Source organism: Brachyhypopomus gauderio, chromosome 12 (assembly GCF_052324685.1).
Source record: "Brachyhypopomus gauderio isolate BG-103 chromosome 12, BGAUD_0.2, whole genome shotgun sequence".
NCBI classification, from domain to species: domain Eukaryota; kingdom Metazoa; phylum Chordata; class Actinopteri; order Gymnotiformes; family Hypopomidae; genus Brachyhypopomus; species Brachyhypopomus gauderio.
The window spans coordinates 11,737,090-11,881,268 of NC_135222.1; the positions used below are offsets into that span (position 1 = coordinate 11,737,090).

Genomic DNA, 144,179 nt, shown 5'->3' on the forward strand with positions numbered 1-144,179 from the left:
CAAGGGTTTCTTGAATTCTGACCCATCTATGATACTATCTAGGATGAATTATGTGAACAGATGCAAAGCACTTTATAAGTCACTCTGGATAGGAGCATCTGCTAAATTCCCTAAATGTACATGCAAGATCTTCTACAGTAAGCACATAAAATCTAGAACAGTGGATTAAATCTTGTAGATTAAAGCTGCAGTCTTTATCAAAGACCTTCAAAGCATGCTAAGAGACACACAGTCCATTCTCAATATTATTCAGAAGAAGTAGAGACAGTGTTCAATCAAAGCCTTGTGTGGTCACCAGTAAGAATTCAGCCTGCAGGATTTTCGTACTCAACCATCTAACTTCAATGTTTCAGTTTAGATACTATCAGCTACTTAACAATGGTAGCTCTGTGAAACCAGGGAAGATTGGAAATGCTGTTTATACTTAATGAAGTAGGAACACCTTCAGGAAATAGAGAAGTCTCTTTGCACAAGATTCTGGGTGTGACACCCCTGCATATTCATGACACTTCACTGAAAACACCAAAGACACACGTGTGATACATACTGTGTTGCCTTGACGATGTCCCAACTGCTACTGTCATCCATGTGTGAGTATTTCTTGGGCTGCTGTGTGGGATCTATCATGGTGTCACTCCTCTGGTTGAACTGGGCATGGAAACCAGGCATGAAACCATGTGTCATGCCACCAGGCCCATGGCTGTGGGAGTGGCCACCATGACCATGGCAACCATCTTTCATGTGGCCATGAGAGTGACACTGAAAAAAAAGATGTTTATAAAGTGCTCACTTTTCAGTTGATCTGGACAAAATAAATAACACACACATACATGCATGCATACATACATACATACATACATACATACATACATACATACATACATACACACATATATACATATATATATACACACAATATTGTGTTGTTGCTGACTTTAATTCTACATGACTTGTAATATATTAAAACATGTATATGAACCCATATTTTGGCATATTTAATCTTTTGACCAATATTTAAAATGAAAGTGTAAATGGACACATATTACATATTATAGTGATAAGTAGGCCTACTATTATATAATAATGACAGCCTAATTTATTGTCAACAATACAAAAACACATTAATTAGATCTTAACAAGGTATAGCTGTCTCAGCTGTGATCTCTGCTGTTAAGAGAACTAATTGGTCTAAAAGTTTTAATTCCTCAAGTATTAAATTCTTAGAGGTGCAAGAAAAAGTTTATGAATCCTTTTAAAATTACAAGCATTTCTGCAAGGATCTTCAAATGCTATCGTTTTATAATATCCTTACTATAGGTGGTTTACCAAATGAAACTTGATAACTTTGAAGGAATTTAACATTGTGGAATAGACGTATACTAAAATATATTGTACTTTAATTGCTGTACAAGTGAAGTTAATGCAAATTTAAAAATTAACACCAAGTATAAATAAGTGTAAATGCTAAGCCTCACATACTTTCCCACCAATAACCTTGTTTAAACCATTTATTCAGTAAATACGTAGCATTAAAATGCAATTATGAACCTACGCAAAACAAAGAGGTGGCAGAAGATGGAACACATCATTTATCAGGGTTACTTTGCCAGAGGTTACTTGAGCAACTATTGCTCTTAAATCAATATTACTGCCATTTCATCCTAGTGAGAGAAAAAGAGAAAAACACATAGCTAGCTCTATAGTTTATCAACATAGCAATCTAGCAGCTATCGCTAGCTAATGAGCGTTTTGAATTTTCACTAGGATGATTCAAATGAGAGTGAATTCGTAGAACATACCACGACATGCAATTACGCATTTTTAAAGAACTGATTTCCTGTCATAACAATATGATAACCAGCAGGTTCAAAGGTTCGGCTCACAAAGGATAAGCAGCTGTGCAGATAACCAGCTAGGCAGCTAACCTGCCCCGGAGACAATATTAAACATTTCAGCACGGAAAGAATGCATAGAACCAAGAAAAAGACAAAATATTCACCCCGTCGTCTTCTTTCCAATCCATTAGTATTGCATGTAGCGGCCAAACAATTCAATCAAAATAAGTTAATTAATCTGGCTAGCTGTACCCTATATCGAACTTCCTGGATACGAGACACAACTACTAGGCGTCGATTGGTCGATTTATATCAACGTCGTTCTGTACTGCGTAACCGGTTTTGCAAGAACTACAGGCACTGACGAAATAGAAATGTTGAAGTTATCTCATCATCATGGTCTTCTAGCCCAAAAATGTAGAGCATGAGGTGTATTCAAAATTCATAATGTTTCAGCCCTTAATTAAGAATCAGTTTTATTTTCCAGGCTTGTTATACACAGTTATTAATCTTTGAATTCACATGTAGCATACCAAGCAGATAATCTGGCACAAGGACTAATAATTAATCTACAACTATACAGAGAGCACAAATAATTGGAAATTAACTAGACAGAAAAAATATATATATATATATAGCCCCAAGTGGCAATAGGGGGACAAATCAAAACTCCCATTTTTTCCTGGATTTTACAATACTCTCACTCTCTTGTTATCCTCCTATTCAAATATTTCCAGTATAATGTTTTCTCTCATACTGTTAATTCTTCTTTTTTTAAAAGTTGGTGATAATATTGATGGTATGCATGACAACAGAGCCTATTTGATGTGTTTGCCATGTTCCCATCTGCTAAACATGTACAGCCATGTGTGGAACATTAGCTGTGACATCTAACCCAATCAAATGATACGTGCAATAAAACAACAAGAAGAAAGAACTCCTCAGGATTCAAGGAAAATGTAACACGAGACAAACAGAAACTAAAAGTTTGTGTCTCACCAAAATGGAGGTTTACGGATACTGGAAGAGCAATGAAGACCATTAGCAGGCACAGTCATGCTTTTGTAAAATATGCCATACAGACCTCAGCGTATCACACAGAGGGGAAGCAGTGTGACAGATCTGTCACACGTAAGAGCATCCAAGAGTCATCTAAAAAATGTCAGTTCTCAGCATCAAAAATAATGTGGCCTTCAGCTTTGGCGATAATTTCAATCATACTCTAACAGACATGTTCACCAATTCCACCATTTATTAGAAATACTCCATAGGAAAAAAAAGATTCTGCAATGTTAAAGCTAGCCACATAGCTAGCTACTTACATAAAAATGTTAAAAATGCAAGGATCTACAGTAAGCTTTTTTCCCAAGGAGAACATACACCCGCCCACCCATGTTACAATGTTACACACATATCAAATATCAGTTTCAGTCTGTACGGTAACTAAATCTGGTTTAGTTGCTAATGTAAAGTGATCATTTTAATAAAAGCATTTTATAAATTAGTAAAATTGTTTTGTTTGTTTGTTTAAATCTAAGTTCCTGACAAAGTAAAAAAGTCTTGATGCAATAAGCAAAATTTATAAATGTATTTATTTACTTTTAAGCATTTAAAACCTACAAACGTCTCAGCCATGACCCTAACACTAGAAGGAGGTTAAGCTTTATTCATATTTTCTGGTGCGTAAATAACAATGAATGAATTCATGGGAAAGTAATAGGAAAGTTGACAGTCCTGACGAGTTATGCATTGTGATAAGATTTTGTGCTCTTTTGAACTAAATGAGGTATTTCAGGTTAGTCTTGTTTTCACCTAAAAGTAGCACCCGAGAGCAGCCCCGTCGACAGGGGGGGACAACCGGGTCTGTTGTCCCGGGCCCCAGGGCCAGGGGGGCCCATCAAAGAGCCCAGCAATTTATTTTTTATTTAAAGTCTATAATTTTTAAATAATCTTGAAATCTTTCATTAATATAAAATTCTGTACTGAAAATAAATTCAATGGCTAAAATATATGTTTTTTAACCTATTTGCATATTTTCCATTAAGTGCATACACCCCCGCATCCCACTGGAAAATGGTTTGATCCAGCACCGACCGTAACTGGCTGGTACCCGCACAACAGCGGGAAATACAGTGGTGGATAGTTAAAGTAAATACAGAAATCTGGAGCGCAGAAAAGAAAGGAAAACATTTACCTGACGAATTTTAATGTTGCATTGTGTTCCAGGTTTGAAAAGTGCTGGAATTTAGGCTAAAGTACTTGAAAATGCTTGAAAGTAACTACTTTGTTTCACAACAAATAGCTGTCTGACTGAACAGTTCTCGTGAAGACGTTAAGATTGGGCGTTTTGAAAATAAACAACCATTAAATAATGTGATAAAAAGCGAATTATTTCGAGTAAATGTATAAATATTTAACTCAATTAAGTTTAACGTGTTGGAAAATATTGAAATTGACCTTTAAAGTGAAGTACAAGTGCTTTAATTCCACATTATAAAGGTGTATGAACCCTGCAAACATGACTTTGTTCATTGCGCTGAAGCGCGTCGCGCGCGAAGTTACAAAAGTCAAGAGGTGCACGACCTCGCATGGACAGCGCGCGAGGCCCTCGCACACGGTCATTGCCACTGCGATTACGTCATTTTCGCGCGAACCCTCGCACCGCTCGCGACGCGTCAAGTATATAACCAGTCAGCTGTCAGAAACAGCTTTGATGTGTGGCTATATTGTCAAATGACGAAATTCAAATGACGTGCGCCGGGGGGGGGGGGGGGGGGGGGGCACATTAGACTTTCTTGTCCCGGGCCCTAGCAAGACTGTCAACGGGCCTGCCCGAGAGGTTGATTTACACAAAACGTGGTATGACTCAGAGGCAAACTTTGGCATCTCTCAAAAATCTACAAGTTTAATTAATTTGAAAACCTCATTATCACTTTGCCAAATTAGTGTGCAACTAATAAAGCGACACAGGCATTTAGTGTCCTCCGGGTTTCTACTCTGAGTTTTCAGACTTCCTGTCTAATATAGTGATATCAGCTGATAGGTTGATAGTTAGCGATTTTAATATCTACTTTGAAAATGTACATGATTCTTTGATAATAAACTTTCAAACAATTCTTGATTAAATGGGTATCACTCAGAATGTGACTTGGACTTATCATTTGGTATTGACATAACCGGTTTAGTAGTACTTTCTCAAAATGAGACTGTTTCTGAACACTCCCTCGTAACATACGAGTTGTGTTTGAATGATCTTATTCATTTTCCACCCCATTATCAAAACAAACAAACTATAACATCTACCATCATAGCTGTGTTCATCAATATTTTAACAGATCTGGTAAACAGGGATCCACCTGTAGCTCTGGATGGGCTAGAATGTATTACCGAGCAAGTCAAGAATTCTCTCCATACAGCCTAAGAAAAGGTTGCGCCACTATGATAAGAGAGTAAGTGAGGAAAGAATGGCTCCTAGGTACAACAAGCACACATGATGATAAGATTAATAAAATTAGGGAAGAAAATTAGTTAGGAGCTGTGTGAGTTAGGTTAGTTAGGAAAATTAGCAGAGAAGTTGCTGGGAGGTGCTGCAGCCGAGGAGGCGCTGGGGAGCGTTGCAGCTGAGGAGGCGTCGGGAGGTGCTGCAGCCGAGGGGCTAGCCCTCAGACCTCTTATCCTCCCCACACAGAAGATGGGGTCGGCCTGTTGGGCCCTGAGGGTTCGGCGTTCCGGGATGCAGCCCCCCTCCAAAAAGAAGGGGAGAAGGGCTGAGACACAACCCCAGCAAACCTTGTCTGCAGTAGACAGCAGAAATCATTTACGCTCTAGGCCTCTGCCATGTGTTCTGTCAAAATGATGTTCGCCCAAACGAGAGCCTTCCCCTTTAACAGAGATCTGATAAATAAAACTAGCACATTCTCCAGAGGCGCAGGGCACGTCAGCAGCTGAATGCATGAGTCACGCTGCATTACAAAGTTGTTATTACAAACCACTGTATTCCTTCGGACAGAGGTAGGGACACAAGGTAAAGGGGCGTGACAGACAGAAGAGAAACCAAGGAACCAAGAAACAAGGTGGGACTAGGGCAGATGACACAAGACAGGGGCGGAGGGCAAAGCCAAATGTTACAGTTGGATGCTCTAAACAAAAAAAGAAACTTCAACTTGTACAGAATGCTGCAGCTAGAGTCCAAATTAGGGCTAGAAAATTTGATCAAATTAGTCCTTCAGTGTTGCACTGGCTTCCGATTAAATATCAAATTTTTAAATTCTTCTGTTGACCTATAAGGCGTTAAATGTTCTAGTTCAACAATTACTGAGTGAACTCATTGCATACTATAACGTATCTCGCTTGCTGTGCTCTCAAAATGCAGGATTTCTCTTGGTTCGTAAAATTAACAAGACTATAGCCAGAGGCAGAGTATTCTCCTTTAAAGCCCCTCAGTTATGGAACAGTCCTCCAACTCCAATCTGAGATTCTGACACAGTTCCAATCTTTAAATCTAGACTTAAGACTCTCCTATTTAATTTAATAGTCTTTAGTTAATATGTTACATCTGCTACTGCTACTTTTAATATGTTCCTCTGCTACTGTCACCAAGGTGTTTTGTGGACGTCATGGAATGGAAGATAGACTGAGCCATCGCCGCTGCTAATCCTCTTCAGAATTGCAAACAACATTATTGCAGAATTACAACAGTGAAGTGAAATTAGCAAGGAAAAACTACTTGAACTTAATCGATTCATGCAATAATAACTCAGCTGCCCTGTTCAGAAGTATAGATCAACTAGTAAATCCCACCTCCTGTGTCTTCCCTGAATCTGTTTCAGTTGAAAAATGTGATGAGTTTGCAATATTTTTAGGGACAAGATTACTAGTATAAGACAGCAACAAGCACTAATAGACTATCAACCCTTATATCAGTTACTCAGTCTAACTGTAATATGTCTTATTTCCAAGAAGTTCTGAGCTCATTAGTTAATGAAGTTCCAGTCAGCAAAGTCTGTAGATTACCACTGGATGGCAGTACAGACTCTCTGTACTGTTCTTTTTTTATGTTAACTCCATTAACCTCTGGTAAAGCCTATCTTTAATGGGCTTTAAAATCATAGTATTCTTGTATCTAATACATACTTGTATCATATTCTTGTTCTTTTTACTTTACATAGAGTTGGTACTTTTCTTTTTACTTTACCACTCTATACCTCATAAATATGTGAATGCTGCTCCATGAATAGTGTAAAATAAATAAATAAATAAAAGGACAGCATCCATTCTTAAATTAAAAATGCAATCATTAATTTGAAAATGATTTTATAAACAAACGTGTTCATAAACATTCCTCAAATTCACTTTGTATCTCTTTCTCTTTCTGACAGTATGCTTCACCCTATATATATATATATATATATATATATATATATATATATATATATATATATATATATATATATATATATATATCTGTCTCTCTCTCTGTCATGCATGCACAACCTTTGAAACATTGAACTAATTAGAATAATTAATTTCTACCAACTGGGGATCTCTCTCTCTTTCTCTCTGCTCTCCTAGTAAAATATTATTTGCATTGTACATACATATACTGTATATTTACAATGTGTTATAACCTTATTGAATAATTATATATGTTTTGTTGAAGTTGAAGTCATAGTTGAAAAGTTATTTCTTCTGGTCAGCCCTCTTAACATAGGAACAGTTGGTATACAGTTTCTTAGCATCATAGCTGTGCAAAACAAGGAGGAAGCAATCACACCAGTCTCAGGGAAAAACACAACAACAGCACAACATAAACTACTGCCGCTGTGGACACAGGCAGCTGGCAGGGGGCCCCCATATCATGACAGATCCCCGCAGCGGCAGTACACAAAACGAGTCCCAGGGGCGGGAGGATGGGGACAAGGCAGGGACGCAGTCCTGGACCTGCAGACTACCTCCCTGGGGCACGGCTATATCGCCTCCCGGACCTACGTCTCGTCTCGGGGCTGACCCCTGCCTCCTGCATGGGGTAGCCTTAGCCTCCTGGGGAGACCGCCCCTCCTGGCAAAGCTCATTGCAGAATGGACTCCTCTACAAAACCCAGGAGTGCTAGGGACCAGGGTATGGGTATCCCTATCCGGCCTTGGAGACCGCTCCTCATGGGGAAGCTCATGGCAGGGTGGATTCCTTCACCCAACCAAGGGTTCCAGGGAGAAGCCTCCACCCAGGGCCTTCTTCCTGAGCATGATGGGGGATCTCTGTCTTCAACAGGAGCTCTTCAGACTGGAGCCATCTAGTCCCCAAACATCCAGGGAGCCCTCACCCCTCAGGGGGGCTCTTTAAGACCAGGGTTCCAGTCACCCCATAACATAAGGGGACTCCTGCCTACTTAGGAGTTTCCACAAGGTCCGGGAGTGCCGCTGTCCACCACCAGAGAGAAACACCTGCACATAACACTCACGCACACATACACACATAACATTAATGAGGGACAGGTCTTGACACTACAGTGACCGGCAGGCCCCTGCTGGCCAGTCTAGCCAGGGCGACCAAGCCAGCACAAGCCGGATGGTCAAGCCTCTGGCAACTGATCAGGCCACTGGCGACAAAACCAGTATAAGCCGGATGGTCAAGCCCATGGCGACCGAACTATCCAGTAGCCTCCTCAACATACACATAGAGTGCACTTGCCCTAGCCTAACCCCTGCCACACCAGTGCCCTCCACTAGCACCCCCCAAAACATATTTAGGGGAAGCCCCTTAGTGGGGATTTAACATAAAATAGTTCACGCATATGCTAGAACAAAATGAACACGTGAGACCAAACAAACGAGATGCGATAACGCACTCGCTTACTCCAGTCAGACGTCGTCACATATATACTCACACAGTGTTCAAACATACATCCAAACACACAGATGAGCAAACAATGCGGTCACCGGCACAAGTCACCGCAGTGTTACAAACATTAAAAGACGCCGGGCTGACCCGGCTCCGTCTCACTTCCAACACATATACATAAACTTCTGCTGCTGTGGATGGAGGCGGCCGGCAGGGGCCCCCCGTATTGTGAAACTGAAGACATATTGTCAAATTAAGCTGTTTTTGTTATATTTGGTATATACAGTGTTTTTGATAATGTCTTTATTTCATATGTTGATGCCCATTGTGTGTCACACTACCAGAGGACATTCCACTTTAGCAATGTATTAAAAAACTGTGGAACAGTGTGTGTTTGTGAGAGAGTGTGTTTGTGTGCTCCTACGCTTGTTCAGAATTGTTTTTATGACCTACTTTACATGCGAACATGTTTCTGTAAGTAGTAGTAGTAGTTTTAATTTAAGAAAAATGAATAAACAAAATGCATTACACTTTACTTACAATTATCTTACCATGTAGTGCAATATATTGTTATTGAGTTATAGGGAGGTTTATGATATCTGGATAATCCCAGTAAATAATACCGTTTCTCTGAAATGTTTTCAGTCTTTTATCTGGTAATGTATAGACTCGGTTATTGTGTGTGTGTGTGTGTGTGTGTGTCCAACAACAGTAGGTGCAGAGGAGGAGGGAGGAGGTTGACTGAATGGTTTGACCTTGGCCTAATCCAGACTACTGTCTACTTCCCCTCTTTCATCTTCCCTCGCTCCTCCTTGTCAACTTTGCTCTCTCTATCTACTCCTCTTGCCCTACTCTTCCTTTCAGTCTCACTCTTATCATTATTATCTTCTCATTACCAGGACATCTTCTCCTGTGTTTTGCTCTCTCAATTTCTTTCACTCTTACTCTCAGGCAGTGGAGCGGTAAGCATGTGTGATTATAGAGATCACTGCAACATTTACAACAGTGAAGATTCTTCATTCTTCATCAGAATAGAACACTTGCATCTTATTCTGCTTTTAATGTATTCTCCTCTAACCCTGCTAACACCCCCATACATACAGTATATATGGCTAAATGCATGTGGGCACCCCTCCTGATTATGGACTCTTAGCCACTCCTAATGTTAGCCACTCCTAATGCTAACATGTAAATAAAATCAAGCACATAACTATGCAATCTATTTAGACAAACATTAGCAGGGAGAAACTGAGCATTACTATAATGACTGATGGTCAGGGTGCAAATGAGGATCCATATGCAAACACAATCCGAAGAGAACAGGCTGAAGTACCAGTCGGCTAGGCAGAAGCAAAAAGGCAAAAAAACAGATATATATATATATATATATATATATATATATATATATATATATATATATATATATATATATATATATTAAAAAAACCAGGAGGACAATCAGAATATCACTAGGATAACACTTAATAGGCACTCATAACAAGATGGCAATACTTCACAGGGTTGGACTGGTGTAGGCAGATATAAATACAGAGTCAATTAAAGTTAATGCAAATCAGCTGATTCCAAGAATTCTAGCGATTGTGACCTCTGGTGGCGGGCTGGGGTAGCGACCTCAGGTCTGACAATTTCCTCTGTACTTGCATCATTGCCCTGGCCACCAGTCAGCCGCATAGTGGAATTTAAGTTTTTATTGATGGTTTTTAAAGCTCTACATGGCATGGTTCCAAGCACTACCTCTGATCTTATCAACCTCCATTCCACCCCTGGAGCCCTACAATATATTAATCAGATAGTTTTAGTTGTTCTACATTTGATGCTGAGGTCAAAAGTTGACTGGGCTTTCTCTATGGCTACTCCAAAACTTTTTCATCAAATTCAAAAACAGTAGACATTTTTAGAAGTCATATTTAAAAACATCTTTTATAAGGCATTTGAGTCCTTTTAAAGGTCGTGCTTTTAGGCTGTTCTATCTTCGGTTCTTTCTGTCCTTTCATCCGTTGCTTTGTGTCTTTTGCTGTTTCTTAATTGATTATATTATTTTCTATGTATGGTGCTTTATTAGGTAAATTGCTTTGCAGTTTTATATCTTGGGTAGACTTTACTTTTGGTTCATTCTTTTATTAGATTCAAATCCATATCTTATTCATGTAACGTTTCAATCAGGAAGACACGGATCCAAATGCGGATTACTGATGTTTTTATTTCTTGAGTGAATACGGAGTACTCGCACAGGTGAATAACTCCGTGTGGTGTGTGCAGTGTGTGAGTGCGGTTGTCGTGGTCAGGACGGTCCGAGTTCACGCCGGGTAGACAGATGGCTGGAGGTACAAAAGGGCTAGGCTGGAGACGAGGTCTGGAACGAGAGCAGAGGTCAAAACACAGGAGAGCAATCAGGAGATAACGCTTGGTAGATGGCATGCCAACAATACTTCGCAACCCGGAAGATAGAGGAGGAAGCTTAAATAGCGTGAAAGGGGAGGGGCGATGAGCGGCAGGTGAAACGCATCTCACGGCGATCATGTGCTGTTCTTGACAATTCAGTTGATCAGTGTGCTATATGAATGTGATATATAAATAAAGCTGTTGAGCTCATTGATGTTAAATATGGCACTGTCTAAGGATACTAAATTTGCTGCAAACCAGGTTGTGATATTTCCACCCTGGTTAACTATAAAGGTTTTTATTAGAGCCATGTGGCAGTAGTCTACACAAACTCACAGATTTGGGTGGTTCATGCTGAGGTGCAATAGCGTATAGACATTGTGTATCCTCTGTCGCATCACTCACCAAGCACTACCCATGGAAGCAACATCACCACAAGAACTGTGTGCTGGGTTTCCATTGCTAAGCAGCTGCAAACAAACCTGAGACCAAAGTGCAATACCAAATATCAGCTGCAGTAATGTAAAGCACGCTGCCACAGGAATTTTGCTGCATGATTTCTTTGTAATGTTGAATCATTCTTGACTACCTGGCAGCCTGATGGATGAATCTGGGTTTGGCAGGTTTTTCACACAGTTTGAGGTTCTACCAGAATGAACAGTGCAAGTAGGAAAACTTGGTTGAGGTCTGGGGCTGTTTGCAGGACTTGGGCTAAGTCAGCTATTTCCAGTGAAAGGTAATGCATACACAGACATTTTAGACAATTAAAAAAGGTCATATTCTAGTCCAGCATGATTATGCCCATGTGCATGAAATAGGTCCATAATTACATGCTTTGATGATGCCACTACACACTTTTTTTTTCTTGATTTTGATATCACTTTGGATTGCTATGTCTATCACTACAGCCCTTTTTTGCTATTTGTCCATCACTACTGTGTATGGATGGTTATCCATTACCATTTTTGTGATTTTATATATTTCTATATACAATATATTTCTCAATATTTTTTTTCTTACCATAATGTAATAACAAAAAGGCACTTCAGAGTCAAACCTACATGTCCCAAATGTCACACAGGCACTTTTATTAACATTCAGCTTGTCACGCCCCCAGTGTTCAAGTGAGACGCCCACACACACACACCCTCAACCACTCACACACCCTCAACTACTCCGCCTCGGGCTGTGTTCAAAATAGCCTACTACATACTACTGGCGTACTGCTTAGGCACCAAATCAGTATCTAGTATGCGAATAAAAATAATTTTTCCAGTACGCAAAACATCCCCGGATGACATAGTACTTCTGCAAAATATTCCAGTACGCGAACACAGCTATCTTCATGGTGTACTGCCAGGGCCGGCGCCAGAACATATGCAGTGAACATATACACATATACATATAAACAGAAAATTTCGGGGTGGCGAACGTAAGTTGATGAGCGGGGGGGCGAACGTAAGTTCTTTGTTGGCATATGACAGTGTATGACATCACACTACCAGTTAAAGTCCGCTTCATTAAAAGTGCCTTTCCATATTTTTTTTGTTTTATATTTTCGCGACATTTACTTTGTTTGGTCATGGATTTAGAATCGGCATCAAGACATTGTCGAGAACTAACAGACTTACAATAACCAATAACCTCAATTTAGCCTTAATAATTCCAAAGCTAAATATATTTATATTTGCAAGGGTTAGCACATACTTTGGCATTTCACTAGCATTACTGACAAGATGAGGTGAATCCACCAACTTTGTTATATAAGCATGACAATTAGGCAACCACGATTTAAAATAAGCTAAAACAGAATGAACATAAAATAATTCAACCTAAACCACTGCTTAATCAAATAAAGTAGGTAGAGTCTTTAAATCACAGAAAGCAAAAGTGTCTAAAGTTGACGTAAGTGTTTCAAATATCATCACCATCAAAGTTTTATTTTGTGGTTGTACACTCTAAAAAATTATTCTGGGTGTTAGTAAATAAAACACAATAAAAAGAGTCTATTCCATATATTAAAAAATCTGTTACATTTACATGAAATGGTGAGTTCAGCTACATTTAAAATGAAAATTTTATTTGGATGCAATTTTAAATGTTTTTTAAATGCATAATTTTGCATCAGCGCAACAACGGACAAATTGTGAGTTGGACTAATGAAAAAATTGAGCTGCCGGAAGCATGAAAAGAATAGCGTTTCTGTACCACCCTCCCCTCCCCCCCCTCCCCTCCCCCCTCAGTATACCCCATAGAGTTAGAAGGGTCATTCCAGGATTTTGGTACATTTCCTGTCCCACCACTTACATTTCAAATGTACATATCCAAAATATCTAAATGACTTTTTTTTTAAACAATGTACTACAACTGTAAAATTTGGTGGAAAAATAAGCTCCTTAGATATTATTCAAAAGATCTAATACCTTTGGACAAACACCTACAAATTTGCTTACATCAGGAATAGACGTATTTTAAATTGTACACAACATCATATTTTAAATGTACTACTGTCACGGCTGCAACATCTAAAGCTAGGTTTATACTTGACGCATCGTAACCGCTTCGTGAGGTCGTGAACCTCTCAAATTTTGTAACTTTGCGCGAGCCGCGCTAATAGAATGTACTTTACAAGGTGGAATTCAAGCACTTGTATGTCACTTTCAAGGTCCATTTTCAATATTTTCCAGCACCTTAAGCTTAATTAAGTTACATATTTATACATATACTCGAAATGATTCAAAATAATTTGTTTTTTTATCACATTATTTAATGTTTGTTTATTTTCAAAATGCCCAATCTTAACGTCTTCACGTTCCCTCATGTTTCACCCTGGAATTACAAGATGCTTGTATTTGTGAATGTAATACAAGAGAACTGTTCTGTCAGATAGCTATTTGTTGTGAAATGAAATACATGTACAAGAAGTTTAGCTTAAATTCCAGCACTTTTCAAACGTGGAACACAATGCAATATTAAAATTCATCAGGTAAATGTTCCTTCCTGTTTTGAAGGATATTTCTTTATACTACCACATATTGTTTCGGAGAACACTGCAAAGAATGTGACATGCCAAGTATAAACGCTACGGTCACTCACGAAAGTATTGTAGCATCGGTCCAATGGGGGACGACGCTAGCTACCCATGAGCCCCCGCGGCTCCGGTATTGTCATGTAATGTCAATGCTCATGTCTATGTGATTATTGATTATGTGTGTGAATATCTGTGCTGTTTAATTTAAGTTGACCCATGTCTGTTTATGTAGTTGTACAGTGTGAATCATTCCTGCCATGTGTGTGTGATTGTACCCTGTTAATTGTGACAAACACAGTGTAGAGATCACCTTATTATTCTGTATTTATGTTTTTTTGTTGTTTGTGAGGAAGTGTGTATATTTTCATGAATAATCAGTTCTAAGCACATGGCCCACCGGAATACCCCACTCATGACGTCATGGGACTACCCCGATTTATTCCATGGGAATTAGGAGGAAGAGGAGGGAGAGGAGAAGGCATGTTTTAAGCGTTTGCAGGGAGAAACTTTGGATTGTGAAGAGCGCAGTTCCAATAGAGGTTTTTTTGGTGCGCACGCCGGGACTTTTACATCTTTTATGCACCCAACAGGAGTATACTCCTGTGGAATACTCGTATCGGATCCGTTTACCTGCGCGTTCTATCTTACATGCTGGACTGGTGAGCTTACGGGAAGCGGAAGTCCGCCGTGACGTTTCTTTTAGATTGTATGCCTGGGAGATATCGCCACCTGATTTTCCCCTCCCTCCTGCTCAGACATTTGTAATGGTTCCACTCTTTCTTTTTGTTGTTGTTGTTCTTTTCTCTCTCTCTCTCCTTACTGTTTATGTGAGCCCATATCGAAACACTTGCACCTCGAAAACGTAAAGGGGGTATTGTTGGAATGCTATCATATTGTTTGTGGCATTTGATGTGAGACCATTAAACCGCGGTGTTGCATTGCACGATGACGTTCATAGGCTCTTATTGCTGATTATAACCCCCCAGCCTTAGAAGGTGTTATATAGCGGTGGACAGGTATATGACCACGGTTATATAAATGGTGGCCCGTATGGGGAGTTAGGGTGGTACTATTCAGTCAGCTTTGAGCTTTCACTTACAGTTTATCTTAACTGCCTACGCTTCTCATTACTTGATCATTCCTTTAGTCACTGAATCTTCATCGTTTCTGATGGAGTAGAGGCTGTTTTCTTCTAAGATCTAGGGTTGATTTTCTTTGTGTGCTGCATAGTTAGTCATGGAGCCCTCTGATGTGCTCGACCCCTCCCCTCAGAATGTTACACACAGGCAACCCCGGGGCGACATCACCGAGGTTTCTATCCTGCTGGAACGGCTGTATTTAGATGAAAATAAACCATCAGAGAGGCCAAGGGATGATGAAGATGATGAGGTGAATGGGGAGTTGCATGTGATGGGAGAGTTGTTGGATAAGATTACTGAGAGAGTGGAGACAATAGAGGTCCGGATAAAAGAAGTAGTTGACGCATCGCTTAGTAGAGAGGAGGGTATAAAGGAGTCCATTGACCGCTTGAAGGCCAATATGAAAGAATATATAGATGAGAGGTATACCCATCTAGATCGGACTATAGTGGACTGCCCCAGCAACGCGATCTCTTATGTGAGAACAAAATAAAAGAATCTAGCCGCAGTAGGAGGGTTTGGTATCCGCTGCAGACGTCTACCCCTGCAGAAATATCTCCCCCTCACGAGGCCAGCTCTAGGGTCCCAAATGCCCAGACAACACCCCCTATTCGGTTAGACTTTCCAAAATTTGGCGAATCTACTGGGTCAACGGAGGTGACTAACTTTATCTAACAGTGCGAGAATTTCTTGTCACTACGACCCTTAACTGACCAGGAATTAATGGGCACACTTAATGCTGTGCTGCAAGGTTCTGCCCGCAGTTGGTGGTTGGCGGCTAAGAGCAAAATAAAAACTTGGGGTATGTTCAAGGAGGCGTTTTTATAGGCATTCTTATCAGAGGACTATTCTGTGGAGATAGAAGAACAGCTACATTCCATGGTTCAGGCTCCAAATCAGCGACTAAGAGACTTTGCGTACGATTATCAGGCTCTTTGCTTGAAGTGGCGTCCGGAGATAACGGAGGCAGAAATCGTGCGGCGAATCCTCAATGCCTGTAATCCGCATCTGGCCAGTGGGCTTAGGGGATCCGTGGCGACTGTGGACCAGTTAGTAAAGACGGGATCCATGATTGCGAGGGACTGGGCTTCCTCTAAAGAGTACTGGAATCGTGTGCAGAATGGTGGCTCTGCTGAGCGACCTGGGAAGAAACAGCAAAAAAAAGGTGGGGAGAAGGGCACGCATGAGGGAACCCTGGCCACAGAGCAATGAGGGCCCTCACTTCTTTTGGTTCCTGTGCAGATTCGGGGAGCAAAAGGGGATGCGGTACTCGATACGGGTAGCACCTTTACACTCACAAAAAAGTTTATGGAAGGAGATATCCAGAGAGCACGACGTCCTAATGCCTTGTGGAAACCAGGCTTTTATTATGGCAGATGGACAAGAGAGTAAGGCGGTTGGAAAGATTCCTCTGGTCATCAATCTCCATAAAGTGTCTTATAATATAAATGTGTATGTGATGAAGGATGACCGTCTCTACATGCCTGTATTATTAGGTTTGGATTTCTTGGTGCTTAGTAAAATGACATTGCAACCATATGGGGGCTGTTATATCATGCCCAATGGTAAGACACACCAATTCCACACTAGAATGAGGCAAACCCTGAATTGGACCGACCAGGATGAAAGGATAAACTTTTATATGGCCACCCCGGTGAAAGCGATAGAAGACAATAGTATCTCCTCGCAGCCGGAATATGTACAGCCATTGTTGAGGAGGTGGCCCAATGTATGGACTGATAGGTTAGGAGCCACAAAAGTAGTCTCCCATCGGATTATCACCATGGACGAGGCCCCGGTGCGAAGAATGGCGTATCGCACATCCATCCAGAAACAAGATATAATCAATCAGCATATCCAGAAAATGTTGAAAGATGGCATTATAGAGGCGTCAGCATCCCCTTGGGCTGCGCCTGTGATTTTAGTCCCTAAACCAGATGGTACCTTCCGCTTTTGTGTTGACTACCGTGGGTTGAATGCCAAAACATTGCATGCTTACCCCATCCCCTTAGTACATGAGATACTGGAGTCAATGCATGGCGCTGCCTATTTTAGCCCTTTGGACCTACAGAGTGGATATTGGCAAGTGGCTATGGATGAGGAAAGTAAGATGAAAACAGCTGTGATCACCCCAACAGGGCTGTATCATTTTAAGGTCATGTCTTTTGGGTTAAAGAACGCCAGTGCCACCTTCCAACGGCTGATGGAACAAGTCCTAGGAGAATTGCAAGGCAAGGTGTGTTTTGTTTCATCGATGATATCATCATCTTCTCTCAGACACCCGAGGACCACCTCCAACATTTAGAAGCAGTCTTCGGGAAGTTACAACAAGCACATCTAACACTCAATATAAAAAAATGTCATCTTTTTCAGAAGCAGCTTACTTTCCTTGGACATGTGATGTCTGGTCTGGGGTGGGGGTTGACCCTGAGAAAGTGGCTGCTATCTTCCAGTACCCAACTCCGACTGATTTGAAGAGCCTACAAAGATTCTTAGGTTTGGTTGGGTGGTATCATAAATTTATCCCTCGGCTGGCAGACATATCTGCTCCACTCAACCAGTTGAAACGGAAAGGAGTGCAATGGGAGTGGTCAGGAGAATGCCAGACCTCCTTTTTAAAGTTAAAGGAAGCTCTCCAGTTTCCCTGGTGTTGGCTCAGCCTCAGCAGAACGTAGCATTTCAGGTGCAAACGGATGCTAGTGATGTTGTCTTGGGGGCTGTTCTTACCCAGGTAGTCAATGGTGAGGAAAAAGTTATAGCTTATGCTTCAAGAGGGCTCAAAGGAGCTGAACTAAGATATTCCACTACAGAAAAGGAATGCCTGGCAGTGGTATGGGCAGTGGAAAAATGGAAACACTATCTGGAGGGCACTGTGTTTGACATTTTTACAGATCACAGCGCTCTCACATGGGCTTTCAACTCTCCCAAGACCATCTCAAGGTTGACAAGGTGGACTTTGAGACTTCAGGCTTTTGACTTTCGGGTGCATTATAGGAAGGGGTGCTGTAATATGGTGCCTGATGCATTGTCAAGAGCCACAACAACCGAGCCAAGTAATGTCTGTGTGGTAGAGGCCTCTCGATGGTGTGAATTGCCATGCACCCTTCCAGATATTGAAGATGCACAGAGAAACAGTACGGTGTGCAAAGAAGTGAGAGGTGCCTATACAAATACCAAAATGGGACGGGTATGCTATCAAGAGCGGCAAGGAATACTCTACCGGGAAGTGCCCTCTAAATATGGGGGTTACAATCATCAGTTAGTGGTCCCGGAACAGATTGTTGATCAGTTCCTAGCCTATTTCCACAGTAGTCCCTTTGGGGGACACCTGGGGAGAATGAAAACCCTGAGGAGGGTTCTGGAGGTTGCTTGGTGGCCTACTATTAGGAAGGATGTGTGGAGATATGTGAAGGAGTGTCAGATCTGCCAGCAATACAAAAGTCCTAACGTCAAACCAGCCGGGCTGACACAACAAACAGAAATCAGTCAACCTGGGGAGATGGTTGGAGTGGACTTTATGGGGCCCCTTCCTATGAGTCGCTCATGTAATACCATGTTGATGGTAGCGGTGGATTACTATTCAAAATGGGTGGAACTGTTTCCTTTGCGCGATGCTAAAACAACTCGTGTATGCAAGATACTCAAGGATGAGATGTTCACACGCTGGGGTGTGCCTGCTTATATCGTATCAGACAGAGGGCCTCAGTGGACTAGTGAGATGTTGGCAGAACTATGTGCAGCATGGGGGGTAATGAAAAAACTGACTACAGCTTATCATCCTCAGACGAACTTAACTGAGAGTGTAAACCGAACATTGAAGGCTATGATTGCTTTGTTCGTAGGGAAACACCACCAAGACTGGGACCGGTGGCTACATGAACTTCGGCTGTCCATTAATACAGCTGTTCATGAGTCTACTGGGGTCTCGCCTGCTGTGTTGGCTTTGGGACGCTCAATTAAGGGCCCACTGGAACGTCTCATTTCTTTAGCACCTACTCCACACACGGCAGCTTACAATACGTTGCAGGACAATACTGCCTTGCTTAGGGAGGTCAAAAGACACCTAGGTGTGGCCAGGTCCAAACAAGCCAGATACTATAATGCCCAACGCAGAAGTGTACAGTTTGCTGTCGGTGATTTGGTTTGGATCAGGACACATCCCTTGTCAAAGGCTTCAGCTAAATTCTCAGCCAAACTTGCACCAAAGTAGAAAGGTCCAGCTAGGGTTGAGAAACAGCCAGGTCTCAATAATTACATAGTGAGATGGGGTACTGACAAATATAAGGTGGATAATGTTAATGTGGTTGATCTTAAACCCTATTATGGCCCTTCTGTGCCGTTGGCTGGGGGGGGGGGGGGGGGGTGGGGTCTGTGACGAACACTGTAGAGATCACCTCATTATTCTGTATTTATGTTTTTTTTGTTGTTTGTGAGGAAGTGTGTATATTTTGATGAATAATCCGTTCTAAGCACACGGCCCACCGGAATACCCCACTCATGACGTCATGGGACTACCCCGATTTATTCCATGGGAATTAGGAGGAAGAGGAAGGAGAGGAGAAGGCATGTTTTAAGCATTTGCGGGGAAAAACTTTGGATTGTGAAGAGCGCAGTTCCAATAGAGGTTTTTTTGGCGTGCACGCCGGGAGTATACGCCTGTGGTATACTGTGAAATACTCGTATCGGATCCATTTACCTGCACGTTCTATCTTACATGCTGGACTGGTGAGCTTACGGGAAGCAGAAGTCCGCCGTGACTCACGTTTCTTTTAGATTGTACGCCCGGGAGATATCGCCACCTGATTCTCCCCTCCCTCCTGCTCGGACATTTGTAATGGTTCCACTCTTTCTTTTTTGTTGTTGTTGTTGTTCTTTTCTCTCTCTCTCTCCTTACTGTTTATGTGAGCCCATATCGAAACACTCGCACCTCGAAAACGTAAAGGGGGTATTGTTGGAATGCTGTCATATTGTTTGTGGTGTTTGATGTGAGACCATTAAACCGCGGTGTTGCATTGCACGATGACGTTCATAGGCTCTTATTGCTGATTATAACCCCCCAGCCTTAGAAGGTGTTATATAGCGGTGGACAGGTATATTACCACGGTTATATAATGACATTCCCTCATGTTTCATGTAGTAAGTCGAGTCTGTTCTGCGTGATTACGTTGCTAAATAAAGAACCTGGTGTTAAAATGGATCGGTTTCCCGCCTCTCCTTCCTACACCATGCTACAGTATAATCCAGGTTAAAATTTTTATTAACTAATAAAAACTAACAAACATGCTCTAAAAATGAAAAATCCAAAACTATTATAACCTTGAAATGTACGCTTTAATCTTCACGAAGTATTGCTGTCACGAAATGTCAGATCCCCGTCACCAGCATACTAATGTTACTCACCTTGTTTTCATCACTGATGCTCCTACCCCTTTATATATATCTCATGCCAATACTTTCTTATTGTGAACATATTGCCACCTATGTTTTGTCTTCCGTGAGATGATCCGTCACAATCGCCTCTTCCTTAGGAGGCCCTGTCTTCGTTTCATTTCCGTGTTTGTGTTGTTTTGGTCACACCCCTCGTGTCTGTTTTTGTTTGTGTTTCCTTGTTTGCATTCACACCCCTTGTTTCAGTCTCCGCCTTTCAGATTTCTCACGCTGGAAAAAAAAATCTAGTTTATTTATCTCCAATCTACATCTATGATTCAATGAGTTACTAGTTCGCTCTGGCGCCAACCACTGGCGATCGATTGCTTTAGGCGCAGCATAGAGGAAACATATAAGACATAAACCTCCCCCTTTCCCGTCCCCAAATCAAATCTCACTCATAGTGATTTTGAAAAGTTGGCAACCTTGATTATAATGAATAAAATATGTCTAAATTAAAAGGTTTGAAGTGTGCTCGTGTATTTAGGGGGCATTGGAGAAGAGAGCCAAATGAAGTCCACTTTTGGGGGAAAAAGATCCCCCCCATCACAATGCGGGCTATGGGCCTGCATGGGCTCACTTGAGTTGAAAGGTAGGTTCTCTTGAGATTCAGAAGGAGAGGGATCAACACATGAGGAGAATGACAGAAGCTTCTCTGACCAATACATCTGTAGGAGTTTGTCCACGGCAATGGCCATTTGAATAAAATTTGTTTGAGAGGAAGACTTTCCTCTAAAGGCCAGTTCTACATGCAAGTCCTTTTTGAACCCTCTTTGGGCTATGGTCTTTAAGGACATCTGTAGGTACCATGCTGAACAAACAGGTGGCAGTACCACTGGCAACACATTGAACTAGCTTGCTTTGATGGAAGAAAGGGTGTGTCTATAGTAGGTGGTATCCAGGTGTATCCATCTCTCGCTCTCTCTGGTTTGACCTGCACCTAGGTTAGACCTATTTAAGAGAGGCTCCGCCATTTCTCTCTCTCCAGTTTTCTTTATTAAGAGCATGCAAACTTTAATAGCAAACAGCTGAAATTCATATTTCTTCATTAACGAGCCCGAGTTACAGTGCAAAGTAACAAACTTATCAACATTACCGTGGCAACAGATTCACCGAGCTACTTCCATCAGGCTTGCTAATGTGGCCACACGGACTGAAACAAAGGTGATCAATTCCCTGTCGTTAAACCATGGACAAGACTCACATTCCTGGACTCCATATCCAGAAGGACGATTGCCAGCACACCTGGACGACGTCGCTTTGTCTCAACGAGGAGCCTGTGGTGGAAATTCCCTCCTAATTCCAGGAAAATTTAGAGTGTGATGAAACCACCCAAAACTCCTCAACACATGAGAGTCTAACCGCTGGGCATAGTTTATAAAGGGCATAGTTATTTGAACTGTAAAACCTTCTCAGTGTTTTGTGTTAAACTTTGTTTAGATTAGGGTGACTAAACATCCGTATTTCCCAGGACATGTCCGTATTTCACGTCCTTTTCGAGTCCCGAGTTTTTTTAAAGTGAGGAAATGTCCTGGTTTTTAAATTACCTTCATTGGACCATAAAAATTTAAATTTACAGGCGTAATCCCTAAGCCGCGTCAGTGAGGGCAGCCCTGTTCGTAATCAGAATGTAGACAGCGTGACTGTCAGTACGAAAACAACATGATACTTTGTTGAGGAGAGCGAGATTTATTAAGGGGAATTCCATAATAGCGGTTGTAGTAACAGGCAAGGGTCGTATCGGGAGGGCAGTCCATAAACTCACAAACAACGAACTAGAAACAACACGGCAGGTTAATGTAGTGATATGGCCAGAACCAAGAGGTAACTGACTACGCCACCCCCGGGGGTATAAGCCCCCGAGGGAAAGTGAATTTGTTAACACCAACCCCTTGAATTGATCCCAATTACCAGGGTTTCCACACCATTTAGGTTTTTGCAACTAAGACAGAGACAAGGTCGGAATAGAAATGATTATTGTCACAGTAATCAATTTTATAATCTCTTTTAAAAATCTCAGCTCCCAACACACACCTACTCACTCACACATCGGGTATGGTTGTAGTAGCCCAACAGAACAAATACTATAAAATAAGAACTAACTCAACCAGGCAGGGAGGGGCTTACCAAAGGGGATGACCATCGCCACTAAAGTGGGTCAGCAGAACCGCAGGAAGAATACGCTGGCTTCACACCCCAGTGACCCTACCCTACCCTAAGGGTGAACTTGCAAACGTAAACACCCACCACCACCGGCAGTGGCCTCCCTACGGTTTGTCCCTGCTCCTGCCAAAAGAACAAAAAAACACAATCATTGGCCTTGTCCACCACCCTCCCAAAGAATGGCCGGGCGTCCCAGGCCAGCAGCACAACAATCCCCAAAGCACAGTGATCACACACCCGATAAATTGCACACTTGACTCACTACTACATCCCAGAGAGCACTGCAAGCATCACACCCCTACAAGGGCACCACAACGCCCCAACCACCCCTCAGGAGGAACCCAAGGCCCCAAAGAACATAAAGCAAATAAAACACAAAGCAATTAACCACTGCACACAACAAGGAAATAAACAAACCCAAAAACCAAACCAATAAAGTCAAAAACAAGAAATTAATACCCACTTACGCACACACCCGCACACCCACACACACACGCACGCACACGCACACACAAGCACGCTCGTCCTAATTGACACCCCCGCTCTACCACGTGCAGGGACGACACTCGGCCCCTGCTCGCGGCGATACCGCCGTTTGGCAGGGCCAGCCCCACGTGCGAGTGCACTATTATAAAACATAAAACACAATAAAACAAAGTAGCAGAACAACAGCCGGAGCGAAGCCCAGCACAGCAAAGCTTGTTGTAGGCCCGGTAGAGAGAGAGAAGGAAGGTGGAAACACTCGGTAACCTATAACAAACAGATATAACCAGATTAGCCAACCCCTCAATAGTTACTGCTCATAGTAGCGGCGATATTAACACTACTTACCCACAGTCTAGTGGTACTAGACGCCAGGCCCAAGTACTAATCTCGGAGGTAACAGTCGCGAGATATAAAGCCTACATGGAAGGAGGAAACGTTAGCCACGACACTGTAAAAATGTAACGTTAGCGAGTGCGTGACCGAATAATCACCTGCCAAACCACAGGGAAACCGCGAGCTAGATAACCCTCTGTAGTGGATTGCAAGCGCGTAAGCGCCGAACGCAATAACGTTGAGACGCCACTGTAGAAAGCTAGCCGCCGAGTGAATTTACCTGGACACAATATAACAGCTAACATTGGCAATCGATGACTAACTTGCATTCCGATGCCAGAGAACACAATTTACCTACCTCCAGGAAGAGTGTAGTCTAAACGAACCCCAACCATAGCCTTGACAGAAATCGCCCGCAGACAAACAGCATCAAACTAATGCCGATGACCGGACGGCGTAGGGCAGCCAGAACGTGCATTTAGCAATGTCGGCGCCCTGAATTTAAAGTCCAGCCCTACGTGGAATACCCGAGCAGCGTGATGACGCAACTAATGACGCGATGTGGCTGCAGCACCCGTAGTGGTGCCGAAGCACCACTACATTAACACAAAACAGGCAAGAGTAACTACTAGGAAGAATAAACTCACAACGGAACAAGGCAACATAGATAGCAAATCACAAAGAGCACAAATGAACAAAACAATCAATAACGACTAGGGAAACGCAGGGACTATAAATACACAACGCTAACAAGACACAGGTGGAAACACTGACGACATGGGCGTGGCAGACGGAGGGAAATCATGGAAACAGATAACAAGGTGGGGTCGACAAGCAGGGAAACAACACAGGCCGAGGAACAGGGAACCGGAGTGACTACTAGAAGAGGGGGGTGTAGCCCTACGTGACAATATACTTAAACACTGGAATCCTCCAGGATGATACAGATCTCCTTTTAAAGATCATCCTGTAATCTCTTATAAACAAGATAAAAGCGTCAAAGACATACTCATCAACGATGTCATAAATGATTCTTCAGATACTTACTGTGGTAATGTAGCCTGCAACAGATATAGATGTGCTACATGTAAATTCTAGATTTACAACCTATCTATATGTGCTACATGTGCTACTTGTGCGTGAGAGAGTGAGAAGATAAGCATGACATGACAAAGTCACTGACTGTCAGCTATTTCTCCCTTTACTGGACAGTGTCATGCATAGCCTCCTCAGGGTTAACTATGATTTTACCAACATGTGTGTACATGTAATCATGTATGATTTATAAGAGGCTAACAAACATTGCTATACAATAAAACCTTTGTTATTCCTGTACCTGCAAGTGACAATCATCCAGTATCCAGTCTTCTGAGATTTCTGGAAGAACAGGTTATTTTGGTAACTGTAATACTCCTGTAATACATATTAATTAGACAGCCAGTCTAAGCAAAAATTTAATTTATTGAGACCTCCTTGTCACTTGTGAAATAGTTTCAAAAGCAGGTAAATACCTATAAAGAAGCAGAAACCAACCAAATCCTTTTCCAGAAATGTCTCTGTAGAGTCAGATTGCGTGCAGTAAACAGCCGCCAGCATCCCTACTGTAGCCAGACCTGTCAGTTTGTTAATAAATTATGGCAGCATTTTCCAATGGGGAAGCGATATTTGAATAGATGCTGCTTATGACACTGGAACACATGAACACAGAACAAAACAAAGTGATATAATGTGACTCCCAAATCACATTTACTCTGTTTACTCTGGATTTAGAAAAAAAAAGAATATCATTGCCCTGCACAGCTGCAGTTAGTTTGACAGAAAATGCCAGACATTCTAATCAACAACACGTCATTTAGAACAGCATTTGATTTACTATAAATCTGGAGTGAATGGTTAGCCACCACCCTCCACAGCAGTCCGTTAAGGATTATTCAATTTCACTAGCTTGTGTACGGATGCTTACAACGAATTTACAACAATAAAACAGTGGATAACGGCACTTATTTTACTTATTTAAAATGCTGATAATATGATGAGGGATGGTTTGAACTGGTTCACTAAGTAACAGAGTTTTACTGCTGGTGCTGCTGTTTTTGAATTATGAAACACACAAGAATCAAAAGCAGTTTGTGTTTAGCCCCCACCCCCAGACTCCCCTCAGACTTGAATAACAACTGAATGACCACACTCAGGTCACTTGACATTCTGATGCAGGTGTGTGTGTGTGTGTGTGTGTGTGTGTGTGTGTGAGTGTGTGTGAGTGTGTGCACGCGTGTGCGTGTGTGAAGCTCATTCATCAATCCATTAAAGCAGTAGTATCTTCTGGTATTTCAGGATGTCTGTCAAGAAGACATCAACTCTGCCTCCTTCTGTCTCCCTTTTCCTCTTTCCCTCCCCCACCTATCCTTGACTCTCAAAGATTCCTGCATGTCAAAAATTACTATTGACATTTCAATTCAAAGCTGCCTTTTCCAGAACCTCCCTTCCCCCCACCCTTTCTCTATCTTTCTCTCTGTCTGTCTCTCTCTCTCTCTCTCTCAACTTGATCACAAATTTACATTTGAATGACCCAGACAAAGTCATGCAGGCATTCAGTATGTTCAGACTATTCTATGGCCAAGGCTACACTGTGTGACTCGTAAAAAACTCTGAACATCCAAACATAGCTATATTGAGTGTACATACCTAAATGAGAAGAAACATTTACATATGATGTTTTAAACCCCTAAGAGATGTGGAAGCCCAGGACCAGCAGCCAACACACTTTCAGATACCAAATAATCACAGTGCATGTGTAACTCCGCAGTATCATTTACTTTTTCTTGTGTTATATCACTGTTGTATTTGAAATCTAATTTAAATTGGTGCCTTTTAGTCTAACCAAGCCTTTGCACTGCCCAGGAGAGTCTCAGATTGGCTAAGGGCTTCTCTTTTGGTCTTATTTAGCTCCTGTCACAGCTTAGTGGATACTGGACACCAAACCCTGTACAGGGCATCTGGGATGAATGCTGTTGTAAAAAGGAACATAATAATTGTAATGTTGTTTAATATAATACTGTTGGAATTTTAAAATGCACAGAAACAATAAAGAACACAGACAAGCCTGATCTCCAGCAGCAGTAGAACACAGTGAAAGCAGTACTGCGTTAATTAACTTTTCTTAGCCAAGGTTAACACAGGGTATTACACTTGTTATTGTGTCAGGACCATAGATTTCAGACTGTGTAAACAGATACACTTAATTTTGACACCTGTTTTCATATTAAATTATGACAAATGTCTTCTTCACTTCCCCCATGCAGGTCATGTGTGTGATTTAAGTTAAATTGTAAATCAGGTGCTCATGTTCAATTTCTTCTTGCTTGTCCATGCCAAATGACTGTGTGCATGAATGTCCTGTTACATAGCATACTTCTTCATTTTTTGTGTCTGTGCCACTGCAAAGCATGATGGTAATTTAAAAAATATACCTACTCCAGCTCTGTTGGTCTGTATCCCTTAATTTTGCAGGTATGAAAGCCCCCAGCACAGAGGAGGGAAAGAGTTCTGCACTTTGCCAATTTTTAAAGCACCCACTCTCCATTACGAGGCTCCGTTAATGCACTGTGGTAGGGTAATTAGGCCAAAGTCAGTGCCCATTACTGGCTAGCCTTATTGACCAGATGCTTATGTTAATAAAAAGCTACGTCCAGCACATTCAGAACAGGGTTGGATCAATACCCAGGATGCATTAAAGCATCCCTCCGCCTCCTGGCAACTGGTCAGGAGCACAGGAACCTCCCCCATTTGTCTGTCTAGAATGCCTGAGGATCTGAGGATCATCCTTTCAAGGCTCCCATCCCATTCTGCAGCTTTCTATTTTTCTTAGAGATGGTAAGCTATAAAGTGTTTGGCACTGTATGAGGCTGTTTCTTCCAGTTGGCTATTTGCCAGATCTTTATTCCTGCTCTTTCACCTCAGGCCGTCATGGGAGCTACTCTTACCAAAAGGACCGGTCATCAAGTCAAGATGCACTGGCCAGGGTGGTGTTCTTTTATACATCCTCCAAATAATACATGTATGCACACCCATGCATGCATGCATGCACACAAACACACACACACACACACACACACATACAAACAAGTTCTTTAATGGTTCTTTATATTGCAGGTTCGACCTGCTTTGACTTTATGCACTTCTTTGTAGTTCATTGGGTAGAGTGGAGGAGACAGGCACTTAGGACTAGATTCTCCAGGCTAAAGCCTTTTCCAGGTCATCTCCAGCTGTGCAAAGGTCCATCTCAGCATACCAGAGCATGTGGACCAGGAAATATACAGCCTCTAAGGAGAGTACACCTATAAGTCTCAAATGAGAAAAGCAGACAAGCCTAATCAATGCTTCCCCGTGCTCACATAATAAGTAATGTAAATTGTACAAAAGATTTTCAACCACTGACAACATCTTAACATTGATGTTGCTCATTAAATTTAGACTAGATTAAATATACCCATAGCCAGTTACTTTACAGTGCAGGGGCCTGAAAATGACAATTGATATGAATATTGGTGTTCTTTGTCTGTGATGGTGTGACAGAATGTAGATTTCTCCACTGGGATTGGTCCAACTTGCAGCCCACTGGTGTATTGCAGATTCTCTGCAACCCACCCACACACTCACAAATGTATGCATGCATATACTTCGCATGCTGTCTTTTTGTCCAAAAGATGAAAACTTCTACTGTCAATCCAAAGTTCATTCTGAGTCCAGTGCCGTGGTGAATGCCGGATGGAGGAGAGAGGATGTCTACATGTGTGGTTATTTTCAAATGTACAACCAAACATTTAAGGTTGAGGTGCATGGCATCAAAGCTTATTAGAGGGTTACACCCACACTGTTAATCTGTTACATTTTGAAAATAAGACCTGCTGACTATTTGCTAGCTACTGGTCCATCACAAAATCCTGAATGAAGTTCCATTCACCTCTCTCAGACCCCTCCTACAGGCTCCCGGAGTGCTTGGCTTCTGATTCTCTCTGTTCTGTTTGAGCCTGACCTACTGCAGACTGGCCATATGGAAGTAGCAGCATGCTGTAAAAGGCCATTTTACTCTCTCTGTTATATCCTTAGAGGTGATTGGTCTGTCTCAATGTTTTTATCATGTGAAACATCCTGATGTTTCATTCAAATTCACTGATTGGTCTAAATGAAATACTCTGGCTATTAAGCTGTGTTTGTACATTTCATTTATTATAATCTCATGCTCACACTTTTCTTCACAGCAACGTACCTTCATTTTGAATGCTGCTACTGTACTGCAGAATGAACTATGATTCATTAAAATTGAACATCAAGCCCTGACAGAAAATTTAGAATTTTATAAAAGGATCACAATGTATGCAATCACAGTGAATGTACTTTACCAATTTACAGGCAACACAGTTAAATAATGCTTGGCTAATGAAGTTCAGTACAACAGCAAGCACCAGTGTCTCAGTGTGGTGCTGAATTAAAATGGAAAGTTCATGTAAGGGTCATTAACATGTATTTTTTAACACACATGAGAGGATGAGACAGAGATGGCAAGAGACAGTCAAAGTTCAAAGCTAATCATCTTGAAGTCATAACATGAAGAGAGACATTAGTGAACAGTGGGAAACAGGTTGTAATAGTCTTTCTCTCTCTCTCACTCACCCTGCGCCTCATCACCCACAACATGATTAGCAGTGATTTAATTAGATGGAGAACAAAAGGAATGTGATTTCCATCTGTGCAGAGATTAACAAAGCAACCTTATACAAGAATCTCACACTGCAGGAATAAGTGCACCCACAGCTATTAGTGCTTGATACCCATTATTGTTCAGATGAGATGTAAAAAAATGCTATTCTGATTGAGTTTGTAAGGACAAGAAGCATAGTTGCAAATGTATATATTTTTGTAATTCTTCTACTATGTATTACTCTATGGGTGAAATAAAGAAAATGACTGTTTCAAAAGCTGTATTGCCCTAGGTTACTAAAATAACAGGAACATGTTTGTAACAGTTAGCCAAATATGCTCCAGAGGTCTGGGGGACAGTGCTAAATCCTGCCTAGGCATGGTGGGGGGAGGACTGAGTAAGGAGAGTCAGTATGCTTCATGCTCACAATGAATGTAATTACTCAGAAGGTCATTCAATTAAAGGAATACCGCATACCTCGCCGCCTCCACTGTAGAAATAATTTACAGCTAATTAAACAATCACCCTTTGGCTCTACAGGAGAGAGGCTGAAATAGTTGAAAAGAGAAAAGAGACATAGGAAAAAGAGAAAGTAAACAAGAGACATCTCACAGATGCTCAAACACCTCTCACTGTTATGAAGACAGAATGTATGAGGTCACTGGATGACTTGCTGTCAAGTAGCAATTAGTCTTGTTGTCTTGCTACCTGACTGACATGTTACTAAATCCGGTCAAAGTGTAGCTCATATAGCTGAGATGCGTGCCAGTTCTGTCAGTCTCTCTCCTCGCAGAAGTCTCCAAAGTCCTGCTGTTTTTCAAGTTTACTGCAGAGAACACTACAGTGCAACCATTCAAGATATTAGCATGGTCATATTAAGCAATGACACATTCTGCAGATTAGACTTTTCAATGGAAAACAAAAGCCACATTTTATTTGTTAGTAAAAACGTATTTAACTTATTTAGCATTTGAAGCATTTGTTTAAACAATAAGTCTGTATTGCATGATATAGTAAACTGCTAAATGTTTAGGTGGGCAAGGGGAAGGGGATTTTAGTATACTTGACCCAAGGAAAATGAGATTTGTTTTTGGGCAATGAAAGACAATGAAAACAAATACAATGAAAGCATTGTTCATATGCTCTGAGTTTAAGGAAATAGGAAATCCACATTTCTAAATAACCCCATGCATAGGTATGACAACAAGTTCATGAAAGAGAATTCATTTGCAGTTTGATCAGAATGCACATTAGCAAACAATCCAATCCAAGGGTAAATCCAAAAACAAGGTCAGAATGCAAAGTACAAAAAAACAAAAAGCAAGAACAGCTAAAACAACGAGGGCAAAACTACAAACGGGAAGTAGAAAAGGACATACATGAGAGCTCCTTTCTCCTATCACTAAGGTCAAGGGTTCAGTTCTCAGGGATAAATATGTGCAAGTTGCTCTGGATAAGAGCATCTGCCAAATGTTGTAAATGTTGTAAAATGAGAACCAATACAAAGGTCAAACATTGCTGGCATGCAGGGAATACATTCTCAAAAATGCACTAACTAAGCAAGGCTTACCAAAAAGTGGTGAAACAGGGTAATAAATATACATAAGGAAAGGAAAGGTAACAAAAGACAGGTGAGGTATATTAAGAGGAACAAGGTAATTAGACAAGTATGAGAAACTGCCCTCTCTTGGTCAGACAGAGTACTACTGGGAGACAGTGTGACAAAACCCTCCTGACACCATAATGGATAGTGAAGTATGGTAATTGTTGAAGCTTTCATGAATGAGAGGGGGCCAATATATCAAGGACTTAACTATCTTCTATAAAGGTGTAGCCATAGGTGCTTTAGTGGACATCCAGACCATTTAGCCAGGCCAAAGCTGAGAAAAGGCTCCACTGATGATCAGTGCTGACTTTCTGATGCCACCTCACATGTGTTCCCACGATATATTGACTACTCATTCACAGCAGGAACTTCTTTTTGGTCCTCTGAGCAAGGGAACATTGTGGGCTGGACTATAAACTCAAAAAAGACACTGAACTTTCTTTTAGAATAATAGCCTTTGGAGAAATTATCAGTAACATAGTAACATAACTGTGAGGGATGAAATGTATAATGAAAGGCAATATAGGAGCCAAATGCAGAAAATAAAGCAAAGAATGGAAAGAAATGAACAATTATATATATAAGGGTGGGAAATTTTACAAGATGGATCACACTACTGGATAATCAGGCCAATGCTGAATCTGATTTGTTCCATCCTGTATTTGCAAAGGATCTTCCAGCATCAGTGAGATCTTAAATGATGATCTTCCCAGAATACATCTTTGATGTGTGGTGTCAATGACCCAATCAAACTGAGAAGTCCTTCAAAAGGGTTGAGTCCACAAAGCTCTGGACTGGACTGTATCCCATGCAGTATTGTCAGGGCATGATCAACTGACAGAGGTTGTTCACTAACATCTTCAAATTCATCTTGAGTCAGTCTGTGGTTTCCACCCCCTTCAAATCATCTATCATCATTCATGTCCCAAAGAAACCAGTAGTGACCTGTTCAAGCAACTATCAGTACTATCAGTAAATCATTATGAAGTGATGTGAGGAATCCCGCCTCTGCCCCTCTCTTTCTGACCCCTTAGAACCTTTTCACATTGCATAGAGGTTAAAAAGCTCCACAAATGATGTCATCACATTAGACATACACACTGTATTTACCCACCTGATCAATGGGAGTATATATGTGTGAATGTCTTTCATTGACTACAGTTTAGTGTCATCTTTCCTCAAAATTAATCTCTAAGATTGGAGAGTGGAGTTTGGAGACTTGAAGACTGGAGATCTGCAGCTGGATTTTTGACTTTCTGACAAGTAGGCCACATTTCTTCCACATTGATCTTCATCATGGCCACACCTCAAGGCTGTGTGAAAAGGCTCCTCCTATACTCTTTTTTTTACTTACAAATGTGCCGCCAAACACACTTCTAATATCATCATTAAGTTTTCTGATGATACAACCATTCTGGGCAACCACAGACAACGCTGGAAAAGTGAAGTTAATAACCAGCTGGTGCCAGGACAACAGCCTTTATCTCTTAACTAAATCAACTAAATAGATGATTGTGGACTACAAGAGATAACAGGGGAGTGGACACTGACCCATCTATACTTGTGATGCTGAGGTTGGGTCAGCAGCTTCAAGTTCCTCACATGTGTGCACCTAATCTCATGAGCACCATGGTAAAGAAAGCTTGTCAGTGTCTCTATTTTCTGAGGAGAGTGGAAGCTTGGCTCAAACACCAGCATCCTCACAAACTTCTACAGGTGCACCATCGAGAGCTTACTGACAGTTGCATCATGTTCTAGTACAGGAGCTGCTCTGGCCACAGTTGCAGATCACTACACAGAGTGGTGGAGGTGGCACATCACATCACTGGCAACAGACTCCTGGCAATTCATGATATCTTCTACCAATGATGTCTGTGGAAGGCACATACCATCATCAAGGAGCACAGTCACCCAGCAAGTAGGCTGTTCTCCTTGTTACCATCTAGCAGACAATATAGGAGCATGGCTGCACTTATCAGCAGGCAATCAGGCATCCCCACTCATAATCCATTGCTTGTCTTCTCGGACAATCAATTTATTAAACTATGGATTTCTACTACTCAACCATGCCTGCTACTCATTCACTATATTGCCAAAAGTATTTACTCACCCATCCAAATGATCAAAATCAGTTGTTCCATTCACTTCCATGGCCACAGGTGTATAAAATTAAGCACCTAGGCATGCATACTGTTTTTTACAAACATTTGTGAAAAAATGGGTTGCTCTAGGGCACGGGTCTAGCGTCATGAGTCACCCGTGGGCCTGTTCTAAAAATAGCTCACTATTGGTGCATAGTGCCATGCACCAATGAGCTGCATCGTTTTTTTTGTGCTACTATTAGAGATTGTCCAAGAAGTAGCTCCCAGTTTCAAAACGGTTGGCGACCCCTACTCTAGGGGCCAATTCCAGTGTGGAACTGGGATAAGATGCCATCTGTGCAACGAATCCAGTCGTGAAATTTTATGCTCCTAAATATTCCACAATCAACTGTCAGCTGTATTATAAGAAAATAGCAGTGTTTGGAAACAAGAGCAACTAAGCCACAAAGTGGTAGGTAATATAAACTAACGAAGTGGGGTCAGCGGATGCTGAAGCGCATACTGCAAAGAGGTCGCCAACTTTCTGCAGTCAATTACTACTGACATCCAAACTTCATGAGTCCTTCAGATTAGTTCAAGAACAGTATGCAGAGAGCTTCATGAAATGGGTTTCCATGGTCGAGCAGCTACATCCAAGCCATACATGCAATTCAAAGCATTGGATGCAGTGGTTTAGATCCACTGTACCATCAGTACAATCAGAAGATGTTTTTAATACCATTTTAGATGGTATATTTTTCTTTAATTTCCCAGGCCTCTGCCACAGACATCTCCATAGTGTCTAGAAATGGTCTTCTCAAAGCAAATGACTGGATCTTCATCATCTATAGATTCATCATCTATAATATGAGCTGTCACACCAAGATATTCTTGTTGCTAACAGAGGTCCAGTGATCCCCAGTCAGAGCCACATTTGTGGCGCTCTTCACAATAACCTGTTTTACTTCCCTTTCCTCATCACACAGCTGCTGGATTTTCTTCGACATTGTCTTTCTGGACGGTAGTTCGTAACTTGCATCAGTTGACGCAATGTGCAGCGCTTCTTGTAAGCCTTTATCTTCGACCACAGAGAGCGAACAACACTGCAAATAATATGACGTGTCATGTATAAACGCGTGCAGAGTCGCGCGCTACAGCCACTCGCGAAAGTTTAATCCAGTCTTAATGGTCCAATGAAGGTAATTTAAAAACCAGGACATTTCCTCACTTAAAAAAAAACCCGGGACGCCCTGGACAGGATGTGAAATACGGACATGTCAGGGGAAATACGGACGTTTGGTGACCCTATCATACTAGGAATACATTTAGCAGCTAAGTTATCATTACTGACCTGCACGTTAGCCCAACATGTTTTGTGTTGAGGTGGTAACGATGGGTGGAAGTGCTCCTGTGGTAAGCGAACTCCTTCCTACATAAAGTGCAAATAACAATATTTGTGTTTGTACTTCCATCTGGAAGTTTCTTATATTTAAATTCCCCATCCACCAGCGTAGCCTCTTCAGTCATCGCCATCATGATCTTATTGTGCGTCCATATAATCTGTATGTCTGGAACTCGTGCACTGAGAAACATTCCACTGTGCAAAAGTGTCTCATGCGTTAAAATGCGTTAATTTTTTTAGTGCGTTAATTTTCCTGTAATTAATTAATCAAAATTAATGCGTTAAAGTCCCACCACTAAAATATATATATATATATATATATATATATATATATATATATATATATATATATATATATATATATATATATATATATATATATATGTGTGTGTGTGTGTGTGTGTGTGCTTAAGGCATTCTATCATAGCGTATGAGTGACTTTTGTATGACAATCCTTTGTAACAATGTCAGAATATAAATGTAAACTATATTATATAAATGTAAACTATATTATATATTTATGGTGTTCCAGTTTTACAAGTATGTTTCATTTTGTTTAAATCTCTTTGACACTTAAATACACATGCAACACGACACATGAAACTAGTAACATGTGCACATGGACTAACCCACATACACAGGATAGTCCAAGGGTGGAGTCAGGGGTGGACCATAGGTCCGCAAATAAAGGGCAGGACTAGAGCATGGAGCTGCGGCACTAGAACACTTCCAGTGGCAGCCTTCGCTGGGATCACAGTCCTCCCCTGAGGAGAGTTTACCCACGGCCTATGACAGCCTCCCTGGGAAGAAAAGAGGAGACAAAAATAGGACAAATTGACAAGGTAATGGGAATGGGTAAAAACTAAAAGTAAAACTCCATTTTGCTCCCATGCAAGTGTATGGAATGCACTGCACACCCCAACGGGAAGGGGGTCTCTCTGGGGAGCTCAGGGGCATACAGACCATAGTCTAGGAGCAGTTCCTCCCTATTGGGTGGACAAGAAAAGGTTATATTAGTCCTGGTATACTTTAGCAAAGGGACAAGAGTTCACATCCAGGATTGCAACCCAATACCAGGACTTGCCTTGAACCATGCTGGGGAAGCCTTTTCTCTCCCTGGCAGGTGTAGTAGAGGGAGCCAGCTGGTCCTCCTGCTCGTAGGTATCGACACTTCCCTCGAAGCGCAGGGAACTAAAGCACAGCGCAGGTAAGGCAGACCGAAGTCATGGCAATTAGAATTCTTCTTTCCTCTGTGCTGCCCTTTAGACATGCTGTGTGGGCTCGTTGTTCTGTCAGGAAGCACAGAGCAGGCAAGATGCTGGTACGAGTGTAGTTTACACATTTTATTTAAACAGCAAACACTGAATGAATACAAGGGACTCTGGAAAGACAATGACGAGCATGAACATGACACAGAGGCACACTTAAATACACACTTTAATAAGACATGTGAAACACGATTATGAGACAAGCAACGTACAAGTAACAAATGCCCAGACTAACATACACACAGCCCGGAACAGCAGATCATGACAGTCCACTTAGTGGCGAACTTAGAGGCATGCTCCTGCCAGACAAACTCCTGCATGCTGTTCACAAAACTTCTCCACCTGATTTGGAGATTTCATTAGAGTAAAACAAATATGTTATTACATTGAACTATAGTAAAGTTTGGTAGGCTACCACATTTTCGTGAAGGGTACAAAGGCACTTTAGAGTAGGAAAAGAGTAGGAAAAAACATACTCCTCTTAGCAAATGAACTCAAGAAGAAATATTGTATGGTCCAATTCCAGTGATATCACTTTCAGCCTCATTTAGACTCGGCTGTTACGGCAGGACCATATGAAGTTGCCACAGGGATGGGAAATGAACTGAAAGCAAGGATGGCACTGCTCAGCCACCACATGTTAAGCGCACATTAAGTCAGCAATGAATTGAGTCCTAACCTAACCCTATTAAATGAGTGTGTTCAGGCTGATATGAATGAACAACGGCTATGACTCAGAAGCCCATAGCCAGGCAACTTAAGCATATGAACGTGTGTGGAAGAGTCTGAAGTAATTGGTGCAGGGGTCGGCAACCTTTGAGACATGGAGTGCAAACTTTAACATGTCTAGTCAATGAGTGTGCCACTATCAACAAATAAAATTGGAGAGGGGGGGGGGGTATTAAGTATTATATCGCGATCAATCGGCAAGTATAAACGCCTCCGCCGCTCGCGCAGGATCAAGCGAGGTGTGCGGAGTCACGCGCTATGGTCACTCACAAAAGTATAATCCATTAATATAATAATTTATATTAATTTATAATTTTTTTGCTGAGGCTGGTCCAGCGTGTCACGTGCCAGTGATTATGCCACGGTGGCACGCGTGCCATGAGTTGCCGACCCCTGAACTGGTTATTTGAAGAGTCTGTAGTAACTGGTATTAAAATTTTATTGAGAGGGAATGGTTACAGAATAACTGAAAAACTTTACTGAATAAATGAAAAAAAATATTTTGCCTCAAAAGGCAACTACATTAGAGTCAGAAACAAACAAAACCCTCTGATAATACTGCAAAAATGTCTGAGTTTAAGCAGCAAAAGTAAAAAAATACACAGATATATATATTTTTACTGTGCACTGACAAAAAACTGAAGTTAATTTTGTCAGTGCTTTAGAGTTTTCATTAATGTTGGCATTATCATATACCACTGGGATGGTTTTGTTATTTAAACAACCTGTTAGTCATATCCCACTATTGTTTGCATGCTTTCATAGTGTAACGTAGCTCGCGCTACGGAGCGAGGAGACGGACACAATCGCTGAGATGAGCGAGATTTATTAAAGGGAATACCAAAATCAGAGTCGAAAGGACAGGCGTGGGTCAAACCGGGAGGGCAGCCAGAACAGGTAAGGTACACGGGCATAATGGGACTGGGAACTAAAACACGACGGGGAGACACGGAGCAGGCAGAACAAACATGGAAAACAGAAACACAGCGTAAACTCACGAATGCACGAACCGACAGGATGAACAAACCAACTGATAGACAAAATCACGGATGACACGACTGGGGAATGACGGGACTTATATACATAGAACCAAACTAGGGACAGGTGATGACAATGACACAGGGGCGTGGTAACAAACGAGGAATCATCAAAATAAACGAGCAGGGCGGGACAAACAGGCAGGGAACACAGACATGAGGGAACCCAGAGTGACAGCTACGAGAGGGGGCGTTGCCCTACGTGACACATAGTCAAAGTATATATTACTGTCTCCAGACTCTCAGTTAAACTGCTTAAAAATTAGTTTGACTCTAAGATGGTTTAAGATGATTAACATTTTTGAAATTCTGTTTGAGTGGAAATGGATTCCAGTTAAAGAAGCACATTGTCATATCTAGCTCCGCCCTCCCTGCCCCAGTCCTTTTTCGTCCGCCCCAGCCCCACCTTTTTTCCCGGTTTCCATAGTTCCCTTCTGTCTGTCACGGCCCTGTCCTCAGTGTTCCCACCTGTGTCTCGTTTCATTTCCCTGTTTTTTTGTGTATTTAATTCCCCCCTGCCCTGTCTACCAGCGTCGGTCAAAGTTTCTCTCCTTGTACCTTGTTCATAGCCTGTGCATTTTATGTATATATATATATTCCCAGTTTCTGTTTGCTTTCTCCTTTGTTGTCTCATTTTAGTTTCCGTGTTCTGTTTCATCAAATCAAATCAAATATATTTATATAGCGCTTTTCACAACACATGTTGTCACAAAGCGCTTTACAGGATTTACAAGGTTAACAATACTATGAGTCCAAATCCCTAATGAGCAAGCCAAAGGCGACAGTGGCAAGGAAAAACTTGTTTCATCTGCATTTCCTCTCCATGTTCATTCAGTTTTCTGTTTATTCGTTATCGTGTCAGTTTCCCTCGCTGTGTTCTTTGTTCCTCGTCCTCCTTATTAGTTTATATACTCTTAGTTTTGTAGTTTTGTTGTTCCTTGTGTGCGTGTGTATTAATGCTTATGTGTCTGCTCGCTTAGGTTTATTGTCTATCTGTGCTTAGTTGTTTTGTTACGTTTTCCTTATTAAATTTATTCAAACCTGCATTTGTGTCACGACTGCCCTTCTGGAATCATAACAGAATTGACTACCGGCAGGTAGTGCTTAACTCCGGTAGCCTGCTCACACTCAGTGGAGAAGAGAATGCTCACGATAGACTGGAGAACATCCAGGCATTTCTTGTTAAAGACTCTAGGGGTAACCCCATTACACTGCCTTCATTAACCCTTTGCCCTGAGGAATACACAATGGAGAGACTAAAATGGAAGAGAGCTTTGCTTTACAATGCAATATGTACATTCAGTTGCTCACTTGCCCCCCTCCTCCAGAGAAAGTGCTGGTGTTATTTATCAGATCCCTACTTAGAGGAAAAGCTCTGGAATGGGCAGATATTGTGTTATCAAACCGCAAAGATGAAACACAGACTGTAACTGGATTTCTAGATCTATTACGTCACAGATTCGCTGGGGTTACTACCCAGTCCTCCCTCCCTCTTTCCAGGGAGTACCCTACAAATGTGCTCCCCAAGAAATGTTTTGGCTGGGGGGGGGGCTGTACCTCAGTACGCAGTCTCCTCAGGGCCCAACTGGCTGACCCCATGAGCCATGTGGGAAGTAAGGGCCTGAGGGCCAATACCCCCTTGTCTGCCACTCTGTAATGTCTCCCCAGCCTCCACACTCTCCTCATCTGTCCAGGCTGCCGCACTCTCCAGTATCTCCCAAGCCTCCGGACCCTCCAGCATCTCCCAGGTCTCCACGCTCTCCAGCATCTCCCAGGCCTCCACGCTCCCGAGTGTCTCCCGGGCATCTTCCAAGCATCTTCCGGGCCTCCATTCTCCTGAGCATATCTCCGGCTGCTCCGCTCCGCACCGCTCCCATCTATCCGGCCGCAATGTTCCCAAGCATCTCTCCATACACACCGCTCCCGAGCGTCTCTTCGCAGGCCTCAAAGCTCCCAAACGTCTCTTCGCAGACCTCAAAGCTCCCAAACATCTCTCCGGCCACACCGTTCCCGAGTTTTTCTCCAGCCGCTCCGATCCTGAGCGTCTCTCCGGATGCACCACTTCCGAGCGTCTCTTCACAGGCCCCAATGCACCCGAGTGTCTCTTCACAGGCCCCATCGCACCCGAGCGTCTCTCCAGCTACACTGCACCTGAACGTCTCTCCGGCCACACCGATCCCGAGTTTCTCTCTGGCCGCTCAGATCCCGAGTGTCTCTCCGGACGCACCACTTCCGAGCGTCTCTTCACAGGCCCCAATGCACCCGAGCATCTTCACAGGTCCCAATGCACCTGAGCATTTCCTCGCCAGCCCCAACGCTCCTGAATGTCTCTACAGCCACATCACAGTGTCTCCTCCCCGAAATTCCCCGGGATCTCTTCGACTGCCACGTTCCCCAGAGCCTCCTTGTCCATTCCTGTCCCATGAACTGGAAGGGGTCACGGGCCACTCCCGCCTCTACGAACCGAAAGGAGTCACCGGCCGCTCTTGCCCCTGTGAACTGGAAGGGATCATCCTCACCTCCTGTAACTGCGGCACATCTGCGAGTTGCCCCAGTCCCAATAGTCTGTCAACTGGCCTCACCAATCCCCGCGGCCTGCCAGCCGCCCTGCCAGTCCCCATAGTCGGTCAGCCGGTCCCTCCGGTTCTCCCAACCAGTTGGCGGACTCCTCCAGCCCCCACAGTGACTGTGCTGCCCACATATGGGCCTAGAACCAGAGACCGTATATATAAGTGGACTGGACGACACGAATGAAAAGTGAAGCCTCCGTGAGTCAGCTGCCCTCTAGTGGCTGGCTGCAGTACAACTTTTAACCCCGCCCATTCCCATGTAAGTGAACGGGCCGGACGAGAAACTTTGAATTTTTATTACACGTAAAGCCTGGTTCACACTACACGACTTTTCAGTCGTCAGGTTTTTGTGCCGTTCGCACTACACGACTGGTTGTGCTGTAATCGCGAGTCTTTCAGTTGTGGCTTTCACACTACATGACTGATCGGCGACGCGGGCTCACGAATTACACGACTGGGGAATCGCCGACTCATCTGGCTGCCGTCCAAAAACGCGAGAATACGAAACGAAACTCTCGCGAGAACCAGCAACACCACGTAGAAGAAAAAAAACAATGTACATGTATTCCACATTTTCGTTATTATTTTTTTTACCGTTTAAACACTCCATAGTCCCAAGTGAACATAAATATAATCAATCGCACTATTTCTCCAGTGCTGTCACAATAACTTAAACACAGTGTTGTAGTAAAGTTGTAAGAAAGGTGAGGATTTTGTGTGTTTGCTGGGTTACTGTTTTGAAAGTATTCTTGAAAGTTTTTTACATTCTTCAGAGATATCTTCAGCGGTGCCGCGGTTCTCTCTCCGTGTTCCAATTGGCTGTAGCTAGACACTGCTGCCGACTCTCAGTCGCCGACTGGGCTAGATATTAAACATGCTAGATATCTGCCAGTCGTCTGCGACGAGTCGGCGACTGCTCGGTGAGCGTCTTTCAGCAGTTCACACTACACGACTGAGCGAGCGACGAGTGATCGCCGATTTGCCTCCGACCACAGTTTCTGTCGGCGATCAGTCGGCAACTGAAAAACCAGCCTAAAATCGTGTAGTGTGAACCGGGCATAAAATAAGTTTTTTGAGCAATTATATTTTGTCAATTCTATAAGACCCCATTGTGTTAGTATCTCTCCCAGTGTTTTTCTCTATGATAAACAGATTTTATAGAAGTTATTAAGTGTTATTTAAAGGGGTGTGGCGATAAGGTGATTGACAGTTAATACTGGATTACAGTTAATAAAACTCTCGACAGCAGTATTAAAACCTTTTACCTTTGTTTATTTTGTAAAATGTCAAAAGTGTCTATACTGGTGGGCGTATCCTAACGAATGTCGGGGCGGAGATACGGTCTCTGGTGTAGATACTGTCCTGTCTACCGGTTCTAATGCGCATGCTCTGGCTCCAATTTTCATCTACTGCGCAAGCGCATCCAAGATGGCGGTGTCCGTGCGGCCATCTTGGTGGCTTCAAAAGTTCACAATGGGAGTCAACGGTGACGTACCGTCCATTATATATACCCCCCATACTCAAATAGCGGCCCTATCTATATCTGGCTGTTTTGAAAAGTGTTTTTTTTTAGGAATCTTTTTTTTCAATCGCGCTATCTGCTCTTATTTTGAAATCGCGCACCGCGATCTCAAGACGATGCCGGGGATTGCCTTTATGGCAACAACAAACAGGTAGCAGATGCCCAAATGCCACCCCCCCCGTCAACAATTTACGTTCGACACCACCCCCACCCCCCCACCCCCCCCTTAACCGGCCCCTTCAGTGATTGAAAAAATAAAATGTGGCCCGTCTTCACTTCTAATCGAGTACCCCTGATATATACAGTCACTGCCTAGAACTGACAATGTACATAGTTTTCCATATGTAGGTCCCCTTTCTTTGCCCAGGTTCCCCTTGTTGCCGTGTTCCATACCTGATCATCGTTGTTAGTCCCAGTCCCAGTGTGTACATCTGTCCATATCTGTGCCTGTGTCTGCCGCCGGTATTGTGATTTCTGTTCCTGTCTCCATCCCCAAGATTGTGACCCATTTTGTTCCTTTACCTGTGTCTGTCATCCAGCATATAGTCACCTCAGTGTTGGCCTTGTCTCCCATCCCTGGCCCCACTCCTGTGTCAGCTCCCGGTCCTGACCCATCCTGTCCATTCCCCATGTTTTCACCTGACCCCGGTCCAGAGCCCCCCGTTCCTGCGACCCCCGAATCGTCCGTCCTACTCTTCCACAGTGTCCCTTGTCCCGTCCTGTGATGTTGTGTCCTCACCTGTCTCCTTGCCCGCCTCTGTGTCGTTCCCCTCTGTTATGCCTTCCGTCTCTAATTTCTCCTGCCCTGCCATGTTAGCCCCTGTCCAGACACCCCTCATGTCAGTTGTGGGTACTGTTGTATCTAGCTCCGCCCTCCACCCCAGTCCTGTCGTCTGCCCCAGCCCCACATTGTTTCCTGGTTTCCATAGTTCCTTTCTGTCTTTCATGTCCCTGTCCTCAGTGTTCCTACCTGTGTTTCATTTCACTTCCCTGTTTCTGTGCATTTAGTTCCTTCTGGCCTGTCTACCGGTGTCGGTCAATTCCCTGTACATTCCCTGTAAGTCTGTCTCCTCGTACCTTGTTCATAGCCTGTGCATTTTATGTATATATATTCCCGGTTTCTGTTACTGTTAGCTTTGTCCGTTGTTGTCTCATTTTAGTTTGCTTAATGTTCTGTTTTGTCTATGTTTCCTCTCCACGTTCATTCAGTTTTCCGTTTACTCGTTATCGTGTCAGTTTCCCTCACTGTGTTTGTTCCTCGTCCTCCCTGTTAGTTTCTATACTCTTAATTTTGTAGTTTCATTGTTCCGTGTGTGCATGTGCATTAATGCTAACGTGTTTGCTTGTTTAGGTTTATTGTACCCGTTTAAGTTGTTATCCCCTTTGTTATTAGTTTTCTAGTGTTTTTATCTGTGCTTAGTTGTTCTGTCGTGTTTTCCTTATTAAATTTATTCAAACCTGCATTTGCCTGCCCCTCGGGAATCGTAACACACATATTACCTCATCACCCAAGCTATACAAATTCAAATTAGATTGCACCCTTTCATTGGCAACTCCTAATTATCTTGTCATCTTTGTCACAAATTAATTTTAACACATTGGTTCTTAATCAATTTCTAATGCAAAGAGATTGCACTATTGTGGTCTGTTAAAAAAACGAATACTGGTTGAATGGGATTGCAGCCAAATTTAAATATGAACCACAGAAGTCATCAAATACATCTGATTGCAGTCCCTCTTAATTTAGCTTCATTCAGTTAACAATCACCAATCATCACAAGACATCAAAAGTTTACAGTAACTTGGGTTATTTGTGATAAGAAATAATGAGAAGTGGAAAACAGGTTAATTAGGGAAATTGGAAAAGCTATGTGGGTGCTACTTTCAACACACCACCAACATATACATTTTATCCATCTCAAACCAGTTTGTTTCACATGTTTATGAGTGAAATATTATCCAGTAGATTTCACTGAAACTACCAGTGCAATCATCACTTTGTTGTGAAGGCAGGTGGTCACTCTGGAGGAGAAGCAGACAGAGAAGAAATACTAAGAATGGGGAAGCAGAGAGACCAAGAGACAGTGGATGGTAGAGTGAAGCAGTACAATAAGTACAACATGACCAAGGAAAGCTGAGTTTGGAAACAAAGTGTGTATGAATTCAGTGGCATCTCTTCTGATATATGAGTGATCTTGCTGTGTGTCACCAGCAGGTTCCCACATCAGGCCTGCAGAAGCAGTGAGTAGCCCCAGAGCTCTGAACCAGGGTATGTCTGTACTGGAACACTGCAATCTGTCCAGTCAGCATATAAAGGAGGGAGTAGGTTTACAGGATCAAAGTAAACTATGAATGGTTAAATAAATGACACAAGGACTGCATACATAATCCTAAACCCATTAACCTACAGTGGCATGTTTTCTATCGCAGTCAGTAAGGTTATGTCCACATTAAGGTTGTGTCTGACATTAAACAGAAATATCTTTCAACTGAGGTTTAGAACCCATCTTGATTATGCTGTGAGCAGTATAGTGTGTTGGACTAGAGACACTACAGTAAAATTAGGAGCACTCACAGCAAAGATAATGCAAAATGGGACTTGGACTATGAAGTATTCCAGAATCTATTATCCCACAATTTACTGTGACATTATGTTGCTGCATGAGTCCTTTTCATGGTCTAGTGCCTTTTTGCTGCTCTTCCACATTCCACATGTATGCATAGTAGGATAGCCAGTCTAGAAAATGAAGACTAGCTTTATTTCTGCATTATAAATCCATAATTGCATATTTATGTTTTAAGTTTAAGCTTCCAACACATTTTTGTTTATTTCTACTCATCTGAATGTGACTAATCTCATAATCTTAACAGAAACAATAAAATTATAAAATTATTGCTAATAAATATGTGCTAACAAATAACGTGTGAAATGAGAACATGGAAAGGAACAGAAACATGTTCTTTCCGGTGCTGCTTTTGGTTCATTAGTTTGGGGGTAAAATCAACAACAGACTACAGTATCAGCCCAGCTGGCCTCAATTAGGACAATGTAAACACTCCATACTGGGCTGCTGGCACCAGGAAAAGCTTTGTGGAGCAGGATCTCTCTTTCTCTCTCTCTCTCCCTCTCTCTCTCTCTCTCTCACACACACACACACACACACACACACCTCTCTTACATCTATGTATACCTAGATCTTTTATCATAATAAACACACATCCTCACTTCCCAACTCATTACATATTACAATTACATATTACATATATATCCTCTGGCATAGATATTTATTTGTGTTAGATATTTAAAACAAATAATGGGCAAGGCATATGTGTGTTCACTATATGACCATAAAGATTTTTAACCACATATGCCTATGTACAGTTGCATACAGTGGACCAACTAAATAACTTGATATTTTAGAAAGGGACATTTTATAAACTAGTATAAAAGGTATAAAAGATCAGATGTTATATTTATGATTTATCAAAATACAGACACACACACTTTCTCTCATAACGACAGAGGGCATTAGCCTTCAAGAGAGTTACACCCCATCCATCATGGTGGCACGAAGGCTAAGTTGACAAATTTCCAATATCGATAGCAGCTGTCGGGGCATGGTAGGCTAATAGTCCCTGCTGTCAGCAACACCTATTACTGCCAGACCCCCTGCTGGAGGACAGGGTAATTAATATACTCTCCCAATCCAACACTCCCACTCCACTTACACATGCACAGCACACACACACACACACACACACACACATTGGGAGGGAGAGGAGGAAGGGAGAGATGTGAGCATGTGCGTGTGTAAGGTTGGGGGTGGGGGTTGACATTAAGAGACTTGGCACTGCTGCTGATGAATACATGAATTCCTAATTTTTTCGTGGTGTCACTATGCTGTGCTCTGTGTGTGTGTGTGTGTGTGTGTCAGCTTTCATGTCTGAAGGCCTGTGCTACTGCTCCTGATAGACAAGTCCACAGACCAGCTACATCTCTGTGGCAGCATCTCTGCTGTCTTTTCACTAAAGGATAGAGAAACTGTTAATGTATGCATGTGTGTGGTTGCTAGAGGGTTATATGTAGACAGGAAACTGCTTTGAACAAGAATAATGATGAGTCTGAGCATGTGTGTTTTGTGCAAATCCATGAGAACACAAGATATTTATTATACTGGTTTCCCCCTTAAATACTTCAAAAACCCTTGTTTATGGTTGATGCTGGTACACCCATCTGTATAGTATAGAGACACAGACTTGTGAAATTAACTGGTGTTTTAGATAATCCCATGGGGTCTATTTTGGTGACAGATTCAAAGATCAGATCAAAGATATTTTCAAATGCCCCCTGACTCAGTCCTGAGAGCTAAACCAGCCGTGAGTGTCAGACATGATTCACAGGGTTAGGTTAATGTGATTAGCATGGATTATACTAATAAGCTAGTTTAGGGCAACATTTTATGGTCTGGTTTAGGGGAAGTGTTAACAGGTTTGGTGCCTTTGATACGAGCCTGTTGGAAGAGCCTGCAGGTAGAGAGACAATGTATTTGTGTATGCGGTGGAGGGGGAGTAAATTCTCACCAGTCTCCATTTTTGGCCTCGGAGGGATTGGCATTAGCTTTAGAGTAGAAATGATGCCTGGTTTTCTCTGGGAGCCCTGAGCTGGCTGGCTTCCTTCCTCTCATCCTTAACTGATGTATATTTATCTGTGTTTCCTGCTCTCCATGAATACAAATTGGATTACAAAGAGATAACCGAAGCTGGGTGACTCTACACATGAGCCGCTTTTTCATGTGCAGAGTAAATCTCTTCAGAGGATTCCTGCATTCGAGAAGATTCCTGCACTGTACGTGAGTCCGACTGTGTGAATTACTCCAACCATGAGACAAAGGCTACGTTAGTGGATAGTGTTAAAAAAGACCCTTGTGCACTGTCCAAACTTCAGCTACATGGAGGAGTAATTAAAGAAGTGTGCTTCAATAAAGACCCTAGGGCAAATTTATGGATTATGGCATTCACTCATTAGGCATTACACTCCAGATAATACAATTCAAATACTACCTACGTAAACCAAAAGCAAAATCAACCAAAGAAATCATAACATACATTAAATATATTAAGTAAAAACTTTGCAATTTTATTTGCATATAAAGGCAGCTAAATATATCACAATGAAAGGGGAGAAAAACAGAAGAGTATCCCTTTCCAGGAGCAAGACTTAGGACCATAAACAGGCCAAGGGAAATTTACAGTGACAGAGCTGAAACAACTATTGGCAACATTTTTTGTGCTAGCAAAATTGCATTTACACACAGTGCAAAACAACAACAAAAACAAAACCCCCAAACAAAATACAAAACAACACCCCCCCCCCCCCCCCCCCCAAAAAAAGCAAAACAAAAACAAAACACACTAACCCCCCAAAGCCCAAAACAAAACAAATATAAAAACTAAACTATCATAATCCATAATACATTAAAGGACAACTAAACCTTATTTAGGCAAATAAGGAAAACAAAACATTTTAGATTGTACATTAAAATATACCTTTTAATTAGGACACTGATTTTTACATGTTGTATGGCCCATTTGCCATGAGGTGGGACTCATTCAAAGTACATAAAAAAACATTAGAAACTAACAAGTGTGCATTCTGCACGTCATCCTTTCCAAGCAAAGTGATCTTCTCTTTTGATAAGATGTTTAGAACAAACCTTTAGAGATTTTACAGCATACACACATACATATAGCTATATTCTTACTTTAAGACATTTACTGATTTATATTCAGGCCGAAGGGCTCTAGAGCTTTCTGAGTAAAGTTTAATCAGAGTCTTCCTTGCTCTTGTACAAAAGTAAAAAGTGTTCTCAGAATGCAAAAGAAATTCCATTTCAAATCGACACATAATAAATACGAGGCTTTCTCTTTGCTAGCAGAAGGGAGGGGTTCTAGCTGGGGAGATTAAAGCTAGTTTAAGGCAGTTTCCCTGTCAGCCAAAAGAAAGCTTAATTGTCCTGAATATAATAAAAAAAAAGGAACAATGGCATCCAATATCAATGCATTATCAGAATGGCAAAAAAGTTTTTACAAATTCACAAATGTTATCTTACAGATGTCATCTTTTTTTTTAATAGGTTGCCCCACCCAAACCTTCCCACCCGCTAAGTTCAAGTTCCACTGAACAGTTTACAAATAAACACTTAACATAATTTTTTGAAAGTAATATTAAGGGGAAAAGGAGGGCAATGAGATGTTTTCAAGCTTCTCAAGAGCTGGAGGGATTTGGGAGGTCAAACACGATAGGGGGGTTAGTTGGCTGAAAGCTGACAGTGCAGGTAGAAGCATTGATGAATGTACTGTACCCGTCTGTCATAATGCCATAGCCTATGGGGAAAGAGAATGAGACACCATTAACACAATACACACTCTAGAGAGCACAATTTTGTGTTACTCCGAGAAATTTCCTTAGGCCTGTGCCTCTGCAACCATCTGCAAGGCCTGCAGAAAATGACTGAAAACAGTGCAAAGTGATGCAGGCAGAGAACACAAGAGATCCTGCTGGGCCATCTGCTGTAGGAGGACATTTTTAAACTTTGTTGCAGATACAAAACATTTTTTATTTATTTTTTTACAAATTTCATTTGAAACAACAAAATCTGCAAGGAAAATTTGAAGGACAAATGAAATGGCCAATAACAGCAAGCCTACAAACAAAGACCAGTTACAGAGATCACTCCTCAGGGCAAGACCAGGTAAAGAGCTCACTCCTCAGGGCAAGACCAGGTACAGAGATCACTCTTCAGGGCAAGACCAAGTACAGGGATCACTCCTCAGGGCAAACTGGAATGTTTTCCATCTCTCCTCTCTCAATCCGCCCAATCTAAGCCCAACCATTTTCAACCTGTAGCCCTGGTAGAGGTCTAGTGGTTATAATCAGAATGAAATATAATAACACAGACTTGCTATGAAAGGTACAAAGGTACAAAGCATAAAAGGTTTAACTATTTGCTTGAAAGTATTAGGCCTTAGGTCTACTGCCCAAGTTAGACCAGAAGTAATGCAAGATAGCATTAAAATTACTACTGGTCAAGCAAGCAAGTTTCTAGTTCTACAAACCTAGAGCTTTAATGAACTCACAGTGATTCAACTAGTAAGTGGTGATCTATGCCTGTGGCTGCGTTTATAATCATCCCTTTATTAAGCTTGCGCTATCTAATTTATCTCATTGATCATAGTTACTTTTTTGTATCAGGTAATATTTGCCTAGAAAATTATTCATTTAGATCCAGGTGAGACTGAAATTAACAGACAAGAGTCAACTTGGGTGAAAAACACTAAGTGATTCAGACTGTAACTTTTTCAGGGGAGGAGGGAGAAAAACACCAATGTGATCTACATGAAAGTAAAATCATGGCGGAGCCCCTGGAAAAGTAGAAATTACCCCAGAATCCCATGCAATTGTAATCCAGTCCAAATAAGGCTATAGCCTACAGTAATGCAGTTTATCCTGAACATCCTAAACTATCTAAAAATGAAAGAGTGGTGTACTAGTCAGAGTACTTTCTTCACATGTTTCAGTACTTAAAATAATCTTCATTTATTTCAGTATGGTCCGGCGCTGGTGTATACTTTAAAGTGCCTCAGTCAGTTGCTCCAGATCATCACTGATTTGGCTCATCCTGCATACAACATGCAGTGCTTGCAGTTCTACAGTTGAGGCATGTAGGCTTTATAGTAAACATAGAAAACATTATAGTAAAAGTTCAGTGTTGTTCTTTGGCATAGGTCCTCGGCATGTCTGGGGTGAATGTAAATGTGAATGTCACTCTTCCTTTTTTGCCATCTTCATCTTAATGAAGTGGATCTAATGGATCTAATGGTTTCAGGGTGTAACAGAACCATACTAATGATGGCTGGATGTGTGGAGTGGTGTGTAATACAGATGTAGCCATTGGTGATGTCATTGTTTAGGTTGGTGCAATCACCAAAATCTAAAAAACAGAAAAAAAAAGATTCTCTTTCAGGTCAGGACCATCTCTATGTTACTGCAAACCCTTTGCAGCAATTTACAGGTGGCAAGGTGTGCATTTATGTGTGTGCGTCTATGTGCGCGTGACCTCTTTTATCCTCACCCTCATGTATTCCCCCGAAGGCGTGCAATTTTGGCCGCACCCGCCGCTGCACTGTGTTCAACAGCTCCACACAGCCAACGCGCTGCAGCTCCTTAGGCACCCAGTCACGAAAGCCTGCACACACACACACGCGCACACACAGGTACACAGATACAACACACACACATCCATATACATAAACACAAACATGCACAAACATGCATATGCACAGCAGTAGAAGACCATACACATAGGACTAATCCAGAGCCAGGACACAAATGCCTGCAGCCAAATATATGGTAAACATCATTAAGATTTAATAGAGCCTTTTTAGATCAACAAAGCTTTACTAAGCATCTTCTCTCTGATGGTCAAGCACTATGGTCCGATGCCCTATCTAAAAAAAAAATGAGACCTGAAGATGTGCCCTACAAATATGTAAAAGTAAAAAAAAAAAAAAAATAGATATTTTAACAGACACTGATGGAATGCTAACACAGTATAAATCACAAACAGGCTTAAGTGACACATACCCTGACCTTTCCAGAAACACATTAATGTATTGTTGAATATATGAATAATTGTGAAAAAGCCCATTAGGATTAGTTAATTGCACCCACCAAGAGGAGGTCCATGGGTCATGAGAATATCAACGCCCTCTGGGATCAAGTTCCACTTATCGAGCAGGGACTGGCCCCGGGGTAGGTTAAAACCCCAGCCATTAAACCACGGGGTCCTGAGGGGAAGAAACGCCCACCCACACACACAGACAAAAAAACAAACTATAAAACTAGAACAGACAGATGTGGAAATGTTATCCTGACCTGTAAACAACATCATCTTTTCCCCTCCTCTTTCCTACAGTAGCTACTATGTCTGAGAAAAGGCACCAGATTTTACAGGTTAGCATCCCATATGCAATTGCTAGACATATAAGCACTCTCCCCCAACACACACTCAAATTAAACACACACACACACACACACACACACACACACACACACACACACACACACACACACACACACACACTTACTTCACCAAGCCAAACACCTTAAATACAAAGTAATGCAGTGAATGGGGAAGATTCAATGGTCAATGCACAGGACATCTTGTTACCTGTTAAAATATACAATAGATTACAAAAAAAATGTATAGTGAAGCTATTCACAGAAAAGTTAAATTACAGCAAGAGATAGGAGAGAAGAGGTGAGAGAGAGAAGCAGGCAGCTCACAGAACATGGTGTTGTAGGGTCTATTTTTGAGTCACTTATCTATGATGTTTTCATGCTGAAATTGACAGTGGGGGTATGGTGGTGGTGGTGGGGGGGGTTCTTGGGGAAACATCAATAAGGCTCGTTTCAGTAAGGGATCGCTACGGCAACAATACCAACCAGTAAGTATGGAGCAGGCAGTGGGAGAAGGTAAATCTCCAACACAAAGAAAACGAACCCCACCCATCCCCACTCACCCCCACCCAGCTTCCATTCAATGTGGAAGGTGGTGAAAAAAGTGAGAGAATAAGTAAAACAAAAACCTAGATAGATACATTTTGTGAGCACTTAAAATAGGAGAATTAAACAGATTAGGACTTGCTAAATTACAGAAGGAAGACAGACACTCTGAACATTCAAAATTCAAAATAGCCTCTGAACAGAGCTGTGTGCAGCAGAGCTGGTGTGTCACAATTTTAGATCTTTTGCAATAATTTCTGACAGTTTTTCAAAATTTCTCAGATATTTCACAAAACAGGTCTCAGACGCCCCAAAATTGTTTAAAAGTAAAAGATGAAAGGCACAACATGAAGGCAATAACCACGTTTTAAATCATCCATAGGATGTTGCTCAAAGAAATTTTTTTCATTTTCTCATGAATTTCTCAAGATATAGGCTACTGGAAAGGAGTGAAGTGCTGTAGAGGACGACTGCAGCAGAGCATGCTGGGAGAGCAGGTCTGCACAATAGTGCCATTGTTGGTGCCCATGTATGAAATATACCTTTCTCGCAAGCACATTTGTTAACCTCCATAAAGATTAATGACATCCCTGTCATATAAAGGAAGGCTTGTTTCCTCTACACCCCTGTGCACATAGGGCCTTATTATCCTATACTGCAGTAATGCATGGTGTTTGTGTATGTGTGTGCAATGCATGTGCGAGGGTATGGAGATAAATCTGTTGCAAAATGAAGGGCCTGATTTGAGAACTTGTAAAACAAAATCCGTACGTCTTATTTTTTATTTGAGAACTTGTAATCTAAAAGTTGCACTTGTATTTTTGATGCGAGAACCTGTAAACTAAAAGATGCACTTGTAGTTTTGATGTGAGGAGTAGAATAAAACTGAGCTTGAATGTAAAAAAATCACTGGCAGGAAATGTACACAAACTTCAAATCTTCCTGCCTCGACTTTTGCAACACATATCTTGGTGTACGCAAAACAGATTTGTGCACTTGTACGGGGAAGAGGGTGGGGCAGTGGGGGATGGGACAAAAATCGTGACTCAGCTTATTTTTTGCTGCAAAAAGAAAAGAATTGGAGGCAGAACAATTACGGATAATTCCTTCTATGATGGCACAAACTAGCTAGTGACAAGTATTTTTCTAATAATTATCATTTTTCTAAGCTAAGAAACATCACAATGACATTAGATTCAAGTTTCCATCAAGTGCCTTTATCTATTATATTCTAGTATTGCTGTCTAATACCATTTGCCATGCTTGTGTAACCCTATAATTTGATTGTCACTATTATTCCAGGTCTCTTTTCTATTCCAGGTCGAGGGGTGGGAAGAAAGATAGTCAGGTTAGAAGTAAAGTAAAATTCTCTTTATTTTCAGCCAAACAGCTCAGGACAGGATAACTGGTAGTAGCCACTACACACGATTCTTCTTCCTCTCTCGTGCGAGCAGCAGGTCCAGCTCCCAAGGTGTCCCTTAATTAGTCCCCCCTGGGAAGTCAGCCCATCAGAACTAAATCAACCAGACTGCAGTACAGTGCTACGGGAATTATATAACAGATATAACATATTGCATCACCTTACATTTTAACCATACATATTAACTATTAATTTCAAACTATGAAATCAACTCTGAATAATAAACTATATATACACACTTGTATCATTAGAAAAATAATGCAGTTTAAAAAACATACCGGTGTTTGTGCCATCATAGAAGGAATTATCTGTAATTGTTCTGCCTCCAATTCTTTTGTGTTTGCAGCAAAAAATAGTCACGGTTTCTGTCCCATCCCCCATCGCCCACTTCCCAATACAAGTGCAACACGTACACCAAGATATGTGTTGCAAAAGTCGAGGCGGGCAGATTTGAAGTTGTGCTGAATTCGTGTAGATTTCCTGCCAGTGAACATTCATGCTCAGATATTCTACAAGTTCTCACATCAAAAATACAAGTGCAACTTTTAGTTTACAAGTTCTCAAATTAAAAATACACGTACAGATTTTGTTTTACAAGGTCTCAAATCAGGTCCTTCACGCTCTCAAGTTTTGCAACAGATTTAGCTCCATACGAGGGGGCAAGTTAAGAGGGAACGCAAACTGACTGACCCAGCCAGCCAGATTAGATAGCTGTACTGCCATCTGGACAATGTCACAGAGACTCATGGAAACAGATCTGAGCTGAGCAGAGATGGATCAGAGATGCAGGGAGACAGAAGCTGGTCTGTGTTTTAAAGAAAATCTGAGTGAAGCAGAGCCGATATGAAAGCCGGTTTCCTTTAGACTACCGACCTCTCAAGCCACTGCATGCTGAATAGCATTACCTATATAACAGTCAAACCCTGTTTCAGGAGGACACTATACACTCTGTTAGGCTAAAAGCAGAAGTACATAACAAATATAATATATAATAGAGTATATAATATAATAGAGTAATATATCTTAAAAAATCAAATCCACCAACATGTTCTAATACAACTAGTTGTTAGAAGCTGGTAAAGTACAGAGAAGGATGCAGTATGGCAGCAGTAAGCTTAGAAATGTGCCTTGCGGTTGTAAGTTTCACCGAAACATATTTAGGCTTGTGTGCAGAATGTCAATATTCAATTATCCCTTTTGCACATTTCCCTTAGTATCCCAGCATCCCTCTGTACACTACCTCTCCTCTTGCATTTCTATAATGATGTAGGGAAGCTTCATCATTAGGGAGGAAGAGGCCAGTGAGTCGAACACCGAGGATATGACATGATCAGTTAACACACTAAAGGGGAATCACATTAACTCAGCACAGCAATTAATTCAGCAATTAAAGTGCCATTTCTGAATCAATATTTCACACCATTTTAACCTGGTCATGTTTTATTTGTAAAAATCTGGAAGTTAATTTTTGATTTGGAAATTGCATTTTACACAAGCTATACAAATGTCTTAGTCATACTAGTTTAAATGATACTGTAGAAATATGTCGACTCTGTAAACCTACCCTAAGATGGTATGGGATTCCTTACCTGTCCCCATGAGGAGCCGCCAAAGCGGACGTGACCTGCTTACTCTTCAAAGAGGAACTCCACTAAGAACCATTCGTGCCATCTTGTAAACAGTTCACTTTTGTAATACCCAGCCAATTTTTTTGATAAAATCTGAGTGAAGCCAACAGTGCACTACAAGGTGGATGGGGTGAGATGGTGGAGGTGGTGCTGAGTGGTTTGGGGGTGGGGGCCATTAGCTCCAGCTGTCAGGCATAGAGACCTTACACTCATCACTTCACAATGCACAGACCTTCTACTGTTCCCAGCAGAGCTGAACACAGGGAGTCAGGCAGAGAGTGCACAGTTCTCTTCACTCATTCATACTCCATACTTCATATTGCTCCAGCACACAGGAGCTTTACCCCCCAAAAAAAAAAAAAAACTACTGCACACTCTCCCATGCATAGTTCAGCTGTACTGATCTGACACTGCAATTACCAAACAACCTTTATATATAATCAGTTTGCTGTAGCACAGGAAAAGTGAATTGTTTTGTGAATTGTGAGTGGTGGAGTCAAATGTATGGATTATAAACATACATAAATATTTAGATTGTGTGATATGAGAGTTTTGTAATGGCACAGCACATTACAGCAGAGAAAAGCTCGAACAGAACAAGAACATTTTTTAGAGAGGAGATATTGAATATCAGGGATTCCAATGGCAAGTTCCATAACATATGAATCTCCAGATCTGAAAATACCTTTTAGTCATGCAAAGAGCAGCATGACAGGCTCCGACTTTTCCTTGAAACCTTAGAGTGATAGATATCTGGGACGCTGTACACCTGCCCTCTGTAGGACAGCTTGGGCAGGAGGGGGTAAAGGAGAAAGAAGGAGAGAGAGAATGAGAGAGGGAGAGAGAATGAGAGATGGAGTGGAAGAGGAAGAGAGGGAATGAGAGTGAGAGAGGGAAGAAGCAGCTCGGATGAAAATCCCGGGAGGTGCACAACTCTGTCTACTCCATTCATTTGGCTCCCTCACCTTGCTGTCACAGCACTGGCAGGGTCACCTAAAGAGGGGCCTAATTGATCAAGCTGTCAGAGCCAATGAGGGGGAGGATGTTAATAGGACTTTTATTTGGCCCTAGGGGACATGTCTGCCTGATGGCCAGCACTGTGTATATATATCCACACACTCCCCCTCACTCCTAAACGCTCTTCCCTACTTTATTAACACCCCATAGCCGCCGCTGCCGGAATGACAGCCACAGCACGACCCTGATAAACAGACTGTGGGGCAAGGCCATGGCTCCTGCTAGAGAAGAGAGTGGGGGGTAATGGGGCAGTTCGTCTCTGAGAGGGGCAGTGAGGGTAATAGGGCAGTTCATCTTTGTCAGAGTGGGATGACTCTAGCACTCCCGGGCTGCACTGTGAGTAGCGAAGGCCTTGTGCGGGCAGTGGGGTGAAGAGAGGTTGTTAAGTTAGGGCGTGTCTGTGCACCTTCACAGGGGGAAGGCACAAACCCACTCCTGCAGCCCTCATCCAGCATGGAGGCTACTGCTGCCCACTTTCCAATACTGTAAGCAAAACTGGGCATTCACCACTGTACAGCCACAAACTGATCTCAAGTTGATTATGATTGTGAAAACCACATGCATAATGCAAACATTTACTCATATATATATATATATATATATATATATATATATATATATATATATATATATATATATATATATATATACACACAACATTTCTGCAACAAGCTACATGCAAGTTGACCAATGAGCAGTCATCACTGCCTTCCTTCTGCAGAGCCAGTACCATCTCAACCCTTTCTGCAGTTGGAACTTCACTGTCAAAAAAAGCCCTACCACAATCTGACTGAGGTACCACAGGTGTCTGCTGAAAGTTTGTATTGCTGACTCAGCAACAGGTGCTTTGACTCCTTTGCATGCTATGAGTTCTTTGTATGCTATGAGCTGTACTGTCAAGTCATTTCACAGCGATGTCGCTGGAATCTGACAGGGTACCATGCCTTCAAGTTAAAGCAGACAGTAAAAATGCAAAATTATTTTCTGTCACAGTTAAACAAAATTGGTGATGAAACAGGGAGATCTTCAGAGCATATATCAGTCTGGCCATCCAAACATTGGCTGACATTGGCCACCTTTTAAACACAACCGATAGAAACTATTTTTTAAAGGATGTTACAGATCATTATGTGAAACAATTGTAGGCGGTGAGACTTATTTATATGTGTGTGTGTGTGTGTGTGTGTGTGTGTGTGTATTTATGCTCACCAGTCACTTTATTGGATCATTTATAGTCCATCTGTTGTTGAGCAAAATTTATAAGCATCCTCATTAATGGTCACAACAAACAAACAAACAAAAAAAACAGGATCTACAGTAAAGACACAGCAATTTCAATCTGTTTGAGTGTGCTGATCTAAAGTGTGGTCTAATAAGAACAAAAAGGGCAAAGTAGGAATTGAACATCAACAAGGATGTATAACAGGCATAGGCGACTGCCACAAATACCTGTGATACCAATACTAACCACATGTGAATCATAAGGCAAAATGAGATGGACAGCAACGTCCAAGCACCTTCATACTGTACAGCAGGCCCTCAAGAGCCCCCAGAATGGGAACAATAATATCAAAGCCATAAATATGTAAGTGCTGGCAGTCATCAGATACACAGCAGGCACAATGCGCTGGCCAAGAGAATAAGTAGAAACTGCAGATGTCAAGATGCCATGCAGGAGGAGGAAAACTGACCACAAAACACAAAACATTCAAGAACAGCTGCATGCCAAGCAATAGGATGTCCAAAGAGAGAGCTGACGAGGGACTGACTCAGTTGTCAAATGTGGTCACTAAGGAAAACGACTAGGTGCCATAAGCTACTACATGGATCGTACCACCAACAGAAGGTAAAGGTAGCTGATGCAAGTCCTACCAATGGCTGGGAATAAGAGGACCAATGGACAGCACAGTCACTAATCATGACAGCCAAAGATAAAGCACTAAGCCCGAGGTCAGCTGAAGCAAGAGAAGACCCAAGATGCAGACACAGAAGCCTCTGCGACAAGCCAGTACCTAGAAGCACAACACAAAATAATGGCAGGGAAAGCATACACTGAGAAACATAAAGGGGCAGGGATCATATACAGGAATATACACAAGCCTTATGAGCTGAAGACCCGGAATAGGAGGAAACACAGACCATGGTGGAGAACACAGCTAAGATCCTGTGGGCTTCTTTATCCAGACATATAGTGACAAACCAACCAGACATTGTGATGGTAGACAAGGTGCAGAAAACAGGAGCAGTAATAGTTCCCAAATGGTGGAGACATCCAAAAGAATGAAAACAAGAACTTGTAAAAATACTGAAAAAATAGACTAAATAGAGACAAGGCTGTCTAATAGTTATAGGGGAATTTGAAGCTTTAGGTTGGAGGAGGGACTTTAAGAAAGACTAAGAAATTACTAAGAAGGGCCAGCATGGTGGTGTGGTGGTTAGCACTGTTGCCTCACAGCAAGGTTGTCTGGTTTCAAAATAAGCTGTGTGGTAATTACAACGACAAGCAATTTTGTCCATGAAAATATATACATATATGCCATTATGAACACTCACTGGCCACTTTATTAGGTACACCTTGCTAGTACTGGGTTGGACTACCTTTTGCCTTCATAACTGCCCTAATCCTTCGTGGCATAGATTCAACAAGACACTGGAAACATTCCTCAGAGAGTCTGGTCCATTTTGACATGATGGCATCATGCAGTTGCTGGAGATTTGTCTGCTGCACATCCATGATGCGAATCTCCCATTCCACCACATCCCAAAGGTGCTCTTGTGCTCTATTGGACTGATATCTGGTGACTGTGGAGGTCATTTGAGTACAGTGAACTCATTGTTGTGTTTAAGAAACCAGTCTGTGATGATTCACGCTTTATGACATGTTATTCAGTACTTCCTGATGGAAGTAGCCATCAGAAGATGGGTACACTGTTGTTATAAAGGGAAGTACATGGTCAGCAACAATACTCAGGTAGGCTGTGGTGTTGGCACAATGCTCAATTGGTACTAATGGGCCCAAAGTGTGCCAGGAAAATATCCCCCACACCATTGTACCACCACCGCCAGCCTGAACCGTTGATACAAGGCAGGAAGGATCCTTACTTTAATGTTGCTGAGGCCAAATTCTGACCCTACCATCTGAATGTCGCAGCAGAAATCAAGACTCATCAGACCAGGCAACAATTTTCCAATCTTCTATTGTCCAATTTTGGTTAACCTGTGCAAATTGTAGCCTCAGTTTTCTGTTCTTAGCTGACACCTGGTGTGGTATTCTGCTGCTGTAGCCCTTCTACCTCAAGGTTCAACATGTTGTGCGTTCATATATGCTCTTTTGCACGCCTTGGTTGTAATGACTTGTTATTTGAGTTACTGTTGTAGTTCTATCAGCTCGAACAAGTCTGTTCATTCTCTTCTGATCTCTGGCATCAACAAGGCTTTTGCGGTCACAGAACTTTTGCGGTCACAGCAGCCGTCACAGCTGCTCACTGGATATTTTCTCTTATTCTGACAATTCTATGTAAACCCTAGAGATGGTTGTGCATGAATGTACCAGTAGATCAGTTTATGAAATACTCAGACCAGCCTGTCTGGCACCAACAACCATGCCACTTTCAAAGTCACTTAAATCACCGTTCTTCCCCATTCTGATGCTTGGTTTGAACTGTAGCAGATCGTCTTGGTCATGTCTACATGCCTAAATGCATTGAGTTGCTGCCATGTGATTAGCTGATTCGACATTTGTGTTAATGAGCATTTGGACAGGTGTACCTAATAAAGTGGCCGGTGAAAAAAATAAAAATAAATAAATAAAAAACTAGTGGATATGACCTGACTGCAGTCTTTACAGAGAAACACAGATCATTAAAACCTCCTTACACACACATGTATGCATACACACATGCATACACACCTCCCCCGAGAGTTCCATCTGCTAAGAGTGATGGAGGATTAAAGCGGGCATCAAAGGGCACACTGTGTGAGTAAAATATTCACTGAGAACAGGACACATCATCACATGTGGGTCTCTCTTTCTCACTCTCTCTCTCTCTCTCTCACACACACACACACACACACGCACGCACGCACGCACACAAAAGAATAGTAATTCTGTCTAGATGATTTTGAATCCTACTCTGTGACGGTGTCCAACACACATTAAATATTAACCCAGCTCAGTGATGTTTGACTGCAACATAGAAGCTGATTGCCTTAGTGGTCACTCTCACTGTTTGCATCACTTAGACTGCTCACAAAATTGCTCACTGTTTTGCAACTAACCACTTGCAACACTCTGACCAATCGCATCACTCTCACTCTTTGCATCACTCTAACCCCTGTCACCACTCATCATTCTGACTCCTGTCACCACTCATCACTCTTACCACTTGCATCACTCTTACCTCTAATCACTCTTGACACTATCACTCATTCTGACTCCTGTCACCACTCATCAGCCACCATTTTCACCATTCTTCTTACACTTACCACTACAACCCCTCTCACCACTCACCTCACTCTCACCACATTTAACCCATGTGCCATTATTGTATTTATTTATTTATTTATTTATTTATTTTTACACTGCAAATTTATTAGGAACAATAATGGAGATGCAGTTGTAAAACTACAGACTAAGTGTAAAAGCACATTTCACTGTAAACCATGATTATATTAACCATAACTCTTCCAAAAAGAAGAATGTTCAGTTCTTGGAACAGTTACATTTTGGAATGTGTTCAAAAGCTGCAGTCGCTGCAGGACTGTACACATCTATCAACTCAACAAACACATCCAAGTGCTGTGATGTTGCCGTGAGAACGTGAGGACATCCATGCTCACACTCTTCAACACTCCACAACTCATGGGAGGGTAAGAGGCTGCATACAACATACAGGAGCAAATGAAAGTGTTCCACCGACAGAGAAGTTCCTGTCAAAATCACGATTGTCAGTGTTTATAAAATTTAAATCCACAATCTCGCACTCGCAACTTTCGTCCCCCCCCCCCCCCCCCCAACTTTCGTTCGCCTCGCCACCCCCCCCCACTCAACAACTTTCGTTCGCCTCGCCACCCCCCCCCACCCCCCGCTCAACAACTTTTTCGTTCAATTGATGCGTACTAATCTGGTAGCCCTCCGCAATAATTGGTATCCAAGAAGTAGCTCCCAGTTTCAAAAAGGTTGGAGACCCCTGCACTAGACAGTGAAAGTGGCTGAACAATTACGATGAAAAAATATCAGCACAAAAGCAATGTCACTCCGAGTGCTGATATATCAATCATGAGAAATCAAGAATATTAATTATATGTTATTTGGAATTACAAATCATGTAATTAAACCACAGGACATTGTCTAATAAGGAATATTAATATCTGAACAATAACATTTGAAATGTGAAGCTGAAGTATAAGGTTGCACATGTGGATTATAACGCTGGACATGTGGATTATAACGCTGGACAAACACGGAAGCATAAAAGTGCTGTAGAAACAGGTAATCTTTGCAGCATGATAAATGTGGAGATCACGCCACAGTTCTGAGGTTAAGTCTCAAAAGTGGCTCAGGTGTTCAGTTCGGCCCCCTCTCTTTCTGTTATTAATGAGAACTATACTGTTGAAAAGCTTGGAGAAGGCCCAACAGAAACCCTGTACTTCACTCTTCTACCATGCGGTCTACAGATCAAACGGTGAGGCTGAGCAGAGCTCACATGGCACACCAATTACTGATGTGGCATCTGCCTTACGATCACTCCCACACTTGCTCTCTTCCCCTTTACCTGCCAAACAACAGCTACCTTCCAGACTGAAAAGATTCAAAACCCCACAACAAAAGAATAGTAAAAACTCTGCGATAGAATGAGGTCAAATGTAAAGTGAAAGCTTGACATAAGTGGATAGACGGCAGCAGTAGAATGAAGGCCAGAGAATCCTGTTTTTCATTTTTGATGCAACACCGTGATATTGTTCTGAAAGAATCCAAAAATTCAGGGAAGGAGGATCTTCCAATGCACTTGGGTGGTTTCTTCCTCATGCTCTTAGGGAGTTTTTCCTTGCCACTGTTGCCCTTGGCTTGCTCACTGGGGGCTTGGGCTCGGACACTTGTAAAGCAGCTTTGTGACAATAACGCTATATAAATAAATTTTAATTGATTGATTGACTTGGGCAACTGAAAGAAGTGGATGTGGGCAACGATGGAGTATTAAAATATAGTGGTTTATGAAAGGCAGTGACAGAGCGAGGTGTCCTGAGACTTCACCAACTCTAGCACTTCAAAATTCTGAGCAATGGAGCAAAGCTGTGCTTAACAGGAAGAAAGAGAGCAAAACCTGGAAAAGATATACATTCTAGCCTTAATAGTATATGCTGTGAGCAGGTTTTGGCAGTGAGTCAGGATGTATTATACAAGTGAAAAAAAATTGACAAGTTTACACTCATATATGATACTGAAGTTTTTTTTGCCATTTAAAATTTGTCTGCATTTATGTAGAGCTGGGAAAAATGCTAAATTATTATCATAATATTTTCTCCATATTTATCAATTTCAATATTTAGAATGATTTATAATTTGATAATGCTGCCATCATGAAGAGTATCCTGCCAATGACTGAAGCCTAAGGTTTAAATATAAAGAAATCTGTGCAAAAAGTGTAAACATTGCAAACCAGTCTTTATATTACATGCACATTATATTACATTACATTATATTGCATAGTATATTATTGAATATATATATATTTCACTGCACAGTAAACAGCTTATTATCAGCAAGTTATCAGATGGTAGCCAAGTCTCCCACACAAACCATTAACATATAGAACTCCACCTATCCAGGGAGAGTTTCAAAGTCATACTGGCGTCAGTCCAGAAGCTACGGAAGTCAAGTCCATTTTATTTATATAATGCTTTTTACATGTGCTGTTCCAAAGCAGCTTTACAAACGCATGGGTCCAGATCCCTAATGAGCAAGCCAGGGACAACAGTGGCAAGGAAAGCTCCCCAGGCTGGAATTATGAAGAACTCTTGGGAGGACCAAGATTCAAAAGGGAACCCATCCTCCATTGGATGGCCCGGCTAGTAGCAGTTTTAACAGGTAACCCTATGTGACCAGTGTTAATTTACCTCAGTTGCTTGTGTTGCCCAAAGTGTTTCAGCACAATGGATTCTCCTCTTCCCATTTTTCTCACAATTTTAATTCTCACGTTAGATAAGCTGCTTGTTGCGATAAGACATTTGTTAGCCAGATGGTTATCCACAACAGTGGCCTGAGGCTTCAAACTCCGGTAGCATAAATGTGAATCCCTCAATGTATAAAACTGCAAAATGGTCATAAACTAACATGAGTGGAAGTAAATGCTGTGTGGTTTAATATTAAGAAATATAATTTTGAATGTTTGTTGAATAATCTAGAAACCGTAGAGAGAATTAGAATACTGTACATTTGAAAATGAGTTCACCAGGGGCAAAAGTGTTTGTGTTGAATCATGGGGTTGCCTGAGGAACCGTTCGATGCTACCTTAAAATCCATTCAGATTAAGGTATCTCAGTAGGCAGCATATTTAAGGTATCGAAGAATTGGCACAGCCTATGTGATGAAAAACGCTGTCTATATAGATATATCTCATATAGATACCTCACCACATTTTGGGACAGACTGGGATGACCGAGCAGCCCTCTTAAGGAATACACTGCTCACCTCAACAACATCCAACAACATCCAACAGGGTATCTGCACATTTTTTTTTATCTCAAATTCAATGACTTTTAAGACCTTTTTAATACCTCTCACAAGAAAAAAATAATACTATTACTGGGGATGCAGGTGTGTTCCACATCGTTGACGTGGGGGGGGTTTGGGGGGTGGGGGGCGAACAAAAATTGTTGACTGGGGGGGGGGGGTGCGCGGATACTCCAGCGCTAGGAATATAGCGCTAGGACCCTGGAGCAGTATTTTCTGCATGGTCCTAGCGCTGATTCGGCAAAGTTCACATCGCGCCATCTACCATGCGGAGTATACAGCCGTTGCGGAAATGATAATATACATATCGTCGGTAAAATAAAACAGAACAACTGAGCAACACACACTTATAATTATAATAAATAATAATTTAATGCCTCCCCTCATAAAATTTCAGACATTTTAAGACATTTTTAGGCGTTGAATATGGAAAATTAAATTTAAGACATTTTAAGACTTTTTAAGGACCCGCGGGTACCCTGTCCAAGGTTACTCTTGTAACTGGAACATACAGTGCTGCTTGAAACTTTGTGAACTCCTAGATTTTTCTGTTGTTTTACCATGATTTTCTTATTTTATTATCATCATCAGTTTTTATATGTGAAATAACAACATCTGGGACAAATGTATATGTGTCTACAATCAGGCAAAAAAAATCAAAAGACATGGTATTAATGGTAATATTGATAGAAGGAAGAATCTGCTCTCAAGAAAGAACAAAGTTACCTGTTTAAACTTTGCCAAAGAGCACTTAGACAAAGGCTTTAAGGAAGTCCATTCTGTAGACAGATGAGCCCAAAATGTAATTATTTGACCACAATCATAGGTGCCATGTTTGCAAGGAGGAGTGGGCAAAAATTCCAAAAAGCAGATGTGAGACACTCATTGTGGTTACAGAAGACATTTGGTTGACTTAATGGTTGCAAAAGGAGGTGCCACAAGCTACTAACTAAGAGTTCACATACTTGTGCATTTGGCAGGTTTTTCATTTTTGGAGAACTTTTGTTGCATAAATAATGAAAATATATACCTTATATATTTATGTCCCTTTCTTGGAAGGTCTGCTTTACAAATATAAGATTTTAATTAATGATTATTTGGATGGTTCACAAACTTTCGAGCAACAGTGTATGTTAATTGCTTGACAACCCTCCATTGAGTAGGCCACAGAGAACCTTAGTTTGGAGAGATCTTGCCAAACACAATATCCCAGCTCATACTCAGATGAGTATCCCAAGACTTATCTGGTCAGAATGGTGAGTTGGAAACACTTTTTGCTGGAGCAGCTGTGGCAGTGATTAGTATTGAGATGTTCCATCACATCAGGAGTCAATAAGTTCAGAGAATTGTCAGTCTTCCAAAGAGTGTAAAAGTAAAGAACATTTGTGTGGTTCAGACTGCTGTATAGATCAAATGCTGATTGTCTCCAATATCCATGCCAGACTCAAGGTAGCCACAGATAAATAAATTCATAAAAAGAATCAACGTGTAGAGATTGAATAAATCCATCACAGCTAGGAAATCAAGCTCGCTGACACACACATTATATGTAGCGTTAAAGATAATTGGATTCTTAGATCCTGTCCATTCATCTACCTTGAAAACACTAGGCCCTTCTACCCACAAGCAACGTGACTGAAGAGATGCAGGCTCTACTTCATGTAAAACACCATTTTCATAATGCCTATCATAGAGATCCATCATCAACTACTAAGTTTAGTGTTGCAAGGACGGACGGCGGTGGAGTGGACAGAGATGCGAGGAAGCTTTTGTTCTCCAAAGTAATGCGTATTTTATTTTTTCTTTTTGACCACTTTTCTTCCAATAGTGCAAGTATTTACAGTGTCCCCCAAAATAAAGTCAAAAACAAAATGCAGAACAAACTAAGCAAACTGAATATCTCTGAAATACAAAAATAAACAGGCTTCAAGATTGCCAGGCTAAATCAAAACTAATGATCCTGAACACTTCTTTACACAGCCAAGTCACCATACCAAACACCACTCAACACAACTACTCTCTGTCACGTTGAGGACCCCGGCCCCTCCCTTTTGGGCGTGTGTCAACGTTGTCCACGTGCTTTGTCTGCGTCAGTGTATATACGTGGTTAGGGTTTTGTTGTGTGATTAATAAGTCTCACCTGTGAATCGTCTCGTGATCACGTGGGGCTACTGTGGTTTGTCTATTTAATGTGCGCTCGCGCAGTGTCCTGTGCTCGTCGTTGTCTATAGTCTGCACGTTGTGTGCTTTGTGTTTGTTTTCTGTGCGCCGTTGCGCAATATATCAAAATAAAACGTGTCGTTTGGACCGGAGACCTGGACTCGTGTCTCGTCCTTGCTCCAGCACCCCAGCGTCACACTCTCGTTCTGGAGCCTCTCCTGGGCTTCTATACCCATAGCCCCTCCCACAGATGGGCACATTTGCCCCAATAAATCAATCAATTAAATAACATAATTTTAAATGAAAAATGACAACAGAAAAGAATAAACGCAAAATACATAAACACCCAAAATAAGTTTCACTAAAGAAAAATCCCCACTACACTTTATAAAATACATTTTCCCCAAACTTTTTGAATCCTGCAAAAGTATGAAAAAACTAAAACTAATACTAGAACTAATACTAGAACTAAAGCTAAGCTTAAAAAAAATTTTAACTACCGTACTTTCTCGTATAGAGTGCACCTCAATATAAGCCTACAAAGTTAAAAAAAAAAGGAAAATGTATTAGCTGCACCGGGCTAAACGCCGCATATACCTACTGAACTGAATACATTTAACTGAACTGATCAGTTTCCGATATTGTGCCGAATTCCGACTCCCCTGGTTAATCCGCGCAAAAAGACGTTACAGATTATATTGTCGATTTACGTTTCTATGCATGAATAAGAGCTAGACTTTAATTATCCATCACAGCAAATGGCATGGCATTATCTATTTCCAAAGCGACACTGGCTCAAGGGAGTTAATTATGTTAAATAAACACACTGGCTATACTGAAGTTCACCTCTGACCACATGACTTTGCAGAATTACAGCAGTATTATGTCTAAATATCTAGTTAGGACAAAAGTAGAGTGCTCAATGAACTACAGTCATATGAAAAAGTTTGGCCACCCCTATTAATCTTAATCATTTTTAGTTATCAAAATTTGGGTTTTTGCAACAGCTACTTCAGTTTGATATATCTAATAACTGATGGACACAGTAATATTTCAGGATTGAAATGAGGTTTATTGTACTAACAGAAAATTTGCAATATGCATTAAAACAAAATTTGACAGGTGCAAAAATATGGGTACCCTTATCATTTTCTTGATTTGAATACTCCTAACTACTTTTTACTGACTTACTGAAGCACTAAATTGGTTTGGTAACCTCATTGAGCTTTGAAGTAAAAATGATTAAGATTAATAGGGGTGCCCAAACTTTTTCATATGACTAAGTTATAATCACTGTAACTCACGAATATCATCTGTAGCTTCTTTATGTGTGTGCAAACGAAGGGAGTCGGATTCTGCCGGGGAGTTGGAATTTGGCATAACATATGTTGGTTTGAAAACAATTCTCCTGTCTTCACCTGTGTCTTGTCTAGTTCTGTGCATTTATAGTCCCAGTGTCTCCCATGTCTGGTCATCGGTTATTTTGTACTCTGTGTCGGTTTGTGCATTGTTCCTTCAGTCAGTTTAGCTATTCGTTTGTTTGTCCATTCGGTGTTTTGGTGTTCTTTGTCCCCCGTGCGATCTCCCTGTGTTCCTGCCTGGTTTGTGTGTTCTCCGTGTTTCGTAAGTCATGCCTGTGTACATTTCATGTTCGGACTGCCTACCTGTTAGGACCCCTGCCTGTTCTTTCGACTTTGCCTTTGGAATTCCATTCAATAAATCTCGCTCTCCTCAGCATTCGTGTCCGCCTCTATGTTCTGCGTCACGCAGTTCATTACAGTAATAAAAACTAGACCAAACATGCTCTAAAAACGAATTAAAACTAACTGAATTAGAAAAAAAGTCACAATTAAATAAAAATTAAACTATAATGGAAAAACCCAAAACTCGATCAGTCGATCAGTTTACATACCTTGTCTCCCAAGTAGTACCTACTGATATCGAAGTTAACTGAAGAATACCAAAGTTAAGCTCTGCTTTTTGCAGTCTGCACTTTACTGTGTGGTGTCATCTGGGTATTATAAAGCTAAAGGTCTACAAAGCAGTGGTTCTTACCACCCTTCTAAATCCCTGTGAGATATGTACTATATACTGTAGGCATGTCTTCATATACTACACATTGAATTGCAGGACAAAATTCCGGAAACCAAGGTTCTCTCCAGGGTGAATCTACCTTCAGTCCACACACTCATGATGAGAGCACAGACGCAGTGGATAGGCCATGTCATTCATATGCCATATGGAAGCATTTCAAAGTAACTCCTTTATTGGGAACTTTGCAGCAGAAAAAACACTACACTAAAAAACACTACAAAAACATTCTCCCTGAATGTCCAGAACTAACAGCATGACAATAGCGACATCTTCAAATATTCACATGCTTGAACTTCACCCACACTTGAATTGGCCTGAGCAGTTATCTTCAGACGCATTGTTAGCCAACCTGATTGTCGAAGTCTTCATTGACAATAATGGACCAACTGCAGTATCACTGAACTAATCACTCAGCACTGCAGTCACCCAAACTGGGCCAGAGGAACCTTTATGTCTTATGAGAAGAGAAACTGGAAATGTTTTGTGAACCTACAAAAGATAGAGAAAAGCAGGCGTCTGTGTTTGTTTGCTCAGGCTTCATTTCACTGCTTGGTAGGCACTGATGCTCATTACAGTTCTGTTTCTCTCTCTCAAATGTGCTGTTTGATCCCAGTAGTTAACAAAGAAACAACAGTGCAACGCACAGAGTGACCTATGATATAGGAAAAAATAAATAAATGTAGAAGCGAAAGACGTTCTAGCCACTCATCAACTGTCCTCTCTTCCCCTGCATTTCCTGACTCCCCCCTCCTGGCTTGGCGTTGTTTGTCTGTCTACTGGTTAAGGCTGTGGCTCTGAGAAGGATATGTATATACTGGCCACTAATTAATGCTGACAACCCTCCATTCCCCCAGGTCAAAGGTTATCCTGCAATCACCCAGCAGAGCAGGTAGCGTCTGGAGCGGAGAGAGATGCCAATCCTCCAGTCACACTCCTCTCCCCGAAACCCCCACTGCTATGCCCCTCCTTCCTACTATTACTATCCACTACAGAGCTGCTCTTTGTGGACTTGGGGGCACTGGTTTTCTTCTGCACTTTTTTTAGAGGGAATCAGAGACTCCACAGCATTTGTGTATTAGGGAAGTAAAGAACAGAAAATCAAGAGAGAGGGAAGAGAGGAGAATGTTGCTGGTGCTTACTGTTTACCAGGAGTCTCTGACAAAGAAACTCAGGTCTCAATCAAAGTAATAACGAATACTAAATTGTGAAAATGACAACAGAGGGCAAAAGAAACAAAGACTAATAAGCAGCTATGAATAACAAGGCATCTCTAACAATTCAGCACAGTATCAGGAGTGGCCGCCAGGAAAGAGGTTACAACACAATATTTATAAACAGCCAAGCGATCAAATAAATTACGGAAACCGGAAGTCTAAACACATATTATGCAAGACCAATCATATCATTTAAGATCAGAAACAGCTCTAAGGAGAAGCAAAAACCATGCTTATTTTTTGTCACCTCTCTCAGCACACATTCCAGCAGATGAATAAAGATATAATTTTATGGCAGTGTGTGTATTTGTGTGACACAGTAACTGCTGTCTCATCAACCTTTGACTGATGGACAGAATGTTATAGGGAGTAGCTAAATGCTGGGAGGAAGATCTGATGAGTAAATGATGGGGGATGTTTTTTGGAGGGTAGCTCTTTATCCAATCACACACTACAGAGCAAAGGTGATGACAAATGATGTGATGACACACACAAAACTGTAGGTTCCATAAAGACTATGTAGTATGGAGTATGGCTACTACTGTACTAGTCACCTGCATTACGATTTCACATTCTCAGTCGCAGCACACTCAGGACCCACGCTGCTTCAGCAGAGTGCAAATTGACCAGATTCCATTGCTGCATCCAACAGAAATCTTTTCAGTTAACATTGCATTTAGTGTTTGATATACCACTTTTGATTAACCCTGAAGACAGAAGTGAAAACTGCAGAAGAGAACTGGCCTTATTCCCTGACTCTACCAATCTTGCTCCTAAGAGTCATTAGGGAAAGAAACACTATGAGCAGGTGGGAATTGTTCACACTGTATGTGTGTGTGTGTGTGTGTGTGTATGTAGGCAAAGGGCAATGGGCCAACACAAGCGGGAGGAGAGCCTGGCGCCTGTAGTCCATTAGAGCCACTGAGAAATATTTACTCAGTACACACACACACACCCACACACACACACACACACACACACACACACACACACACTCTTACAGCGCTCACATTCATAGCCATGAACATGAGCATGTGAGTATTTAGCCTATCATTCAGACCTTACAGGAATCTCCACCAATAAGATTTATATTCTGGTTATGCACTGAGTAATGAGATGAGACTGATCTCCCATCGATCTGAAACTTGTTCAACTTGTTCAACCTCCACCCCATACAACCTCTACCCTCACCACCAAGCCCGCATTGATGGTCTGGGAGAGAAGTGCAGGTCATCCCATCAGTAGTCAGCTTGTCACATGATGGCTGAACCACATGGACACAAAGACTGGGCCAGCCATGGGAGATTAGAGCAAGCATGTGGCTTTTAAAAGCCACAAAAGTTTTCGCCACCCTCAAAACCTGTGAACTATAACCCTCTATAGTATTCATTTATTTCACACCACCCCCACAACTTCCCTTAATCCTCTGACCTTCAGTACTGCAGGTCATCCAAACCCATCATCTGCCAGTCTGAGGCAGCTAGCTGAGGCTCTGCTGTAACCCAACTGAAAGTTCTTATCAGGTTTTGCAATTTTCACTTATTTTTGAAGCAGCAGATCTACAATCAGCAAGGGTTAGTACAAAGCAGAATAAAGCTGACATTCATCATTCAGTTTTATTCTTCTCATACAAATTCAAAAGTGTCTTGTACAAATTCAAAAGTGTCTTGCATTGAGTGTGTTTGTATGTGTGTCGTGTTCGTGTGTGTGTCGTGTTCGTGTGTGTGTGTGTGTGTGTGTGTGTGTGTGTGTGTGTGTGTGTGTGTGTGAGAAAGAGTTCCCACTGACAAAGGCACTCCAGGGTCAGGTCAAGGTCTACTCTTGGGCCCTTGACAAAAGCAGCAGGATGTTCTAGAACAAAAGCACACCTCATGAAAGAGAAGTGACTGGGAACTTGGCATAAAAGCTCCCCTCCTGACAGTCTGCACCTCCCCTCACAGCCAATCCTCCTGACACACTCTGCACCTCCCCTCACAGCCCAGCATCCTGACACAGTGTGCATCTCCAGGGTTTTTTCTTGCAGAGAAAATCCTGAGGTAGTTGCCTCCATCAAATTTCGTGCCATGTCTGTCTTTCAACAAAACTACAACAGTGTCTTCATGGAATAGGACGGTGTACAGTGATGATGTACACTACACTTGAATCTAGTAGGTTTCTCTTCAAACTTTCTTTGCTTAATTTATTCAATAATAAGTGCAACAATATTGTGTAACAATACTGACTAAACTTGTTTTAATCAATAAAATGAAATGCATATTCCTAATGACAGAATCAGCAATGTTCATGCTTATACCTATTTTGTCACACATTTCAGAACAATTGGATAACAACAGTATTACTGCAGCAGAGTAGAAAATAGCTATATATAAATGAAACATGCACGGGTGCAGCAGGCATGTGTGGCTCACACAACACTTTATTGGTTCCATGATGACAGACCAAAACAACTGATAACAAATCCCACCCATGATTCCTCAACTTCCCAGTCACACAATAAATAGAATAAGAAAAAAAAAAGAAATTAAAACAGACACAAGCTATGGGGGAAAAGGGAAATCTGTTCTGCCATGTGACCAATATGGTGGCCATCTTGGATTCAACTTCCAATTTTTAAATGAGAAGGTAGGTGTGTGACACATCAAACTGGTAGAGAATTTCACCCAAAGAACAGTGGTGATGACAACACTCCTTTATTCATTCTCATGTTAAAACAGTGATAACACCTTCACGAGCAGCCTCCAATCACTACTCCCATACCAATCAGCCTCACACGATTATTAAAACACCTGTCACTCTCTCTACTCACTTCCATATATAAACTATAAATTGTTTGCTTTGAGCATATGTACCAAGCCCTATCTAAAACTTTTTTTAATATATGGGTGTTTCCTTACTTTTGAGACACACTGTATTTTAAACCAACAGAAACTGTGTAAACAAAGGTTACAGAGCCATTGCCATTGTACATATGATTGTCAAAACATTTCTTCTTTTGTCCTTGCAAAATGATGACATTTAAATTAGAAAAATATTAAAATTCTCAGTATTGACAGGTTATACTCTAAAGCTGCATTCCATTATAGGCTACCTATGTGAACCAACTTCTATCAACTTCTAACTAATCATGTTATAATGGCCAGTTTTAGTTATTCATCAGACACAATAATCTTATTTGAAGACCTATTTTGACCTTGTTATGTAGAGCTAGCAGGCTCTACATCAGGTGTAGCCAGTACTCCCGTACTACCTCTGATCCCCTTTCATCTTTTTAGGTGTGTGTGTGTGTACACCTAAACATCTTGACTTCAGTTTTCAAAATAGCTAGTCGATGTTCGCTTAGTTCCGAGTTAACTTTATAGCTAATTGGCGTTGACATAGCATTGTGGCCAACCTTTAACTGCAAATGCAAAAGCATTTGCTTTATTAGACTATACATACAAGTTTGCATACACAAATGCATAATAATAAACACTGCAGCTCATTAGTGTTTACCTCTTTAGCTCTTGGTTTATGTAATGGATAGTGTGTATTTGTTTGCATTTAGACCCAGACAATCCTCTAACAGTATAGTCCACCATCAAAATCTTCAATAGCCTAGCTGCGTGGAGGAGCAGTCAATGCAAAAACAAGTTTTATGATCACCAAGCCTCACAGATACCTTTTGTACATAACCATATGACACAATTGTGTGCTTAGTCTAAATGCTTTCTCAATCAAACAAAGAAAGATATCTGGCCACTGAATTGGTGGCAAGTTTGACAAATCACCTCTCAAGTCTACTATTCTGAAAGTATCAGGTAGAATTTATCCTGTTGCTATGGTGAGTTTGCTCATATAACTGATATGATGCCTATAATTTAGCTGAATCCCACATGAACTTGAGAGTGGTTTCTGCCCTTTATTGCAAGACCTTTATTTTGAGGGACCTTATTAAATCTAAATATCTGTGTATATGAATCATTATTGTGTAAGGGTAAAAGTGTAATAATGCTCAAAAGGGGACACACATACAAACAATATTTTGACATATGTTTTATTGATTGATTTAGCTTTTAAAGAAATGGCATCAGCATTGCGGATCAATGACATAAATCTCCATTTCTGTTAACAAAATGCATGCACATCTTTCTGGTGACACTGCTCCTGAAACCGCGTATATATTTGACAAATGCAGCCATAAAACCTTGAACCAGCCGTGAACCTCCTGCTTTCAGTCCCATTTCTTTTCAGTGCACCTTTATGCTTTAGGACATACATAGACAAACTACTGCGGTCCGATCAACGACTGTATGTATGATATGCCAAGAAACAGGTGCAGTTTTCAAAGAGTACAATATCAGCCGCCATTTTGCTACGAAGCAAGCAAACTACGCTAGCAAATAGTGCTACACAGTCTCTACTGTGTTAAAAAAAAGTCCATATGGAAAGTTTGGAGAAGCGTCTTTTAATTAAGCACAATGTGCGCATTTACACACAGCAGGGGTACAGTAGCTTAATTAACACGCCGCACATCGCTCTCAATTTAAAGAGCCCTTTCTAGTTTCTGCTGCAGGCAGGTTATTTAACGCAGTCTATCTCTCAGGACAATCCGTGATTTTGAAACTATTGAGCTCAAGTATTTTGGTAGGTAATAATATGTTTTGAATGTTGAAAGTGTTCCATTTATCTTTTTCCAGTAAATGTTAATTTCAATAACTTTGCACCTTCAATTGAAATGTATAAAAATTATATCTAAATGCTCCTGACTTGACCCCTCTGGCAAATTTTAGAACCCATTGTGGCCCGCAAGTCAAAAAAGTTTGCCCACCCCTGCTTTAGGACTTGAGTTCTTAAACGGAACATGAGTAATTATGTTAAATTATTACTGTAAATGAAAACAACTTGTTGTCTTTGATTAGATTTTAAACAGATTTTCTGTTTGTTACTTTGTTGTATTGAATTTAATGCTGAGCCCTGAGTAAAGTTTTTTCTTTACTAAAATATGCTTTAATTTTGATATTACTAGAACTCCTCAGATAGGCATACATTACATGTAAAACGTCTGCTTGAGGCAGCTGAAGGCATGGTACATGAGCACAGGTTTGGGCATGATCAGAATGGTACCACCACTGCCTCATAGTAGATTAAGCACTACAGAGAAACACTGGTGTCCCAAAGTTTAAAGAAAAATCATTTGTGTCCATTACTTTTATGGCCAATAAAACATTTTGATATTTTTTTGATGTTTCAATACCAAAAGGTGGTTTTAGAGAATCTTGAGTGCAGGATCACTACAGACACCATCCACACTTGGCCACCCAGGCTGTCTAAGTGAGACTTCCTACTACTGGACAGAATGACCAGCCTAGGGGCCATCTGTGTGTGTGTGTGTGTGTGTGTGTGTGTGTGTGTGTGTGTGTGTGTGTGTGTGTGTGTGTGTGTGAGAGAGCTCTAGGTTATCAATGCTCCTTCAGTCTCCCTGCGGACTCAAAGCTGTCACAACACACATTTAGCAGCTTTCACACTAAACAGTCACAGGGGGCTTCCTTCCTTGAGGCCCCATCAACTGGTCTCCTTCCTCACTGCCTGAGAAAGGCCTTCTCCAGTTATCTCTGCCTAGTCTAGTCCATCTCCACAGCTAATTATAGCCCACAACAGGTCAGCACCATGATCCAAATAGCTATTTTAAGATTCACCCAAAAAGAACAAGAGTAAGCTAGTAACTAAGGACAGGAAAAGGATAAACAGAAAATGTCAGGAAACACAAATTCTGTCTTGGTTTGACTCTTCATGGATGGAGGGTGTATTTTTTATTCTATTTTAAACTACATGGAAAGAACAGTAAGTTAAGCAGCAGAGAGACAGGCAACTCCAGCAAAACAGAAGCAAAGATATTCCCTTAGTTACAAAAGCTCAGGTCTGTGCCAGCTCCTAGAGCCAGCAGCACATAGACAACACGCATCACTTAACCTACTAGTGTAAAGCTGAAATCTCAGCATGCTACTGGTACACAGGTAGTGCCGTGGGGACCACTGTCATAGTCACACAAACACACATAAAACAACCATGTTTTGGGGACTCAGAAGGACAGAACTATGTAGATGTCTATGGGTCCACAGTGTTTCAGGTTCACTGGAAATCTTGTTAATCATTACACTGACTCACAGCTTGGAATAAAATAAAATAAATGGGCAAATTAGGGGTAGATAATCAATATAAAGATATTAACATCTAACAATGCCAAAAAGTTAAGTGTGCCTTATTATGGTGTTATAGTGATAATTTATGAAATCACAGTTATTGGAAAACAAGACAAAGGAACAATGGGTGACCCTAAGAAGACAATTTAAGTAAAAAAAAAAAAAAAGACCAACAATAATCAAAAGTGAACTCACCATGGTGTCCCATATATTCGAAAGCCTTTAACTGTGACATCTGTGTCTTGCAGGTAAATACAGTTCGTGAGGAGAGACTGCACATTGTCAAAGTCCTCAGGTTTGAGCTTGGAGACTGACGGGAAGCGGTAGTAATCCTGTTTCACCAGCTCAGCCATGAAGTCCTTATCGAAGGTGAGCTCGTGGTTCCCAGCGATGACCACCTTAAACTCGTATGGCAGAGTCCCTGCATACACAGCCAAAGAGACACATTTTTCCAAGTGAGGATTAAACTCTCTCACTTCGACTTGTCATCCACTATGACATCATTAGATGGCATCTGTGAGAGCATATTAATCATCTGCATACGATAAACATAGGATATATTAGCCTCTAGTGACTATTAAAAATGTTAAAAACAGTTTAAAATACAATACAACATTAAAAAATAATGTTAATGTACTATGGAATAATTGGAACTCAAAATATATGCACATAACAGAAAAAATATGTACTGACAATAAATGCAGGTGGAAAATGCAAGATCTTAATTTATTTATCTTTTGTACTTTATTTATTTTATTTTTTTGCAAAAAAAAATAAAAAATCTTTTGTACTTTAAATGCAAATACATACACACACACACACACACACACACACACACACACACACACACACACACACACACACACACGCACACAAACACACACACACACATACACACACACCCTTCAAATTTGCAGCAGTTTATTGTGCAGTCCTTTTGCTAGTCTTTTTCTTTCCACTATACAAAGAGAAAAATGTGCTGAGCCATGTGAAAGATAGAAAAGAACATGTGATATGAGAGGGCACGATGACCACTATGACCGCAGGTGAAAGGCCTGGTTTGTCCTCCCAGCATCTGTTCAACATCTTCCAGAGCATCCATAACTAAAGCCCACAAACTGAAGTAGACAGCAGTAAACATCGATTATAGCCACACTGTTCCAGGTTCCCATTTTTCCTCCCTGGCCACACGTTTTGTCCCACCATTGTGGCATTTTCACTGGGGCTATATTTGGGTGGGGCTACACAGGAGGCTTCCAACTCGGGGATTATGGCCACTACACACAAAAGCACAAGCACCTGCTTGTGTAAGCTCATCTGGTTCACAAGGTTATGGGTTAAATTCCAAGGTCCTTGTACTTCTGAATAAAAGCTATCTACCAATTGCTGTAAATAAATTTTGACCCAAATGACCCAAAGTGTATTGCTTTGCTTGTGCTCCAGTATGTGAGTGAGACAATGGAAATGCCTGAGGTTTGTCTGAATGCTCTCAGAACAATAAGGAGTTGCTCCTGGCTATCCTTTATTTTCATGAAATGTTTCAGTTTTATTTAGGTGATACATATTTATCTATGTTTTAAAACAGGAATGTTTTGTTATTTTGCTAAATCTTTTGTATTTGATCAATTTCTTCACATGGAGAAAAATGTGTTAATTATGCAAGAAAACAAGAAAAGTACATAAAAAATTATTTATAATAAGAATTTTATTTTCCTCCCATTGGGGCCAGCACAGATCCAGCATTTTCCGTATCACTGAGTTAGTAACAGAAATTAGGGATGCAAATCTCTGTGTCTGACAATTTGATTTGATTCTGATTTTTGGGTTCACGCTTAGATTCCGGAACGATGTTTATATACAAATGGTCTATAAATTATATTTCAATTATCTGCTAAGACAAGATGAAAAGACAATGTAAACAAATAGTACATATATTTAAAATCATTTAAAAATAAAAAAAATGATTTTATTATGTATAAAATCATTTTGCATTATTTTATATTTATACCAAAAATAGGACTGTGCATAAAATTTTGTAACTTAAAGTGCAAGTCTTAGGTTAGTTTTAGCTGCCAGGCTTTCTCAAAATCTATCAATGAACAAAAAAATTCAGTCCATCATAGTGCATTAACCTCTGACTGAAAATAAAATACAGACTTTACAGTCATAGTGCATTTATATTTTGTAAATCTTTAAAGCTTAACCATAAAAATGAAATACATTGCTACATTTTCAAAACTTAACCTAAAATTATACTTCACAGTCTTAACCACAGTGCACCCGTGTTTGGTAAATCTTGAACAAAATGTTTAAACCTGTGCAGTGTCTACACAAAAACACCATGACTAAGAATTGCGATCCTTTAAAGAATCTTTTTTTTTTAGCACCCCCCAAAAATATACCCCAGACCTCTGCATTCTGCAGTCATCCACCCCCCCCCCCCCCCCCGACACACACACACACACACACACACACTGACAATCTCGCACCATCCCTCCTGCATATATTTTCCATTTGTTGGTGTCTCCAGACTGAGTGTGAAGCCCTGCTGTATCTACCACTGGCCAGCTGCTGAAGGAAGCTGGGGACCTGTAACACAACCACTAGCCCAGCACCTGCTCCTGCCCACCTGGACACAATTTCCACAATGTATTATTGCCATCAAAATGCAGTTTTCAAAACCGGTCGGCATCTATGAAAATCTCATGTGGGCTTATGCAGTGGAAAGTTGTGTGCTTCAGAACCATCTGATTCATGTAAACTGTGGTTTGAACTGGTAATTCTTCAACAATAACATGTGAAATCAACATGTGCTTGGCACTTTAATTAAATCTCTTTAATGAAAGTTTTTTTTAATGAAAATCTATTATTTTAATTACATATCACAGGTCATAGCATAACACTGCATAATTAAAATCAAATTAGAGCATAAGAAAGCGTTTGATAGTTGCATCTCAATCTTCAGAAGGTAACTGGGTCAGGAGTTTTAATATACCTTGATGTTTTCAGATGGGCAGGATAAGCAGACATATCCCGTACAAAAGTACACAGGCCAGTTTCTGGACCGCTTTAACAATATAACTAAAGCTTATTTTTTTACCCATTTAGAATTTCATAATCACCACAAAAACATTAATGTATAATGAATATTAGTAATGTCACCAGTGAAACTGCTGGCCTAGCACCCTACCCATAAATTAAGGCAGAAGCTATGAACTAAAACACATTAGTTAACAGTGGTTAAAACATTCAACTGGATAAAAGCCAAAACAGAGGGCGATAGAGAGAGGACAGCTCACACTCCTGCAACGATTCTTAATCACTCATTAACCACCCATTCTATGGACAACACGTTGTTCGATCCCCAAGATCCACAAAAAGAAACTCTAAATTAGACTAAGCAGGCAAGTGGTGCTAAAAAAAAAGAAAACCTAATAGGAAAAGTCAAAGATGAAGAGACAGTGCAAAAGAGAGGGCTGAGGGAGGAGAATTCACATTTAGTGCTGTCTGAAGTAAACGGTGAATTTCACAGCGCGAGCTTGGCTCTAAAACCAAAGCAGCACAGCAAAGGAAAGACAGGCACACATTTATTACTGGATGGAGGAACAACCTTGGAAATATGCATCCACATGTCACACATGTTTAACCCCATCGAAACAGCAGCTGAACACTTTGCTCTGGCAGGGAAAATGCAAAGCTCTATTTCTATTCACTTTACAGCCAACCTCAGTCAGCATATAGTTTGTTCTGTTCATTTGTACTAAATCAAAAGGCAGGAAGTAGTGACCTGGCTTTGAAACAAAGTAAATGTATTTTATTTCTCAATACATACATTTCTCAATAACACTGGAAGCCAGATTAAAAAATGAAAGAAGCAATATAAAGTAAATTCAGCAGAAACATCTCTTATGTGTGATACAGAGCATTACACATGAAATGGTACACAATCCTACACATCTTCTGAAGCTAACAGTATTACATGCTGGAAAAAAGAAAAAAAAATAGGTATGTGTGTAAGGTATGGAAGGGATAGATAGAAAGAGAGAGGGATCGCCCCTCTCTTACTCACACATTTCACGTGAAAAAGGAGACCATCTTTGAGGAAGGCATCTTTTCACTGAGCAGACTGCTACTGGGCAGGGGGATGGATGATGATGCTGGACTGATTTGTGCCCTTATTGCCATGTGGCAGCCGCCTCAAACATGTCCCCTGGATCCCAGACCCCACCATAGTCCTGAATTACTGTGTGTGAGTGTGCTCATGTATGTGAATGTGTGTGTGACAAATGTGTATGCAAACAAAAATGTCTGCATATGACTTTTGACTTCTGCATATGACATAAGCTTTTGTTTGGGTTATAGTGTGGGTAAAAAAGCAGCTCTCACTTCTGCATTGGTACTGCACTGGTATAGAGCAAAACAGGTTTTTATGTTTTACGAGTTGAAACAGTGGCAGTTGCCCATATGTAATCTCTCCACATTTAGCCCTGATCTGCAGTCCTGATTTTCAGATTCAGCCTTCTGTAAGAGTCATGTCTGGTCTGGTACTGCTGGTGAGTAGTGATGAGCCGATATAAGTTTACCAAGCACTGCAGCGCTGTGGTCAGAAACTGACAATTAATGATGGGCTGGAGGATGATGTATGACACCAGATTGACCAAAAAAGTGCCCGTTGACAATGAACACATTGAGATTAAAATGGCTCATTCAGAATATGCGTGCTACCCATGTAATGACTAAATGTCAGTTTTTGAGATAGGGTTTCTTAATATAGAGGGTGCATTAGACCAGGGGATCATCTCCTGTTTCCAAAATGCATCAATGACTGCTTGAGAAAGCTGTTCTACTTTGATACTTGAAGAAAAAAAACATGCTCAATAAAATGTAGGCTACTTGTGTTCAACGGTTTATTCAGTTAAACGTGAAAATAGTACTGTATGCCTACATACTTTAAGAGGGCATATTCAGTCAAACATGAATTTGTAAGCCTACATACTGTACATTAAAAGGACTTGATAACATGTTTAATCAGCTAAACATGAGATTTGAAATGTAAGCCATCATTTAGTACATTTAACCTGTTTTTGGGCGGCGGCGACTTTTCTCCTGGGCTGCATCAGTGCTTGACCCAGCGTCAGCAGAATTAGCAAACGGGTGCTTTGCGTTTAAATGGTACTTCAGACTGGTAGAACTCCTACAATAAACTAATTCCGCATTGCATAAGGTGCAAACAACTTTAGTCTTGTCAATGTCTCCATTAGGAAGCTTCTTAAAAATGAATTTTCCAGGAAGCAAACCTGGCGGCTTCGTGGCTGCATCCATGTAAGCACACGTGCGATTTGTTGTGGGTGGTAATTCACAGGTTTGAAAACTCGTTCTCGCCCCCTACTGTGCAATTTGGTTAGGAATACAGCCGAGCTAAACTATCAAGGTGAAAGTCATCAGTTTGCTTACCTATTTTGACCCAGTTCCCAACCCAACTTTAAGAATAGATTAATGGCGATATTTTTTATATTATATATAAATATGTATATATAGAGAGAGAGAAATGGAGAGAGAGAAATATAAATATGATAAAAATATTCTTTCTTTATTTGTTCTTTTCCCCAGACTGCCTTCATGTTGGTGTTAAAAATAGTTCTCCTCAGCTGAATTTCATCTTATGTTATGGCTGCCAAACCAGAGTGCCATAATTTACATAAAGATGCTGCCTAGTCCAAATTTAAAAATGTTATTAATAACTCGACAGTACGTATTGCAGTATGGTGCTGTTAGTAGAAATGCTGGAGTCTGAGTTCTGCTGGTTTGACCCTTTGCTCCATTACACTGAGCAGAAGGCTCTTTGCTTTATGAGGTGCTATTAGTGAGGAGGGCAAATGCTACAATTGCTTCCCATGGAGTCTGACACGTGGAGGGTCAGGTGAATGGTGCTGTTTAAGCGCTCTTAAAGAAATTCTCATATTTAAAAAGGATTAAAAAATAATAATACATGTAATAAAACTAAAAGAATGATTCCAAAAACCCAAAAACAAACAAAAACTATTTTGTCATCAGCTGGATGGAAGAGTGTATTTTGTCTGTGTATGCTGAGAGCAAGAGAGAGCGTGTGAGATGATATTACAGTGCAATGTTTACACTAACTCCAGTGCTAATGACTGCACGTCACGCATCAGAACCCACTAAAGAGATAAATTAGCCCGTGGCTACTCTAGTGCAATGCTAGGCAGGATTGATGTTTTAATCTCAGAAAAATTGTGTCTACCATTTAAAGACGAGACACTCTGTCTTACTGACACGCCCCCACAAAACCCTGCACTGACAGGCCATCAAAATGTGAGCAAAAGAGAGAGAGAGGGAGCAGGGGAAACACAAAGGATGAAAACACTGCTAAAGGGAGGAGAAGAGACGAGGCAGAGCGAAAATCAGGACATGGAGGACCAAAGAGAGATGTATAAGCTGGCCATGGAAGAGGTGCTAAAAGTGGCTAACTGCTAAGCTCACGGCTCAACTGCAGGCAGGACCCACTGCAGCTCTGTCTGGCATTGCCACGGAGATGAGCAGAATGACAGGTGCAGGGATCCAAGTGGCAAAGACAGCCAGTCAGCTTTGGTGGAAGCAACATGCTGATAGGCGCCATGAAGATAGGATTCTTCCCCTCAAGACATTTTGACATTTGAGGTTGCTTAGAGTGAACAATGTGATTTGATCTGTTTGGACAATAAGCTTGAAATAAATTGCTGCTGACTGAAATTTATTTAATGGATTAAAGGAATTCAGCCTCATTTATTGGCTCATGGTGATGAAACCAAAGAAAATTATAAAAGATAAATATTATAATAATCTGGGGAAAATACAGAATGTAAAAATATACTTTTAAAATCTTTCTTAATGAGACAATGCTCTAACTAATTGAAACTTCAAAAAATAGAGATAAAAGATAGAAAAGACGGTGAAAGCTAATTAACGCTGGATTGAAACCAGCATGTGTTCTGCTACAGACATTAACACTAAATGACAAAATGACAAAGACATTAACACTAAATGACAAAGAGAATAGCAAGGAAGAAAGAAATGCTTTCATTCTCTGAAGACAGGCCCACTCCAGAGGAGTGAGATTAAAACTTAAGAAACTTAATTTCACTGCCTTAAACAGGTTCTCCATTCAAGGATCACTATGTAGTTAACATTAATTTTGCTACAAAACTTGCAGCTTCTCTTGAGTATGGCGATGAGTTGGCAGGTGAGAAACATTCACTTGGCACTTCCACAGCGTTTGGGAAAGGAGCCAAGCTCATGTACACCTTGTGTTGCTGGAATCATCTAATTACTTTCAGTAATATCCTTTTATGAAAAAGATGTCAGTGTTTATCATCAGAAGTAAACAAAGCAAATAAACAAAGATAAATAATCTTATTATTGTACGAGTATTACAATCGGAAGCCAATGAAAGTTAATGTACTGTCATTATGATATGCTATTTATTGAAACTGTGTTTCTGCAGGAAGACGGAGCAAGAAAAGATGACATTTGACAGGTTGGCTCTGAGACTGAAGAATTCTCTGCATGCCAGCAAGAACACTGTGTGTGTGCATGTGTGTGCGTGTGTGTGTGCAAAGGTCTGACACTACCTAGAAGTCAAATGGGATTTAATGGCAGATCTTTACCTAACCAGTCGTTAAACTTCTTGACCTCGGAGGGCAGGCCGAGCTCCGTGAAGTCCCCTGTGTGTAACAGCACGTCCCCATATGGCATCTGGATACCATCTGTGCGGGAATGTGTATCCGACACGCACACGAAACGCGTGTGACCACTAGGCTTTGGAGTGTCGTACGGAATGGGGTCCACCCTGGAAATCAAAGAGACAAAGGGGGTGGGGAGGAGAAATTCTTAAAGTGGCATAACATTAAATATAATAATAATACCCAATTATTGCATTTATTACAGCAGTTTTTCCTTCACACAGGATGCAGGATGTGAACTCTTGAATTTAAAGCAAAACCACCAGTTTCTCTGGGATGAATGCATCATGTTGCAGTGTTCATGTGACTGTGCTAGCGTGGGTAGAGTGCCACACCTAGAGCTGTGACAGCTCCACTTGAAATCCACTGGGGTTTTTTCACAGTGGTATTTTCAAACCCACTTTGCTCCAATACTGAGCTTACATTATCGCCTCCCATGACCCACTCTTTGTGTATACCCAAGACTGAAACAATATTTTCTTGACTTTAAGTGAAGTTTCAAACGTTTTATCATTTCTCACAATCTGGTTTTGTGGATATACATTATTACACACCATTTTAATATAAAAAGCTTATTTCACCCAAGGAGTAACTAAACACTTGACAGATTCTGTAACATAAAAGAACAAAATTTGTTTTGTTCAATGTTGCTGTGTTGGGTGCCAATTATTAATCGGACAGCTGGTGAGCCCTTTGGCATTGAACATCACATTATTTATTTTTAAAATCAATAGAGGTTCTAACAAAACTAAATCCAGACTCTCTCTTGCACTGCCATCAAAGAGACAATGCACTAGTCAACATATACCTTCTATTCTAGAGTGCTCATGAGAGTGAACACCCACAAACAGAACAAAAAAAACATTCACTGTAAGTTATGTCAGCCAGTCGGATATTTCTAGCTCTATCCGTGTGAAATCTATTCATTTATTCCAATATTAATAGTGGGAAAAGATCTGTAGGATATCTGTTTCCATTTTACATAAATGTGGCCATACAGACTGCTTCTTTCACTGTGGCAGTCCTACCATTATGAAAATGTTACTGGTTTTAAAGTGAAAGTGAGGACTTTGGTTTGATTGAATGCTGTAGCAACACGCCTACCCACACCTGTTGTAGACCAGCCATTTTTATGACTGTGCCACTCTCCACCAGATTATAGCCTGCGCCGGCCATAACAAAATTACTAATGTCTGTTCTATGTTAAAATTGCCACACCCACATGCACCAGTGCAGTGGTTTTGCACCTTATTTTTACATTTGCGTTATGATTATAAAAACAGTGTCCTAAATGTGTGTAATTATTTGTGCTGAAAGCCATTTTTGCATAAAGACGAAGTAGTCCTATCAAAGTAGTGTAGCTGAAGGCTTGTAGTAGCCATCTAAAGAAAAGTAGAGCATCTGTCTATTTAGGAGAATCACAAGCTTTTCATCTGGACATCTTTTCATTTATTTTTCCAAATACTGTTTGCAGGGAAAAATGGGGGGGTGCGGGGGTTGGTGTCTTTTCCATGTCTGGGAAAAAAAGAAGCAGTCGTAATTGAAGTCAGCAACATGCAGTAAGCAGTACTTTCTGCTTTCACTATTATTTCATTACTAAAGGGGGCTGTCAGTCCCCAAGAAAACCCTTTGCTCTAATTAACACTTACAGCTCCTGCCTGACTAAAAATATAAAGGCCCTTTAGGAAAGGAGCAGGGTGAAAACACACAGCCTTGTGTGTGATGGTGCACACACACATACACACACACACACTCTCTCTCTCTCACCCAGACAATGTGCCATTAAAGAGAAAGAAGCAGGAAGCAGTTGCACATACAAAGACAACCTCTAAAAACAGCACAAGAAAATCAGAGGATGATAAACAGTGTGAGCACCTTCAAAACGTGGAGCAAGAGTAATGTGGAAAGAGCACAAGACACATTTGAAGTACAGAAAAAACAAAATAGTACTTTCTATGGTAAAAACATTTTCAATAACCATTTTCTCATTTGTGCGTGCTTGTGTATGTTTTTGTTCAAGTAAAAAAAAACAGATTCTCCCCAGAGATGGACAGAATAAAAAGCAAAAGATTGTAAAACAGTAGCATTTTGTTTATTATTAAAATGCAGCAAATAACAGCAAGTGAATGTAGGCACACATGCAAACATATAGCCCATCACCTGACACATATTTGTGCGCGCACACACACACACACACGCACTGTCTGTCTCTTCCTCTCTGATTAAATTCAGTCCTTGGTGGTCAGAGCAGCCATGCAGCTTTAAAGGACTCGGCAGATCTAGTTATAGAGGCAGCGAGGGCGAGGGTCTCCCTGCCTCCCCCACACCCTGCCTCCCTCACAGCTACTGTGTGCCTAATATGGGTCATGTGAACATTTATTAGAGTCAGAGCTAACACAGCTCCATGATATAGGTTACTGAATATTGTTAGAATACATGAAGACAACATTTATTAACAAATCCTACATGTCTAAAAATATAAATTACTGCAATTTATGCAAATGAACAATTGATTTTTAAATGAAACCATTAATGTATAGCAGTGCAATTGGCACATTTTTCTATAGGAAAGTCACTGCTATTCAATGACTGTTGCCTTAATTGTGTGAAAATCACCCCAAATTTTGTAGAATTTACCTTTATTTAAGCTTTTCCTTGACTCTCATGATTCTCATATTTGGTTAACTTGTAGTTTTATTCAACAGGGAAGATTAAGCTTTAATAAAAGGCTACATAAAAAATAATGTCACTGACTAATTATTTGCACATGTAACTTTAAATGACACCTGGATGTGTATACCTTAGCAGAGTTTCAGTTTGTCAGAGAAGGACTGAGGCTTTCTCATAGGGATGAGTGAAACTATTGCTTCTACCACACCACAGGCAACTCAGAGGCATCATGGCAAGAGGCCACTCCAGCTGTTTCAGGTTGAGCCCGTGATGAAACAAAGAGCTTGGTGGCTGCTGCTCAGGCCCACACGACACACAGTGAACATGAGGAGCTAGTGAGAGAAAAGGCTCCATCTGTCTGCAGCCGGGCTGTAACTCTGCTTAAGGCAAAGGCATTATGGTGAATTTGTGTTTAATTGCACTGCAGTTTCACATAATAATAAAAAATAAAATTAAGAGGCATGGGATGTGCAGTAGTCATTTTTGATTGCTCTTATAGTAAATGTATGATGTATATTGGTAACATCCTGTCACGGTGACGGCTCCGGACCCTTCCCTGTGGGTGTGTCGTTACGTTGTCTGCGTGTCGTTAGGTCCATGTTTGTACTTCCGTGGGCGTGGGTTGTCTGTGAGCGTGTTCGTTTGTTACACCTGTGCCTTGTCTCGAGATCACGAGGGTGTGTGTTAGTCTGCTATATAATGTGCGTTCGCGCAATGTCGTGTGCTCGTCTTTGTCTTGGTTTGCACGTCGTGTGTGTGTTTGTGTTAAACGTGCTAATAAAAGCAAGTAACGTTGGCTACTGCAGACTGGATCCGTGTCTCATCCTTCCGCCCACTCCCAGCGTCACAGAAAGACGAGCCTACAACGAGACACAATGCCAGGCTACAAGGCGAAGCCCAAAAAGGGGAAGAAGCCCAGCAAGCGGCACTACCGCTCTTCTTCCTCCCCCCCGCGCCGCGAAGCCCCGCCAACTTTGGCGCAGCTCGAGCTGGACCCGGTCTGTGCGTCCCTGCTACGACAGGCAAGGGTGCACCACAACCCCGAAGCGGCGGAGAAGCTCCGCCAGGAGGCGGTGCAACTTTGGGTGAAGTACCACCCCCCTTCGTCCAGAGAGCTTTCACCCCTGCGGGTGAGCTCCTTTGCGCTCGGCGGTGTGGAGAAGATCCCAGAGAACGAGTTTGGAGAGGGGGATTCCGAGGCAGAGGACTCGGACGAGGAGGAGGGCTACCCTCCATCGGTGGGCGAAGCGTCCACTGTGGACTACTGCGGAGGAGTGGACTCGGCTCCCTCGGTCTGCTCCGCCCCCACGGTGGACTATGGGGAAGGCGAGGAGGAAGGGCTGGACTACCCTCCATCCGTTGGCTCTGCTTCGGCAGACGATCTTAGTGAGGGCGAAGGGGACTATCCACCCTCCTTATATTCCGCTCCCACCGTCTACTACGGAGAAGACGAGGAAGAGCGCTACCCTCCGTCCGTGTACTCGGGTGTTTCCGAGGGCACGGATAGCGATCCCGGCACTGAGGAGGAGGGCAGTCCGTCCCTATCTGAGCGTTCTGCCGGGACCGTCAAGGGGTGGAACCGCTCCGAGGGAGGCGCTTCCTCTCATCGCTCCGAGGGGAGCGCGATGGAAGGCTCCCGGGGTGGCAGCCCGGAGCTGCCCATGAGCTGGAGCCAGGGCAGCGAGGCGGCGACCGAGATGGAGGTGGATGCTCCCGCTGTCTACTCCAGAGAGTGGTCGCGAGGCGAAGCGGGTGTATCGAGTGGCCAGTCGGACGAGGAGTCAGACCAAGGCACGGCACCAGGCGCGTCAGCCCAGCGCGCGGCACCAGGCGCGTCAGCCCAGCGCGCGGCACCAGGCGCGTCAGCCCAGCGCGCGGCACCAGGCGCGTCAGCCCAGCGCGCGGCACCAGGCGCGTCAGCCCAGCGCGCTGCACCAGGCGCGTCAGCCCAGCGCGCTGCACCAGGCGCGTCAGCCCAACGCGCTGCACCAGGCGCGTCCGCCAACCATACTGCACCGGGAGGAGGCTTCGCGGCAAATGCGGGAGGGGTCCCGTTCGCTGCAGCGCCTGCAGCTCCCGTGCTCTCTCCTCTCATCGCCCTACTCATGGCGCGTAGCTTGGCGCCTGTTTCATGTCCGTCTGTCCCTGTTTTCGTGTTTGTTCCCGTATGTTTACCTAATCCCCTTTTCCCGTTCGTGCCCATGTTTGTGCAAGTACCTGTATGTGTATTCGTGAATGTACCGTTTTGTATGTCTAACGTGTTTTCCCCTGTCCTCCCAGGGAGGGTGTACTAGAGCCGTTCGTGGCGGCTCCCGCCGTCGGGGGTGACGGCTCTCGGAGGCTCAGGGTCCCTGAGGCTCCGGATCTGCCCGTTGGTGCTGGTTCGGGGCTTTCCAGCTGCGCGGGACGCTCCGGGAGTAGCGAGCCCCTGGCGGAGGGTTCTGTCACGGTGACGGCTCCGGACCCTTCCCTGTGGGTGTGTCGTTACGTTGTCTGCGTGTCGTTAGGTCCATGTTTGTACTTCCGTGGGCGTGGGTTGTCTGTGAGCGTGTTCGTTTGTTACACCTGTGCCTTGTCTCGAGATCACGAGGGTGTGTGTTAGTCTGCTATATAATGTGCGTTCGCGCAATGTCGTGTGCTCGTCTTTGTCTTGGTTTGCACGTCGTGTGTGTGTTTGTGTTAAACGTGCTAATAAAAGCAAGTAACGTTGGCTACTGCAGACTGGATCCGTGTCTCATCCTTCCGCCCACTCCCAGCGTCACACATCCAAAATGTACAAAATACAATAATATAAAAAATGTTATATCACCCACACCCAGCAATAATATTTCCTTTGGCACTGATTCGACATATTTTTTATGTATACTCAATCAGTGTCAACACAAACAACTAGATATACTTTAAGGGGTTTAACTCGTGATCGAGTTAATTATCAGGTGCATTATAAGGTGCACTCATATGCATACATAATGCTTAAACATTAATTAAACATTGATTAAAAAAAAATAAATCATCATTTACATAATCCCCATTTACATGGTACGTTTTTATATGTTCTTATCAGTGGTCTTATATCAATGTTTTAGACCATCACCTGACAGGTGACAGAAAGAGAAACAGAGAGTTAAGACAGAAAGGTAGACAATCTGACCCGGACGTTAGCAGAGATTAGCATTAACACTGACAAGCTTGTTTCTTGTTGTCCAAAGTGCACTAAGAATAGTAATCTCACAGCAAAACAAGACAATAGTCCGAAATGAATCAGTCTCAGACATGGCAATATTCTCTTCTGCACATACAGAACCTGATTGTAAAAGCAGTGAATGCCGGATATAGCCTGTGCCCCCCGACCAGGGAGGAGTCCCTGCATCATGGTGTTTAGGCTTCAGATATTCCATGAAGCCTTTATTGATTACATATGCCATGTGGACAAAGCAAGAAAATAATAAAGAGTAGAAAAAATAAACATGTAACATCTGCAAATAAAATCTTTGATTTGGGACACTGACAATCAACTAGGTCAAAGATGACAGCTTGGGATAAAAAACAGAACAGACTATTGGACTGCACACAAGCAGAGCAGAACACAGTTCTATACACCACACATACATAATCACAAAACTTTATAGGACATTTATAACTTAACCATCCAACATTTGAATAGCTGGAAAAAAAGAACCCCCATTACAGTTTGAAAATGTTAATATACCTATATGTTCATGTACATATATAATATTCAGTTCCATATGTAATATTTAAAAACAATCATATACCATGATACTGCCCTATTTATTACTCCACTTTACAAAAGAACAACTAAACATGCATAATTACATTATGGCAACTGCAGACATTTGAAGCTTGGAGAAACACTTATTTTATTTAACTTCATTTTGACAATTAGATGGGGAAACCATTCCTGTGTCCCCAATTATTCTGAAGAAGAAATGACAGCCAGATAATTTGTGTGTCCACTGCTTTCAAGGACTCAAACTGCTAAAATGGCACTACTGCTGTTTAAAGCCCATTTCTCCTTCAACCTGCTGAGGTCAACCACCCTACCCACCTTGTCTGATTGACTAGGAGGAGCTGTCAGTCAAAGTGCTGCATACCCACAAGCCACCTGCCGCCCAGCCAGACAGGGGAGTAATTATGTTGAAGCTCCCCTACCATGCAACACTCATTATGACTTAATGATTCACCCTTCAATGGCCTAATAATTTAGAGCTGGGGTTAAGGTCAAAGAGCATTCCCCGATTGCTAACCAACTGGAAAAGTTGAAAAGGCGTAATCTCAATCCTTGTTAACTAACGTGAAATTACATGTGAGGTGCTTGATTGTGAATATAAGAATTAAGGTTAGGGATGTCTTACCTTAGAGACAGTTAGAAGGATTTTTAAAGGCCAGAAAGTGTCCTGGTTTTGTTATTTATTAGCTCACCTCATGCTTTGATTTTACCCTTCTCTCTGAATGGAGGTGATTATTAGGGCGTCTAAGTGGGTTGTAGGTGGGGAGAGGCTGCATGATGGCACCCGGCTCCCACCGATTAGGGCATACATGGATGACATGACTACATTGACGACAACTGTTCCATGTACTCGGCGGCTGTTGGAGAAGCTAGGTGATAATCTTAGGCTGGCTAGGATGAAGGTAAAACCCAGTAAGTCTAGGAGTGTTTCAATTGTGAAAGGGAAGTTGACACAAGAAAAGTATGTGATGGAGGGAGAAGTAATACCGTCTATTCTGGAGAAATCAGTTAAGAGTCTAGGTAGGTGGTACACCGCAGCACTGAACGACAAAGAGCAGGTTGTAGAGTTAAGGAAGGAATTGGGTGAGGCTATTAATAGTATCGATAAGTCCTTTTTGCCAGGTAAATTAAAGTTGTGGTGTTTGCAGTTTGGATTGTTGCCTCGTCTAAGGTGGCCACTAACAGTGTATGATATTCCAATGACTGAAGTTGAGAGGCTAGAAAGGATTGTTAATAAGGCTGTAAGAAAATGGCTTGGGGTTCCACATTGTCTTAGTAGTGTGGCATGGTTTGGGAGAGGAGTACTAGAACTGCCACTAACAAGCTTAGTTGAGGAGTTTAAATGTGCCAAGGTAGGCAGAGAAATGTTGTTGATGGGGTCGAAAGATGCACTGATCAAAGCAGCGGCACCAGTGACACGTACAGGAAGAAAGTGGAGTTCCCAAGAGGCAACTCAGGCAGCAAAGAGGGCATTGGAGCATAGAGATGTTGTAGGGCAGGTGCAAAATGGTAGGGCAGGACTAGGGTCAGGTGATACATGGAGGGCATTCAGCAAGGCCACATCTCCTGAGAGAAGACGAATGGTGACTGGTTTTATTCGAGAGCAGGAGGAGGAAGTAAGACGGGCAAAAGCTGCAGGACAGAGTAAGCAGGGTCAGTGGATGAAATGGGAAAGTGTAGAGAAGAGGAGAATCACCTGGCGAGAGTTGTGGGCATTGGATGCGAGTCGTATAAAGTTTCTTGTGGGAGCTACTTATGATGTGCTTCCAACTCCACAAAACCTTGGGCAGTGGTTAGGTGAGGATCCAACTTGTAAGCTATGTGCAGGAAGTGGTACATTGAAGCACATCCTGTCGGCATGCAAGGTGAGTTTGTCACAGGGACGTTATACATGGAGGCATAATCAGGTACTTAAATCACTGGCAGGTGCACTTGATAAGAAGCGGTTGGAAGTTAGTGGCATGCCAGTTGCTAGTTCCAATAGAGTAATTAGGTTTGTGTGTGAGGGGCAGCATAGCAAGGAGCCAGCACAGGTTTCAAAAGTTGGCGATAAGTGGGCTGATGCAAGAGATTGGAAACTGTTGGTTGATGTAGGCTGTAAATTGCAGGTTCCAGAGTGTATTGTTGTCACAAACTTGAGGCCAGATGTTGTGTTGTACTCTGAAAGTAAGAGGATAGTGTATTTCATAGAGCTAACTGTTCCATTTGAGGACGAAGTTGATGCAGCATATGAAAGGAAAAGGTTGAAGTATGCAGATTTGGTGGCTGAGGTAAGAGAGCGGGGCTGGCAAGCATATATTAGACCTGTAGAGGTAGGGGCTAGGGGTTTCGTGGCGAAGTCTGCCACAAGACTACTGGCTGAGTTTGGATTTAGAGGCTGTGTGATGAGAGCAGTGGTAAAGGAGTTGTCAGAGGTAGCTGAGAGATCAAGTCAGTGGGTGTGGCTAAGAAGGGCTGAGGGTAGGTGGGGTAAGGATAGTACTTGAAGAGATAAATTGTTTGGTGGGTGTGTTGTTGAGATATGGGTAGGATTGTCACTTGGCTTTTCCGATAGCCGTCGGGTGGCAGGGTTGTTGGTAATTTTGCGATGGGCTACATTGTGAGCTTGGAGGGGGGTGGGTCTGGGACGCCAGACTCCACTGATGAGCCTTCTGGAGGTGTTGAGGGCTCAATTCATCGAAACACCAATGAAGGGAGGTGCCTTCCTGATGACCCCAAGGAAAAGCTTGCAAGGTATTGTGTGTGTCCATGTCACTTTGTTTTGAAGGTCAGTCCAGGTTTGTTTGGTGGTCTGAGTACTTGGCAGTTGAGGCAATGGACCATGAACATAGTGCGCTGTGCTTCTGGATCCTTGTCGAGCCAGTATCAGATTGTAGCTGCTGCTGTGTTCTGTTCAAGCAACTAGTGTGTGCATAGGGTGTGTGAAATCTATCTTGTCCAGTAGTATTGTGTAGGTATTATTAGATCATGGTTGTTGGTTGGTTAATACATCCTAGCCAAGCCTGTTGCATGACTCCGGATGTTAGGTGCAGGATTTATCATCTTCCTGTTTTATGTTACTTGGTGTCTAGTTAAACTAGTGACTGCTGTGAAAAGGGCAGCTGACAACAGGGGAAAGACTCTGTGACAGCTTGGAAAGACAGCTGACAAGAGGGAACAGACCCTAACGGTGCTGCCATGGGCTAGCAACTCATGGCAGCAGCCACCATGGTACCCATGTGTGTGCAACCAAGTAAGCTACATTGAGGAATAAAAAAGCAATACCCCAAGAGTCAGCGAGAGCAGGGGTGGAAGATGACTCACAGGTGGATAACATGGTTACGGACTTTGGAACGGACATGACTACGAGAAGTGGGTTGAGCATACAGGCAGGCAGGGTGGTAGGGGAAAAGGCGCTGCAGACTTGCGTGTGTGGGTGGCGCAAGGTCACGTCAGTGAGAGGGCTGAGGATTCACCAAGGGAAGATGAAATGTTTGAGTGAAGGAGTGCAGGGGCCCCGCATTGAACAATACCTTGCACAGAATTGTTCAAGTCAGTCGGCTGAAGTCCAGCGGCAGGTTAGTTACCACAGTCCGCAGGATATCAACACCCTTGTTACTATAGAGGCCAACTCAAGCACAGGAGGTGGAGAGGAGGATAGCGGTGATGGGCCAGGTGTTAGTGGAAAGCAAAAGGGAAGAGAGAAAGGGTTAGGGCACAGATCGAAGGTTAAATGGCCTGGGGCAGGTGATAAAATGTTGTGGAGGAGTGTTAATGATGATTTGAAAGGGATGTTGGAAGGGTTAAAGGGAACAGCGGAAAGTAAGTTGAACAGGCTAGGTAAAGTTATCTATGATTATGGTGTTGCAAGATTTGGTGTTGTGCAGAAGAAAGGAATGAGTAAGGCGGTTTGTAAATCAAGGAGGCAGGTAGAAATAGGAAAACTTGTCAAGGAGTCAAGGTTATTGAGGAAGCAGTGGAAGCGGGGTGATGAGCAGGAAAGAGAGGGCATTGAGTTACTGCAAGACGAGTTGAAAAGTAAGTTAGGGAAATTGCGGAGAGCAGAAGCTATGAGGAAAAGAAGGAAGAAGAAAGAGCGCGCTAGAGAGGCATTCTTTAAGGATCCGTTTAGGTTTGTTAAAACGTTGTTTAGTCAGGAGAAGTCAGGGAGCCTAAAGGTAGGAAAGAAGGAGCTTGAGGGGCATTTTCAGAAGGTGTACTCAAGGGAGGAAAGGACTAGTGAATTGGAATTGCCAGCAGATATTCCGCCAGTAGGTGACCTACAGTGGAAGATGGATGTTAATCCCCTTAAGTGGAGTGAGGTACAGGATGTAGTGCGGTGTGCAAAAGCTGGTTCGGCACCAGGGCCTAATGGAGTTCCATATAGATTATATAAAAGTGCGCCAGATGTTTTAAAGTTGTTATGGAGGTTGATGATTATAGTGTGGAAGAAGGGGATTATCCCAAAGGATTGGCGAAGGGCAGGTGGTGTTCTTATTCCGAAAGAGAAGGATTCTGTAGCCATAGAGCAGTTTCGTCCCATAAGCTTGCTTAATGTGGAGGGTAAAATATTCTTTAGTGTAGTTGCACGTAGGTTGGCAGCGTTTCTGAAAAGGAATAAGTTAATTGATACATCGGTGCAAAAAGCAGGGATTACAGGTTTTTCAGGGTGTATAGAGCATAGTAGCATGATTTGGCACCGGATTCAAACAGCGAGAGCAGAGAGAAGAGACCTACATGTGGTATTCTTGGATCTGGCTAATGCTTTTGGTTCGGTGCCACATGCTCTGTTGTGGAAAGCATTTGAATTTTTTCAGATTCCAGATGAGATTACGAGGTTAGTTAAAGCTTATTTTGGAGACATTCAGTTTTGTTTCAGCACAGAGGAGTTTGTTACATCTTGGCAACGTCTGGAAGTAGGTATAATGGCAGGGTGCACAATCTCACCATTGGCATTTACAATGGCAATGGAGGTGATTATTAGGGCGTCTAAGTGGGTTGTAGGTGGGGAGAGGCTGCATGATGGCACCCGGCTCCCACCGATTAGGGCATACATGGATGACATGACTACATTGACGACAACTGTTCCATGTACTCGGCGGCTGTTGGAGAAGCTAGGTGATAATCTTAGGCTGGCTAGGATGAAGGTAAAACCCAGTAAGTCTAGGAGTGTTTCAATTGTGAAAGGGAAGTTGACACAAGAAAAGTATGTGATGGAGGGAGAAGTAATACCGTCTATTCTGGAGAAATCAGTTAAGAGTCTAGGTAGGTGGTACACCGCAGCACTGAACGACAAAGAGCAGGTTGTAGAGTTAAGGAAGGAATTGGGTGAGGCTATTAATAGTATCGATAAGTCCTTTTTGCCAGGTAAATTAAAGTTGTGGTGTTTGCAGTTTGGATTGTTGCCTCGTCTAAGGTGGCCACTAACAGTGTATGATATTCCAATGACTGAAGTTGAGAGGCTAGAAAGGATTGTTAATAAGGCTGTAAGAAAATGGCTTGGGGTTCCACATTGTCTTAGTAGTGTGGCATGGTTTGGGAGAGGAGTACTAGAACTGCCACTAACAAGCTTAGTTGAGGAGTTTAAATGTGCCAAGGTAGGCAGAGAAATGTTGTTGATGGGGTCGAAAGATGCACTGATCAAAGCAGCGGCACCAGTGACACGTACAGGAAGAAAGTGGAGTTCCCAAGAGGCAACTCAGGCAGCAAAGAGGGCATTGGAGCATAGAGATGTTGTAGGGCAGGTGCAAAATGGTAGGGCAGGACTAGGGTCAGGTGATACATGGAGGGCATTCAGCAAGGCCACATCTCCTGAGAGAAGACGAATGGTGACTGGTTTTATTCGAGAGCAGGAGGAGGAAGTAAGACGGGCAAAAGCTGCAGGACAGAGTAAGCAGGGTCAGTGGATGAAATGGGAAAGTGTAGAGAAGAGGAGAATCACCTGGCGAGAGTTGTGGGCATTGGATGCGAGTCGTATAAAGTTTCTTGTGGGAGCTACTTATGATGTGCTTCCAACTCCACAAAACCTTGGGCAGTGGTTAGGTGAGGATCCAACTTGTAAGCTATGTGCAGGAAGTGGTACATTGAAGCACATCCTGTCGGCATGCAAGGTGAGTTTGTCACAGGGACGTTATACATGGAGGCATAATCAGGTACTTAAATCACTGGCAGGTGCACTTGATAAGAAGCGGTTGGAAGTTAGTGGCATGCCAGTTGCTAGTTCCAATAGAGTAATTAGGTTTGTGTGTGAGGGGCAGCATAGCAAGGAGCCAGCACAGGTTTCAAAAGTTGGCGATAAGTGGGCTGATGCAAGAGATTGGAAACTGTTGGTTGATGTAGGCTGTAAATTGCAGGTTCCAGAGTGTATTGTTGTCACAAACTTGAGGCCAGATGTTGTGTTGTACTCTGAAAGTAAGAGGATAGTGTATTTCATAGAGCTAACTGTTCCATTTGAGGACGAAGTTGATGCAGCATATGAAAGGAAAAGGTTGAAGTATGCAGATTTGGTGGCTGAGGTAAGAGAGCGGGGCTGGCAAGCATATATTAGACCTGTAGAGGTAGGGGCTAGGGGTTTCGTGGCGAAGTCTGCCACAAGACTACTGGCTGAGTTTGGATTTAGAGGCTGTGTGATGAGAGCAGTGGTAAAGGAGTTGTCAGAGGTAGCTGAGAGATCAAGTCAGTGGGTGTGGCTAAGAAGGGCTGAGGGTAGGTGGGGTAAGGATAGTACTTGAAGAGATAAATTGTTTGGTGGGTGTGTTGTTGAGATATGGGTAGGATTGTCACTTGGCTTTTCCGATAGCCGTCGGGTGGCAGGGTTGTTGGTAATTTTGCGATGGGCTACATTGTGAGCTTGGAGGGGGGTGGGTCTGGGACGCCAGACTCCACTGATGAGCCTTCTGGAGGTGTTGAGGGCTCAATTCATCGAAACACCAATGAAGGGAGGTGCCTTCCTGATGACCCCAAGGAAAAGCTTGCAAGGTATTGTGTGTGTCCATGTCACTTTGTTTTGAAGGTCAGTCCAGGTTTGTTTGGTGGTCTGAGTACTTGGCAGTTGAGGCAATGGACCATGAACATAGTGCGCTGTGCTTCTGGATCCTTGTCGAGCCAGTATCAGATTGTAGCTGCTGCTGTGTTCTGTTCAAGCAACTAGTGTGTGCATAGGGTGTGTGAAATCTATCTTGTCCAGTAGTATTGTGTAGGTATTATTAGATCATGGTTGTTGGTTGGTTAATACATCCTAGCCAAGCCTGTTGCATGACTCCGGATGTTAGGTGCAGGATTTATCATCTTCCTGTTTTATGTTACTTGAATGCTGCCGTTTTATGAAGATGGGATTTTTTTGGGGAGGGAGTTGTTATAGCATTCTCTGTATTAATATTTCAGAAGACCACGTTTGGGAGATGTGGGGCACAGAACTATGAAAAGAGCCTTGCAGCCAAGCTTTTGATGGGGAGAGCATCATCACATCAGTGATCTGACACAGGAAATGGACTTCCCCATCTTATCCGCCTCTCTCAGGGCTGTGCATGCATGTGTAGGACAAGCAGGGGCAAAAACCTCTATGCCAGGGATAAAAACCAAATTAAAATGATAATCATCAAGGTAACAAATACTTCCATCATGCTGTTTAACTCCATTACTCTTGCAGGTGAAACATCAATAAGCATTTATCTGTCCCGTACCCCCCCCCCACACACACACACACATATACAGCAACACAACACTTTAACACTTTTTAGAGGCAGAAGACAGAAAGAGAAAACATAGAGAACAGGGGGATGGAGAAAACAGAAAGGAAAGAAGGAGAGAATCTCATCTTCAGCCTCCATCAGCTGTCAGCACTAATTCAATAAACTTCAGAGCACAAAAAATGTATATACAGAACAGAGAGACAGAAATATGCAGAGAGAGAATTACAAATACAAACACACAAAACTATAATTGCTTCATCTGAGAATCGCGCCTAGATTTCAGCACTTAATTGCTTAATTTGATGCCCCTGTCATTAACACATGCCTCGTAGAAGATTAATCACCTGCAGCCCCTCTGTACTCCCCCACTTATGGGCACAAAACCCACATTTGTTACTGCATAGTGCAAGAAGTACTACATGAGAATTCTGCTGTTTAATTTTGTTGTGTGATAACCTGACTTTGAATCCCTAGAGAAAGATGAGCAGCATCGTGTTTCACCTCTGAGCCGATGTAGGTGGTTCCTCTTTGTGGATCAACTACGTATCAGCTTATTTAGGAGACAAAAAAGCAGGCTGCCCAACATTCCAGGCTATCCTTAAAGATACATGATACCCAAGAATTAAAACAAGGTTGAGAGTGACAACATGAACTCAGGTGCACAGTACTTACTGAGCTCTAAAAGGTTTTTTTTTTTACTACTAGCCTTTTTCTTTTAGGTAGTGTTTGCCTAATAGGTCCATTTAAATCTAGAGTCTCTACTCACTGGTGAGGGGGCAGATTGCTTTGCACCACTGGCATCCTGGGTAGACAGGAGCAGGGCTGACATCACCTTCATCACAGCAAGCTGCGTGCAGAGGGTGGGGGCAGGTCAGCTTCTCCACCAACATCAAACATGTACTAGACCTGCCCAACATCAACTACCACTTGACCCAAATAACCTTGACTCACTGTGTGAGAATCGAGGGTTCTCTCATTTCAAAGGCATTGGGAAACACACACGCACACGCACGTGCGCACACACACACACACACACACACACATACATACACACACACACAGCTAAAACAGGCTGAGGAACCTCGAGCTCCTCAGAGAGTTCAATACCTCTTCAGGCAAATGCATCCTTAGACATTAAAAAACAATGAATTAAATCTGAATTCATTTGTTTACCATCTCAACAATCTTTCCACAAACAAATTCTATACACAGCCTTTTTAGCCGTGATGGACAAAAGCCAAACAGTCTTGAAAAAAGCTATCTATATTGGTCTAAATCTACTCCTTCAAACACAGAAAGAAAAAAGGACCAATTTCTAAAAACAAGGGAATGTAAAAGTTGTGAGGTGGATCAGTCCTGTCCATCTTGCTTTCACACACTATGCGATTTCAACCCAGATGCATGATGATCGCTAGTGGTAAGCACTGCCACGTGTGTATTGATTTAGTTAGACAAATACAAATACGAAACGAAAATGAAAAATTACTTCTAAATAAATACAGCAGTGCTCGATACACAGACACAGGTTCCCTCTGGGTTCCTTGGGTCAGAACAAGAGCGGGACGAGTCCTGTGTCTACATACAACACCCTGCATCAAATCAGCAGCATCCCAAATCTCCAAGACAGCTATACTGTTAAACTCAGATCTTCAGAAAGTGAAGAGGGTAAAAGAAAGCCTTTGTCCTTCCATATCTCCATCACTACCCTCTCCTTAAGAAGACCAGATTTGTGTTTATGCTAAAATGAACTTTATATAGCACAGGCCCCTGGCCAATCAGATCATCATCTCCCAAAGGAGGAAACGGGTAAGGGGGCAAGGAGGGGACCCATTACATGTCTTTGTTATCACAAATATATACACAAATGACAACAATGAGATAATAAGCTGAGGGTACTATGCTTATTTGGTACATGTTACCACAGTGGTAAATGGGAGCTTCGGTGTGAAAAGTGGACAAGATAGAGAAACAGACTGGGAATCAACTGGAAAGCTGCTGTAATGCAGCCTTCATCTCTTATGCAAGAGCAGTGATGGCTCATTGGTGAATTAAACAAGCTAACAAAACCATGAAGTGATGGGACAGCATTTGAAAGGTTTTTCCTTTTTTTGCCCCCATTTTTTGCATATAGTTTAAAAGACAAGTCATTGCTCATTTTGTCCATGCAGTATATCAGTATAGAAGCATCACAGAAATCCACAGTGGGTGACTCACATGTGCACATGGGGTGGCTGGAAGCGGCTCTGGTTGATGTTGTAGTGTGTGAAGGCCTGTGTCGGGTTAGAGCTGTACTCATCCACTGAGATGGTCACTTTTCCTTGCGCCGGCATTCTGTGGGCCATCTTTCCTCCCAGACACACACAAGAAGCTTCACCAGCACCCTGGAGTGGCCCACACAGCTAGCATCCTGCAAAGTCACTGCCCAGAACCCCAGAAGAACCTGCAACTAGAACCTGGAATAAGGAATGGGAATCAAATTAGTAAATAGCAACAGTTATTTAAATAAACATATCTGCAAAATTCCAAAACAAAAATAAGACAACAAAACTAATCTAAACTGCATTATAAAACAATTGTACTTTAATGTGGACTACGTAAACAAGTTTAAGATGACTCATCTACTAAACCTATTAAATTGGTTCCCTAATAAGTTAACAATGTTGTCGACAAGCTAATTAATAATGACTGATCATTCACCAAATGAAGAAAATGCAGATAAAAAAAATATTAGATCAAAAAGCAAATATCACCTTCCCCACACAAAGCAATCTTAACACTGTCACTGGAAAACCAAACATTAATTATTTTATTACCTGAAATATTTATGCAAAATCTGACATTTGTGCATTGGTGCACCTACTTATTTTGCTGATGACCCAGAGTGAATTTCTCATGTAAATATTCTACTGATTTTACAGTTTTATCACTGCTTTCCAATTTAAAAATCACCTTAGAAATACATGTTGCTGATATATTATACCGAAATATCTAAATTATTTTATTGCTAATTTTAAAGCCATTTACTTTCTGATACTACATAAATGATACTACAAACAAGCAAATTCAATTATTTTACAAATATAGAATTTACTCTGGCAGGTAATAATAATAATCAATACAGTTAAGCAATAAAACCCTGCAGCAGAATTTTACACTTGTGAAAAACCTACATGAAATATCTACACATCACCAAGCAGTAAAACTGTCACATACATTTCATTTACTGTTATGTTGAAAATTAAACAAATGATCAACACATTTCAAATAATGACATAGTGGAAAAAATGACATATATTTGTGCATGCATGAAACTGAGTCTCAGCAAAGTTACATGACACAAACTGACATCAAAACGTGTCCGCTCTGAGGAAAGCCGCATAAAAATGTAAACTTCAAGTGGACAACAAACCGAATTACCAGCAAAACGTTCACCCTCATGCAATCCTGGGGCAACTGACCGTGACTTCTGCCCTGTCACTCAAAGCGCTTGTCCGACAGCGAGTCCTCGAGGTATTGACAGTATGGAGTTGACATCTCAGCCTCAAGCATTTATACAGAACACGCCGTCGCTCATTCAACACCGGCGACCGACTGCAGACCTATTGGTTAACTTTAAAAACGTATCAGAGGTGAGTAACCGAATAGTTAAATCTAAATATTTATATATAAACAATAATTTATCCAACAGCTGGACGTGGTCGTCCGTGGGAGGCACCAACTTTCTAAGAGTTTCATTACTGTCCCATCATTTTACCTCACGAACAGATCTCACCTCACGAACATCTACCAACTCTGCCGTGCTAGCTGTTAGTTATACAAAACCCTCCCTCTCTGCCCAGGCCTCTGGAAACACATCCAGTACTAAAATATCCAGAGAGTATTAATATGTTTAAACTAAGCACGTGGTGTATGTGCGCTTGGTGTGTATATGAAACAATAAACTAACTTTAACTGGAATAAACTTGGACGCATTCGGACGCTTAAAAACTAGCTGTGGCAACACAAACGTTCACCCACTTATTCTGCTCCGTTCACCTTAGCTCGCTAGCAGCTAGCTTAGCTGAACCTGCCACCGCATTGACAACGCACGACTTAGCTAGATAAACCAATGCTTTTCCTGAGCCTTTTGCCCTCAACTCTTCATTGATTCGAAAAAAGGGACACATTTCTATTAATTTAATCTAAAAGACATGTTTTTTTACAATTATACAATGTTCTTTCGGTCAATTTACTTGCTTCATATAAAGGAAAAGCCGTCCAATTGAACCTGTGACACCGCGTACTACCAGATAACCGCGTCGCGTTCACCGCCGCTGCCGATATAGATGCACAATATCTGAATGAAACGTTGAACTCTTGTGGTTTGGTAGCAAATAGGGCACCGAAAGGATTTCATTCAACGGTACGGAACCGCTCTAATCTCGTTGATCCCCCCTCACAAATGACAAGGGACCTCTAACCCGCGGCTTTTGTGTCTTATTTTTTTTCTTTGTGAATTTCAAAGCTGCAACAAAAGGTGAATACCTTTCCGCGGATAAGTCCGGGGTCACACTCTTCACTGATAACGTTGTTGGTCCGCAAGCGAACGTAGATCGCAGTAGCAAAGGCGAGGAACACGGAGCCAGCGGGGCAGGACCCTCGACCCTGCGAGACCTTCGGCTGCAGCTGCGGCTCCGGCGAGACGGACAGAAACAGTGAGGGGAGTGAGGGAGTACAGGCACGCCTCGGTCTGGCAGAGGGGGAGTTTCAACTGCAGTGTGGGGAGAAGGAACTGCCACGGGGGTCAGAGAGCATTAGCGAGAGCATAGCCTCGTACAAGCATGGCGGAGGGTGCGTGAGAGAGTTTGTTCACCCCTCCCAGTCTGAATGCTACTCGAAAAAAATAATCTGCCGGTGCCATTATAGCCCGCGTGTAGCGGTGGCGTCCGCACGTGGATTGTACTTTTCCCGTACAACAGGAGGATTTATTTGCCACTACCCTTTGTTGTTCGGCTAACACTTAGGCTATGCCCTTCTCCAAGATTGTGTGTGTGCCTACATAAACGTTGCTTTTATGTATTTATTTTATGCTTTAATATTTATGTCTTTATTTTACAGACCCAAAGATTATTTGGAGAAGGTAGCTCAGGTTGACGAGGTCTACAAGGTTCTATAAAATGTAGTATTACAAGACAATTCCTTTTTAAGTTGCAGAGCTGGCATGGGATTGCATTTAAATGTCTGAGGGAAAACAAAAAATACATTTCACCAATTAGTTTTCTTGGGTACTGGTAATACTTTAGTGATAGACATCTGTGCATATCTAATTTATTCTCTCCAAACAAGTTACATTGAAGTTAAGATTTGTCTGGTCAAACTATTAAGAGTTCTGCACATTTATTTTATAACTTCATATAATTTCAATATTGTAACCCAGACATCAGACACTTAAGAAAACATGTGAAAGACTATGTTCGTATAGCCAGGCCAGGTGTATTCATTACCGACGATTCAGATTCTATACACCATTACCACTCACTCAAACACATCATTTCCATTTGACTTTTCTCTTATCTTCATCAACTAGCCAATGGGTGTGAATGTAGAGATGCTAAAATTTTATTTTTTGAGGCCACATTTTAACAACGTGCCATCATTTGGTCCCCTGGCTGTGTTTGAAAGAGAGAAAGAGAGAGGCGTGATGATAGATACTGCTCCAAATGTCACAGGAGAAATGGCTTCTGGTATGAATGTTTTATTCACACTTCTTCCCTCGTCACAGCTATACAATAGAAAATGTAAATGTTATGCAGAAGGCTAAAATATCCACTATATATTTTATGACCTTCTACAAAAGAGGCTGAAATGACTTCCCATGAAAACATAAAAGTACTAAAGAGAGAGAGAGAGGACTGTGGAATGTGCAGTGCAATGGGTGATATTCAGTTAACCCAAATTTGGCAGGCAAGGCAAAGGAGGTTTAGTGATATAGGCTACCTCACACAAGTGCACACGCAAGTGCATACACATAATACACACTTTGCACTGATTATACATCTACCTTACTACTCTCTAGGTGGGAGAATCACAGAAAACCATGAGTGACTGTATTAAGTGAAAAGACTTAAGAAGAAAGAATACACTCATATGAGAGGTGAGGCCAATCTAAAATTTTAACTATCAAGAGAAACAAATTAAAAAAATTATATTGAGATTCTGATGACAGAATACAAAATCTGATCATCAGTATGTCATGGCATTATACCATCTGAGAGAGCATAGTCCCTTTGATGAGGATTATTATCATTTTTATTATTTATTTTTATTTAATGTTTTTATTAATGGTATTCATTTAGTGGGCTTTTTTGTTTGTCGGTTTGGGTTGTTTTGTCTAAAAGTTAGTTATGAAGGGTATCATTTGATATAGTCCTGCTAGTAATGGTACATTCTATTAAAGTGAATTCAAGCCAGTGAGAGGGTTAGTCATGTTACGTGCCAATTAAACATAGTGCTAGATTGGTACTGGATTAGGTGCTGAGTTAAGTGTCATGGGTCTATTGCTGAATGTTGTGTTTACATACAGAAATCTCACATTGTTCATCTGTCAGCATTGTATTAAGATTCATTCCACTTTCATTTTAATGCTTCACAGTTCTAATCATAGTGTTTTTATTTGATCCATGATTTCCCCTCTTCTGTTCTATCCCTTACATTTTAGAGTGAGTGAAAGAGAAAGTAAGAGAAAACAGAGACAGCAAAGCAGTACGTTTCTTTATTATCTCCTCCCACACATCTTCTGTCTTACCTCTGGTAATATCTTTAGCCTTGTGGAGTGAAAGGTTAAACAGAGCTGAGTACGGCGACCTCTCAGACTATCATCTCTCTGTGGCTAAAAGCTAATCTTGAAAGACAGATCAAACACTTTATCACTCTATTTTATGTCTGGTCTTCCATCCCATTTCCCCCTTAGGCTGAGAAAGTGAGGTGAAAGTGCAGAGAAGTTAAAGGTCAGACACTGTTCCTTGTGGACATGTTTACATTAATCTAAGAGCAGTCTTGCTGTTTATTGTGTAAAGTTGAAGATTAGAGGATTAGCAACGCTTATGGAACAGTAAAGGAATAAAAGTCTAACTTCTGCAGTTTCTTGCTAGTGATGTTTATTTGTTTATGAAACTCAATGACAAATGACACATCCTGTTGATAATATGAACAACACATATACAAACACAACCTATTATAGTTTGGGGTTGAGTATTTAGTATTTGGGATTTGGTATTTAGTGATTCTGTGCTTGCTACTGAACCTCTACTAAGCAAGGAAGTAGTGTGCCCATTAAAGATCAGAAGTCTGTGTGTGTGTGTGTGTGTGTGTCTAGGGGGCTGGTTTTGGGTGGTATAAAAATCTCATCACTTTCTTTCCTGCTGTGCTGTTTGTTGATGCTTGGTGATTGTGTTTTGCACTGCAATTGTCTTTGTGTGCATGTGTGTGATAGAAAGAGAGTACAGAAGGAGAGGGAGAGTACAGAAGGAGAGAGAGAATACACTTTGTGCCTTTCAGTTGAGGCTTTCAGAATAACATTCAGTTACCAGTGTATTACACTGTGCCATTCTAATGTGCCAAAAATGTTAGTAAATAAGAATAAGTGGAGTTGTAAATAAACGTATATACTAAGTAAGATGTTCCTAAATAATACTAATAATAATAATACTAAGTACTAAGTAATACACACCTAGATAAAAGAACACTAGAAAGACACCCATTGACATACCAACACAATACATCCAACACACACATCCTGTTTCCATTCACCAGAATTCTGATCAGTAAGCATGTGCACCTGTTCCTTATTTCATGCTCACTATACCTACCCCACTGGCACCTCCAACACCGTGCATTGCTACTGTACAAGAGTGTCTCAACTTTGCTCAAGCCTTCTGTTGCCCAGTCATGCTTTGAGTGATTACTGCCAGCACTTTGTTTTTGAATTTCTGTCTTTTTTGTTTTTATCCTGGCTCAATGCTGTGCTACTTGCTATGTGTTTGGTTATGAAGAAAAAGAGACGCCTCTACTACACACATGACTTGCTCCCTCCCTGCCACGGTCACACCATACTTTGCTCCAAATTTTTTGGCTCAGCAAGTCTAATTGGAAAATGGAATTGCTGTGCTGAACAGTGAACACAATCCTCTAATGCCAAATAAATTACAGTGAATGGGAGGTAAAAGAGATTTGGGATTGTACATGATATACAGAGAAAATAACCAATATACATATGAAAAGTCTGGTTTGAATTTATTGAATTAAATTTTTATAAGCTTAAAAAATGTTCCATCAGCAGTCAGCCAAGGAAATATCTAGTCCTCTTGCCTGTTACTGAAAAAAAATGCATAGTTGCATAGTAATTTTATGCCTTCCAGTAAATAAATCCAAACACGTTGTTGAGACATGAGTTTTAACACTTCCTGCACATATAAAATGCACAGCATGTAAGCACTGAATGTGACTTCACTATTGTTCTGTTCCCACATCTGTTGTGTTTTGTTTGTTTCTTAATCTTTTCCCTTTACCTCTCCCTCTGACTCTTGTTTTTCTGGTAGCTTGTAGTCTTCATTAAGTTTAAAAAGGTGTGTGTGTGTGTGTGTGTGTGCACTGTAAAAAACATTTTTTAACAGATATTTACTGTAAATAAATACAGTATTTTTCTGTCTTTTTCATAATAAGAGAATATACCTGTAAAATACAAGGAAATTACCTTTTAAAGAAAACTCCTTTAAATATACGGTAAAAGTCTGTAAATTTAAATTACAAGAATTTCTTGTTTTATAACAGGATTGAATATTTTTTTAATGGTCTTGAGTGTTAATTTAGTAGTTATCAGTGTAAAAATGCAGTTTTCAGTGTAAAAACACAGAACAATGCCTATTATAATTTCACAGTAAATTTCCATTTTCAAACAGTAAATTCATGGTATATTAAAATTCCATGTTATCAAAGAAATTATATTTAACCAAAAGCAGCAACCTAACATCTACATTTGACCAAAGCTGGAATTATAGTGAATTAAGATTTGAAGTAAAATATTATGTAAAATTTCCCATTTCCAATTCTCTAAATATACATTAATAACTCTGCTACCAAACCAACTGTAAATTGAATCACATACACAAAGTACTGAACAACTGTGACGGGCAGGGTGAGCAACTTAAAAAGGAAGCGATCACGCCAAGTCTCAGGGAAAGAGGATGGTTTAATAGAAAGTGTGCAAACCAAAAACGCGTGCATTGTTCCAAATGAAGGAAATAATAACCAGCAGTCAACTGGTACAAAGACAAGACATATATAGACGAACAAACGACCCTCAGGTGAAACGGATCACGGGTCCCGCCCACCTGAGGGACGAACATCACGTGACCAAAAACAGGACATCTGCCGCTGTAAACGGGGGCGACCGGCAGGGGCCCCCCCACAACGTGACAGACCCCCCCACCAAAGCCGCACTCCCCTCCGGATGTGCGGCTTACAGCAGCAGCACACAAAACACAACAAAGGGGCGGGAGGGCGGGGACAAGACAGGGACCCGTTCCCTGCCATCCTGAGCTGAAACACAAAACACATAAAAGCTCCTCGTCACAGGATGCAGACCAGGCAGGGACCCGTTCCCTGGAGTCCTGGAGCTGAAACATAAAAACACATACAGATTAGCTCGCCTCCTGGGCGGGACCCTGGACCGACTGGGCCGTCAACATGATGACAACCATGCCCCGGTCGGTCACAGGGCCCTCACGCCCTAACCGGCCTTAGGCCGCTTAAGCCCCACCGCCGTGCGCGGACCGGGAGCACATGGCCCAACAAACGTTACAGGTGTGGATGTGTGCAGGCCCCCATACTGGGGTGCGACCACGGCTTCTACCGACCACCTCCCGAACCTACCTCTTCGCTCTGAGCTGACCCCTGCCCTTTTCGCTAGGGGTCACCCCAGACTCCTGGGGAGTGAACCCCTCCCGGGGCCCCTCATCTCAAGGTGGACTCCTCCACCCAACCCAGGAGCGCCAGAGACCAGGGCCCTGGCAATGCACATCAGGGACACGCTGGTCACGCCAAGCTCTAAGGGGAGGGTCTCCGCCTGGAGACCCCACCAGGAGCGACCTGCAACACATCACACACACGCACACAGATGACACACAACATATAACACGCACTGCCCTGCCTGTTAAAACCCCCTTTACCCAGGGGAGAGGACAGGTCTCCCAACGGCGCAGCACATTCTGAGCCACATGTCGTGGCTCAGGAACCCAATAGCTCCCCCCCAAAAACATATTTAGGGGGGGGCCCTCCGGGGAATCACAAAACAAAAAAACACAAACACAACATATAACATTAACGCACCCGAGATGCCCTCCGTGCCACCTCAAATGGGCCCCTCCCCACACACAGTAAAGAGGAGTGCAAGAGAGGAATTACATAAAACAAATCACGCTACACGCTAGGACAAACGAACACGCAAAGACAGAACACAAACAAACGGACAGGACCCACCGACGCGCACGCTCTGTAGAGCGTGACGCGCCTACTCCAGCTCTCTCTCTCTCTCTCACCATGTTCGCCATGGGATCCGCAGATCTTTGGAGAGAGAGAGAGCTATACGCGAGCGGCTTGTGCGTCACGCCCACAGCGACGCTTCTCTCGGGCTCGCAGTCGCTCACCCCCGTCACCACGGGATATCGGGTGAGCGAGGCGAAAAGAGCTGAGAGACTCTCGCGTCTTACGCGGTCTAGCGTGCAGCACGCATCGGTGGACCCGTCTACATACACACACGAACACCACCAGCGAAACACACACACCACGGCACACTCACATACTCGCTCACGTCCGCGTCGTTATTTATGCAAAACAAAACAACGTACACACACACACATACACAGACGATAACGGACAACGGACGTGCGCAATGTGAAGCACCGGTAGTTTCGCTGGGCGAGAGCGGAGTCTACCGGTCCCCAGCTCTAGTCACCGCCGTGTTAAGTACGGGTCTCAACACAAACAACATTTAAACACGGCGGGACGAGTGGGGACAGACTCAACACACTCTCAGACAAAACACGACAAACACACAGCATGTAGACGAACACTCACCACGAGACATGACCACGAACGAAGGAGAAAGTAAGGGAGACTGGCGGCTTCCGAAGGGTGGCTGGTTATTCTGTGACGGGCAGGGTGAGCAACTTAAAAAGGAAGCAATCACGCCAAGTCTCAGGGAAAGAGGATGGTTTAATAGAAAGTGTGCAAACCAAAAACCCGTGCATTGTTCCAAATGAAGGAAATAATAACCAGCAGTCAACTGGTACAAAGACAAGACATATATAGACGAACAAACGACCCTCAGGTGAAACGGATCACGGGTCCCGCCCACCTGAGGGACGAACATCACGTGACCAAAAACAGGACAAATGCCGCTGTAAACGGGGGCGACCGGCAGGAAAGAGCGGGAGATTGAGAGAGAGAGAGAGAGAGATCGATCCATACATCTATTCATCCATCAGGAAACAGATCAGCAAACAGTTCTATGTGGTGATTGGACAGAATCGTGGGTGCGTGGTCTGTTCAGCCAATGAATGCCGAGAATCACTAGTTTGAATTTGAGCGCCAGTTGCCTGGAGCCGTTACGTTCAGTTATTCACAGAATCCAGGGTTGCCAACTTTCTGTAACGTGTGGTGGAGGAGGCAGGCACCACAACGTTCACGGTGAACATAAAGACGTTTATTAACACGTATAAGCTCCGGGTGGAGCGCGAGCAGCACAGAATCACACTCACGCAGACACGTAGCTTTAGACAAAGACGAGCACAAGACACTGCGCGAACGCACATTAAATAGGTGATTAACACAGACCCTCGTGATCTCGAGACAAGGCACAGGTGCGACTACGAACACGCTTACGAACAACCCACACCCACGGAAGTACATACATGGACATAACGACACGCAGACAACGTAGCGGCACACCCACAGGGAAGGGTCCGGGACTGTCACCGTAACACAAAATGTAGATGAAACTTGGTGCATATTATTTTTTTTGCTTTACATATTTAACATACGAGAAAGCATATTTATTCCCTAAGGGTTAAAATGCTATGGACAAAATCTTCACAATGATCCCAATGGTCTCCTTCACCCTTTCTTTCTTCAGTGCATTAGCTTAACTGAGAAGTGATCCAGCTGCAACATGAATTTTAATTGCATAGGATTTTTTCCATTAATCTGGAAAGGTTTTGACAAAAAATACTGCAGTTTTAAGTCTATTCATATTCATTACATATTGTAACCGCATCGAGTCAGAAGGACAAGAATGATCCATGACACCAAAGTTAGCTAACTGTTATTTTATAAGCAACACACTAAAAGCATAAACAAGTGCCAAATACACTGATTCTAAGGGGAAAGGGAGGGGGAACACTAACGCACATACAACACACATCCAGGGAAACGGAGAACTCACTGTGGGGCCTGCTGGGAGGCCTGTAGACTCCATCCCTCAATGCTGCCCATTGGCGGACGGTACAATATTCAGCCACCGCAGAACATGATGGAGGCGGATTTTTTTTAAAACCCCATTCAGGGTCCATACACTTTTTTGACAATTCTTTTCCATGACTTTGAGGCAAATTTTAATGACTATACATTCTCTAAACATATGTGTAGACATAAATGAATGATAAGCCACGTGGTTTAATTGAAAAAATAAACATTTATTTAAGTCACGCTGGCAGTTTCTTTTACAGAATAAAATGTCTCAAACCCTGAAAACTAATTTTGTAGCTAAATTGAACATAAATAACTGGCCTGCAACTGTTTATTTTATAACAGTTTTATTTACAAAAAATAAGTAAATAAAATTGTCCAGCAACACAGATTTCAAATTGTTTTTTTGTTTCAGTTTAACCTCTCTTTACTTGCAACTTCACACACCAGCGCAAAGTGTATTACTCAATGAGTAAATATGTAACGATCTGCGCGAGGCAGAACAGGGAGGTGGACACAAACGCTGAGGAGAGCGAGATTTATTAAATGGAATTCCAAAAGCAGAATCGAAATAACAGGCGCAGGTCATATCGGGAGGGCAGTCCATACAACAAATATAAATGGGCATATTCGAACAGGGAATTAAACACGATGGGGAAACAAAGAACAGGCAGATAAACACGGAATACAGAAAACACAAAGAGCAAACTCACGAAACGGCAGCGATACAGCGAACAGGAACGAACGAAGTAAACAAAATGACCGATACTGACATGGGAGACACAGGGACTGATATACATGGAACTAGACAAGGACCATGTGACAACACTGATGACATGGGCGTGGAAGACAATGGGAAACCGTAGAACAGACAAGCTGGGCGGGACTAACGGGCAAGGAACTACACAGACACGAGGAACAGGGAAACTGGAGTGACAGCTAGGAGAGGGGGCATAGCCCTACGTGACAGAACCCCCCCTCAAAGCATGCCACTCCGGGGCACGCAAGGGCAGACAGGACAAGGGAACCAGACTAGGACAGGACAGGGAACCACGGTACACGACGAGGGACAGCGGACACAGGACAGGACACTACAGGACAGACTGGAAGGACAGGACTGGGCAAGGCAGGACAAGGAGACTGAGGCAGGACAGAGACAGGGGAACCAGAGACTGGCCAGGAGCTGGGCTGGGGCATGGCACAACAGGCAGGACCAGGGACAAGGGGAGACCGGACAGGACTAGGGCGAGGCACAGGAGCAGGGCTGGACAGGACAGGACCGGGAACAGACACGGCAGTGGGGCCAGGGGACAGGGCAGAGGCAAACACACTATGGACAACAAAGACAGGTACGGGCACAAAGTGGGTCACCACTTGGGGAACAGACATGGGGACAGGGACAGAGACGACACCACTGGAAACAGACATGGGGACAGGGACAGAGACGACACCACTGGAAACAGACACAGGCACAGGTACACAGACTTGAACAGACACAACCACAGGGACAGGAACCAATACAAAACCAGGGACAGGACTGGGGAACAAAGGGAACATAGGAAACGAGACAGGATCACAGGGCAGCGGGAACAGGCGGGGCTGGCTGACGGGCAGCGGGAATAGGAACCGGCGACGACCCCTTCCGGGTCGCGGGGACAGGAGCTGGCGTGGATGACCCTTTCCGGGTCGCGGGAACTGGAGCCGGCGTGGATGACCCCTTCCGGGTCACGGGAACTGGAGCTGGTGGGGATGACCCCTTCCGGGTAGAGCTGGGCGATATTGGGGGGGAAAAAAATCTCGATTTTTTTCACATTTATGAGCGATTTTCGATTACGATTTCGATTTTATTAGTTCTTGTATGGTTAGACAAAAAAACAACAAAAAAAGCACTTAATTCTTTTTTGTTTTAATTTAAAATTAAAATGTACATGTGCCAAAATAGTACAACAGCACCATCAAGAGCTTATAAACTTATTTATTTTAAATTTATTTTCGAGAGATTCAAACGTATTAGAAACCAATATATATATATATATATATATATATATATATATATATATATATATATATATATATATATATTTAAAAAAAAGATTTTTTTAACAATAACAAGAATCTCCCATCAATCTAAAAAAAAAAATGTAATGGCCACATAAAAACAATTTTTTTAAAGGTTTCTTGACAAAAACACAAGCCTATCAACTGTTTCAGGCTTGAGAGATGCCCTCTGGCATGTTACAATGTTTCCAGCTGCACTGAAAACTCGCTCAGAAGGAGCACTGGTTGCAGGTATACCAAGGTATTTCCTTGCAAGTTGTCTTAGTTTGAGGAAATTTGCTTCATGCAGTTTCCACCAGTGAAGTGGGCCTGTATCAGAATCTGCATCAGGGGACATCAAGTATGCTGTCAGCTCAGCTCTGATGTTCTCCTCTCGCGACTGAGGAGTAGATAATGGTGGCATGGTCTTCTTCAGGAAGCTTGCTAAGGACTTCTTCTTAGGAACAGCTTCATCTTCATCTTGCTGGGTGCACAGCTGCTTTGTTGTTGCTTGCATCTGTTCACTGGTGTCAGACTGAACTTTCTTTTTCTCAGCTGGTAGAGACATCATCTCTGTAACAGCTCGCTCTTTGATTCGCTCCACCTTCTCCTGCTCTATATAAGATGTCCGGAACCGGGGATCCACAAGTGAGGCAATGCACAGAAGTTCATCTGTGGCAGGGTCACTGTATTTACTGTTGAGGTACTGCAGTGTGGTGCTTTTGATGTGCTTTGTGAGCTCAGTCTCATCTTCTTTTGACTGTAGAATGCTGTTGTTAAACAGATGGAGCACTGGTTTTAGGTAAGACACGCTCACATATGCTTCACCTGACAATGCATCAGTGAACTCTTGTAGTGGACTTACAGCCTTATTCACTGACTCCAATACATCTAAGTCTTGCCATGTAGGCACTAGCTGGCGGGATTTCTTATCCGAACCCAGAACTCTGGCTATGGCTTTCTCCTGCTCCAAAACTCTGTTGATCATTTTTTGTCTAGAGCCCCACCTGGTTGGGGACTCAGTAATGAGCTGATGAGAGGGTAGGCCAAGCTCAGTCTGTGCTGAAGCCAAGTCTCTTCTTCTTTTCCAGCTGAAGGAAAATGCACTTACAACTTTCTTGCACAGCACAACTGCACGGTCAACCCTTGGATCTTTCAAGCCATTTTCTGTTAAAAAGGAAACAAAAGGGAAAAATTAGTTGTGAAAATTGTCTAGGGATGTCATTTTTGTTCATGACTGAATTATTTAATTAAAAAGCCAAAGAAGAGTGTTTTAAAGAAAATTCAACTACAAAGCAACAATATAGAAACATAACATTTTTTGATATCCAAGCAGATGAAAAACTCAATAAATCTGTTTTAAATAAATCATTAATTTACATCAGCAGTACCATTCTTTGATATAGCTGTGCTACTCAAGTCACATGTAAGTAAAATTTACATAAAGACAGTCTTTTGGTAAACAAACACATGCTATCTATATTTGTTATATATGCAAATAGCCTTCATAATGTGTTTTAATTATGAGCAGCATGTACTGTTTGTTCTTTTGATATAACAATAAAAAACAATTTTTAAAAACTTATTCAATCGAACACCAAAAGAGTTGGTTTTTTTTATTTTAGGGCTTATAATTTCATAATAATGTTGCATTCCAATTTGTGTCTGAATAGCAGAAAATAAATACGACATAAAACTTACGAATGGCATTGTGCAGTCGGTGTCCGAAGCACTGGAGATGGCTCCACTCATTCAGCTTCACAGCTTTGACCATATTAGTTCCACTATCGGTAGTCATACAGGATTGTCTGTCTTCACTTAGATTCCAAGAACCTAGTGCATCTATCAGTCCTTGACTTATGACTTCACCCGTATGGTCCTCGGGGAAGTAGCATGTCTGCAGGCAGGCACTTTGCAGTTTCCAATCTTCGTCGATGTAGTGAACTGTCAGACTCATGTACGGCTGAATGGTACGACTACTCCACAGATCTGTCGTGGTAGCATAAAACAATGCTTTCTCCAACTTTTCTGCGACTCTTTCGCGTGTAGCCGTGTACAGCCGGGGCAATGCTATTTGCGCAAAATGTTTGCGGCTAGGCAGTTCATATCTTGGATCAAGCGTTCGGAGCAACCTAATGAACCCCTCTTTCTCAACGGAGTAAATGGGTATCATGTCTTTTGCGATATGAAATGCCACCGCATCTGTTATTGCTTTCCAACGGTCGCAATTTTTGTCATACGGTGCAGCCCTGGAAAAAGAAGTGGCTAACGTTAGCTGTCTTTTAGCGGGAGCCTTGGGAGTTGAAGAGCAGCCTGCTGTTTCATGGCGTTGTTTCAGGCACTGCTCCCACTCCACAGGGTGTTTGTGTCGTAGATGCTGGAACAGATTTGTTGTGCTGCTACATTTCGTGGCAACAGACTTTCGACACAGTCTACACATTACATTGTTTTGTTCAATATCTGACTCCTCAAAACCGTACCAGTTCTATACGACTGAAGTGATATTTCCACTTTTTTTTGGTACGAGCTCAGACCTCGGCGGAGTGTTAGCTGCTTCCATTTTGGCCTGCTGCTTTGTTTTGAAATTGTGCGCGCTTTGGTCTGTAGGAAGTGCCGTAAACAAGGTAAAAACGGCAAATTTTTGCGTTCGTGTCACTTCAGAAATAAGTAGCATTTTCGGATATTTTTTTATTAAAAAGATAAAATGTCTGTATGTAAAGGTATAAAATCTCGATTACACCATTTTGAAAATCGCGTTAAAACTGTAATTCGAATTAACCGAATTAATCGTGAAAATCGCCCAGCACTACTTCCGGGTCGCGGGAACAGGAGGCGTGGATTACCTCCTCTGGGTCGCGGGAGCAGGCCGCTGAGGAGAGGAGATGCGCTCGGGGGCCGGGACCACCAAGCCGATGTCCTCGGGGAGCAGGACCGCCAAGCAGACGTCCTCGGGGGGCGGGCCTGCCATACTGACATCATTGGGGGGCGGGACCGCCAAGCCAACGTCCTTGGGGGCAGAGCCGCCATACTGACATCATCAGAGGGCGGAGCCGCCAAGCTGACGTGGCCACTACTCCCCCCCCAAAAAATTCTTGGGGGTGTGGTGTGGAGTAGCTGGCGGGATCAGTGGAGGGAGGTTAAGCCAACACTTGTCTGTGCACTCATTCCGTCTGCACGCAACTTGCACTACAGGTTGCTCCTCCCTGTAGTGTTCACCAAGCCGGGCAGACACATAGCGCTCAACAGGAGTCTCGTCGCGAAAGCGAGTCGAAACCGAAAGTGACTGCCCTTTCTTCTGTCTGCGACGAGACTTCCTTGTTCCCACAGCGCCAGGGGAATTCCTGCCTCCGGCTCGTTCGCGCTGTAACACACGAGAGTTAAACTGCACGGAAACAGCCAACAACTCGTTACAGCGACTAAACTCACCAGAGTCTCGCTCCCTCGCTGTGTCCTTGTAAGATCGGTCATTATGTATCGATCTGCGTGAGGCAGAACAGGGAGGCGGATACAAATGCTGAGGAGAGCGAGATTTATTAAATGGAATTCCAAAAGCAGAGTTGAAATAACAGGCGCAGGTCATATCGGGAGGGCAGTCCATACAAGAAATATAAATGGGCATATTCGAACAGGGAATTAAACACGACGGGGAAACACAGAACAGGCAGATAAACACAGAATACAGAAAACACAAAGAGCAAACTCATGAAACGGCAGCGATACAGCGAACAGGAACGAACGAAGTAAACAAAATGACCAATACTGACATGGGAGACACAGGGACTAATATACATGGAACTAGACAAGGACCAGGTGACAACACTGATGACATGGGCGTGGAAGACAATAGGAAACCATAGAACAGACAAGCTGGGCAGGGCTAACGGTAAAGGAACTACACAGACACGAGGAACAGGGAAACTGGAGTGACAGCTAGGAGAGGGGGCGTAGCCCTACGTGACAAAATATTTCACAATCATGGCTTACTATGCTGATGCTATTATTTTAACTAAATTAGCCTTTTGTAGCATGTATGAGATATGAGATATACTATCGTCCTCACCAGCAGGTAAGCTACAGGACCAGTTCTAGGATCGTAAAGAGAACTCAGAACACCAGAGATGATAAATAATGGCTTCAATAAGTGAACTTCAATGTTGTATTGGAAAGGAATTTACAGTAACAATGACAATTGACACAACAAGATAACTAATTGAGTTAACCCAACCTTTGTCCTGTAGAGTAAACCCCTTCCAGTTACCCACTCAAGTTAAGACTCTTATCAATTTAGATTAAACATGTCTATTACCTGGTCTTATCTCTTATTAACCCTATGCTGTTAATGGCGGCCATTTTTTAAATTCCTCAGATTCCTGACATAGTCCACTATAAAACAGATATCTCAAGTTGTACATATAGGAAAATTATCATTCATGACTCAAACTGAAGAAGACAGTTGGGGGAACATATTGATTTACTTCAATATCATATTCCTTGATTTGTTTTATTTTAGAGCCTCTATTACAGATGCTAATATGCCAGGTATGTCAGAAATGCAGACTTGAACTTGAACATCACAAGCATGTATATTCACATAGTTATTCAATGAGGTCTATAAATTTGCAATATATTTCGCTAGGGTCTTTTCTAACAACACAGAAAAAATGAAGCAAATCCATGCATGCATTGCAGTTATTCCACTTTTTCCAAGGTATGTCCAGTCCAACATTCCAGTGTCCAAGTATGCTAATTATGCGACACACCCGGTGGACACCCTTAGCCAACTAAACTAACATGCTAACAAATTCCATACACGAAACCGAGGAGCTATTTCAAACAACAACGAAGCACATATTACAGAAAATTACAATGAATAAATTTAATGTCCAAATATGAACTGTACATTATGATATTTATGTCCAACGTAGTCTGACAGGCTAAGATAAGCTTATATCGACAACTTCGCTAGCATCCGACACGATACCGAGTACTCCAGCACTCAAAAGCTTCAATACTGTTTATAATCTAATGTTTAGTATTAGATTATATATTTTGTACAAAAGCGCTTATGAAAAATTATCCATTTTTACTCACGAGTACGTAGAATCGCGTCGTAGCCGGTGTTCATTCCCACTTCCGGGTTGGCGAAAATTCCGAAAATTGCTCATATATTCCATAAAAAGTAATCCTTTTATTTTCTGTGATGTTCAAAAGTATCCACAATCAGAATAAAAACGAACAGTTTTTGATCCACGGCTGCTTCAGTTTTGCCGAACAGTATGTTCTGGTGGAGCTTAGCTTAGGTTAGCAAAGGTTAGCTTATGTTGCTATGCTAGCGGACTCACATTGGAAATGACTACGCACTTTGCGAAGGGTCTTATAAAAGAAATAACCCACCAATCATGGCACACGAGGGCTGGTTAGCTTCGGAAGGAAGTAAACTATTGGTTAGAACAGCTTTCAATCACTTCTAAGGCGCCAGAATGTCTGTAGCGCCGATTGGATCACCCCACCCCCCCCTCCCCTTCGCACCTCGCCGGGGAGAGGTTGTAAAAGCTGTCACTCAAAGTCACTACACTGTAACACTGCTCGCGGAGCGAGGAGACGGACACAAATGCTGAGATGAGCGAGATTTAATGCAGGGAATACCAAAACCAGGGTTGATAAAACAGGCAGGGGTCATAACGTTGAGGCAATCAGAACAAGAACGAAAAACAGGCATGACAAAACAGAAACCAGGAGGACTCACGAACTAGGCAGGAACAAACGGATGACGGAAAACACAGAGCTTGAGACGGGGATACAACGAACAGGACTTCGATCAGGCTGACGAAACAAACCGACTGATGAGACAAAACCATGGATAACTAGACTGGGGAAGTGCTGGGACTTATATACAATGAACTAAACTAGGGACAGGTGACGGCAATGACACGGGGGCGTGGTAACAAACAAGGAATCACGGAGACAAACGAGCGGGGTGGGATAAACAGGCACGGGACACAGACACAAGGGAACCCGGAGTGACAGCCAAGGGAGTGGGCGAGGCCATACGTGACATACACCACTTCTGACCAATAAAAACCACTGAAATCAAAGCAGAACCCCTTCAGCTTTGTAATAAGAGGTCAAATCAGCATTAAGAATGCTTCTGTGACGCTTAGGGGGCAGATTTGTCGGTGGGTCTCATCCAGGAAGTGGATTACGTGAAATTTTGCAGTGAGGTGAGCAAGCTTTTTAAGGTATTTATCCACAACGGATCTACGATGTTAAGGTCTTAAATTAAGGCCTTATTAGGAAACGATTTTTAGGTGACAAAACATTAAGACATCTCGCATCATAAATATGTTTTTTAAACGGATATGTCCTCCCCCCCCGCGAGGTGCACATTTTCTTCACCAACTTCAAAGCCGGATATCTCGCAATCGGCTGCACGTAGACGTCTAAAACTCGGTAGGCATGTAGATGGGATAGGAAATTTTGAATTTATCGCTTTTATTCGGAGATTCATTAATGTTTAATATGTTTTATAAGGCCCTAAAGGAGCTGGCCCACTAGGGGGCGCTTCCTTTCAACTAGCTTTCATTAAGTGGCCTCCTTATGTTAGTTGGACAAAAATCTTATGTTTACTTTAAGTTATTGATCGAATTAATTAGTGTATTTTGGCTGTCTACAGGTTTAGTGCATATGGGTAAATTAGTCTACCTCTCAAAAGCGACTGGTTATTAATATCATACTCTTAAAGCAACCGTATACTAGATACTTTACACCAGTGTATGAAAATTCCCCTTGGAAAGAAATAGCTCACAATATTTCCATCACATAACACTTATGCAACATTCTACAAGTAATACTCTTTCCCCCTTAGGTTATTGAGGGCTTCCTTACGAGTAGGCTACTCCACCTCAATCAAATTACAACACAATTCACAGTTGAATATGTACAATGTCTTCTGTAACAATTTCTTTTCTCCCACTGATTAAGAACCCATTAAAATAACAGAGGGTCAAAATTTTAGTCCTTGTGTCAAAAGTCAATGGGGAAAAAAATATGGAAAATAACTGTCCTTTTCCCAAAAACAGCAAAAAATAGAAAATAGAAAAACTGGATACTCCTTAGAGGTGAATATCTCAATAAATGATCCAAAATCAAGAAAAATCTCTTCTCCTACCGTGTTGAAGGAATAGTAATGGTAGAACAATACATTCATTAATCACTCTTGGGTTGGCTCGCCATGCATGGTTCACATGGTGCAGCTGCCAGCCACAAACTACACTCGGAGGCCCGTGGAAACTGAATAAATCGCACAACAAAAAAAACCTGGCCTGCACAACAGACCAAATATAACATCAATAATTATTTTTGAACCATTTGACTACGTGATGCACAGCTTAACAAAATGGCACTGGCTAGCATCACGACTAATAACTAACTAGTATGCTACTTGTATGTTTTACCATTACTTTTATGGTTCTGAACTCTTTTTTATGTACTCCATAACCACCAGTCTAGACAGCTAAGTTAATGTATATAGTGATTAACTCACCAACTTCTCAGGTTTCAGAATATTCTGTCTGCAGTGTCAGGATTTTAAGGTTTCAGTTAGAATTAACATATAGTATGCCCTAACTGTTGCCTTGTTTCCAGTGCTAATTTCAGAATATCTCTCTTGCTATTCGCTTTTCTCTCTCGCTATCCACGTCTTCCTCTCGACATCTGCGTCTTTCTCCCGCTATCTGTGTCTTTTCTCCCGCTCGTGCTTTGCACACGCGCACTAGGTGGAACTCTATTAACTACACATGAATTCTTTTAAAGGGGCAAGCACCTCAAAATATGCCACTAACTAATATCTATAATCTAATGAATTTTCTCTGGTTTCTTACAAGGGAATTGACACTCACACCGATGAGACTGCTTTTAAATTGATCTAATAATTATAATAATATGGGTAAAAGAATGGGGTTTCTCATTGGCTATCACCAAGCCATATTCAGTATCAATGAATATAAATATATATCTCCAAGGTTGTAAATATACACCTGGGTTACACCTTGTTTTATTTTAGTCATGTATAAATAAATGCAAGTAACAATACAGTCATATGACAACTAACAACTTGTTAAAAATTGTGTTACGAGTGTTACGTTTGCCACCCCCGCTCAACAACTTACGTTCGCCACCCAACCCCCCCAGTTTAATCAGTTTGTGCATGTCCTCAGAGAGGAAATGCAGAATAGGCTGGTCTGCCTGATAGATGGTGAGAAAGGGTTGCTGTTAAATATCCCAACTTTCACTGTAAAGAGAGGATCAGCGCAGCAGTTCCTCACCTCCACGAATGACTTCACTTTTGGATTGGGGAGTTCACCTTTTTCTACCATCTCGGCCAGAGAAGCAATCCTCTTTTTGAGACGCTGATATTCTCAATCCACCGGTGCTTGCAAAAAAAAAAGCATGGGGGTTCTGCATCCAGTTGCTGTTACAAAATCCGCGTGACGGGCAGGGCAATTGTGGAACAGCCAGAAAAGAGTCCATGTTTAACTTCCCATCCAGTGGATTTACATCCATCACTGAACGTATTGTGCAGTATATGCAACCCACACGAACCAATGTTAACTAGTGATTTTCCCACGTCGTTCTGCAGTTGCTTCTGAAGTATTTCGAACACTTTCCAGTTTACGTTTGGTCCATCTATGGAGATTTGAATGAGATTTGTGATTCCGATCTCTGAAAGCAGATCCTTCATTTTCTCTGCAATATCTTGTGCTGTCGAATGGCCCAAAAACTCCAAGCCGATGTATTTGGTTGTCACCTCGGATCCGTCCCATAACCTGACGTGCATGTCTAACTGTTTCAACTGTAAATAGTGGTTCATACTTTCATTTTTTGCAACTTAAAAAAATTATAGCATTTTTTTTATTTATTTATTATTATTAAAAAGGCAATTTTGTAAGGACAATAAAATTGTTTAAAGTGCATTTGAACACAGGTTGTGGACAGAACGTGCGCCTGATTTTGAATACTAACGGCTGCATCATTTAGGCGCCGTCCAATCAGGGCGTTTGGCAGCCGTTTGTCTGGTTGTGGTGTGAAGTGCTCGGTACACAAGTCAGGCTTCAAGCGAGGTAAACATTTCAACCAGTTTACGCCCCAGATGGCTATGCTAACTTCGCCCGAGCATTTGGCATATTAGCTGGCAAACAAAAGTTAATTGTCATCTTTAATAATGAAGAGACGTGTTTCAGGGGCGGGATAAATTCACAGCATTTTCGTTTTTCGTAACGAAATAGTCTCTGTTTAGCGGTGCTTACACATAAGCTTTGGAAAAATGTAGTTCCCATTTGCAAGCATTTCAGTCTAAAATGTCTTCGTTTTATGTTGGATATGTGCTTGTTTGACTGTGTATTCTTGTTGCATTTGTGGAGAATCAGTTCAGTCTCTAAAGGTGTATGTTCTACATTGCAAACTGCATCGCAATTAACCACGTTGTGTGTTGAAATTGGCTGTAAGCAGGCGTTTTCTGGATATGCAGCATTAGTCTTACGTCTATCACCACCATAACGTCACGTCACCAGTTGCTCTGGATATTGATTTAGCATCACTAAAAAGCACGGTTTTACTTTGTGAACGTCAATGTGATGTTAGTTTTTTTACTCATTATCATTTACATTACATTTACATTTATGGCATTTGGCAGACGCTCTTATCCAGAGCGACTTACATTTTTATCTAATTTTTTTATACAAGTGAGCAATTGAGGGTTAGGGCCTTGCTCAGGGGCACCTCAGTCATGACCTCAGGTCTGGGAATCGAACCCATGACCCTCCGGTCACAAGACCAGTTCCCTAACCGCCAGGCCATGACTGCCCCCGGAATGCCATTATCGCGGGCATGTCCATGCAAACTAGCCTGGGAAACCCCATGCTGCTTTCCACAATCGTTCGTCTGGTGTTAACTGTGCAAACTGTGAAGCTGCAAAAAGTTTAATTCTCAAAAAGAGATAGATCAGCTAGTCAGGCATACTTCGTCATTAATAACCCCTTAGTGTTTTACCCCTCCACAGAAATTACACTGCCACATTTCTAGCTAGTCGATGTACCAAATATAAAGTTGTTAAGATTTAAGATTTTTCTTTAGTACACACTGGGCTTCAACATTCATTGTGCAAAACAATGGGATAACTGGAATACACACTAGTACAATATACAATTATAATACAATATACAATTTTCAGTCATGAAGTAAGTCTGTACAGTAAATGCCTGGCCTTACTCAACAGTTGTGCATCTTCTACAACAGGGGTGCCCAACCAGTCGATCGCGGTCTACCAGTCGATCACGGGCGGAGTTTCAGTCGATCGCGAGAAGTGTTACCATGTAACCATGTATTTAAGGCTCTGACAAAAAAAAAACAATCGTTCATGAGAGGCCAGTATTTATTTTCATAATAATAAGATACAAAAATAAAATTTATTATTTACACCTTTTCTGCTTTTCTAATGAATGCTTGGTATGATTTGCCACAGTTGCTCGGTTGTAACCAGGGACTCTAAAGCGCGAAGACGAAGAAGCCAGAATGGCGGCAGCCGAAGAGATAATGGCAGAAGCCAAAAAAGCTAAAAAGTATCACGTAAATCTGCCACCCCGTCAAACACAAATTAAGTATTATATCGCGATCGATCGATCGCCAGTGGTTGGCGCCAGAGTGAACTAGTAACTCATTGAATCATAGATGTGGATCAGAGGTAAATAAATGAGATTTTTTTTTTCGGCGTGAGAAATCGGAAGTGTGGCGTGAGAGCGTGTGAAGACAGTCAAATGCGTTTGTCTCACGCTCAATGCGTGAGAGTTGGCAACCCTGGGTATACTAATGATTTCCCGGCGAAATCAGCTCTACGAACCGAAAAGGTAAATGAACTGAGGAGACAGCTAGCAGCAAAGCAGGCAGTGTTCACGAGACCTGTTGGGAGTACAGCTGCCACGCGCGGCCCGTTTAAGGCTGGCGCTCAGCTCCTACTGCCCGGATCATGAGAAGCTAGCTGACTCCTCCCAGTGCCAGAAGTCCCACTAAGGTAGAGAAGTGTTATTTTAATTATTCTCATCTTGAATTAGGCATAGGCCTATTCATATCCATATACTGGACTTAGAAGAGTATGTTACTATCTTGAATTACACATATTCATATCCATTTACTGGACTTAGAAGAGTATGTTACTATCTTGAATTACACATATTCATATTAGTGCTGTCAATTCCAGGTGCCGCGATTAAAAGTCCTCACCAGGATTTTGCTCAAGCTTGCTAGATTTTCTAATAAGCAATCCAGGTAAAATTAGTCAAATTAATCAACACAATCCAGGAAGCCTGAGCAAAATCCTGGTGAGGACTTTTAATCGCGGCACCTGGAATTGACAGCACTAATTCATATCCATATACTTAGAAAAGTATGTTCCAATTTTTATCTGTTTTCCAGTTGAATTTAAATCCATCTGCCGGTTTCCCTGCCAGTGCCACTGCCCAGTGAAGTTTAGCATTCTTAAATATTGGACTCATCTTCTCCTCCTTCCTGTTATCTTTTCTAGAGTTATTGTGTGTATGGGTATGGGTGTGTGTGTGTGTGTGTGTGTGTGTTAATCTGTGGAATTACTTGTTTTTTTATTTAGATTTGGGTTTTTTGACTGCCCAGCCTTTTCTGGAGTTTTTTTACTGCTCTTTTCTGTAGTTTTGGTGTGTGTGTGTGTGCGTGTGTGTGTGTGTGTGTGTGTGTGTGTGTGTGGCTAAGAGAGATAGAGATGGTGTGAAGTTCTTGTGAGAATGCATGTTTTGACAACTATTTTTTATAGGTTTTGATCATTTCCTCATTTGTTGGATTTACTGCTTATTCTCCACCTATGCAAATAAAAAAAACAACTACATTTTAACTGTGATTGGGGTTCCTTGTTTAATTGCCCGGCCCTTGTGTTTGACTTTGTAGATCTCGGCATGCCATCAACTTCAAAAGTAGATCTTGGTTAAAAAAAGGTTGGGCACCCCTGTTCTACAATATTCAAATCCTTACAAGACACAATGCATGCATATGGACTTAGTGAGAGTTTGTGCAAACACTACTCAAGCGAAAACGATTTGCTACCTATTTTATGTTCTTCATTGCACACTTCATAGAAATGAGCCACATTGTTTGTTTAAGTGTGATGGCTCTGGTTGTACCAAGACATTTTTCAAGTATAATTGAAACTTGAACTGTTTACTAAAACTGAAACACAACTATTTTCTTCCATTAGAAATGGACTACCGAGACGACATTAGAAGTTCCATTTCAAGCATTCTACCAGACCTCCCTGGATCCATACTGAATATTGTGGAGGAGACACTGCAGTCTCTGGGAGTGGGGACCAGTGACGATTTCCAGTTTGTCCAAGAGGCTGACATCACTTTGTCCAACATCACTGACGTCATGTTTGAGTTCAAGCGAAATGAACCAATCACACGAGGCACCAAGCGGGCCCGGGCACGGATAGCGCTCACCCTAGAAGCGAACCGTGCCCGAGTCCACATGAATCGTGCCCTGGCCCACCTCTTCAAGCGGGCCCGAGCACGGTTAACTGATCCGGGCCCGGGCACGGTTGGAGCGCTCACACTAGCCAAACGAAACATGCTTCGGCAGGCAACCGTGCCCGGGCCCGGATCACAGAGCCTAGTGTGAGTACGCCCTAAGATTACTTGGATTTCTCTGCTCAAGTTGGGACACAGCTTTGTTTAAGGCTATTTTGTTATGATAGAGAATGTGTTCTAACTCTTCTGTAATATGTTCTCGGATAAAAGGAATGGAGAGGTTTGAGGGTAAAACATTTGTGTTATAAAATCTGCAATCCAATTTTGCTCACTGTTTTTTTTTAATTATATTCCCTTCTCTTATGAAAACAGTTTTTTTTTACATTATATTCTAAACTGAATACAATTCTATGCAGAATATATGTTGCCTTAAGGCCTTCACACACCATTGCTATTGAATACCAAATGAAAATGAAGCAATCCATCGTTTTTGTTTTACAGCTCGGGGTCCTGGAATCCAAAGCCAGCCAGATGTTAACCCTTCAACTTCAACATCCCTTCTTACCTCTCCTACGTCCTCTCGCTCCTCCCTGTCACTGTGTCCATCACCCAGAATACAGTTTAATGCTGATTGGGTTGACCGCTTCGAAATTCCTACTGAAAGAGTTCCTGAGGCTCTGATGCAATGTCTGGAGAGAGGCAAGAGGCCCGTCCCGAGTTTAAGACGAGAAATGATCAGAATCGTTGCAACAGAGATGATGAGTGTGTGCCCATCTCCTACGAAGCATGCTTCTGCAGAAGTCGCCAAAATGTTAGTTGGCAAGTATCCTCAGTCATTGAAGGATGTCATCGAAGGGGAAATCGTGGGGACTGGATACCACAGCTTGGTTAAGCAGCTTCAAGCCCGTATAGACAACAAAAAGCGGCATGCAACCCCAAGAATAAAAAAACGCAAATCGTTGTCAGACAACTCTGACACGGATGAGGTCCCAGCAGTAATGAAAGCGTCAGTCCAGGATACATATGGCTGTGTTAAGTGGGACATGAAGTTCATGCCAGTCACAGAAACCCTGGAAAGCCAAAATGAGAAGAAAGAAAGAAAAGATCCTGTGGGAACAAGGCACTTTCAACCCAGACGATGTGAAGGAATTGATGGAATCCACGTACTATTCACAGCATAAGGCAATTAACAATGGAACAGCTCTTCAAACCCTGAGAGAAGAATGGCCTTTTTTGTTTCACGAAATTGGGATTTCTGCCCAATACTAGGAGCTAACAGGACTCCCACTGACGGAAACGTTCCTGAAAAGTGTGGGAAAAAAGGGAATACGGCTCCTAAACTTCATGGCAACTGTTTGTGCAAACAAGACCAGGCGTGTCTTTGAGACATTGACCAAGCTGAAGTTCCAGAGAGGGCAGTTGGAGGGCTGCTCGGATGATGTGAAGGATATGGTGCTTTTGCTGCTTTCCTACTTTAACGAAGACGAGGCAACCCTGTTCCACTACACTGAAGAAACCAACCAGGCAACCGATGTTCAGGTGGACTGCTTGCCGGTGACACCATGCATCATTGTGTGTGGTAAGTGTTTCTTGTTTGTTTTCTGTTGTTTGTTCCCCCTTTTCAGAATAAAAGCTGCAGCTTTGAAAACACCTGTAATATAAAAATGGGACAATCTGCACACTTCAGGTCTTTTCTTCAGCTATTTTGCACAAGACCTGAAGTGTGCAGATTCTCTCCTTTTTTATATAGAAGTCTCCACTAAATCCTGCACTTTCTCAACAGATGAGCGGTGACCCTTCACTACTAACAAACCTGTAATACCTGATATTTAAATCTTTACAAGAGCCTCCTGCTACAGTGCCAATAGATTCATGCTGAGCATTGACGGCAAGATTGTCAATGACAACATCGCCCAATTCATCGCTGCCATCAATGTAATGTTCGGCAGCTACTACTGCCTGAAAATCCACTATCCAGTAGAGTTGAGATCAACGCTAGAGTTCCTTCAAAGGGGTGTGTGTGTGTGTGTGTGGGGGGGGGGGGTTAAGGTCAGGACAGATAAAGGTAATTGCTTTTTAGGTGCACTTAGGCCTGTCACGATAACAAAATTTTCAGAACGATATATTGTCCCAGAAATTATTGCGATAAGCGATAATATTGTCATTTTAAAGTGCTATTATAGAATTATAGAATTTCTTGCTTCTGGGCTCCCCAAAGGAGCTTTAAGACAATGTGCCACAATAATAATATAGTAGCATAATAATACAATTACACCAGTTTGCAGTAATGTAATGTATTGTAAAGCTCATGTATGGGGTCATATTTGAGCTTGACCACATATCTGTAGTGGCAGAGTAAAATGAGATATCTTTAATCCTTCAGAATGCCATCTTTCACTTCATTATATAAGGTTGGAATGGCAGTTTGGGAGATATAGGTTTTCTTTGGCAGTTCATACTGCTTGTCAAATCTTTGCAGCATGTTTATAAATGTTTTCTTTTCGACCGTATTTAACAGCAGCATCTCTTTGTCTATATAGCGAGTTAAGCCTGGTTTTATACTTGACGCGTCGCGAGTGGCACGAGGGTCTGCAATGAACAGTCATGTTTGCAGGGTTCATACACGTTTATAAGGTGGAATTCAAGCACTTGTACGTCACTTTAAAGGTCCATTTCAATATTTCCCAGCACATTAAACTTAATTAAGTTAAATATTTATACATCTACTCGAAATGATTCGAAATAATTCGCTTTTTATCACATTATTTAATGGTTGTTTATTTTCAAAACGCCCAATCTTAACATCTTCACGTTCTCTCATGTTTCGTCCTGGAATTAACGTAATACAAGAGAACTGTTCAGTCAGAAAGCTATTTGTTGTGAAACGAACAAATTCCAGCACTTTTCAAACCTGAAACACAAAGCAACATAAAAATTCGTCAGGTAAACGTTCATCCCCCTGTTTTTGAGGGGTGTTTCTTTATACTACCACATATCGTTTCGAACAACATTGCAAAGAATGAATATGACGCTGCAAGTTTAAACGCTTCCACTGTTCGCGCAGGTTCACATGAGGTGGGCGGAGTCGCGCGCTACGGTCACTATAAACTATGTGATAAAAAGCACATTAGAGTCCTATTAGACTCGAATACGTTTGTGAGCGAACACATCTCCACCTGTGTGTGTGGAGGCACTGCACACGCTCTCCGTGTACTGCACTCATTTCCTAACCGGTAGATGTCGCTCTCTGATCACAGATTCGTCTTCCCTTAAGGGGGGAGGGGGGTGCGAGAGAGCAGCACTGCGTGCCTTTCTGAAATCTAACATAGTTGCGGTTTATTCTCATGTAAACAATTTTGCACGGAAACCCAATGGCAAATTATCGACATCAGCAAAAATGATCGCAGTTAAAAAAATTATCGTGTAATTATGATAATGTAATTATCCCGACAGGCCTAGGTGTACTAGAACAATGGTTGTAGTGGCAAATTTTCAGTAATCATACTTCTATTATTAACCTTACTTTTCTGTTGTAAACTCAACAGATGTATTAAACTTACTCTATGCACATTTTGGAAATAACAATATTGTGCTAATTGTAATATTGTGTAAAATGTTACTTTTCAAAAGGGGTGCGGTGTGCTCATTGATGTATATAATGAGGGCATTGTATATAATGTAGAGCAGGTATCACCAAATGGCGGACCGCGGTCCGGATTCGGACCCGAACGCCGTCCTGTCCGGACCCAATCACATTCCTGATTAACTGGATACGGACCCAAATGCCAAAAAAATTTTAACGGGAGACTATATTTTAAACCGGAGAATTTATTTTCAGACGAGTGTTACATTCACCACCCATTTGAGTGTTACGTTCCCCCCGATTACCCCTGATGTAGAGTATAATGTGGAGTCTTTGTTTGCTCCTGGATTTTAGTTATAATCTGACATCCACAGTAACTATTTATTTATTTTATTTTACCCTGAGATTTTGGTTGGTTGTTTATTCTATTTTTTCATCCTCAAAGTTTGATCCAGGTTCGGAATTTAAGTCCTGCTTGAATAGCTGCCTACTGTGTTATACAGTTAACACCGATACTGACTACACACCTTTTGAAAAGTAACATTTTGAACAATATTTCAGTAAGTACGTGTTATTTCCAAAATGTGCGTAGAGTAAGTTTAATACAACATCTGTTGAGCTTACAAAAGAAAAGTAAGGTTAATAGTATAGCATAAGTGACATAGTGTTCCTTTCTTGTGCAATTATGGTGGTTCAAAAGTGAGTGTACTTACCTTTGATTTAACAAAAATGGAAAAACAAGTCATTTAAGTTTATATTGTTAACCTTACTTTTCTGTTGTAAGCTCCACAGATGATGTATTAAACTTACTCTATGCCAGTAGCGAACCATGACCATTAAACCTGGGCCCGCTACACCCCCCCCCCCCCCCCCCGATTTTTTTTCCTCTCCTAATAAACTGCATTAAAGAATAAAGAAAAAACCGAGATGACAGTATAGCTTTAGAAATGCGATAAACAATAACATTTGTACTAGAGAACTTGTTAAGCAAAATAATTTTCCAAACAAAATAAGGTTCACAGCTCCATGGTTCTCGAAAGAGTAATATGTAAACGAGGACGTCAAAGGACTGAATCGAAACTAGCTAGCGGCGGTAGGCTAACGACAGCTAGCGTTGCCACAGCGAGTGGAAATTATCATACAGTTAAGCCCGCCCATTAAGAGGGAAGATATGATTGGTCAATTTTACTGTCGTTTGAAACTGGTATTGCGCTGAATTATAACTGCCAGGCCCTCTGTAAACAAACAGCGGGCATCACAGTCCTGATAGGGGGAGACACAGGCTCACAGGCTTCCACTTAACCCCTCACCTTCCAAAACAGATTGAATAGACACGGTTGAATAATTTATTTGCTTATATTTTTGTAATTGTTTAGATGTCGATTGTAAAACTGTAAGTAGATAAAATAAAATTGGATAAGTATATATGTTTTAAGAATATTTTAGGCCCTCTGAGAGGGCGTAGAGGGCCCTGACGGTTCCCCACTGCTCTATGCACATTTTGGAAAATATTGTTTAAAATGTTACTTTTCAAAAGGGGTGTGGTGTGCTTATTAATGTATATCATTGTATATAATGTCTTTGTTTTCTCCTGGATTTAAGTGATATCCGCAGAAACTTTGTTTGATTACTCAATGTTTGGAGACAATAAAAAAACCTTGAATAGCTGGCTTCTGTGTTTAATATTGGTAATGAGTGTAATGTTTTTGTCTGCATTGTAGTGATATTCTGGCTTCCACAGGTGCTGGTAATTCATTGTAAATCTTATTTCAGATTTTAACAGGACTTGACACTAAAATGAGGTAGTAAATGATGTGAAATGGATCGGCATTCCCCTTCAAAGCAAACGTTATAACCTGTGAATTAAGCAGTCATACTGATGAGCCACGCAATTGTGCTGTTGTTCTAGCAGGAATAACCCATAAAATAGAGTAGTAAGTTATGTGGAATGAATAGAAATTCACCTTAAAAGCAAACGGTTTATACTGTGAATTGAACAGTAATACCGTCAAGGCATAAATAGTTGTGCTGCTGTTTTAACAGAAATTGACCATAAAATAGGACAATAAATGCTGTGGAATGGATAGCAGGGTTGCCAACTCTCACGCATTGAGCGTGAGACACACGCATTTGACCGTTTTCACACGCTCTCACGCCACACTTCCGAGATCTCACGCCGAAAAAAATATCCAGTTTATTTACCTCAGATCCACATATATGATACATTACGTTACTAGTTCGCTAGCTCTGGCGCCATCCACCGGCGATATAACACTGAATCTGTGTCCATCTTACGTTCGCCCCCCCCCCCCCCCCCCCCGCTCAACAACTTTCGTCCCCCCCCCCCCCCCCCCCCCGCTTAACAAAATACACTCGCCACCGGCTCCAGGTTAAAATCTCACTCCAAGCGAACGTCAAAATTTGGCAACCCTGGGATAGTATTTCACTTAAAAAGCAACATGGTTACATTGTGAATTGTACAGTTTTACCATGAGCCTATATACATTTCACCATTATTTTAACAGTAACTCATCTTTATTGGAACATTTTCAAACTGTTGTTTTTACAAGTATTAATATACCTTACCGTGAAGCCATGTACAAGATCACTGTATTTTTTATGGTGGAAAAAATGGCAACCACAGCTGCCAGTTTTTCACCGTAAATTTGACAAGTGTTTTTTTTTTACAGTGTAGATCACATGACATTAAAAAGTAGTGGATGAATGACAGGCTATCATCCATCTGCACTGACAGTTGTATTTTGATTGCCATACGCCTGACGTCTAGGGTTTGACACATGCAACCCCCCCTTGGTCAACGATCGACACACGCCGATAAAAAATAAATAGGTAGATCTTTCTGACTTGGTCATCTTATAAGTAGCTCGCAAGATTTGATGGTTGACACTCGTGCCATAGCAGCAGCAGCCTGGTGCTTAGCCCCTTTAGCATGACTAGTAAGTGCTGCCTCGCCCATGTTCGAAATGTCCAATGTTTTACCACACAGTGCACATTTTGCACGCCCCGTGTCCTTGTCTCTCTCAAGCCATAGCTTGTATTTGTCCATCTAAAGCCAGCCACTGTTGAATCGGCATTTACCAGGCATTACGCTGATTTACATCAAAGCACAATCTACAGCTCTGCTTGGAGTCCGACGCTAACGCAGAGCATGTGTTAAGTTACGTTAGTGGTCCGCACAATGAAAAAAATGGCTATATTTTATTTTATGTTTATTTTTTCTTCAGGTTTTCAGAACGACATACATTTATTATGTCAAGCAAATTTCCATGACTTTTCCAAAACATTTGAGTATTTTTATTTTTCCAAAACTTATCTAGGCCTGGAAATTGCCATTTTCAAATTCCATAACTTTTCCAGGTTTTTCATGACCATACGAACCCTGCCCATTAATGTCTGCCACCCAAAATCCAGATTCAGAGTGCTAAAAATGTAGAAATGACGTCAACTACAAAATGCGACATCAGTGGCATATGAAGAAAGCTGAACTGTTAAGCACATTGATTTGTACATAATTTAATGTGATTGTTAATCATTAGCGATAGAATAGTCGGTGACGTTCCTAGCAAATTAGACTTAACGTTACCTCAGAAAAATGCTCAACTATTTCAAGGTTCACCTCACCTTGAAACCAATTCAAAATGAGACCGAGACCGAATTTGAGTAACTAGCTATGTCACTAGTTAGCTAAATTTCAATGAACTTTATAACAAAGTCTTGATTACCGCATAGGGCATTATTTAACCCATGTATTTAACAGTGACCGAATTAAAGTATTTTAATGCATCGGAAAATATTAGATATTAATATTTTATTGTTTACATCTTTATCAAATGAAACATTCAAGTGAAATGTGTTTTTAGACTGGTCTAATTGGCTAGTTTACTAGCTAATTTTGTCTTACATAAATTAAGGACGTTTTCTTACCTGATGTCACCAATAATACTTCACCTAAATTTTCTTCCTCTGTCCCCTATTTCCATCGTATTTTGTGGAATCATCCAACGATAATCCGCTCAAAATAATTTGGCAGGCAGATGTAAAATAATCTAGGTAGCTAGCTAGCCACCATAGCTCGTAGGCTGACTGATCGTAATGTCCAATCGCCAGCACACTCACTGAAATTTTGAAACATGACCTGAGAGGCGCGAACAGTTGTCATTGGCCTGTTTCCTGAATGACAGTCAGAATAACCAATTATGGTTAAAAGCAACACGTTGAGCTCAAATCACGTTTATGCCCCTAGCCTAGAGATAAGTTGTGTTTTCATTCCAGTGTGTAACTATAGGCACACACAGTTTTAAGTTTAAAAGTCTGTTCCATTACAATGTACGTCTACCAGTTTATCAGTTCATCTGTCTCTCAGTGTGTTACAGGTTATTTCCTTGGTTATGTTCAAGTATAGACCCAGTGTTTAGAAATGTTTCTTTTAAAAGTACGCAGCACCCAAACAAACTGCCATTTTCTATTGCCATTGACTGCACAAGAACTAAAATGAGAACCAATAGAGATGGAACAATCAACAGAAATCTCCTACGGCCGTTACTACAGTTACATACTTTAGTTATGCCAATGTAAAAATCTAATGTCTGAACTGACATTAGGAAGTCACTCTTCATTCTGTAGTCATCATAAAAATGAGCTTAATCATAATTTTCAATTGCAGAAATGTTTTTGTTTTTTTTTTCCGTCAAATCAATTACCATCACGTTCTGTGGCAAATGAATATGTCCGGACCCTATATGTTTTGATCTGTGTACATTTTTCTTCTGAACATCAATGGATCCTCTGAATTACGAGGACGCCTAACAATCAAAATACGAGTATTGCTACATGTAAGCTAATACTATGAAAACAATCCGTGTATCATTCGTTCATTTGATATTCAACTGAAAATCAAAATTGGAAAATCAAAAAACTATTCATTATTTTGTTTTTCGTTTTGAATATAAAAACAAAAAAACAAACCAGACTTGATCCAAACCAGATGATCCAAACAAAAATAACTAAATAAAAAATCGGATTCGGAGCCGAACTTGATTTAGATTTTTTAACTCGACCCATTTGTGTGCCCCGGAAGTTGTTTATTCTTGGTGGTCTTCGTTTGACTGCGGTAAAGTTGGTTTTACGTTCGCATATTCGGAATTCTTTCTTCAATAATAAGTGCCAAAATGTGCAAATTCTCATTTCTGGCAAACAAAATAAATACCTACAACTTTGTTTACGCCAGGAATATACATATTTTAAGTTGCAGACAAACATTTTATTTAAAATGTACTATTGTGACCGCTACAACGTCTAAGGCACCGTCTACAATTTACATTAACACGGTTAACACGGACGCAAGTGGCGGTAGTAAAGGCCCCAGAGCACTGCGCACTCTGGTTTTTTTTTTCTTCAATAATTTCAATATCTTTTCAATGGTCCATCATAAGACCACCAAACAAGTTGTATTACACAAAGTGCATCCTATATAACAATCTGCAACTTTTATATAGTTGTTATTTAGGATGCACTTTTTGTAATACAACTTGTAATACAACGGGCAGTCATGGCCTGATTGTAGGGAACTGGTCTTGTGACCGGAGGGTCGTGGGTTTGATTCCCAGGCTTGAGGCCATGACTGAGGTGCCCTTGAGCAAGGCAACAAATCCCAACTGCTCCCTGGGCACCGGGCTGCCCACTGCTCTGGGCACGTGTGCACCACAGCCCCCTAGTAATCACTAGTGTGTGTGTGTGTTCTAACTTGACAAAATATGGCACATTTATATGAGTATTTCTACCTTGCACCAATTTGTGGTGGTCAGTTTTTGTCTAATTATGTCAATAGCTTTTAAATGGTGCATCATAAGATCATAAAACAAGCAACAACCTATATTTCTACCTCTTACCTAATAGTGGTGGTGAGTTTTTATCTTTTAATTTCAATAGCTTTTAAACGGTCCATCAGAATAGCACCAAACAAGTTGTATTACATTAAGCCCATGATGACCAGCAACCTACAACTCAGATATGGGTATTTCTACCTCTTACCTAATAGTGGTGGTGAGTTTTTATCTAATTATTTCAATAGCTTTTCATAATATTCTTATTTTATGAACAGCACCTCTAATAAGAGTTGTAGGTTGTTGTTTAGGATGCACTTAATATATAACTACTTGTTTTTCTTCCCCATGGCTGTGTAGCATACAGAACTAGACTGAGAGACCAGTTTTAGTTCATTAGCTATTTAATATTATCTTCAATATTGAACCTTTTCACAATATTCAAATTTTCTTAAATATATCAGTCTGCGTGCAACGAATGAGTATAATATACAAGTTTCACCTTTTGAATGGAATTACTGAAATAAATAATATACCAATATCTGTGTAACGTGGTGGGTTGGACACAATCGCGATAAAGGGCTAGCACATACTTTAACGGAGCTAGTCTCCTCTAAGTAGGGTGACCAGAGTTGGGTTTCTGAAAAGGAGGACACCTTTTGTGCTGGGTGGGGGTCATCGGTGTATCGGTGAATGATTTAGGTGGATGGTGTGTGTGTCGAATGTTTTTTCTCTTTAACTCCTCCGTAAACGTACACTTTCGTTTCATCGCCGTAGAACCGGCGGACACACGTGCTTTCGCTTGTAAACACTTTTGCACTGTACATGTATTCTGTTTGAGGCAGTCGAACAAAATCCCGGATGATTTTGAAATTCCCCCCGGACATTTTTTAGGTCTCAAAAGTAGGACATGTCGGACGGGAAAAAGAGGACGTCTGGTCACCCTAGCTCTAAGTGAACCGCGCCCACACGGAGAGTGCGCTACTTACGAGGCATACCGAGAACACACTTCACAGAAACACTCACGAAGGAATATAAAGAACCACAGCGATTATGAAAGGAAAACACGTTTATATAAGTATGAATGCAGAAATAATACAAGGCACAGAAAACACGATAGAGACTAAAGTAAATGAGCACTACAAAACACAGTGACAAATTAACACCGGACCACTATCATCACTGGATACCCATTTGCTGCAACGTGCACGAAATCTCTGCATGCGTCTGACCACCTTCAAATAAATATTTAATTAAAGTAGTAGGCTATGTGGTTCCAGTCTGGTCATGTTGTCTATACCAATATAGACCACTCCCGCACAAACGAAGCCCACGAAGAATAAACATGTCAGTAACTTCCGGGGCACACAAATGGGTCAAGTTAAAAAATCTAAATCAAGTTCGGCTCCGAATCCGATTTTTAATTTAGCACTTTTTTAGTTTGGATCATCAAATAAAAAACTGAAAAATACAAGCCTGGTTTGTTTTTTTGTTTTCATTTTCAAAACGAAAAACAAAATAATGAATTGTTTTTTTTTTTGATTTTCCGATTTTGATTTTCAGTTGAATATCAAATGAACGAATGATACACGGATTGAAAACCCCATTCATTAACCCCATTCATTTCTGACATTGAAAATCGTGTTTAAACCAGCAGTGCCAAACAACTAAACACATCGCCAAAAGACATTCGATAATACAAGTTAATAAGATTTTGATTAAAATAACAGAGAAAAAAACTTTTTTGTTCTTACAGACATAAAACTTTATATAATCAACCAAATGTTTAATTGCAAATAATTGCTGTAATTGTACATAATTCTGTAAATAATTTAAGAAAGCAGAAAAATACCACACTGTAAAAAAAAATCAGTTAAATTTACGGTAAAAGACTGGCAGCTGTGGTTGCCAGAACTTTACCGTAAAAAAAAACGGTGACAATGTAAAAAAAAACACTACGGTATCTTTTTTGACAACTATAAATTTCATCATTTAGAACTGTTCTTTTTACGGAAAATTACTTTACAGCATACAATAATACACTGTAAAAAAAAACGGTGACAATGTAAAAAACACTACGGTATCTTTTTTGACAACTATAAATTTCATCATTTAGAACTGTTCTTTTTACGGAAAATTACTTTACAGCTTACAATAATACACTGTAAAATTAACAACTTTTAAAAAATAAACCTATTTATGGTGAATAATTTTAAAAACAACTGTTTTACTGTTTATCTCTATGATGAACACATTACAACCATTATTATTTTACAGTATTTGATTGTAAAGTCCAACTTCACAGTAAATTACTTGCAGGCCGTCATCACTAGGGCCCCCCAGTTGTTGCCACCAATGATCTATATTATTATCTAGATCATTGGTTGCCACATTTTAAGGCAACAAGGCACTTTTATTTTGCCTTAGCAACGTAATCACGCATGAAGCCGTAATCACGCGTATTAAACACAATACGTCAAACATGAGGGGAGGTCATTAGCACTGTAACATTACACAAACACGGTAGGTAGACTCAGACAATGTACAACTACATAAACTAATACAGGGAGACTTAAACTAACAAAATATATAATCAAATACATAATCAACAACAGCATGTCATAACACTTACACATAACGCGTATCAATAACGGAGCCGTGGGGGTTCATGGGAAGTAGCGCCGCCCCCAGTGGACCGACGCTACACAATTTTACAGACAGACAATTTTTTAAGCAGAAAAGCCTTAAATTTTCTCAAAAATCAGCAGTGCGCCTTGTATGTGCACTGAATTCAAAAATCTGTCCCTGACACAGATACGTAATGTGTACGCTGGCAGCGATAAACTAACCAGAGAACATTATGTAAAACGTAATTGAGTAAAGAACAGTGGGAGAAGCGTCTCTACAGTCACCATTCGACTGAAGGCAGCAATGATAGCACAAGACTTGAATATCGAAAACTTTTAACACTAGAAGCGCCGCGCCTCATTTACATACTTATACCTAGAAGCGCGGAGGGCCGGTCATCTGACCGCTTTCACCACCTCCTACTAGCGCCGTGTTGTTTTCACCTACTTAAAGCGCGCCTCAGGCGGTCAAAAGACCGCTGAGTCTTTACACAGGGGAGCTGGTACTGACACATAATTAACGCTAGATGGCGTTTTGCACAAAAGGAAGAATGAGCTGCCCAAACAAAATATTCGTAATGGTGATATTTGCACGTAACGTCAATATGTTAACAAATTAATGTGACTGAACCATTTAGAATCAGTGCCTTGTGACCTTGTTCTCAGTAGCTTCCCCATTGCCAGTTTTGTTTAGTTTAATATTGCATTTCCTGGTTTGTGCGAAAACGTAAATGCAAAATATAGTTTCAGTTTTGTTTCTTGGTTAGTGTAATAGTTTGCTTGGTTAGTGTAATAGTTTGCTTGGTTAGTGTAATAGTTTGCTTATTTGTCTGTGTGTTATTCTGTTGGCATACTAGATTATCATGTTCGTTCGCCACACCACTAACCCACTGGCCCGCACCCCCACTGTGAAGCGTTCACGTCTTTTGTCTTGCTAAAGCCTGGTTCACACTACACGATTTTAGGCTGACTGATCGCCGACAAAAACTGTGGTCGGAGGCAAATCGGCGATCACTCATCGCTCGCTCAGTCGTGTAGTGTGAACTGCTGAAAGACGCTCGCCGAGCCATCGCCGACTGGTCGCAGACGACTGGCAGATATCTAGCATGTTTAATATCTAGCAGTCGGCGACTGAAAGTCGGCAGCAGCGTCTAGCTACAGCCAATGGGAACGCGGAGAGAAAACCGCGGCACCGCTGAAGATATGAAGAATGTAAAAAACTTTCAAGAATGCTTTCAAAACAGTAACCACACAAAATCCTCACCTTTCTTACAACTTTACTACAACACTGTGTTTAAGTTATTGTGACAGCACTTGAGAAATAGTGCGATTGATTATATCTATGTTCACTGCAACGGAGAGATGAAATAATTCTGGCAACTTGGGACTATGGAGTGTTTAAATGGTAAAAAATAATACGAAAATGTGGAGTACATGTACATTGTTTTTTTCTACTACGTGGTGTTGCTGGTTCTGGGAGAGTTTCGTTTTCGTGTTCTCGTGTTTTTGGACGGCAGCCAGATGAGTCGGCGATTCCCCAGTCGTGTAATTCGTGAGCCCGCGTCGCCGATCAGTCATGTAGTGGGAAAGCCACAACAACTGAAAGACTCGCGATTACAGCACAACCAGTCGTGTAGTGCGGACTGCACAAAAACCTGACGACTGAAAAGTCGTGTAGTGTGAACCAGGCTTAATGCAACAGACTGCGCTGCAGCCTTCCACCCCCACATCCACAGAAAGCTTGTTCGATACTCAGAGTAGCAAAGTGAAGCCCGTAGACCGAGCTAAAGCAAGTTTGTTTGTATACTCAATGTTACGCCATTTCAAGTTTTAATGTCTAAAAGTTGTATGTTAGTGAATTGTAGGCTATGGTGAACATAACAAATCTACAAATAAATGTCTATAATGTTTTGTTAGACAAAGAACAAAAAGCATAAATAGGCAAAATAATTACAAAAATATCATTATAAAAGGTAGGCTATGTACCTTTGCGTAACAAAACGCAAAATTATTAAAATGATACGGATGGCTTCACGAATATAGTTGCCTCTCTCCTCTCTAATGTTCACTTTTTTATCTTGGCGTATTGTGTTGCCGTTTCAAATGAGGTGTTTGATCGGTGAATAGCCGATGTGTGATCCCATGTCCTAACGACTGTGTTATTGTGACGGGCAGGGTGAGCAACTCAAAAAGGAAGCGATCACGCCAAGTCTCAGGGAAAGAGGATGGTTTAATAGAAAGTGTGCAAACCAAAAACCCGTGCATTGTTCCAAATGAAGGAAATAATAACCAGCAGTCAACTGGTACAAAGACAAGACGTATATAGACGAACAAACGACCCTCAGGTGAGACGGATCACGGGTCCCGCCCACCTGAAGGACGAACATCACGTGACAAAAAACAGGACCGCTGCCGCTGTAACCGGGGGCGACCGGTAGGGGGCCCCCCCACAACGTGACAGTTATCACCGAGTGTTATCACCATTCGGTGATTTACATGTAGCGTATATTGCATAAGTTTCGTTCCCCACCTCAAATTAAGTTCCATTTATGTAGTGAATTGTGAACTTGAGAATAAACCTCCGCCGCTGTGGTTATTGTTCATGCACTGTTTGAACAATATTTATTAATTACAGCCAGGTTTTGGAGGTTGTAGAACACAGCTACAGGCCAACAACGGGTGCATCCCGTCTCTCTTTAGCGTGTATTGAATAAGTTTCGTTCACCACCTCAAATTAAGTTCCATTTATGTAGTGAATTGTGAACTTGAGAATAAACCTCCACCGCTGTGGTTAATGTTCATGCACTGTTTGAACAATATTTATTAATTACAGCCAGGTTTTCGAGGTTGTGGAACACAGCTACAGGCCAACAACGGGTGCATCCCGTCTCTCTTTAGCGTATATTGAATAAGTTTCGTTCACCACCTCAAATTAAGTTCCCTTTGTTTTGATTTGTGTGTCAGCTTCACACAACTCAACATTCAAAACACAGCTTAGGTGCAGTCTTTGCACATTTGCCACAGACCAGTCACTTACATGTCTGGCAGATGTCATACGTTTTGTTCCCTGAACATCTGCCGACTTGGCATTGTTTTCTTTTTGAGGGCGGGCAAGGAGCTTCAGGTAAAATTCGCTTTTGTGCCACTGCCCTAGCCACTTTCGCCATTTTCTGCTGTGCACACAGCTCCTTTACCAACTCGAGAATAAACCTTCGTCTGCTCAGGTTAATGTTCATGCACTGTATGAACAATATATGTGCATTTATTGCAGCCAGGTCTAGGAGGTTGTAGAAAACCGCGACAGGCCAACGACGGGTGCCTCCCTTCACCGAATACAGTCGTGCCATTTGATCCATAACATCAACGCCACATTTAGTCGTGTTGTAATATGAAACAGTTTCAGGCAGTTTCTTTGCGCCATTATCAATTGAAACTGTCTGATGCATTGAGCTCAGGATGCATACATTTTTTTTAGGTTTTGCCTGGTAAATCGTTAGTTATTTTTCCAGCCCGCAACACCTTGGTGGAAAATCTTTCAGACTGTGCCTGTGTACATGGGGGCATCTCACGTCTGATTTTATTCATCGTACCAACAATAGTGGTTTTGTTCGCCAAAAGGGTGTTTGCAAGTGCCAATGAAGTGAAGAAATTGTCAGTCGTTACATTTCTTCCTTTACCCGTGAAAGGCTCCATCAAACGCAACACAATATTTTCAGACAACCGTTGACCAGCCGGCCTGCTTTCATCTTTCCCTAGATAGGGAATGGCGTTCAACATATATTTTGTTTCAACATCAGCGGCCACCCAGAACTTAATCCCAAATTTATCGGGTTTATCGGCCATGTACTGAGTGAAACGACAGCGAGCTTTAGTTGGGAACAGTTGCTCATCAACAGTTATGTTCTCACCAGGCGTGTAAGAAGCAATACTGTTTTTCACAAATTTATCAAATATCTCCGAGATCATAGCAAATTTATCGCAAGGCGGGCAGCCCTTGTGCTCTTGTCATCAAAGCGCAGATAGCGCATGATATCTCTGAATGTCTGTCTAGACATTGTCTCTTTGAAAATGGGATTTCCTAAGTCAGCAGACCAGTATTCATCAAGTTTCATGCTTTTACCGGCTGTTATACCTCTCAAATAAACGAGACCCACAAATGCTTTCAGTTCGTCAGCTGTTAGTTTGAACTGAGCATTATTTCGTTCAGCCTCTGCCTCTGTGTATTTCAGAATTGCGCCCCACATTTCTGTGTCAATCAAACATAGTAAGCTGGTCAGGGGACTTTTAATTTTGTCCTTGGCATAACACGTAGGCCCTGGGGTTTCTCTCACAATATTGCACTCTTGTGCTCTACCCCGAGGTTTGCCAGCAGTTTGTTCAAACCACACCGTACCGTCTTTGGCCTGAAATGAGTCACCACCACACTCAGTTTCAGAGTCCAATTCTGAATCAGATTCAAGATTCAGATCCATTTCACTTTCACCCTCTCCATCCGACACCTCACATTGTTCGCCCTCCGATTCCATCTCATCAATATTGCACAGCATGTCCAGCACTTGCTTTGGGGTGTACATGATTCTCTGTGCCATTTTTATAATGCACTATGCAACCTTTTAAACGCCCAAACCGAGGAGTCACTGTGTTGCTGTTCAATCACCCAAACCGAGCTTTCAAGCAAACTGTGTTGCTGTTCGATCACCCAAACCGAGCTTTCAAGCAAACTGTGTTTCTGTTCAAACGCCCAAACCGAGGAGTCACGAAAACTATGTTGCTGTTCAAACGCCAAAACCGAGCTTTCAAGCAAACTGTGTTGCTGTTCGATTGCCCAAACCGAGCTTTCAAGCAAACTGTGTTGCTGTTCAAACGCCCAAACCGAGGAGTCACGCAAACTATGTTGCTGTTCAAACGCCAAAACTGAGCTTTCAAGCAAACTGTGTTGCTGTTCGATCGCCCAAGCAGAGTTTTCACTCAAACTGTGTTGCCGCATCCCGACGAATTTATAGCTCGCGTTGCCTCATGAATGCTATTGTGAATAAAGTGTTCATAACAGCACCGCCCATGCCATCATCTCAGTTTCGCTCGCAAAGGTATACATTTACATACGTAACTTGCATTCTGCTTAATTCTTTTGTAATGCCAGTGTGTCAAAAGCAGCCATACATAATGTATGTATCTAACAGCTAGCCCTGGCGAAGAGGGATTATACCCGAGAGATCATTCCTTTGAGATATTGACTTGATAAGTAGGCTAATTACCATTCGCAGAATTCCTGCAAACTACTAAAGCATTAGGCAAAGCAAGACTCTCTCACGGTTTGAAAACCATTGATGTAAACTTATATATAGTATATATTAAATAATATTAATAAATAAAGTATATATTTTAAGACTTTGGAAAGTGAAACACTTTCACTTTCGTTCAACGGACGAATTCCGTTTTGTCTTTACACAATAATCAGTTTGAACTTTGTGAATAATTTAGTTTTGAAAACTATTGATCTTTATTTAGTTATACTAAATATTAAATGACATACGAATCTTTGAGACACCCGCTGGCAGAAAAGAGAATCACAGTCTTGAAGTGTAGGCGACAACGACAATATTACAGAGATACGAGCGAAATCGATTGAAACTAGCATGTGCAGGGTTTCTTTTAACAATGTAAAAATACTAGTTTATTTTAAAAGGACAATTCTGGGAAAAGTCATGAAAGGAGGGTTCTGAAATTGGATCCAGTACAAAGATATAATTTTTTTTGTGCTGCTGCGGTCAAGTGACCAGTGCTCGGCGCTTCTAGGTATAAGTAGGTCGACCAGAGGCGGCGCTTCTATTAGACGTCACAGCGGTCAAATGACCGGAGCTTTGGCGCTTCTAGTGTTAAGTGCACCTTATGTTCCAGAAAACACGGTATTCCTTATATGTATAAATATTTGACCCATATTTACAAAGACAAGTTCTAAAATGTCAGTACATTGTCCTATATTTCAACATGCTTTACCTTACAACACTGGCCATATTTTTAGTATTTTCTTTCTGTAGAAATCAAGGTGCGATTTTGCTGATTGATGAATGGTTTTCACTGTAAATTGAAATAGGCTACTCATCAGCAAAATCTGTAATTTAGACTGATTTTTTAATTTATTTTTAGGGTAATTCCTTGTTTACTACATTACGGAATTTTCCAATATATTTTACCTAAAATATTGAAATTAACATTAAAAATGTGTGCTTTCTACATATTATGAGTGTAAAAATTAATTTTATATACTGTTTATTTTTTAAAAGTAAACTATTGCATCTGTGTCACGTATGACCGTGCCCCCCTCCCGTAGCTGTCACTCCGAGTTCCCTCATGTCTGTGTTCTGTGCCTGTTTGTCCCGCCCTGCTCGTTTGTCTCCGTGATTCCTCGTTTGTTACCACGCCCCCGTGTCATTGTCTTCACCTGCTCGTAGTTTAGTTCCTATGTATATAAGCCCCTGAGTCTCCCTTGTCCTTTGTCGGGTATTTTGATTCATTGTATGTTTGTTCATGCTGTTGGTTCGTGTACCTGATCCCGTGCTTTTGTGTTTCGCCCGTGTATTCTGGTTCTCTGTGTCTCCCGGCCTGGTTGTGTTTCCTTGTGTTTAAGATGCCTGTCTTTGCTTGTTATTCGGACTGCCTTCCCGTTATTGACCCGGACTGGTTATCTGACGATAAGTATGGTATTCCCGTTAATAAATCTCGCTCTTCTCAGCATTTGTGTCCGTCCTCTCGCTCCGCAGCACGAGCTCCGTTACAATCTGTTACAGTGATATTGTGACGGGGGTGAGCAACAAAAAGGAAGCGATCACGCCAAGTCTCAGGGAAAAAGGATGGTTTAATATAAAGTGTGCAAACCTAAAACCCGTGCAATAGATCCAAATTAAGGATATAATGACCAGCGGTCAACTGGTACAAAGACAAGACATATATAGGCAAACAAACGACCCTCAGGTGAGACGGATCACGAGCTCCGCCCACCTGAGGGACGCACATGACGTCACCAAACAACGACAACAACAGCCGCTGTGGACAGAGGCGGCCGGTAGGGGGCCGCCTCACCGTGACAGATATACTGTTTTCTACTTTATGATCTTTTACTGTTGCTATTTACAGTTTATTACCATAAATTCAACAAACATTTTTTACAGTGCATATAAATAATACTGTATTTTTTCTGTAAAAAAAGAGAAGTGTGTGTAACTTGTAATTATTGTAATTAACTTGTAATTATCATAATACTTAAAATAAAAAATATTTTGTCAAATTACAAATAATGTAAGCGCAGTGTCCTGTGCTCTTCGTTATCTAAAGTTTACTCGTCTCAGTGTGTTGAGTGTTTTACGTGCGCTATAGGAGCTATATTTGTCTTGAAATTAAAAGTGACGTCTGTCGCAACTGAGGACTCATGTCTCGTCCTTCGCCCAGCCCGCGCGTCACATTATTACATTATTTAATGGTTGTTTATTTTCAACGCCTTCACGTTCTCATGTTTCGTCCTGGAATTACAAGAGGTTTGTAAGTACAGGAGAACTGTTCAGTCAGATAGCTATTTGTTGTGAAACGAAGTAGTTACATTTTCAAGCATTTTCAAGTACTTTTCAAGCCTGAAACACAAAGCAATATTAATATTCCTCAGGTAAATGTTCATTCCCCTGTTTTTGAGGGGTGTTTCTTTATACTACCACATATCGTTTCGGACAACACTGACGCGGAAAGTATAAATGCCTCCACCGTTCACGAAGGTTCGCACGAGGTGGGCGGAGCCGAGTGCTAAGTTCACTCACGAAAGTATAAACAAGGCTTAAGCCAGGGTAGCCCTAGTGTGATGGAGTAACGGAGGTGTGTTCTGTGTGACCCTGAATAGTGAGGCGGAGTTAGGCGGTGCGGTAGTGAATGATGCCTCCGCTGACAGGCCAGCCGTCCAGTGCTTGCTCGTGTAGTGAATACACTGGTTATTAATGAATTATGAACAGGGCACCTTCCTGATTGGTCAGGAACCAATATTGTGACAACAAAAATAGGTGAAATATTGTTTAATCAGACTCATTACCAAAGGGTTACGTTTAACATGCTGGGAAATGTTGAAATGGACCTTTAAAGTGACTTACAAGTGCTTGAATTCCACATTGTAAAGGTGTATGAAACCTGCAAACATGACTTTGTTCATTGCGCTGAGGTGCGGCATGCGCGAAGTTACAAAATTCGAGAGGTGCACGACCTCGCGAATCGACAGCGCGCGAGGCCCTCACGTACGGGTGGAGCCGCAGAGATTATGTCATTTTCGCCACGCGGACCCTCGCGACGCATCAAGTATAAACCAGGCTTTAGGCTTCATAACCCAGTCAATAATTGGGCCACGGTTCGCATCCTTAGATGGACCACATCTCACAGATGCATTCGGCCCAGCCCCCGGTCGTAGTTCAGTCCACCACCACTGACAGCCCTAATGTAGCCAAACCCCAAGCGATCCCTAGCCAATATAAGGACTTGGCTGAGGTGTTCAGATCCGCTAAGGCTACTCAGCTGCCCCCTCATCACCCATGGGACTGCACCATAGTCCTCAAGGAGGGAACAATGCCACCTAGGGGCGAGTTTATTCACTGTCCCAGGAGGAGG

The 144,179-nt window shown here is 41.8% G+C and overlaps 4 protein-coding genes and 1 long non-coding RNA gene across 9 annotated transcripts in view; 2 read left to right on the top strand and 3 right to left on the bottom strand.

Annotated features, from left to right (window-relative positions):
- The window catches only part of zdhhc13 (zDHHC palmitoyltransferase 13), a 14,612-nt gene extending 12,465 nt beyond the window's left edge, over positions 1 to 2,147 (bottom strand). The window contains exons 1-2 of the mRNA XM_077023147.1: positions 2,000 to 2,147; positions 548 to 759 (exon numbers count right to left, since the gene is read on the bottom strand). Of these exons, the coding sequence (XP_076879262.1) occupies positions 548 to 759; positions 2,000 to 2,023 (236 nt within the window). The 5' untranslated portion in view covers positions 2,024 to 2,147. The remainder of the gene's footprint in view (positions 1 to 547; positions 760 to 1,999) is intronic.
- Positions 2,148 to 46,958: 44,811 nt separating this feature from the next.
- mpped2a (metallophosphoesterase domain containing 2a) lies at positions 46,959 to 101,300 on the bottom strand. Of its 5 annotated transcripts, none has more exons than XM_077023155.1 (8): positions 100,639 to 100,834; positions 99,824 to 100,016; positions 98,621 to 98,859; positions 82,244 to 82,425; positions 74,775 to 75,000; positions 50,302 to 50,417; positions 49,703 to 49,816; positions 46,960 to 47,954 (listed from the first exon to the last, which is right to left on the bottom strand). In XM_077023155.1, exons 3-8 carry the CDS (start codon positions 98,746 to 98,748, stop codon positions 47,836 to 47,838), a joined length of 885 nt encoding a protein of 294 aa, XP_076879270.1. In that variant the 5' UTR covers positions 98,749 to 98,859; positions 99,824 to 100,016; positions 100,639 to 100,834; the 3' UTR covers positions 46,960 to 47,835. The 5 variants fall into 5 exon arrangements, with proteins under 5 accessions (XP_076879271.1, XP_076879270.1, XP_076879268.1 ...); XM_077023153.1 differs by having other exon boundaries at positions 99,865 to 100,016; positions 100,639 to 100,833; XM_077023156.1 differs by lacking the exons at positions 99,824 to 100,016; positions 100,639 to 100,834 and adding an exon at positions 97,173 to 97,253 and having other exon boundaries at positions 46,959 to 47,954; positions 98,621 to 98,759.
- Positions 93,397 to 96,266, top strand: LOC143527830 (uncharacterized). The gene is made up of 2 exons (XM_077023150.1): positions 93,397 to 95,693; positions 96,099 to 96,266. Exon 1 carries the CDS (start codon positions 93,404 to 93,406, stop codon positions 95,444 to 95,446), a length of 2,043 nt encoding a protein of 680 aa, XP_076879265.1. The 5' UTR covers positions 93,397 to 93,403; the 3' UTR covers positions 95,447 to 95,693; positions 96,099 to 96,266.
- LOC143527832 (uncharacterized) lies at positions 99,822 to 103,595 on the top strand. The gene is made up of 3 exons (XR_013134281.1): positions 99,822 to 100,035; positions 102,462 to 102,539; positions 103,104 to 103,595. It is a non-coding gene; the product is annotated as an uncharacterized LOC143527832 (long non-coding RNA).
- Positions 103,596 to 110,480: 6,885 nt separating this feature from the next.
- On the bottom strand, positions 110,481 to 113,912 carry LOC143528409 (E3 SUMO-protein ligase ZBED1-like). Its single transcript, XM_077024124.1, has 4 exons — positions 113,788 to 113,912; positions 112,646 to 112,920; positions 111,203 to 112,111; positions 110,481 to 110,602 (listed from the first exon to the last, which is right to left on the bottom strand). Exons 1-4 carry the CDS (start codon positions 113,910 to 113,912, stop codon positions 110,481 to 110,483), a joined length of 1,431 nt encoding a protein of 476 aa, XP_076880239.1.
- Positions 113,913 to 144,179: the final 30,267 nt, after the last annotated feature.

Bases quoted from the DNA above. Each gene is read 5' to 3' on its own strand.
- LOC143527830 (XM_077023150.1), top strand. From the start codon at position 93,404: ATGATTTGGCACCGGATTCAAACAGCGAGAGCAGAGAGAAGAGACCTA.
- mpped2a (XM_077023151.1), bottom strand. From the start codon at position 98,748: ATGGCCCACAGAATGCCGGCGCAAGGAAAAGTGACCATCTCAGTGGAT. The intron at 75,001-82,243 runs GTAAAGATCTGC...CTGTGTATGCAG, and splicing joins GAAGTTTAACGACTGGTTAG to GGACTCTGCCATACGAGTTT. The intron at 49,817-50,301 runs GTGGGTGCAATT...GTGTGTGTGCAG, and splicing joins GACCCATGGACCTCCTCTTG to GCTTTCGTGACTGGGTGCCT.
- LOC143528409 (XM_077024124.1), bottom strand. From the start codon at position 113,912: ATGGCAGGCCCGCCCCCCGAGGACGTCTGCTTGGCGGTCCTGCTCCCC. The intron at 112,921-113,787 runs GTAATCCACGCC...TCTGTGGAGTAG, and splicing joins GCTCCCGCGACCCAGAGGAG to TCGTACCATTCAGCCGTACA. The intron at 110,603-111,202 runs GTATACCTGCAA...CGCCGGCTCCAG, and splicing joins ACTTGCAAGGAAATACCTTG to TTCCCGCGACCCGGAAAGGG.